The following is a 144,179-nucleotide window of genomic DNA, read 5'->3' on the forward strand; positions in this document are numbered from 1 at the left end:
CAACTCCAAACTCCAGTGTGGACTAGTGTGGAAGTCCTAAACTGACCTGTATGTGGAAACGCTATCAACAACACAGCACGCTACCTTCCAGAAGTGCACACGGAGGCTGAACCGGGAGTGTCATTTGTAAATTGATAGCCAGCAAATTCAAAAGCAGGTGATAACGAATGTCAATGACCGTTCACACTGAGGCCACATTGCAAAAATGGGAGCTGTATCTGATTTAGTACCACATATTGAAGTTGCCCAAAATCAGAGCTGAAAAAGTAAGATTCCATGTGACTTGTGTTGTTCACAAACCCATATGAGTCACATTAACTGAAGCATTTGGATTTGGCCTGGTAATGTGAACGTGGCCTAGTCAAGAGTAGTGCAATAAAACAATTGAAAATTGCAAATGGCAACTCGGGGCAGTTTGAAGACAGATGGAGGAAATTTAAACTTTACAATTAGCAGACACCAAGTCAAAGCATTTTAGTGAACAGTTTAGTCATTGGCCCATAGTATACCAAATAAGCTTCTGAAGCACAGAAACAAAAGTAGTCCACTAAAGCAGTGGCAAACATAGCCATGAAGGCTGTAAAGTGAGTCTAAGGCACTTTAAGGAGTTCAACTGCACCCTGTTTCAGGATGTTAAGCTCACACATTTGTGTCTGCCAGTGCTCCTATTGTCAAATTCCGAGTCACAGTGCATGGGTAAGCCTACAGTACGTCAGTATTTGGGGTAGATCACGCGGCGCGTCTGCCCGTCCGCCCGATTCTTGTCCAACCACTTCCCACACAGGAAGATGGTGGTGACTCCGTTGGCGGTGTTGGTGACCTCCACACGCTCCAGCAGCCAGCTGGGGTTGAAGCCCTTGCTGTCGTGCTCCACGATCACGTGCGTCAGATCGCCCATGTCCAGCATCTCCATCGTGAAGCGCTCGGTCCGGTTGCGCTCAAACAAGTTTCGCAGGCGCTGCCGCAAGGCCCGTCGGCCCGAATCCCCGTTTGTGCCGAAGAGTGTGATGAAGACGTTGGCGTCGGTGCCTGCCCCTTTCTCATCACCCGTGACCACGATGATCTCGTACCTGACTGGGCGCAGGCTGCGGGCCTTGGAGGCAAAGCTCTCCACGATCTTGCTGCACTCGAACGTCACAGGGTCGTCACGTTTGGAGGAGAGGGGAATCTGAGCGTTACAGTTGAATATGTACCTGAGGGAGACAGAGAGTTAAGCAATAACTCAGTATAGACCTTTCAACAATAAAAACAAAAACAATGCTTGAACATTCTATTTGGTTCCCAATCTACTTCCTCTGCATTAAGATAACTATGGAATGTTAAAACTGAAGCCTTGTGGGGCCAACTATGATGCTGATAATGGAACTCTCTTGAAAGGGTCTATATTCAAGTACATCTTCTACTACATGGAATCTCTCAAAATGAATACACAGTTTATGCCTGAGGCTATTTCTCATAATCTCGTTAATCTTGTGCATACAAATATCGTCAATCTGGCTTTACGGAGCAACATAACCTGGTGTTGCTGTACAGTACTTGTTTCTGTGCCATCACTCTTATCCATTCAAAGTCCACCTACTTGTTTCCGAGCTCTTTTTCTCTGACAGTGACTTCTAACACATGCCAAGAGGCTTCAATTTTGGTCTTCTTCCCATCTTTGGGTATGTGGCCAACACAGATACCCGCAATGTCACCCACAACCTTAGAGGAGAACTCAAATCTGTCTGTGCTCCCGCTGTGTGGGCACAAAAATGAAATATTATTAAATATAAATGACCACATCAATACACATACAATTTGATAGACATGAAAGAACTTCACATGTATTAAATACAATATACAGTACACATTCAAAATGACTTAGCAAAGGCACATTAGGCCTACACATTACCGTAGGAATCGCCTTTTCTTCCCTGAATTTTCTAGAACAAGCTCTTTGGAACGTCCCTTCCTTCCCTCCAAGATCATCCACACATTCTCTCGCGTCTCTGCCTCATCTGTATCTGCGGTTACTGTGATGATTTCATACTCTATCAGACATAAAAAAACATTTCAGTTCATATAACAGTTCATCAGTGCATAAGAAACACCTCACCAAGAGACATATGATGTATGTATTACACTAGACTAATTTGACAATGTACAAACTTCATTAGCTGAACATATGTGTTCACTGTCTACGTATGCTTTTGTGCTTACTATCCATTAACCTGAGGGGATTATTTTGACTATTTATGGTCAATAGAATATATATATAAGTTTTATAAGAAATTTCTAAGCATGGATGTACATTAATGGTCTTACAAAAGATATCGTTTGATGTTCAGTGGTACCCCCTTAAGACACACTTACTGGTTTTCTCATTGAGGTCCAGAATGTCGTTGTTGGCACAGCCCAGCTCTCGTATCAGCTGTCCATCATCCTCATTCTTGGCAAGCCACCTTTTGCATGGGAAACGGAAAGTTTGATCCAGGATGTCATCTCGTACATCCACGTAGTCAACATACCAACCAGCAGCTGGGCCTAGACACACACACAGACCTATTTTTTAACCATATTCATATTTACAGTCAGTCATGACAAAGGTGAATTACCATAAGATCCACTCGCACATGTTAGTTGGGTAATCTGATGTGATCTGGTTCAAACTGTGTTCAAATTGACTGGAGTATACAGCTCTAAAAAATTAAGAGACCACTATACATTTTCCTGCTGTCATCTTATGGTTGCTGTGTGGCATTTGACTGAGTTGACGGTTATATTCAAATGTGCAATTTTGAATATGAATGTCAACTCAGCAACCAAAGGATGACATCAGAAAAATGTGCAGTGGTCTCTTAGGTTTTTCCAGAGCTGTATATTACTTTGCTGCCCCTGCATGGACGCACCTGCATTGTCGTGCCATAGCCGAACTTTGGACAGGTCGCCCAAGCTGAGCATGTCTGGGAATTTGAAGGTGTCCATCTGTTTGCGTTCAAACTTGTTATTGTTGTTGGAGTGTTTGAGTGCCAGCGGTCCTGTGTCCCCATTCTCACCGAAGATCATTAACCACACATTGGCATCTGTCCCTGCACCTAAACATGACAAATCGACAAGATAAGCAGCAAGCCATACATATAACGACAGCAGCCAGTCACATCATAGTGAGGGAATAACCCACATTAACCTATACACATTTTGTGTGTGTATGTGTGTGTGTGTGTGCTCATTTTAGAGTCAACAGTTTAATGTTGTATGATACAGGTAGTGTGTGTGTGTGTTGTGTATGATAGGTAGTGTGTGTATCTGTGCGTACCCATGGCTTCGCCTGTCTTGACATTTACAATGTAGTTGGTCAGCTCCATCATTTCTTCCTCATCTATGACAGCAGGCATCTCAGCGCTCAATGTCTTTTTGGAGCCAAGGGTGGTCGACAGCCACTCAGAGTACGTAAACTCTGCCACTTCATCAGTTTGTACGTTACGCAGGGCAACCTACACACACATAAAGCCAAATATGTCTTAGGCTACTTGATGCTTCACACTCCCTCTAAAGTGATGCGGGTCAGATTATAATATAGAAGAGAGGGGGGAGCAGGCCAAGAATGTGCCCACAAAGGTGTGAAGCTGTTTCAGTTACACTTCAGGAGTGTTGGTAGCTAGCCAAAAAAATAAATAAAATGCAAACACATTCATTAGAAACCAAACCTCCACATGCAACCTTCGCCTATACATCAACACACCAACAACTGCAACATCCAACGCATGCAACATACGCCTATACATCAACATACACTCACCCTTTCCAGGAACCAGTCGGGTCGGCTGCCAGAGGCGTCAACTCGGACCCGCATCTTTTTCAGCGGTGCAATGTCTTCAACCTCGAGAGTGAACGTGTCCTCCTGTCCACGCTCAAATCTACACACACACAAACACACACACAAATTCACACTTTTACTATACCACTATTAATAATAATAAACCCTGTGTGTGAGAATGAGAGTGTGGGGTGAGAACCTGTCTTCATTCTTTGGCAGCAGCTTCTCATCTGAGCTTCCGTTGGCCCCAAATATAGTCAAGTAAATTTGTGTGTCTGTTCCTGCATTCTGCACATCACCTGTAACCACAGTTACCTCATAGATGATCTGAGCCAGGGGAAAAAAGCAGATAAAGTAAGTGAATCAGAATCTGTGTTCACGAAAAATGGATCTATTGTATATTCTTGTGTCAGTTCGCAGAATTCATGTGTGAATGTGTGTTTACTACCTTTTGTGCAATGGAGATGACAACAGCATCCATGATGTGGAGCACACGGGTAGTGAGACCGTCACCACGGTCTTTGGCCAACCAGCACTTACACTGGAACACAAACTTCATTCCTTTCGTTGGCACGGCAACTGACAACTCATGCACCATCCAGCAACTCTCGGGAGTTGCTCCATCATGACCCAGCTATTAACACATGGATGGAAATTACATTAGTATTGTAATTATTTGTTCTTTAAAATGCAGAGATTGTATAATTATAAACCTAAAAAATTTGGATAACTATCTTCTGTAAAGGGAATATGATAATATGATCAAGCTCAGTTGAAGTGGAAACCTCTAGCCGAACCAGGAGAAGACTGCACCACTGATCTAAACAATACAGTTTTAATGACAAAAGTGATATTGTATGGTGAATTATGCATCTTGCCTCCACTCGTTTGATATCTCCCACATCACTGCCTTGGCAATGGAAGCTGTCCAGAGCTCCAGGCAAGAAGCAGCTTTTTTCTTGGGGCATTTTCAGCCACATACGGTCTGTGGCTCCCTCTCGTCCATGGATGATGACGTATGCACGGCTGGTGGTCCCCGCATCATCCTCATCACTTGTCGTCACAGTGAAGTGATAGGGGATCACTGGGCACAACACAACATCACCATAGAAGCTTAGCCAGCCCACACACACACACGCACGCCCACACATTCTGGAAGTCTTCAATTATGGGTTCCCATGTTACATTACATTACATTTGGCTGACGCATTTTTAATCAAAGCGACTAACAACATGGTAACAGTTGTAAAAAAGTTTTAAAGCAATTCTTTCAACAATTTTAGGACAATTTAAAAACGGCAGAGTACAGTAAGAATAAGTGCAAGTTCAAGACGGCTGGTAAGTGCTAGCATCAGCAAGACTTGTTGTAAGTGGTGCTATGAGAGAAGATGTTCTCTAAAGAGCTGGGTCTTCAGGAGTTTTTTGAAAATGGAGAGGGATGTCCCTGCCCTTGTAGGAACTGGCAGTGTGTTCCACCAGGGAGAAACAAAAGATGAGAAAAGTTTGGATTGGCCTGAGCATACCGGTGGTAGAGCTAGACGTCATTCGTCTGAGGAGCGCAGCGGTCTGGAGGTAGCGTATGTCTGTATGAGGGCATTCAAGTAGGTGGGAGCAGAACCGGAGACTACTTTGTAGGCAAGGGTTAGAGCCTTGAATTTGATGCGGGCCGCCATAGGTAGCCAGTGTAGCTGGATGAGCAGCAGGGTAACATGTGTCCTTTTGGGTTGGTTGTAGACCAGGCGCGCCACCGCGTTCTGGATCATCTGAAGGGGTTTCACTGCGCAGGCTGGGAGACCTGTCAGGAGGGCGTTGCAGTAGTCGAGTCGTGAGATGACTATTGCCTGAACCAGAAGTTGGGTAGCATCTTGAGTCAAGTAAGTCCTGATTTTCCGTATGTTGTAGAGTGTGAAACGGCATGACCGGGAGACTGAGGCAACATGATCTGAGAAGGTTAGTTGGTTGTCGAGAACAACTCCTAGATTTCTTGCAGTCCTGGTAGTTGAAACAGACAGGGAGTCAAATTTGATGTTGATGTTGTAGTGTATGGTAGGTTTAGCTGGGAGGACCAGCAGTTCAGTCTTTGAGAGGTTCAGCTGGAGGTGGTGTGCCTTCATCCATGTAGCTATGTCTGAGAGGCAAAGAGGATGCGGTGATCAAAGGCAGCCGATAAGTCAAGCAGAATGAGTACTGATGACCGAGCGGTCGCCCTGGCTTCTTTTAAGGCTTCTGTTACAGACAGCGGAGCCGTTTCGGTAGAGTGGCCGCTTTTGAACCCAGACTGATTTGGATCCAGAAGGTTGTTCTGTGAAAGGAAGTCAGAGACCTGTTTGGAGACTGCTCGTTCAATGCCTTTCAATAGGAAATCAGGAGTGAGACAGGGCGGTAGTTCTCGACTTGAGCAGGGTTGAGAGAAGTTTTCTTAAGTAACGGTGTTACCTGGGCCATTTTGAACGCTGTTGGAAATGTGCCGGAGGTTAGCGAGGCATTGATCACATGTGTGATAGCTGGTGCGATGGTCAGGCTGATGGACTGAAGTAGGTTCGTAGGTATAGGGTCCAGCGAGCATGTGGTAAGACCGATACTTCACTCTCGGAGAGAGGCGCGAATGCTGAAAAAGATGTTCCAGCAGCCCCTAGAGGTTGTAGGAGTGTGGTATCTGAGTCTGATGCGTTGTGTGGCCATGTAGAGAATTGACTGCTGATTGCCGCCACTTTGTTTGTAAAAAATGAGGCAAGGGTATCCGCAGTAAGGCTGGATGGAGGAGGAGGCAGCTGAGGGTTGAGTAGCGATTTGAAGGTTGAGAAAAGTTTTCGAGTGTCTGTAGCGCTGTTGATTTTGTCATTGTAGAAAGCCGTCTTAGCAGCAGTGATGCTGGCTGAGAAGGAGGTTAGGAGTGTCTGGTAGTTTTTGAGGTCATCAGTTAGTTTGGATTTGTGCCATCTCCTCTCCGCGGCTCTGAGTTTGGTGCGCTGCGATCGGAGGGTATCATTTAGCCATGGATGAGTGTGTTTGGATCGAGCTGGCCTTGTGGTAAGAGGGCACAGCTCGTCTAGACACGAGCTCAGTGTGGAGCAAAGCGAGTCTGTGGCCTCATTAACCTCTAGAGAGGAGAAGGTGTTGAGCGGAGGAAGAGCGGAGGCAACCACTGAGGAAAAGTGGGTTGGAGACAGGTTCTGGATGTTGCGGCGGAACGTGACCATCGGCTGAGGAGCCGGAGGCTGTTCTGTCAGGCTGACGTTGAACTGGATGAAGAAGTGGTCAGAAAGATGGAGAGGCGTCACCATGAGGATGTCTGTGCTGCAGTTCCGAGTGAGGATCAAGTCAAGCTCTTTGCCAGCTTTGTGAGTAGGTGGGCTTTGAACCAGTTTGAGGTCAAAAGAGTGGATCAGGGCCAAAAAGTCCGCTGAGCCTGGGGCGTCTAAGTGGATGTTCATATCGCCGAGGACGAGAAGCGGACAGTCATGCTCAGGGATGGAGGACAGCAGAGTGTCAAGTTCGTCCATAAAGTCACCTAGTTGGCCTGGAGGGCGGTAGATGACCAGCACGTAGAGTTTTGCTGGGGCGATCACCTTGATGGCATGGAATTCGAATGAGACATATTTGTTTGAAGGCAGCAGCGGGGTGAATTTCCATTTGTTGGAGATTAGCAGGCCTGTCCCACCTCCTCGTCCAGATGGGAGAGGGTAAAGTTAGTGGAGAGTGCAGCCGGGGTGGCAATGTTCTCTGGTTTGATCCAAGTCCCATGTTCTTATAGAACCCAAAATCTTGGTGTTTCCAAGCAGATATTAGTGAGCTGTTGACACTTTTGATTATCATCATGCACCCACTCAGAGTGTGATTGTATTACAAATTGTCTTTGTCTAGGCGCAATTCCACGGAAAATTGACTTTTTGTCACATCCATAACGCCAGTGAAATGCCTTGGCATTTGTATGATTTTAATGATAACATTCATTTTTTGTGCATTTTTTCTCATTTACATTCTTCAGTCAAAAATAGCAAATGCTCAAATTTCATGTAATCATTCACATCATACCATATCATTACATTTTATTGGCATTATGGATGTTACAAAAAATGTAATGTTCCATGGAATTGCCCCTAGATGGTGTCATCTGTGATGGTGAATAATGCAGAATCATTCTGCACTGCCTACATTCATTTTAACACACACCACTGTTTATAATTTCCATTAATTCTCATCTGTGGTATCATTCGTCCAACTGTGCATAAATAATGCCCTTTGCTCTGGTCTCCAGTTTCCATTTTGTTTTAAATGCATGCATGAAGCATAGCTCCAGGTAGGGTTCTAATGACTATCTTAATATGTAGCAGGAACTTGATTCCTATCATCCAATGCAATTTAGTAAAGTGCCCTCTGGACCTGTGTTGTCCCATGGGGAGAAACAAAACTAATCAGGTAATAAATACCTACTTGGTGGTAACATACGTAGAGCGAGATATGATAGTCCCAGAGAGATGACAATATGGCACACATTTACTGATTCAGAATATTCATCAGGGTTAATCCTATGTCAATTCTATAAATGTATTGATATTAAGCCATCTGCAGGCTGTTTGGAATGTGAATATTTAGTTTGTCAGGGCAGTTCTATTGTTTCTACATTATGCAGATTATATATGGGCTTGGGTATATATATATATATATGTGTGTGTGTGTGTGTGTGTGTGTGTGTGTGTGTGTGTGTGTGCAGATTATATCTGGACTTGGGTATATATATATATATATATATGTGTGTGTGTGTGTGTGTGTGTGTGTGTGTGCAGATTATATCTGGACTTGGGTATATATATATATATATGTGTGTGTGTGTGTGTGTGTGTGTGTGTGTGTGTGTGTGTGCAGATTATATCTGGACTTGGGTATATATATATATATATGTGTGTGTGTGTGTGTGTGTGTGTGTGTGTGTGTGTGTGTGCAGATTATATCTGGACTTGGGTATATATATATATATGTGTGTGTGTGTGTGTGTGTGTGTGTGTGTGTGCAGATTATATCTGGGCTTGGGTGTCTTTGCTCACATAAACTGTCCTCCTCGTCTCTGCTGTCTTTGTCTCTCTGGTTCATGTTGCTGTCCAGTCCCCGTAAGCCACTGCCATCCCTGGGACCCTCATAACCCTACAAAAGCACATAGATTGAACATTAGAGCAAAATATCTCTCTCTCTCTCTCTCTCTTTCACACACACACACACACACACACTCTCACACACACACACACACACTTATACACACTAAAGCAGACATATCCTTGTCTGTCCAGTATCATCTCTCTCTCCCTGTCTCACTCAGAGACATAAACACTCTCACACACAGTATACACACTTTCATACAAACATACACTCACACACACCTTTACGTAGAACACTCGGCAGATTCTCATGTCCTCTCTCTTCCTGGACAGCCAGCGTTCACACAGGAAGAGGAAATCCTCCTCTGTGTCCAGGTCCATCACTTCCACCTCCTCCAAGTACCAGTCAGGACTCAGCAAGCTGTTGTCATGACGAATACGGATCTTGAACACCTGTCCAAGGTCTACAGCCTCTAAATTGAACTCATCCACCTGCAAATAAAAAAACACCCCAAAAACACATCATCATCACATCTAAGCTTTGGGTTAGAGGGCCTTTGTAGTTGTCTGTTTATTCCCATTTGTACATGCAGTTCATATCACTGTGTGTGACTTTTTTGCACTTTGCACATGTATAAGTGTCTTTCTTGTCTTACCGCTCCTCTCTCAAACTTGTTGCTGTTGGTTGCTGATTTGCTGAGTTGCCTCTCCCCTGTGTCTCCCAGATCTCCGTAGATGGTGATGAACACATTTGCGTCTGTCCCTGACCCATACATGTCACCCGTTCTTACGACAACTTTGTAGGTGTGAACTACAACCACCAAACACAATCATACACAAGTTCAGGTTAATACACAAACATACAGTATGTCTGCAATGTGTGCATGTGTTTATGAGTCAATAGCATTTCTTATCATCATAATATATCTGGCCCAAGTCAACATTCTCAAACTACATTAGCTTACATTGCTAAGCTAAGGTATTTACAAACAAACAAATGAAAATATAAATATATATAAATATATGTGTAAGGCCTGCACATGCAGAAACACCTACTCTCTAGAGCGTCGTCCACCTCAATCTCTGAGACTCTGAGAGTTCCATCTCGTGCGAGTTTCTCTGTGATGATGTCAGAGGGCACCAGCTCACAGATTGTTTCCCCATCCTCCTCTGAGGTGGCCAGCCATCTCTCACATGGAAATATCACTGTCTCTGAACCCTACACACACACACACACACACACACACATCACTTTGTGAAAACCTTAACAAGGACATGATATCTATGAAAATCAATCAAGCAACAGCATTTCTTTTCACACATTTGTGTTGTCTGTGTGTTGGTGTGTGTTTGTTTGTTTGTTTGTACAGTCAGCATGCATAGTATGTTTACATGCCTTTCCCTTTCTCAGCAGTCGTCTAATCTCAATCCGATCCAGGTGCCAGCCTGGATTCACTCCACGGTTGTCATGACCAACACGAATCTTCTCTATAATATCACCAATATCCTCCAACTGTGGACATTTAAGCAGCCATTACTGACACAGCATTGACAATTCAAGTCATTTATATCAAGCAATGGATCATGTGACTAATGTGAAATACACAATCCATCAAGTATGATATATGCACAAACAAAAAATCCTCACAGAGCAGTGTGAATTGTTATTAAAGTGACTGTGTGCGTGTTTGCGTGCGTGTGTGTGTGTGTGTGTGTGTGTGTGTGTGTGTGTGTGTGTGTGTGTGTGTGTGTGTGTGTGTGTGTGTGTGTGTAAATGTGTGCAGAACAGCACCTCTACAATGAACATGTCCTCTGCGGCTCTTTTGAAGTACATTTTCCTCTCTCTTTTATTGACACATAGAGACTTCTGGGTGGTGCACACGCCATTACAACCATACAGAACAATAAACACATCTGCATCCGTCCCCGCAGCGAAGATGTCAGTAGTGAAAACCTTGATCTCATACGGAACAACTAGAACAAACACACAAACACATATGAGCACATGTAAAAACAGATAGGAGGGGGCCTATAAACATGTACACAGCATTATCCACAGGGGTTCTCAAATGTTTTGGTTCCAGGGAGGTTTCAAAGGAAATTTTCTGAGGACCCCCTCATAATCGTTAATGTGGGTGGGATCAAATAGACACAATTTACTTGTTTTATTGGTGAAAAGGGTCGCCATTTGTAGATATAATTCTTTTAAATGATAAACCGCAACTTTATCATTTATAGCAAATTATTTTGCGGACCACTGCCCTCTGGATCGCGGACCCCACTTTGAGAACCACTGTCCTAGAGCTATTTGTAGCTAACTACTGTTAAGTACTGCTAGTTTCTAATTGTGCTTACACTCTATGTCTAACCAGCAGAGGCTAGTATTACATCTTACTCTCTCACACTCTCTTACTGAACACACACACACACAGACAGACAGATTCCTCACATGGTGTGTAGTGTTGTGTCTGGAGGTGGGCTGGGTAGAGATCTCTCTGAATGGCCCCATCCTCCTCCCCACGGTCCAGCCAGAGGCCACATGGGAAGACCAAGCGTTCCCCCAGCGACGGAGCGTCAATCTCAACCCAGTCCAGAAACCAGCCTGGAGAGCCACCTGAAACACTCAAAGACACACATGTTTATAAACACACAGAAATACACACTGATCACATCACAATTAATCAAACAGAATACACGAAATGGGGACACATGCAAGGATGAAAAATCTGGTTAGAATAACAGAAAGTTAAATGTCAAATGAATGATAAATGTTGCATCGCTTGTTTATCTGTATTTATGAGATAATGTTCATGTACCTGAGTTGTCATGACCAATACGAAGCCGCTTAAGTCTACCCAAGTCCACTGCCTCCACTGTAAACTCATCAATCATCCCTGCCTCAAACTTATTCTTATGGGTCTTAGAGGCCTTCAGGTTGATTATCCCTGCCAATGAGGAAAATCACACTAATATGTACATTCACATTTTATAAGAACATATAAGCATATGAGGCCACATTTGAACATTTAAAATTAGCATTGTCATTGATGACATATTTGCATGTATTGCACATATATGCTAATGTACAAGTTAAATAGGGAAAGAATGAGACAAGAGACCTGGATGTGTACCAGTGTACAGTCTCTACCTGTGTCATCTTTGGTGCCATACAGGATGGCGTAGACATTAGCATCAGTCCCAGCATACTTTTTTTCACCTGTCTTCACTCTCAGAGTAAATGTGGTAGACATAGCTATAAACATGGACATACACAAATATGAATTACTTGAAAATCCTATACACACATCACTGGTACCAAAGGAAATAAAGTCAGCATCTATGTGTTGACTGTATACATATTTTGTATGGATAGGTATTGGATGATTGTGTCATTGAGTCCCCACTGTGTGTGTCTGTCGGACCTTTCTGCTCGAGGCCCAGAGTGGGTGAAGAGCCCCCCTCCTCCTCCTCATCATCATCCTCCTCCTCTCTGTGCATGAAGGCCTCGTCCACTGGCACCAGCTCACGAGCAATCTGACCATCATCCTCATCTACGGCCAGCCATCTCATGCAGGGGAAGTAATACCTGACACACACACACACACACACACACACACATACCAGTACACACACACACACACACACACACACACACACACACACACACACACACACACATACAGTATCTCCCGAAAGTTTTTGTAAATATTTTATTATATCTTTTCATGAGACAACACTGAAGAAATGACACTTTGCTACAATGTAAGGTAGTCAGTGTACAGCTTGTATAACAGTGTACATTTACTGCCCCCTCAAAATAACTCAACACACAGCCATTAATGTCTAAACAGCTGGCAACAAAAGTGAGTACACCCCTAAGCAAAAATGTCCCAGTTGAGCCCAATTAGCCATTTTCCCTCGCCGGTGTCATGTGACTCGAAAGTGTTACAAGGTCTCAGGTGTGAATGGGGAGCAGGTGTGTTAAATTTGGTATCATCACTTTCACACTCTCTCATACTGGTCACTGGAAGTTCAACATGGCCCCTCATGGCAAAGAACTCTGAGGATCTGAAAAAAGAATTGTTGCTCTTCATCAAGATGGCCTAAGCTATGAGAAGATTGCTAACAGCGCTACCAGCTTTGCTGCAGGAGGTTGAAGGGGTGGGGGTCAGCCTCAGACCATACGCCACACACTTCACATCAAATTAGTCTGCATCGCTGTCGTCCCAGAAGGAAGCCTCTTCTAAAGATGATGCACAAGAAATCCCGCAAACAGTTTGCTGAAGACAGTTTACTGGAACCATGTCCTGTGGTCTGATGAGACCAAGATGAAATTATTTGTCAAGCGTGGAAGCGGCAACCAGGTGAGGAGTACAAGGACAAGTGTATCTTGCCTACAGTCAAGCATGGTGGTGGGAGTGTCATGGTGTGGGGCTGCAGGAGTGCTGCCGGCACTGGGGAGCTACAGGTCAATGAGAGAACCATGAATTCCCATAATGCACTGTGACATACTGAAGCAGAGCATGATCCCCTTCCTTCGGAAACTGGGCCACAGAGCAGTATTCCAACATGATAACGACCCCAAACACACCTCCAAGACGACCACTGCCTTGCTAAAGAAGCTGAGGGTAAAGGTGATGGACTGGAGGAGTGGAAGAGGATTCCAGTGGCAACCTGTGAAGCTCTGGTGAACTCCACGCCCAAGAGGGTTAAGGCAGTGCTGGAAAATAATGGTGGCCACACAAAATATTGACACTTTGGGCACAATTTATGAGATATTTTCACTTAGGGGTGTACTCACTTTTATTGCCAGCGGTTTAGACATTAATGACTGTATGATGAGTTATTTTGAGGGGACAGCAAATTTACACTGTTATATAAGCTGTACACTCACTACTTTACATTGTATCAAAATGTCATTTCTTCAGTGTTGTCCCATGAAAATATATAATAAAATATTTGCAGAAATGTGAGGGGTGTACTCTTTTGTGAGATACTGTATAGATAAATATATTAAATGTGAAGTACTTTATCCCAGCCTGGTTAGCACGCATACCTTCTCAATTAGGATTTAGAGTGGGTCTGGAAAAGGTTTATTGACTTACAACTTCCAGCAGGGGCGTAACTAGCAGAGAAATTAAACTTAAATTGGTGCATTAAACTCAGAAGCGCAGCAATCTTGTAAACCATGTTTCCCAAATGAAGCACATGATATGCCGATTGAAGCGCATTCCACTCAGATAGCTAGGTGGCTACCAGGCCAATGTTATCTTTTAATTACAAACAGAACTGCCAAGCTATATCCACAAGCCATATCTACCCTAGCAACACCCTAGCAACCATCTCAATTACCCAAGCAACCAGCATATCAACCACATATAGTGGTGGTTGCTAAGTTGTTGCTAGGGTAATTGAGATGGTTGCTTGCTACGGTGTTGCTAGGGTAGATATGGTGGCTGCTATGCTAAGTGGTTGCTATGATGGTTGCCAGGGTAGTCATGTTAAATTATCAATATGAAAGTGGTTGCTAGATTGTTGCTAGGGTAATTGAGATGATTGCTAGGGTAGATATTGTGGTTGCCATGCTAAATAAAGCGGTTTGAAGTAGATGAATGGAGAGAAAATTGGATGGAAGGTGCCCTGTGTCCTTGTTGAATTGAGAGAGACACAGAGAGAAAGGGGGGGCTAGAAACAGTTGAGCAGATAGCAGTTGGAACAGGTGCAACTCAGTTTTAGACACAGAGAGGAAGAGGGCCTAGAAACAGTTGAGCAGATGGCAGTTGGAACAGGTGCAACTCAGTTTAATTGGCTCTATGATGTCATAATACAAATACAAAGTCTATGGGGAAAAATAAGCTTGTTTTTCGTTAATATCTGAAAAAGTATAAAGTTTACAAAAGGTTAACTTTATCTTATTCGGCAGTGACAAAGACTAAAGAATGTTTTCATAAATAGTCCCCAAGTTTTCTACCAGAGCCAATCTCAGGTAGATACAAAAAAAAGCTCTGTTGCAGAAAATAAATTTCATCGTTGTGTGTTTTTCCCCAATATGTCCTCTCTTGTCATCCTTACAGGACAACACAGTTTATGTTTGTGTGTGTATTTTTTTAATGGAAACTCACGTTGTTTCATCCTTTGAATCAATGATTTCAACACGATCAAGGAACCAAGCAGCATTTGCGTTGCTGTTGTCATGCCGAATGCGCAGCTTCTTTAATGGCCCAAGGTCAATCGCACTAATCACAAACGTATCCTCCTTAGAAAAGCATATTTGGAGGGCAAAGGTTAGAAACCATGTGTGTGTGTGTGTGTGCGTGTGTGTGTGTGTCTGTGTGTGTGTGAACAGAGCACCTGGTTACGCTCAAACTTGTTGAGGTGGTTGGACTTGCGTAGGTGTCTCTCTCCTGTGTCTCCACTCTCCCCGTAGATGTTGACAAAAACTTTGGCATCGGTTCCAGCACCCCATGAAGTCCCCGTAAACACATGCACTTCATATGTATTCTCTGAGTAGACACACACACACACACACACACACACACACACACACATTCACAACTATGAATGAGTGATTCCCTGTACCTGCTCACATAGGTTTAGATAACAGTTTCTGTACATACAAATATTGGTTGTATGGTTGAAATAGATCACTGAAATTTAACAAAAATCCATACAAACAAAATAACAAAAAGTCTCTGATTCTCTCTCTCTGTCCTTGCTTCTCTCTCTCTTTCTCTGTTTATCGTCATACCCTCAAGCTCATCGTAGTCATCCGCCAGCAGCTCTACTACGAGCTCTCCATCATTCTCATCTCGGGCGAGCCAGCGTTCACACGTGAAGGTGAAAGTCTTCACCACCTCCTTCCATTCCTCTCCTGGACCCTCCTCTTCATCCTTCTTCTTCTTCTTCTTCTTCTTGTCCTTCTTATCCTCTTTCTTGTCCTCCTTCTTCTCCTCCTTTGGCACTAGCGCCATGATGAGTCGCTTGACGTGGACGGTATCCAGGAACCAGCCGTCGGCCACGCCCGAGCCATCATGCCCAATACGGATCTTATAGACCCGGCCTACATCCAGAGCCTCGATCTGGTGTAGTCAATAAAACAAAAACATGTACATGAATGTCGATTTCAGAGATTAAGAATGACAGAGATTTATCCCACATATAACACGTTCCTATAACACCACACCTGTCAACTGTAAGCTTGCGGTGAATTTGTAGAGAACACATGTTGAATTCAGTAGCCTACTCAGTTCAACACTCAATAATCAATTCAACCAGACAATGGAAACCATAAAAAATGGTAACACCATACTATAACAGTAGGAAATACTAACTACACTATACTACACATAATAAAAATAATTTGTCTTTAATTGCATTTAAGGTATCTCTGCATTGGGAGGTTTTATCCCCTGCCTTGTATATTATTTCTGTACATGGGGACTGTTTGTCCATAAGGTTTCACTTTCACATGACACAGTTACACACACACACACACACACACACACACACACACACACACACTTAAACATACACACACACGCACACACACACACACACACACACACACACTTAAACATACACACACCACACAAACACACACACACACACACACACACGCTATCAATGCTATTAATCTTGAAGCTCAAAGGTTTCCATTTCAGACAAGGTAAAGATCTGTAAGGATCCTTTGACTCCTCTTTCGTACACACCAGATCGCAAGGCTCTCAACTTTACACAGACACACATCTGAACACCTTAAAAACACCTTACCACACAGCCTGCACCCCATTCACATACATTTAACCTATACAAACAGATACACTTCAATTATCATTATAGAAGTCACCCAAAACATGCATTTACTGTACATATCATTACTTAAGTTTAAATACACATAACCACCTTAAATATGGACACTCAAAAATACCTTAAATATCTCTGTAGTTCCTTTTTCAAAATTGTTTGACCTGTTCTCAAGTCTGAGCAGTTCCGTTTTGCCTTCGGTGCCATAGATTTGCAGAAAGACACGTGCGTTCGTCCCAGCTGCAAACACCTTTCCTGTCACCACTGTCACCTCATAGTTGATCACTGCAAAGGTTAGTAAACCAATAATCGATCAACCAGATAATGACAACCATCAAAACTACAGGAGAGTGGTGCAACTGTCATTTATTAACACTCAAAAGTGTTATTAGGGAAATTGACAGGATCTTTAAAAACTACCATTGTTATATTTGAAACTTACTTCAAGTGTTCAACTGGTAAAAAAAAGCCATAAACCTCAGAGACACATTCAATTCATAGACATTCTGAACTGATAGCATGTTTTGACCATAGGTCAGGAGCCATTTCACAGGTCGTAACATCATGAAACATATTGTTAGACTTTAAAGACACACAAAGCCAATTGGAATTGGCATCGTCACCGAAGGGGCAAGTGTTGTTTTTGTTTTTCTCAATTGGGATGGACAGATGGTGTGATTAACTGGTGCACAGAGACGCGGGCAGATTAAGGAGGCTCTCTCTCCCAGGCAACATGGCTTCAGGAGACACCATTTCCTCTCAAGTTTCCATGGGGACTGCATGACTTTTGCTATCATGCCAGGCTCTGATTTCGTTTAACACGTTTCCTCCTTTATCAGCAGGGGCATGATCCTGTTCAGGATCTAGTGTCACACATTTGATTCCTGGTCAGGACCTTTAGTAAGCAAACAAAGAGACTAGTAAAGGAGACCAGGGCTGCATTAATCCTTCACAGGGCCCACAGGGCCCACAGGGCTAACACGATTTTCACTATTAATTACATCCTTGAAATCATTTTGATAATATATAGTCAAATGAAGGAGAAATGAACATGCCTGTTGTCCCCACTATGTGCTTTTTCTCCAGGTTGGATAAGTCCGACAGCTTGATAGCTTAAGACATAATCTGTTTTTTTTTTACTTTGTATGTTGTGTTTTACGTAGGGCATCTTGGGGTAGGACTCATTTTATCAACCTTGATTTTTCCAACATCTTTTCTTTGTACCCCTGTATATCAAGAAATGTTACATGCACCATGACCCAATTTAGGTGCTCCCTTTGAAGATTGTATACACACCACACACACAAACAAACTGACTCATTCTCTCTCACACACACACACACACACACAAACACACACACACACACACAGAGAGAGGGACCAGTTTACATCTAGTCTTTTAGCAGCCCCTTTTATCCCGGGTGACTTTCAGTGCAGGGTATGCATTTTTTATCAGCGTTTGTGATCCTAGGAACATGAACTTTTGTTAGAGCCTTGCCCTACTAGCTGAGATGCTAGACCTATCCCCATACACACACAGAGCTGAGATGCTAGACCTATCCCCATACACATACACACACAGAGAAAAAGAGAGAGAAAGAGAGAAGGGGCTGATTACATTTCTCGATTTCAAGGACTTCACTGGGATAGATCTCCACCTCCACTTTCCCATCTGCCTCATCTCTGCAGAGCCACCTGCGCGCACAAACACACACACACACACAGAGTTATCTACAATATCATCCTTATACTCTTTACTCATACATACATACAGTAAATGCACAAACAAATGTGCATATTCATACACACAGCAATAGCAACAATCACTCAGAACATCAGAAGGAGGTTTTTCATACAAACACACAATTCAGATGCTCCCATTGACCTCTCTCTTTCTCTCTCTCTCTCTCTCTCTCTCTCTCTCTCTCTCTCTCTCTCTCCCACACACACACACACACACCTGTGTGATGGGAACATGTACTGCTGGCCATGAACTGGAACACTGAGCAGCACGCTGTCAAGAAACCAGCCAGCCTTCAGACCCTCATTCGTGTGGCCTATCAGCATACGGTTTATCTGTCTCACATATACACACACACGTACACGCACACACACACACATTTTACATGGTAGAACCAAAATACATTCTGAAAGGCAGATATGAACAGATATAAATATGATAACAGCAAATATATATATATATATATATATATATATATTTTATTTATTTTTTTCATTGTAAGTCATTTATTTTTTACTGTTTTTCTACCTGTTTCTATAGGCAGAATTGGCAAAAGTGTGAGTTTGCACTGTTGTAGAATATAATTCCAAATGTATTTTCTCAAGATAAGTAAGCTAATAACTAAATAAGCTCTTTTTTAAATTAAGTTCAAAGTAAGTAAGTAAAGTTGTAGGTACAGGACTAGATTCATAAACCCCCTCACCTTCCCAATGTCATATGTCTCCAGTCTAAAGGTGTCCACCTGTCCCGTCTCAAAGTAGTTCCCCAGGTCGTTCTCAGACACAAGCAACAGAGCTTTAACTGTGTGTCCCTTTTCTCCATAGAGCTTCACAAACACCTTGGAGTCGGAGCTGGCTCCGTTTATACTGCCCGTCCTGATGGCAATGTGGTAATTCACATCTGTAACGGACAAGGGCATGTACCTCAGACCTGATGTTTGGCCAGTTTGGTGAATATATGTTAACTAAACCACCACTCATGGCAACAGCAGGAGCTAAGAGAACCAGCATGAAATGTGCAATGTGGGACTTTATGGGTCATTACTTGTACAATGAGTCTGTGTGATCTGTATTGTTTGTATTTGTAAGTGTGTGTGTGTCAGTGAGTATATGTTTTTAAACTCACTGAATAGACGCTGGCCATCTGCTGTGGGGACCAGCTCTCTCACAATTTGGCCATCGTCCTCATTACGATCTAACCATCTGAGAGACAGTAGAACAGGAGATGAGTGCATTTGTTTGTTTGTGTGTGTGTGTGTGTGAGTGTGTGTGTGTGTGTGTGTGAGTGAGAGAGAGAAGCGTGTGTGTTTGGGGGGGGTTAAAAGAGAGAAAGAGGCTGAGGGCCAGATGAACGCGTTTGCGTCCACTTCAGCCGTATTTGTTTCGCAACGTGCGTGTAAAATCATTGCGAGGTATGTACAAACAGGCCGCAATGATGTAAAAGCGAAAACTGCCTGACGTGGGAGCTGAAAGTGGCAGATTGCGTTGTTCATGTCATACATATGCATTCATGGGAGGATCCAGGGGAAAGTGGGAGTTTAGCGTAAAAAGATGGGAGGGGAAGAGTAAAGAGCTTTCACGTCATTCACTTAAACTTTCCTACTTGCTAGATTTGACCAATTTTCCATAGCCTACGTGCACAAGTAGTTTGAGTAAAACTACTGATCTTCATTATCTCTCTGCTTGTTGACATATTATCATGTATGGTATTATTTCATGATAGCTAAACGTTTAATTCTTTTTAATGTTGGCATCAGTTAACTTCATTCAACTGCACTTGTATGTAGGCTCTGCCATTCAGTTGTGGACGTTCGTAAATTGCTGATAACGCTACGTTCGCAAATGTACGTACATCTGGCCCTGAGAAGCTTAGGGAGAATGTGTATGTGTGTGTGAAAAAAGAATGTGTGAGACAGCAAGAATGAGTCACAATCGTTTAATTGGTATAGAGTGAGTGTGTGAGAGACAGATAGAGCAAGAACAAGAGGGAGAGAGCGAGAGAGTGAGTCTGTGTGGTTTGGCAGTTTAGCTCATGTTTCCCTTTAGGCTCCATTAGCAACCGTGGTAACCTAACGCTACTTCATTAGCCACTGAGTTAAACAGGCTATCAGAGAAGTGTGTGAGGGTGTGTGCTGCTATGTGTGAGAAGCCCAGAGAACATTCCGCGGCTCCCCAGTGTTAGCTGAAGATCCCTACAAGTCAGTATGAGTGAAAAAACGCAATAGTATTTCCTGAATACTGAGTGAATGACAGAAGCTCAGTCTGGGGAAGCAATGATATAGTGAGAAACAGCATGTAATTGGCTGGCTGTCCTGCCTGTTACAGGGGAATTCCACAGCGGACGATTCTGGTTGGCCCTCCTCACGGACCAACACTTTATCCACGAACCAACCGCAGCCTCCGCCCCTCCCATCATGGCCGATCCGGATCCGCCGAATCTGGCCTAACGACACCGCTTCAACCATAAACTCGTCCGCCTGCACACAGAGCACACCATATACGGTGTAGAAAAACACATCTCTGCTTTTTGGGATGTGTGTGTGTGTGTGGGGGTGCGTGTGTGTGTGTGTCTGTGTGTGTGTGGGTATATGTGTGTGTCCACATACGCTAATGCATTTCTAACATGTTTATAAAGGTACAGGTAGAGTTAAGTGATCAAATCTAAATCTAGTTTATAAGTCAGTCTCTACCGAACCGATCAAAGATCCTCTACTGTATGTCTACTCTACCGACTGCTCTCATCCTCTTCTCATCAATAGACTTATGCGAGGCTACTGTGTTTACAATCTGAGTTCCTTCACTGGACCTGATGACTGAAAGCCTAATGTCTGTAGATTAGGCGGGAGTACTCACATTGCCTTTCTCAAACTTGTTGACGTTGTTCTGGCTCTGGAACATGAGTCTCTCCCCCGTGTCGCCCAGGTCTCCAAACATAGTCATGTACACACTCGCATCCGTGCCGCTCCCATTCACTCTCCCCGTGCAGATTGTCACCCGGTACTTGATGACTGGTGAAATAAATACACCCAAAAGAAAAACAACACAAACTAAATCAGGTGGGAAATCAGCTTGGGAAATCAGGTAGTTGATCAGCTTGGGAAAATTCACAATTGAATTACTTGCTATGATATACCCTTTTTCAATTACTTTCCAATTACTTGGTTTATCTCAATGCAGGGTCTCTCTCTCTCTCTGTGTTTGTGTGTGTGTGTGTGTGTGTGTGTGTGTGTGGTCTTACGTGGCAATGGCTCTGGGACAAGGGGTCCAGTTGCCGGAAGCTCTCTGATGATTTCCTGATCATCCTCGTTGATGTCCAGCCAACGGCCACAGGCAAACTTGTACTTCTCTTTAGTTAGTGTATTCAACAGTGATACCTACACACAGACAAGCACAGATGTATACACAAACTTGTGCTACTTGGCCCAGTTTAATCATATTAAAGGCCAATTCTGGAGAAAGTCAAGTTTTTAACCTTGTTTACAAGAAATATGAGTGAAAGTGAGTGAAAGTAGTCAAAGTCATGACTGAGGTTTTCTGCTTTGGATCTACGTTTTGATCAATCAAAGCCCAGGTGGGCTCATAGTCCAGTGTATCATAAAGGCACAGAACCAATCCTGGGGTGGAACAGTTATTCACAAAGTTAGCAAACATGTGAGCTGCAGCACTCAGCAGCAGGTGAACAGTTTGTAGAGAGTGGGGCAGGGTCAGATCAATCCCATTTCCCAAAATGAAGAAGAAGGTGCAAAGTTTGAAGCCATTTTAAGCCCATTAGGGGATTTTTTTTTAATATATACTTTAGAGGAACAGAGAAGAAATTATGGGGATGTAATAAACTGTGTCCATCTTTATGTAATTTGAGGCACCACAAACTTAAAGCTGCAGTTGGCAACTTTTTTTATCATAATCACTGAAACCGACACTATGCTCCGACAGAACAACATAAATCAGCCGGATTTAGAAAAAAAATGCACTTCTACCCCCACCTATTGCCTGTTATTTGTTTTGCAAAAATCCACAGCTCCCGGTTCTTCTGGTCCAATCAGAGCAAGGCTGTTTGAGATCTGACTGTCAATCACAGTATGGTGCGCACTGACGAGCACAAACTCGATGAGAAGGTGCTCGGTGGTAGTGGGGGAGGGGCATGAGAGTTGTAAACATTCAAAATTTTGACTAAGTCCCCTCAATCTGTCAGACTTGCCAACTGCAGCTTTAACAGTTTATTAATGAACTACCACAAACCTCTTACATAAATACATATTTCAGAAAAAACGTATATATGAGTATGATATTTGTACGATGTCTATGTTTTGTAACAAGTGCATGTAAATGAGTGTGTTCCTGTGTGTGTGTGCAGTGTGTGTGTTAGGACATGTGCTTCAGACAGACCCTGTTGAGGTGCCAGCCTGAGAAGGGGTTTCTTTTTTCATGCCAGATGCGGAGTTTTCGCACTCGCCCAAGGTCTGGCATCTCCACCTACGGCAGCAAGGCAGGGATGAAGCACAAAGCATGCTGGGATTCCCTTTCTTGTTCTTCAATCTCTCACACACACACACACACACACACACACAAATACTTGCTCACAAACACACACACACACACAGACTCTCACCACAAATTTGTCGATTTGTCCCTGTTCAAAGTTGTCTGATTTGTTCTGGAGCTTGTACTCATCACTCTTGCCCTTCTCTCCGTAGATCTGCACAAACACCTGGGCATCAGTGCCTGAACCCTTCACATCCGACGTCCAGACCCATAGTGACCATGGGTACTCTAAATACAGACAGGCAGACAGATATATAGATAGACAAGAGTATTACCACACATCTGTATACAGTATATTTTATGTTTGTGTATGTATCTACAGGGCATGTGTGTGTATGTGTGTGTCCCCACACTTGTGTCATGTGTGTGTAGGTTTGCGTGCCCACGCTTGTGCCGTGTGTGTGTATGTGTGTGTGCCCACGCTTGTGTCGTGTGTGTGTGTGTATGTGTGTGTGCCCACGCTTGTGTCATGTGTGTGTATGTTTGCGTGCCCATGCTTGTGTCATGTGTGTGTATGTTTGCGTGCCCATGCTTGTGTCATGTGTCATGTGTATGTTTGCGTGCCCACGCTTGTGTCGTGTGTGTGTGTGTATGTGTGTGTCCCCACGCTTGTGTCATGTGTGTATGTTTGTGTGCCTACGCTTGTGTCGTGTGTGTGTGTGTATGTGTGTGTCCCCACGCTTGTGTCATGTGTGTGTATGTTTGTGTGCCCACACTTGTGTTGTGTGTGTGTATGTGTGTGTGCCCACGCTGGTGTCATGTGTGTGTATGTTTGCGTGCCCATGCTTGTGTCATGTGTGTGTATGTGTGTGTCCCCACGCTTGTGTCATGTGTGTGTGTGTGTCTGTGCCCATGCTTGTATCATGTGTGTATGTGTGTGTGTGCCCCCACGCTTGTGTCATGTGTGTGTCTGTTTGTGTGCCCACGCTTGTGTCATGTGTGTGTGTGTGTCCACGCTTGTGTCATGTGTGTATGTGTGTGTGTGTGCCCCCACGCTTGTGTCATGTGTTTGTGTGTGTGTGTGTGCCCACGCTTGTGTCATGTGTGTATGTGTGTGTGCCCACGCTTGTGTCATGTGTGTGTGTGTGTGTGTGTGACTCACTCTTCAGTCTTTTCTGTCTGAGTGAGACCATCTCATAGAGCTCTCTTTCCACCATGCCATCCCCCTCATCCTCATCAAACCATCTACTGCAAGGGAAAACCTGCTCTATCCCAGTGAAAGGACAGTACACTGTCACCTACACACACACACACACACACACCCCAACACACACACACACACACACACACACAAACACACACACATATACATACACCACCAGTCAGAAATAGAAAAAAAGGTCAGAAAAAATAAGCTGACCATTGAACTCATTCTCTCTCTCTCTCTCTCTCTCTCTCTCTCTCTCTCTCTCTTATTAACCACAAGCACACAAAACATATGAGCTACTGCATGTCTTTCCTTTCTTCTATCACTACTTCAAACCCATATAAACTGTTTGAGAGTCACTCGCAGAAACAACAATACCCTGCCAACCTCAAACACACACACACACACACACAATCAAATTCATATTCACACACCTTTTCGCAGTGCCAGCCACAGCTGACCCCGACGTTGTCGTGTCCGATGGTCACCCTGCTGAGGGGGCTGAGCAGCGTACAAATCTCCACATTGAAGATGTCGATCTGAGAACGCTCAAATGTGCCCCCCTCCAAGAACACTTTGCCACTATTAGTCAATCCCTTTTTCCCATACATCACCAGGTGGATTTTGGAGTTGGTCCCTGCCCCACGAACGTCACCTGTCATCACCTGCACGTTATAGATGACCCCTACATAGAGATATATGTGAACATAGAAAGAGTAAAGGCTTTAACACTATAACTATAACAAAAACAGTTTTAAGGATTGTTCTACTTATAATGATTGGCAACATCTTTATTGCACTCTATAACAATACCAACATGAAGGACAATATATTTGGGGATCACTTTAAGAGAGATTTCAATAATAACTAAGAACTAGAAATCCAAGGAATTACCAGTGCATTAAAATGCAAAACAGATAACTTAGCTAATGTTTGCTACTACTTATATTAACAATGTTAACAATGTTAGCAATGTTAAATATATTAACCATGTTACTTAGCTAACTTAGCTACTGTTTGCTAGCATGCTAACAATGTTAACCATGTTACTTAGCTAACTTAAATAATGTTTATCAGCAGTTATGCTAACAATGCTAACTATGCTTACCATGTTACTTAGCTAACTCAGCTAATGTTTGCTAGCAGTTATGTTAACAATGCTAACTATGTTAACAATAACTATGTTAACCATGTTACTTAGCTAGGTTGCTAGGCTGTTGCTAGGGTACTTGATGTGGTTGCTAGAAAGTTGCTAGAGTAGTCATGTTGGTTGCTATGTTGGTTGCTAGGTTGTCATTGTGGAAGTGGTTGCTAGGTTGTTGCTAGGGTACTTGAGGTGGTTGCTAGGCTGTTGCTAGGGTAGTTATGGTGGTTGCTATGCTGGTTGCTAGGTTAATATCATACTTCAGAACAGCTTGATGTATGCTTCAAATTTGGTGTGAACATTTGTATGGACTCAATGATGAAGTCAAATGTCATGGTCAAACCCACCTTGAGTGTGATATCTCAAGAACGCCTGACACACAAGGTTTTTTGGTACAAGGATTTATGAACTCAAAGATTAAGTGATTCAATGTTTTTTCAGGAATCTCCCCACCAACATTAACTCAGCAGCTTTCCATCCACTAGTGTAATTCCTCTGGCATTGCATTTCTAGTTTAAGTCTGGTATAATACAGCCTAAACCATGTAGGCATTAAGTCAAGTATCAGTAGCTTAATCCAAGTAGGCAGTCGTTTTATTTGTCGTCTTCCAGAAATATGCTTAACCAACATGGACGCGCGAGGACGCTCGTGCCCAACACTACACTCGTGCATGAGCCTATCATCTACCAATCAGCATGTAAAAACTGGTGCCGGAAATTGCAACCATGTACCACCATTTTTTCAAAAATGTCGACGGCCAAATGCCATGCTAATTGGCTGATGCTAACCCTCCAAATCCTGACTCCCTGGTTTGAACCTCTTTGTGCGCTCCATATAAAACCGGATGGCACGCACTGGGTTTATTCATCTGCTCATCTTCTGCTGTTGCAAAGGGGGGCGGTAAGAAAGCTGAAAGCTCAATCCCCTGATTACAGAAAGGAGTCGTGATCACCTTGAGTGTATAAGCAGCATTGGGGCGCAAAATCACCCTATCTCCATCCACAGAGAACTGAAGACATGAAGGGCTGAAAGACAAAGTTAAAGTTTGCATGTCACTCACACGCTTTGCTGACACCAGCGCCAGTAGGAGCGCTGCTTTTAATGAAACACATTTTATGTCCACTTCTCCCAGGGGCTCAAAGGGAGGCCCTGTAAGCGCACACAAGACCACCAACAGATCCCACATGGGCACCAGAGATTCATGAGGCAACCTAAGGCGCCTCACACCAGCCATAAAGCGTGATGCTAACGGATGGCTCCCCGGAGTTTTTCCATCAATGCCCATGTGACATGCGGAAATGGCCGCCAGATAAACCTTAAGGGTCGAAGCGGCTTTGCCCTCATTGAACATCTGCTGTAAAAATTCTAATATGACACCCAATGCCGATGTGGTGGGGTCATGCCCCCGTGGGGCACACCACCGCTCAAATAAACGCCACTTTACAGTATAAAGAGAGCGGGTTGAAGGTGCTCTCACACTTTTGTGTATTGACCACTGCGTCTGACAGACCTGAGGCTAGCAACCTGCCCCGTTCAGGTGCCAGGCTCTGAGCTGCCACAGTTCTGGACGGGGGTGCCACACAGTCCCGTTCGCCTGTGACAGGAGGTCCCTCCTGAGAGGCAGCTCTCAGGGCGGCTGCACCGACATCCTGTTCAAATCTGCAACCCACGGCTTGCTGGGCCAGAAGGGTGCTATCAGCAACAGTTCTCTCCTCTCCTCCACAACCTTGTTCAGCACATGTGGAATAAGAGACATCCTGTTCAAATCTGCAACCCACGGCTTGCTGGGCCAGAAGGGTGCTATCAGCAACAGGTCTCTCCTCTCCTCCACAACCTTGTTCAGCACATGTGGAACGAGAGGCACTGGTGGGAAGGCATTAAGACGCATGTCTGGCCATGGGTGACCTAATGCGTCCACGCCCAGCGGGGGATCGTCGCCCCCTAGAGAAAACCACAGCTGACAGTGGGTGTTCTGCCAATACACAATAAAAAAATTTCTGAAAGGTTCTCTCCATTGTTAACCTGCGACATTTCTCCATGTGGGGTAGTGTCAAGCAGTGAAATGATATTGCAGGTAGGCAATGTTCAGACAGAAGACGGGCACTGCTTTCTCTGTTGGCATTTCTGTCCCTCCGAAAACTGTGTTAAAATGGTGTTTTTAGCAGTCAAAATGTATTTATTTTTTCCTGGGGAGAAACCCCTGGACCCGCTCACATCATCCGCACCCCCTCTCAGAAAATACTTCCAACGTCCCTGTCGTGACCTCATGAGCTAAACCCTTTTAAGCAAAACAAACATAAACAAAACAGCCAGATGCCTCTTCATAAAATAAAAAAAGACACCTTCATAAACAATAACAAGTTTTATCGCCAGACTGCGTGTTGTTTGGAGCAGCTCCAACCTGACTCAAAATTAGGCTGATGGTTGTTTGGGTCATTGCAGCTTCACTGAGGAAATATAAATAAAAGCTGCGTGATTCACACGTGAGGTCAGGTTAGAATCACGTGTGAAGCCGGCCAATTGATTGTAGTATCCACTGTAGGCCTCCAACAGGTCTAGTGTCACAAACCAATCGTTTGGCTTTATGAATTGAAAGAGTTGGCGGTTGGTCAGCATGCAGAATTTTCTTTTCATGAGGGATTTATTCAGCACTCTTAAGTCTAAGATTGGCCGAAAGCCTGTAAAAGCTGTAAAAACCTGCATTCTCTTCCCCCTGTGGGACTACTTGAATCGCATCTTTTAGCAAGAGGGAGTCTACCTCATCCATCTGGGATCACTTCATTGGAGAGGTGTTTCAGAAGGCTGGGCCTTATCAAAAATCCTTGCATATGATTGGATAAGCCACTTGTCCGTCATCTTTATTGACGTGCTACACTCGACAACTCACATCGAAGCCAACCCGTGACGATGATGCAAGCCGCCATTGTTGTCTGAATCAAAACAGTCTCACCAAAGAGTCTCACAGTCGCTTCTCCGCTACGTCACATCTATGAAACTCCCGCCCTGCGTCCTGATTGGCTCTACCATAAAACTGGTACCCAAATCACTCTCAACGGAAGCGATCCCAGACGGATGTGAGTGAAGCTAGGCGGAACGAAATTCTTCTGGCGAGAGTCAGGTTAGCTAGGTTGGGCTTTGCACTGAATATTTGGTCGGGGGCTACCCCGCTCATGGCCAATATGTCTGTTTTCAACCTCATCCCCACCCCAGTTTGGGGGGAGGGGGTTGTGATCAGAGGGCAGCTCCTCACATTGTTTAGATAAACATGTGTGACTGGATGCTGAACTACTACTACTACAGGGGGACATTGCACAAACATGGTTTATTTCTGCGCCAACAGGGACAGTGTTTTGAACATGAGTGTGTAGTGCTTGTGAAGACTGGCACAACGTGCTTGACATGGTTTTTTGCATGTGAGCAACAAGCTGTCTTTTTTCGCGGTGGGGATTCCTCCTCCCCGCCCCTCTCTTCAGGCCTATTCATAGTGCGGCAGTGCAGGCGGTCTGAAGGGATGCATCTGCCACCCCCTGCGTGCATGGAACTTCGCTGGTGGGGTTGGAGAGCGAAATCCACTTCCCCTTTTCATGCCCCCTGTCGCTGTCGGCCCTGTTGCTGAGCCACGGGGTTCGGCCTTGCTGCTGCGTGGCATCCAGGTTTGAAAAGCCACACAGCTTTTCTGTTCTGCCTCAAACTTCGCAGTCATCATCCCGACTGTGTCCCCAAACACCCCATCCACACTCACTGGGTCATCATCCCGACTGTGTCCCCAAACACCCCATCCACACTCACTGGGTCATCATCCCGACTGTGTCCCCAAACACCCCATCCACACTCACTGGGTCATCAGGGAGTGGGGTCTTCTCCCGCCCTGAGAGCTGAGCCAGTGAGAGCCACAGCAAGCGCTGTGTCGCCACTGATGCTGCCATTGCGCGCCCCACAGCCTGTGAGGAGGAGCGGGTGAGGCGGAGAGAGAGGTCCGTTGCCCTGCGCAGCTCCACCACCACTTCACTGTCGTCGCCCAGGGCAGATGACAGCTCAGTGAGCAGTTTTGCCTGGTATCTCTGCAGCAGTGCCGCTGTGTTGATGGAGCATGCTGCTTGCCCAGCCGCCAGGTAGCCCATCTCTGCCAGGGCGGCTTGGTGTCTTCCCAACGGGGTACAGTGGGTGACGATGGGGACAGGTAGCCCGCTACAGCATCCTCCACCGGTGGGAAGGAGAGGTATCCATCCAATTTGACATTTAACCATATAACCAATAACCTATCAATCAATCCTTAGTAGCCGTGGCCTACTGGTTAGCACTTCGGACCTGTAACCGGAGGGTTGCCGGTTCGAACCCCAATCAGTAGGCACGGCTGAAGTGCCCTTGAGTAAGGCACCTAACCCCTCACTGCTCCCCGAGCGCCGCTGTTGATGCAGGCAGCTCACTGCACCGGGATTAGTGTGTGCTGTGTGTGTTTCACTAATTCACGGATTGGGATAAATGCAGAGACCAAATTTCCCTCACGGGATCAAAAGAGTATCTATACTTAATGTAAATGTCCCAATACTTTTATCCACATAGGTGTATTTACTAAGGTAGGCCTATAGGCTAAAAGGGTGCTTTACCTGTCTTACACTAGAAGCCCTTGCTTAACAAACCTCTCCAAGCAGTAGGCCTAGTCAGAATAGTGCTTGATGTGCATTTACAACTAATAACTGTAATACTTCAGTTGCCAACACTGCAGTTTTGGAGGCCCATTGTTTGCTATTCATATGCTGGAAATGCAATGTTTGGATGTGAAAAAACTGCATTGCAGTAGTAGCCTACTTCACTTTAGCCTACTGCAGAAATGCTGTATTTTGGACATAATATGCATGACACTCACGTAACCTAGCCTACAGGTTACCTACCTACCTATATATAAAATGTTAAGTAATTTTCTGAACAGTTAGACATATTGAGAAGGCTACAGGTGGTAGCCTACACAGTCTAGGAATAAGCTGTGGTGACTGCACAATAATCCTTCCCTCCAGGATTTTTTAAATATTTTTTGAGATTGTTGCGACCTAAAATGCCTGATTTTGCGACACCTTCTCTAAAAAATTGCGATGGAAGTTGCGGTATCTTTAGCTGTTTGTGGCTGAGAAATTGCGGGAGGAAGTGAAAATTGCAAAAATAGTTTTTTTTTATATAAAAATAGATTTTTAAAAAAATTGAGGGCAATTAAGGTTAGTAAGACCAAAATCACACTGATCATCTTGATGCTTATTAAAAAAGGATAAGTAAAGGTAAATAGTAAGGATTACAGAAAATCAAAGTAGGCCCACTTGTGTAAATGCTTTGACTGGGGTAATTCACAAAGTAGTATAACCTTTCGTAGAACTGTCCGAAAAAGACAGTCCCCTAAAGAGTTGGCATCATGTCATATATTTCAATACATTCATATATTTTGTAATTCATATTAAGTTCATATCTTTTGAATAATTCATAGTCTGTGACCTGCATCATTACTAATAGCTAAGTAAGTATCTAGTAATTTCATATTGATTTAAACTATTTATCTACACTTCTCTTTAATGTCATTACATTGGTGGTGTGTAAATGCCTGCCACTTTAAGGACGTGAGAGTAGCCTAATTACATTTCTGAGTGGGGTAGGCTTGTATCTCAATGTGTTCGGCTAGAAGTGTAAACAACTTTTTGCATAGTGTATTACGTTATGTGGTTGCAATTGGGGATGTCTTCTATGTCATTAGTTAAAATAAATGTTCAAACTCGAATGAAATCATTATTGGATCATAGAAGAGGTAAATGTCTTGCAATTTTATTAATTTCTATGATTTTGGTAGCACTAGGCTACTCAAACTAAGCCCACAAGCTAGCAAACATGACACAAGCTAAAAGGACATCTCCAGATGTAACGTTAAACGTTTGCCAATGGGTTGCATAGCCTAGGCTACTCAAATGTCAGTAAACCAAGTAGGCCTTAATTAACTTACTTTCATAGCCTGTAGGTTAGCAACACCAGGTTGAGAGATGCAAGTAAGCAGATCATTAACGTTAGCCTTCTATAATAATCAAAACTGCAGAGGAACGAACAAGTTATAGGGCATGTCTTTGATGTCTGCAGAAGTAAGTGTGGCATCTGGCTCAATATTCTGCGCGAGGGACTGTTGTGGTAGGTGAAATTTCACGGGGAAACTACAATGATTGGTCAAATTTGCGAAAAAGTTGTGTTGGACAAAATTGCGAGGTCGCCCAGAATTCGCGGGGATTTGCTGAATTTGTGTTAATTGTTGCGAGCAAAATCGCATTCCTGGAGGTAGGCTACTGAATAATAAAATGGGGGATTGCACAAATCCAAAACGATAGACCATTTGGAGAAACGAATGTCCAAGATTGAATTTCTGTACAAATAAGGGGAATTAGTGTGAAGGGAACAAAGTGCTACGAATAGATAACCATCCGGATGACCTCAAGAGGGCTGCAACCTCTTGGAAGTAGGCTAGCTGTGATCTTGATTCCTAATTTTCACGACTTTTCATAGATCTGTTTTTAGAAGGTTTTTTTCTTTAGATTTTTTAGGTCTGCAGCGCCACAGAGTGGACATTTCGTTTTATTGTTTCAATTTCATATGACATTGCTATCATATTATCATGGGTATTTTCTCAGTTTATCAACATCGTTGAAACCCTCTTCGTGAATGAAATTATGACGTAATGGCGTCGTAGCTAGGTGGCCAAGCTATTACGTCACAATGGACTTGTGAGTATAAATTGCCATACCTGATTGACAGTAAACACAAACTTCTATAATCATTGGGGAACACATGATTTTAAATGCGCAGGAGATATTTGGTCAGATTTCAAAGCCAAAGACTGAATGGTCTTTGATCTTGTTAAACACTTTTCCCAAAGCAACTCTTCACAGAGAAAAAAGGTAAGTCCTTATGGAAAAAAAAGCATTACTGAAGTAGCAGTTAGGTAAGCTAATTTGAATATGTCCTGATTCCATGTGCCCTACAGGCCTACATTAATTATTTCTGTGGAATTCCTGCTTTTTAGGCCTTCTACAATATGAATAACGGTAGGCCACCTACTGGCAGACCGACTGGAGGTAGGCTCTTGCCCCGGCAAAAGAGAAGATCCTCCATCCCTGAGATGAAGGTCTTAAGTGACAAAAAGTTCAGTCACAGGGTAGTGATGCAAGAATCTGCTGGGCGCTCACATGTGGCTGGCCTGGAAGAGCCCACCAGGTGCCCCCTGTTGCCAACGCGCAGACAGCCTGGACCAATGCTGACCAATGCTCTTCCACGGAAGACCAATGCAGCTGTCCACTGCTGCAAACTGCCCCCACTTCCCCATACCCTCAACTTCCTCAGCCCTGAATATCCTGCGACTCACGCTGATGAGAACATCAAGATGGTGTCTGCTGTTACAAATAACTACAATATGGGGGTTGCTTCTGATGGACATCGCCAAAAGGTGTTTCCCCTTCTTGTGGAAGAATCCAACATGGCAGCATCCTCTCTGAAGAATATCAAGAAGAAAGATGTACCTCCGGTGAAAGGGTCCCGGAAGGCGGTCCAGCAGTCCACCACTGAGCTGATTAACAATGACAAGAAAGCCGATGCAGCTGTCCACTGCTGCAAGCTGCCCCTGCTTAACAACGATATTGAAGACGTTTCTGATGGACATCTCCAAACACTGTCTCCCCTGCTTGTGGAAGAATCCATTAAGACAGCCTCCACGGTGAGCAGCAGGGAGGTGACTCCTCTTAAAGACCTCAAGAAGAAAGATGTCCCACTGGTAAAAGGGTCCCAGAAGGCGGTCCAGCAGTCCACTGACCTGATTAACAACGAGAAGGAAGCTCAGACCAAAAAGACTCCATTCCCACCTCCCTCAAGCCAGGATGTCGGCACCAGGAAGCCCCAGCCTCCCTCCAAACTGCCGGTTAGAAAAACAATTGGTCAACGCACACTGAACAAAAAAATGGCTGAAGTTTCCGCCAATGCACTACAGGTCCTAAATGTAGAGGTCATTGCTGATGTCTCTGCTGATGGCAAGACACCAGATGCAAAGATTGCTGAGGATCTTGGCATTGTGGCTACTTGTGTGAAGAAAGACCTCAAGAAGAAAGATGTCCCTCTGGTAAAAGGGTCCCAGAAGGCAGTCGAGCCGTCCACTGAGCTGATTAACAACGGGAAGGAAGCTCAGACCAAAAAGACTCCATTCCCACCTGCCTCAAACCAGGATGTCGGCACCAGGAAGCCCCAGCCTCCCTCCAAAATACCAGTTAGAAAGACCATTGGTCAACACACACTGACCAAGAAAATGGTTGAAGCGGCTACGTGCAGTTTTGGTGACTCGGTGGCGACCAGGATGGTACCCAGAGCCACATCCCGCAGCAAGCCGGAGGAGATCCGGGAGCGCAGAAGGGCAGGAAAGCACAGCGAGAGGTCCCTTCTGCTGCAGCGCAGTAGGTTCAAGGCAAAGCTGCCGGGCAGCAGGCGGGTGTCCCAGTCCCCCACTCTGCTGTTCATCACAGAGGTGGACGAGTGCTCGCCCTCAAACTCTAAGGCCTCATCACCTGCCAAAACAGAGAGTAGCTTTTCTGCCACCATTCAGCCACGCCCTCCAGCTGGACCCCGCCCACCAAGACGGCCAAATAACAGGCTGACCCGACCAAGGAGCCAGAGCACGTTTGGATTTAGAGCGTATGAGGACGAGACTGAGGAGGATGAACAGGACAGGCAGATGCTGGAGGCAATGCTCTCGCCATGGTTTAGGAGCAAGAGCCGTGGATCTTGAAAGGATCAGCGGCATATTCTCAGTGCATTTACAATAAAGTGACACACAACCAACTTACTTGTTATGGTCTGATTATTTACAAAGTGTATGTAAACACATTGTACACATACAGTATAAAAAAATCTGATTCGTATCAAAGGATCTGTCTGTCATGACAACAGAAAACAAGGTAGTAATCACAAATTACTTTATACAGCTGAATTCATACTAAAGTCAGTAGTTTGGCTTTGTGATTACAAGTAATCATGATGACATACAGTAGATTATCTTTTCTTTTTACTTTGTGCCATCATAACCAATGTCATAAAACTAACACCACTACAGTATTTGTAGCTGTGGAAGATAAGAAGGCCTACTAATACAGTCTGTGTTGGGAGTAATGTAGTACATGTAATGGAAATAGTTATTTAGAATATAAAATATGAGTAACTGTATTTAGGTACAGCTCCAATTTAAATGTAACCGTGCTAACACCAACACTCAGTTGAGATTAAGAATGGGTCGGAGGAGCCCTGGTTTACTTCCGATTTCCAAGGGGCATAACTATCACAATGAAATCAAACATAAACCCATAAATTAAACTCTAACATCTTTCTCATAAACAAAGGCTTCAAATGCAGTTTACTCAATTCCAAAGGAAATAGCCTACATGACCATATTACACATAACACTGCTCAGCCATTGGTTGGGTTGAACATCACTGCTAACTGTACTTGCGCCCTGCCGAACAAGCAGTTGGGATTGGTTCCTGACTTTTTGGGAATTCGGAACTCAGCTTCAACGGGATGGTCTCCAGATAGACCTGCAGGTTCACCCAAGCTAATATAAGGGTGGTATTCAAAATACAGTTACTTTGGTCAGTTGAAGGGGTTCATTTTGCATTATAATGTCATTTTTTATAACCAAGCCATGTATGCATCTCTCAGGTGCCTCCTGTCTCTTTCTCTCTCTAGTTATATTGATAACTGAAATAAAAACATCTCAGGGAGTGTGTAATCCGTTTTGTTGGAGGCCAATAGGGCCATTAACCAGCCAACACGTTTTAGGCAGTTCAGGTCTCTTGATAGATAGATAGATAGATACTTTATTGATCCCTAGGGGAAATTCATTGATAGTGTTCTACAAAAAGGTGAGTAATTGCTCTTGCGATGGTAAAGTTACAGTATTTAAAAAATGCAGGCTTTGTCTGTGGATGTTCCGTTAGAACCATCATACTCTATATCAGGGGTAGGAGTCCTCCTTCTGATAGCAAATAAAGTAATAACAGCCTCTTGGCTGGAGCCACACCCTCCCACAATAACACAATGGAGGAAAAAAATTCAAGATGTTTATGGAATATGGAATATATGACTGCATTATTAAAACTGAAAGCAGATGTATTCTTGACCAAATGGACCCTTGTTACCTTGCATTTTCATCTGATATAATATGCTGATGTGCAGATTTTTTTTTTCTTTTTAATTTATATATTTTTATTTTAGGTATCTAAAGCTGGAGGGCGTGGCTGAATGGTGGCAGAAGGGCTACTCTGTGTTTTGTCAGGTGATGAGGCCCTAGAGTTTGCCCTATCATGTTAAGCGTTGCTTGCAACATAATGTGAAACTAAAATCTAAGATAATAGAAAATTATGATTAAAGACAAACAAACACACAAAATGCACCACATACATACAAAACCTCCAGGGTAGTCTATAAATTTGTCGTTGCATGACAAATCAATAAACGTGCTGGTAGGCGTTTGACATGACGTTTGATGGATACGGCGGTTGATAGGAAGGGAGGTTTTTGCCATCACTCCCACGCTATACAGTAGATAAGTGCCAAAAACGCATTACAATATGGCTGCCGAGTGGAGGGACTTGCGAATTAGGACTATGTAATTTTTTTTAATCACAATTAATCGCTATAGTTAATCACGATTAATCACATATTTTATCATATGATTAAAATTCTATTATTTTGCATTTCTGAACTTTCCAGGAGTCCATATTAACAATAAAGCAATTATTGTTTATCTTGATTGGGATTCAAATGAAAGCAAAGCAAGTTACTTTATTAACTGAACTTTAAGACATAGGTCTATTTGATTATTTCAAATCAAATTTCAAAAGATGTGCAGCAGACCTGAGGCAACACAATATATTCTTCAGAAATATAGCTGATATAAACTGAAATAAATGCTACTGCAGAAGTGCATGCACAAAATGTAGGCCTACACACATTATAAACGGCATAACAAACAGAAAATATTATATTCATACTATATTCATTATCTTTGAGTTCAGTTGAAAATAAGGAACTTTTCAACATGAGTGCATTGCCATTTTATAGGCCTACAGTCTATGGTGCACTGTCACTTGCCACACACATCAACACCGAAATTTTTAACAGGCAAACACTGGATGAATGGATTTTATGGAGCAGCGACCAAATATAACTGAATCGTGATTTGCACGGCTGCAAAGTGCGATGCTGGTGTGAGTTGTATTGAAAAGAATGGAATCTAATGTAAATGAATGTCAAAAGCAGAGTGCATCGCAAATAGTAGCAGCCAAAGAGGAATTTTGTTCCTATAGAGTTCACCTAGATGGCGATCGCGGGCGAGTCCAAAACACATGGGGTCCTATGGAGCTACATGGCTACATATATTGTTTTCACCTATTTAACAACTGAAACCCTCAGATTTTATTTTATTTTTCGCAAAATGGATATGGATTATCAATCAAAAGTGAAATAATCCGGGAGTCATGTCCTTTCGTTTTCTTACAGGTTGGGTCGTTGTTGCCCATAACACGCTAGCATTGATGCTATGCTATGCTATGATCATGCTAATGAATGACATCATTGACACGTTTGAAAGGCTTTTTAGAACAATTAAGTGACTTTAAAAAATATAATACTCAACCAAGTGTATTGTCTTTGTCTCCCCTTTCGAATACAATATTCAAATTACTTGAAAAAAAATTATATCCCGGGAAAAGTGGATTTTGAGGGGTACAGCTCCATATACCTCCATTCATTCTGGACTCGCCCGCGATCGCCCCTAGATGCAGTACCACACCGGAAGAGTTCCGAGAGTGAAGGTTCTCCCCTTATTAGACATTCTCTGGCCCAACCAAGTGTGTGCAGCATGCCTTTACGTAGCCTACTAACGGCGCATCATCATAAAGATACATTTGATCTGCATCACGCCCCATTTTAGCGGAAAACACATTAACATTATACCACTGAAAGACAGCTAGTAATCACACGTTGACGTTACATCTAGTTATTAATTCACAGGACATTCAATCATTTTACTAACACGGCAGTTATGAAGAATTGTGTTTATGTAACTTACTCATGTCGAAACGATGTACATTACCAACCTTATTCGTTTGCAATACCCCATGTATTATACAAATTTAGCATGTACACTTACCATAGGCCTAATATCCCATGCAAAACGGTTAGCTTGCCAAACCAGAGGCGGCAGACTGTACGGAATATTGTGGCGACTTTGCTAGCTAGCTAACTGTGGAACTTCAGTATAACATAGCCAATTATCTCACCTAGTTGTAGGAAATAGCTACGTTCATATTACAAGTGATAGAATGAATTGTGTGACTTATGTTTAGTTGATGTTATGACATGTAAAGTTAAGCTTGCTGAACTTAATTAGTCAGCCACGGGCAGTTTGACTGTGCCTATCGATACATTCGTGACACTCCTGTTAGTAAACTGGGGAGAGCAAAACATAGGAACATGGTCACATTAATCCCATAAACACACAGATAACTTACACCAACCTTATGTTGTGCCTTTTATTCATGTTTGTTATTTACTATAAGCACGTTTCGCTCTCCACTTTGATGCAGCATAGATTTCCATTATATCAGTCATCTTCCCCCTAAAAGGGGGCGTGTATGCAGCACATACAACGTTCTGTTCCATTCCATTCGTCAGCGCGTATGGTTTAGTTTCCGGTCTGGCTAGATCGGTGTGGTGTTGTAGTTGTTCTAACGTTACTAGTTGTTGCAACAACATGTGAAAAAACTACAAAGTTTGTTACACCAAAATGAACGTTAATCTCACGATAAAAAAATTGACGCCGTTAAAATAGGTGTCCTTTAACGCCGTTAATAACGCGTTTAACTGACAGCACTAGTTACTATAAAGCATCAAAATTTAAACAATTACAATTTTAATGGACTGTTGTTGTTAATTGTTTTTTGTGTATGGTTTTACCGGTAGACGGGCCTGTTGCTCCCACCAGTGCGTCCCTCTGTATTTTGCCGTCACCGTCGTCGAGGGAAAACCAGGCATTATCGAAGGGGAACTCATACACCTCTTTATTTCCTATGTCGTCTATCACCACCTAAACACACACAAACAAACAAAACATAACTGATACAAAATGTTCTTTTTACATGGTTATAGCTATGGTTAGGCTATAGTATATGGAGGCCAAGCAGCGAAGCTGCATTCTTTTTTAAAGACCAGTCATTTCATGGATTCAGGATATGCATCCTGATAAAGTTCCCTTGGCCTTTGGAATTAAAATAGCCTCACATCATCACATACCCTTCACCATATCTCACAATTGGCATGGAGTAAGCATCTCTCAATGGAGGGAGGTTTGTTCAGGCATTGTATAATAAGTATGTATTCATGTCTCAAGAACTATCAAAATACCCCATTATCAGGGTCAATAAGTGAGAATAGTCCATGTTCAATATGATATTTAGGCTTCTCTTAAAAGTGATGCGTGAGTGAGCAGGACATCTCCTTCTTGTCTATATAATCTTTGTCTGAACCCACAGTTTACTAGCCTGACGTTGTCATACTCTAATTCTAGTCAGAATATGAGTCTGATACTGCTCCATTCATTGGGATGTAATTATGGGGCGTGTTTCAACCGATACAGGGGATGGAGGAAGAACACACAAACCATCCTTCTTCTCCACAAATGCCTTAACATTGTTTGGTCTTTTGTAAAAGTTATTGTGCCGTCAATATCTCCTACAACACTCGTTAGTGAAATCTAAGAGATACGTAGCAGGCTATTAGGAAAAACGGATATTTCCCCTTCGTTTTAAAAATTAAATTCAGTTGAACACCGATATGCTACAAACATGTTATAAACAGCTGGGGAAGGCTGTCGCAAATTTTTAGAAATAATCGTTTTCAGTGATAAAACCTCATTGGAATAATATGCATTTTTCCATATGGGGTCTTAGAAGCCACTTGTCTCCTTCTAGCCACAGCGTTTTTGTTGCACACAAAATCAAAAGCGTGCTCAGATGACATGACAGACGAGGCGCTGTTGCTCACCTGTCTATCATCGTAAAGCCTGATTTGATTGGTCCGAACAACTCTGGTTCGTAGTTGCTCCACAACGGAGCAATAGACCATCACAGTCCCGCCCACAGCCGATTCCGGAAGTAAGAATTCAATAGAATTTCTCCATTGACAATTGGGGTATAAGCCATAAAAATTTAATCATGGTAAACTTAAAACCACCTACCGCTGTACTAAGCGATTGTATATGCTCATATATCATAATCCTGAACAATCCCATGGTAAAGTTTGAAACTTTCTCAGCGAAAATCCCTGACCAAGATGGCGGAGTCTTTTAGTACTTAAACGGCACCTACAATCAAAAAATCCAGTGGAAACTAGATGGCAGAAGTGTGTAGGCTAATCTGCCCAGCAGCTTTTTCTACTTTGTCACCTACAGAGTTTGACAGGTACGGTCTTTCAAAACGCCATGTTATTTCCCATAGACAATCCACGCCCAGAAGTTGGATGGATACGGAAGTTAGCAGGCGGGACTTATTCTGGAGAGGTCTATACACCATCAAATAGAACAGTGTTTCTCAAAGTGTGGTCCGGGGACCACTGGTGGTCCGCAAGCTATCCCAAGTGGTCCGTGGGCAGACGTGGTAAAATATAAATTAGCCTAGTTGTTTGGAATATTGAACCAACTTGTAGCCTATGTAAATCCAAACAGTTCTGCAACACTCTATGTAACCTATGCCAGTTTAAATCATATGAATCATCTGACACAATAAGCAAGGTGCCAAGACAATAAGCAAGGTTGTTCAGTGAGTATGCCTATTGTGTAATATACTGTTGAAGTAGGTCTACTGTTTTTTTTTAGCTATACCTATTACAGTAGGTGGTCCGTGAGGTTTCTATTTTTTGGTTAAGTGGTCCTTGGTCTGAAAAAGTTTGAGAAACACTGAAATAGAACACCTTTTCAGGTAGCCAATAGGCTAATCATTAGCCTTTCATTAGAATGTCATTATAATGCTGCTAACATTAGCCTACATGCTGCAACACAGGTATGAAATGTATTATGTTTTAGTGACCTAGTTGTTTCTATGAACATGAATTGTTGTTTATAGACAACATCAACTTAGTCGAGGCATAAAGAGCCCTGTATATCCTCATTAAGTACTTAAACTTTTGAACTAGCTGATAGCCCAAGCTCAATGCTACTACCGGCTAGACACTGCAGTAAAATGGTTAGCGGTCCCGTGGCAATATTTCGCTGTTTCAAGGACGAGAACAAGAGTGCCCAAAGGGGTGAAAACCACTTTAAATTGGGTCACATTATTGACTGTTGTGTGTCCGAGGGGCAGCTTGTAAGGGCCAGCATGAGGAACAAGACCTACAAAGTAGTGGTGAGTTTTGCAGTGAGGTTGGTAATGCTAGTTAACATTAGGCTACTGTAGCCTTCATACTGTATGAGTCATATCAATCATTAACCTAGAAATACTTCTTTGTACATTTAATGAACATTTTGTGTAATAATTCAAAGCAAGTTAATAAACTGAATATGGTGGTCCAAAAGCAGACCATGCACCGGTCCATGCATTAGCCCGACTGAGCAGTGATGGCAGTCAGATACAAAGCACTGCACCATGTTGCTAACGTTATTGTTAACCGCTTTCACACACTCACACACACACACACACACAATATAAAATACACAATGGTAAATATAAAATTCAATATCAAAACACTATTATTTACACAATTACTCCTAAATAACTGCACATTCACTATATAAAAATCTTTGGAGGAGAAGGTTTGCGTGCTGTCATCGGTTGGAAGTTGTTCAAATGGAAAATTCGCGCCGGTTGTGCCTTGCAATAGAAAAATTGGGGTAGCCGTGGCCTACTGGTTAGCGCTTTGGACTTGTAACCAGAGAGTTGCCGGTTCGAGCCCCGACCAGTAGGCACGGCTGAAATGCCCTTGAGTAAGGCACCTAACCCCTCACTGCTCCCCGAGCGCCGCTGTTGTTGCAGGCAGCTCACTGCGCCGGGATTAGTGTGTGCTTCACCTCACTGTGTGCTGAGTGTGTTTCACTAATTCATGGATTGGGATAAATGTAGAGACCAAATTTCCCTCACGGGATCAAAAGAGTATATATACTTATACTTATAATTATTCAGTGAGGAGCGGTGGTTTATGGGATGAGTAGTTCCTTTGCTCGGAAATGAAAATGAGTCTTAATGTACCTTTGACTTTTTTTGGATTTTCTCTTTGTTTTTTCACTCGAAATGATATGTTGTATGTTTATGAGTTACGCCGTAGCTGGTTAGCCTAAGACATACTCTAAAACTCTAGATACAGATTTTTCCAAAACGTCAATGGGAGAAATGAATGGGAAACTTACTTCCGGAAACTAAGCTCTTTCGGAGGAGGGGCAGGACTGTGATGCTCTATGCCAGACCGAACTTCCCGACCTAAATTCGTCTGGCAACCAGCCTAACAGTTTAGGTTTATGTTCATGGAATTTTGTAGCCTAGAAATCTAGACACACCCTAGCGGCGGCAAATTAATTTGCTCAGCCTGTACGTCTAGTATCAAACCATAAGAATTTCTATTGGCTGATGCCGTGGACGTCATCCAATCACAGCGCTCTATTTTGTTAGAGTCTTAAGGCGAGCTTAACAGGATGATGACAGTCCTACGACGGTGAACAACAAGGAAGGTGGCTATGGCGAACGAAGAGCGGTTGTTTGAATCGCCGTTGGCGTCAACTTTGGAGGAGTTGGACTTGTGCTTTTCTTTGAAAGTTGAGCAACACAATGCACTTAAATCATTACTTTCGAAGAAGGATGTATTTGCCGTTTTGCCGACCGGATACGGATATGGTCGTAGCGCTGGCCTATTGCATGCCTAAGCAGTTTGAAAAACAATTCTCTGCCCGCCCCTTGGATTAAGCGAGGTGAATGGGTCGATTCCAGACTATACATTTCAATGATATAGGATGGCCCGCCAGGCTAGGAATTTTGCAGACGCTTTTGTGGACTTACAAAATATAACAATACAATGATTAAAATGAAGAGTAAACAGTTTTAAAAAGTTGGTAAGACTACATTAAGAACAAGAACGGAAGAAGGGAGACAGGTCTGTAGTTCTTCACATCAGTTGGATTAAGTTTACTTTTCTTGAGCAAAGGCGTAATCCTTGCCTGTTTAATACCACTTTTAGCTCTAGCCTAGTATAGATCATTGAATCGGATTAGATCATTAGCATCTCGCCTGCTAGCATCACGTTTAAAAGTTCCGGTAATTTTCCTATTTAAAACTTGTCTCCTCTCAAGTTAGAAAGACCAACGGAAAATCAAACGTCACTGGCTGATTTGACATGGAACTATACTCTCATTCAGGCATAATAATCCAGTCTCTAACCAATAGAGCATCACAGTCCCGCCCACAGCCGATGCCGGAAGTAAGAATTCAATACAATTTCTCCATTGACAATTGGGGTATAAGCCATAAAAACGTAACTGCACTTGGTAGATTTAAAACCAGCTACGGCTGTACTAAGCGATTGTATATGCTCATATAGACGCCAAAAGTTCATGGGGCACTAACCTTGTTTTGAGATAAATGTCTTTTATACGATGTCTTGGATAAGTACTTCATTACCCACAATCCTGAACAATCCCACAGTGATGCCTCTGATTGGTGGAAAGGCCGTTATGGTCATAGTTTGAAACTTTCTCAGCGAAAATTATTGACAAAGATGGTGTAATCTTTTACTGCCTATGGCGAAAATCTTAATGTGATTAAAAACTTTCTTGACGAATATTGGTACTCGTTAGCCTGGGTGCTATTCCGACCTTAGTCCCGCCCACAACATTTGAGGTCGGGAAGTTCGGTCTGGCATTGCTCCATTGTAGAGCAAGTATGCTCGCCCTAGATCAGGCGGACCAATCAAATCGGGCTTTACGATGATGGACAGGTGCCTGGTCTATCACGTCATCTGAGCACGCTTAGATTAGGCTTATGTTTGAAACAAAAACGCTGTGGCTAGAAAGATACATGGCTTTTAAGACCCCATATGGAAAATGCATATTATTTAATGAGGTTTTATCAAGGAAAATAATTATTTCTGAAAACTTTGGCCAAAGTTGAGATGTGGGAAAACTCGTGGTTTCACTTTCATCAAGGGAAAACAGCGCTGTTGCATTGCGACATGTTCCCTTGTTCGTTTGAAATCTCTGATTGACCACCTGTTCGAGGGATTTGCGACAGCTTTTCCCAGCTTGTTTAAAATGTTTGTAGCATATCAGTGTTCAACAGAATTATTTTTAAAAACGGAGGGGATATAGGCTATCAGTTTTTTCCTAATAGCCTACCCTACTATAGGCCTATCTCTTAGATTTCGTTAATGAGTGTTGTAGGAGTTATTGACACTAACTTTTACAAAAGACCAGAAAACAATGTTAAGGCATTTGTGGAGAAGGATGGTTTGTGTGTTTTCTTCCTACACCTCACGGTAAGCTATTTCGTTGCTCTGATTGGTTAGGTCTATCCAATTGAGTGCAGAGGCATTCCCCGTCTGTATCAGTTGAAACACGCCCCACAATTACGTCCCAATGGAGCAGTATCAGACTCATATTCTGACTAGAATTGAATATGACTACGTCAGGCTAGGTACTTGTATCAACAAGGATTGTGGTTTATACATCACACGAACTTAGTCAGGGCCAATACACTATTAAATAGACCACTGTAAATGTTAGTTAAAACACTCAAACTTTTCAGGTAGACGACAGGCTAACCTTTAGCATTTCCGACATTGCATGTCATTACATGCAATGCTGCAACATTAGTGAGTGTCCAAAGGGATGAAAGCCACTTTAAATCGGGTCACATTATTGACTGTTGTGTGTCCGAGAGTCAGCTTGTGGGTTTTGTAAGGGCCAGCATGAGGGACAAGACCTACAAAGTTGTGGTGAGTTTCGCATGGAGGTTGGTAACGTTAATGCTGCTAGTTAACATTAGCTAGGCTACTGTAGCCTTCATACTGTATGATTCATATCAATCATTAACCTAGGAATACTTCTTCGTGCATTTAATGAACATTTTGTGTAATAATTCAAAGCAAGTTAAAAAAAACTGAATATGGTGGTCCAAAAGCAGACCATGCACCGGTCCATGCATCAGCCCGACTGAGCGGTGATGACAGTCAGGTACAAAGCACTGCACCATGTTCCTAACGTTAACGTTAACCGCTTTCACACACACACACGATATAAAATACACAATGATAAATATAAAATTCAATATCAAAACACTATTATTTACACAATTACTCCTGAAATAACTGCTATTAACTGCACATTCACTATATAAAAATCACTGTTTGGAGGAAAGGGTTTGTGTGCTGTCGCCGGTTGGAAATTATTCAAATGGCATTTCGCGCCGGTTCGTGCCTTGCTTATATATTATTCAGTGAGCCGTGGTGGTTTATGGGATGAGTAGTTCCTTCGCTCGAAAATGAAAATATGTACACAGTCTTGTACCTTTGACTTTTTTCTGATTTTCTCTTCGTTTTTTCACTCGAAATGATATGTTTTATGCTTATGAGTTACGCTGTAGCTGGTTAGCCTAAGACATGCTCTAAAACTCTTTAGATACAGATTTTTCCAAAACGTCAATCGGACAAATTAATGGGAAACTTACTTCTGGCACCTAACCGCTTTTCGGCTGTGGGCAGGACTGTGATGCTCTATTTGTCTGCTGCAGCTCAACCTTGTTGCTGGAAGTAAAGGCCTATTCACACCAAGCACGATAACGTTAACTATAACCATAACGATAAAAGCGTTCACACTGAACAACAATAAACAAAGTCTCTCCATGTGTTAATGAATGTGACGGTTAAAATTCGATGGGTTCTGATGGGCTATTAGCTTTTTATCGTTCTGAAAATCTATCTGAAAGTGATCCCCAACGATATCGTTCTTCATGTCGTTATCGTTATAGTTTATGTGTGAACATCGTCATTCATATTAACGAGAACAATATTTTTTTATAGTTATCATTATCGTTCTTGGTGTGAATGGGCCTTTAGCCTACGGGGACTATTTTCATTGTGCTGCTGCGCCCATGGTGTTCCTTGATTAATACGCTGGAATGAGAGTAGTAGAGAGAGATAGTTCCATGTCAAATCAGCCTAGAAAATCTCCACGTTTAATTTCTCGTTTGTCTTATTACACTTTCTAACTTGAGAGGAGACAAGTTTTAAATAGGAAAATTACCAGAAATCTTAGTCATTTTTAAACGTGATGCTAGCAGGTGAGACGCTAATGGTCAGATTCAATGATCTATGCTAGGCTGGAGCTAAAAGTGGTATCGCCAGACACAGAGAACGGCTAGATGAACTGGAGAAAGGTAAAAATCAATTGTTTAACTCAAGGGGAGGTGGAAAATGAGTTTAATTCCCCAAATGGTGGAATATCCTTTTAAAAAGGAAAGAACTATTCCAGAACTGGGTGAAGTATTAAACACATGTGTGACCGCCAGCAGAACAGCAGATAGACTGCAGAAGAGTAGATGGGACAGGATCTGAAGGGCATGTTGCTGGACGACTTCGCTGAAGCAGTAGAGAAACCTCTTCTTCATCAAGACGAGAGAAATAGTCCAATGATGCCACCATGTCAACACAAGGCAAAGCCCTCTTTAAAGCCTCATCAACCTGGGAACTTATTTAAGCAACTTAGTGTAGTAGTGAAGTAGATGATGACGGTAGTGTAGGATTGAGCAGAGTAGACAGTGAAGTAGATGGTGGCAGTAGTGTAGAATTGAGCAGACTTGAAAGTAGAAAAAAGTTTTCTACCGTCGATCTTGCTCTTTTTTGCAAGTGTGGATGCAAAAGAAGATAGCAAAGACTGGTAGTTACTTGGCATAATTGGCATCTCTGGATTTACGCCATTTCCTCTCAGTAGCTCATTTCAGTACTGAACATATACTGTTTGTGAGCCATGATTGATTTATAGTATATATAGTGTGTATGAGTGTATTTAAAAAAAACATTCGCCCGGCACAGCCAATCGAAATTGGTGACGAAGCTGCCAAACAGGAAGTGACTTCAGCCAATCTTTGGTTGACTTGAAACTTTCCATGAGTGTGGAACAACTTTCAGGAACAAGCAGAAAAATAACAAAGAATTCCGAAGTGCAGTAAGCATTGCGAAAGCTAAAAAGAAAATTCCCACCAATTTTACGCACCGGAAACAGCTGTTTCAATCGGCTGCTGTGCTGCTGGTGTTTTGCCAAAAAATTGAGGACAACGCGATCAACCTGTGCGACATGAGAGATACGAGTGATAGGCCCTAATAACTTGAGGAGTTCGATATGAAAGCACTTCGGGGTTTGGGTATATCAAACTATGGTGAAGGACAAAGCGGTATGCAAACTGTGCAGTCGTTAGTTCTACGTAGGCGAAATTTGTTTGACATTTCTAATTGTAAACGCAGCCGTTGAAGCCTGCAGTAATGTTTTTCACGGATGTTATGGCAGTCCACTCTGCTTATTGTTTTTCGAGAATGTTGCACTCCTGTTTGTCATTGTGCTCCCCTCTCCCTCTCTACTACACATATGCCATGTGTCTGATGTAATAGTGTGCGTGCGTGCATACCTTATCACAGCACCACCCAGCTGAGCCTCCCTTGTTGTTGTGTCCAATGGTGATCTTCTGTATACGACCCAGATTTGGAGCCTCAACAATGAACTTGTCTTCAGCTGCCCTCTCAAAGTTATCTTTATCTTTACTGTCCAGCCTACGATCACCTAAACGTATAAACATGCACAAATATTGCTACAGTACATACATAAATTACATACATACATACATACATACATATACATGACATACTTACACACTGTACATCATACACACATGCTGAAAATAAATACTCTGTAGAAAATACAATAGGTTGCATTATTTGAAAAAACACACACACACACACACACACACCTAAGTCTCCTTTCGCTCCAAAGATGTTAAGAAACACATCAGCATCTGTTCCGCTGCCCTTAACATCCGCTGTAAATACACTCAACATGTATTTGTTCACTGCAAGAAAGAACACATTTGCACTCAAACACAAACTAGATGTACTGCATAGCGGTACAAAATATGACCGCCACTCGGTCCTGTTCATCCTCTCCCGCTAGTCACGCTTGACAATTTGTTTCCATCTCCTACTCCACCCTAGCCTGATGAGCCAGACCCACATTAAAATGTAGGGTCTGGGAACTCACTCAGTCCGAGGGGCGGGATAATCGGTTGTCTTTCAAATTTCTTCTACACGCAATAGGACAGCGCTATGAGTCCCATGGTTTCCCACCAGCGGAGCTAGTTGGCTAGTTCAAACTTTTGCCAACTTAATAAAAGCTTAACTCGTGTCACACTGTTCGCCAACAGCAACATTATCTTATTTGTTTTCAAGTAGCAGGGAATTCAAGCCAAACCGTTGCAACTCTGCCATCAATCATTATGTTAAGCCCGCCTAACAACTCTATACACGATTTGATTGGCCTGATAGAAGTTCAATTTTTCGAGCTCACAAGCCAACGGAGAGTTGCTAGACTAGCCCTGGCAGCAAATGTAATTTGTTGCCGCTAGGGTGCGTCTAGATTCCCCCTACTCTTGCAACTTTTGCGTACGTTTGTATGTGCGTGCCGGTGTGTGTGTACCCGTGTGTGTGTGCTCCTATGTGCTTGCGCGCGCTAATTGTGTGGATATGTGTGTGCGCGCATTTGGTGTGTGTATGTCAATTTGTCTCAATCTCCTATTGAGCCTGACCAATATGGGATTTTGAAGGCTGATAACCTACCGATTTCGATATTTGAGTTATTCAAAAACTCATAACCGATATATCGGCCGATTAGTCATTTTTAATAAAAATTTTAACATGTAAAAATGTTCTCCCATGACAAGGTTGTAATCAAGGTGGGGCATTATGTATTTGAATAGGCCGAACTATCTAGATTCATAATGAAAGGCTCTTCATATACAGTAATTTGTTTAAGAAATAAAAGATTGTATAAAATAGAAGGAATAAGAATAAAATAGGTCTTTGTTCTGTGATAACCACATTGCCATAAACTACATTGTGAGCAGTTTACACTTAAAGTGCCCGTTCAAACATGCTATTCCTGTAGAAAACCCATAGCCTGTAAGTAGGCATGCGTTAAAAATAAGATGATATGGAAAAGCATCATTCCAGCATTTAATTCATTAAGCATTTAATAATGAATATTGAATATTATATAATAATACATTAGCCTTTAATAAATGTGCGGTGAGCAGAATTTAGGCATGGCTGCATGTGACATTTTTCACAGATCAAAATGATAAGCCTAGCAATTTTGAGTTAAGGCTACATGTTTATTGTTAAGCTTATTGAATAACTATGATAGAGAAGACAAACCATTTTGTGGAATAATGCATCATCATATGAAATTGAAATTTGCAACGATGTGACTTAAAAACAGTCTCTGGTAGGCAGCATAAGTGACATCACATCTCGCTCAGTCTGCCAATCGTTGTCTGTAGCTTTGTGGCATTCTGAAATGTCCTTAAAGCTGCAGTTGGCAATATTTGTTTGATCATATTCACTGAAACCGACACTATGCTCCAATAACATAAATCAGCCGGTTTTAGAAAAAAACCTACACTTCTACCTCCACCTAGAGCCTGTTATTTGTTTTGCAAAAATCCACAGCTCCCGGTTCTTCTGGTCCAATCAGAGCAGGGCTGTTTGAGATCTGACTGTCAATCACATCTGGTGCGCACTGACGAGCACAAACTCGATGAGAGGGTGCTCGGTGGTAGTGGGGGAGGGGCATGAGAGTTGAAAACATTCAAAATTGTGGCTAGGTCCCCTCAATCTGTCAGACTTGCCAACTGCAGCTTTAAAGGAGCGGTTTGTAGTATTGTTACCGAACGTTCTGTAGGCCAAAATCAAAACACTGGTGAACGTTCTCAAGACTACCTAGACACGATGCTCATATGGGTTGTCAGTTGTAATGAAGACTTAAGCGTCCTACATACTCGCCGTTCCCGACTTGTAGTGCTAGAATGTGACGTCACGGGAGCGCTGTAACCATTTATACTCGCCCTTGGTGGTCGCGACACTAGTTGCAATATTCTCCTGAACAGAGGTGTCGCTGTTGTGAAAAGGCTAACGCTAACTACGTTACACAGTAGAAGAAGCTGTCAGAAGCATTGGTGTCGATAGGCGAGTTCGACTTGCGGCAGATCTGTGCAGATCTGACTTGATGTGATGCATGCTGGGTTGAACACAATGCATACTGGGATGGACGCAATGCTTGCTGGTTAGAAATTCTGTCCGACTTCTGTCAGCCGGGGAGGGACTTACCACCGTGACACCATGTCACATGGCCTTAAAATATCGCGGGAGTCTTAGCCTGCAGACAGATCTTGCAGTTGCCTTCCACAAGCTGCACGAGCTGAAACACGCCCTCATGACGTCAGTTCAAAGACGTGATAGGGCCATTTGGGAGGAATGTCCTCATGACGATTATGACGGGAGGCTCATGCTGCTTCCTTATGTTGGAATATGCGAAAATAAACAGAAATCGAAGGGATACCTTATTATACGTGATTTCTGCAACAATGGTAGGCTAGCCTACTGAAAACGTTTGGATATTCTGTTATTTTCTGCTGTTGGCTAAATAGATAGACACACATATAGGGGAAACACTTGATATTGAATTTATGTGCTACAATGCAGGCCTGTTAACGGTATGACAACAGTGGTTTATTTAAACTACATCATAAGAATTTATTTCGTCAGTCATCATGCTCATTTTAATGAGTACGAATGAAAGTTCTGCTGTGTTTATTGCAAACAACATTCCGCGATATCTCCCGCGAGTCACATCAGGCAGACTGTAGCCTGTCTGTCCGGGATGAGCTGCCCTCTGTTGTAGCTCCTCCCGGCTAGCCTCTGAAGATCACGTTTACGTAGAAAGCCAGACCAAGTCAGACTCAGTTGAAGTCGAAGTCGCCTAATTGCAGTACTGTCAAAGATGGTTGATTACGAAGATACTTCCTGAGAGGCCATTTCCTGTCCCTGGAAATGTATGCAAATAGGGTAGCAGTAGTACACGCTCCGCACGAGGGGGGGCCACTATCCCCCATTTATGAAGTGATCAGGCTCCCTTTTTAACATTGAGGTCAGTGACACGCCCCTGTGCAGGCGGGGACTGAACCAGAGCTCGTCTCTGACTGAACTCCACTTTGCCCTCATAGACATGAACTAGGACGACCCGTCTTGCTACGCATTAATTATCTTTGGTACTGTGATGGTACTTCAGACTTTGATTGCTGTTATTCACAACTACCATCATCATTAACATCTTTCCAAACTTTCCAAGGTGTGTGCAGGTAGGGGAGCGTACCTATGTTCCCCAGGTCCTATGTTCCCCGCTTTGTATGGGACCGGGGAACATAGGACCCTTTTTTAAAACCCTAACCATAACCCTAACCCTGAGCGGGGAACATAGGACCCGGGGAACATAGGGATGACCCCGCAGGTAGATAAATAGATGGATATATAGATAGATACTTTAATCATCCCGAGGGAAATTTTAATAATTAAAAATTTTTAGTTAGCTGGCTAGCAGCTGGCTGAGTTTGAGTAATTTCCTAAAGTGGAAAGAGATTTTGTTCAGGTCTTAGTAGATCGTTTAAATCGTTTCTATTCTTTCCTCTTAATTCCATGTGTTGCATCTCTCTCTGGTAGCTTCATTAACTTATCCAGCAAACTATTTAAGAATCACAAACTCTCGCTGGTAACCTAGCCAGGTTAATTTCCCTCTCTTCTCAAACTGACAATTCAAACATCATGTTTATTCAAGATGTGGGCTAGGCAAAAATGCCTGAATGTGGTTGATGTCTGTATAGAGGCATGCATGCTCCCTGATCTTGGCTTCAAGCTCATCCTGCTTGTCGCGCGCATCTGAAAAAAATCTCCTGTGCACAACCTGCCTGCGCGAGGCTGAAATTTCTCGTGCGACAGAGGAAATTATGCAATTTTGACTTCACATTGTCCCGCTACTGGTCGGGAGCGGTGAGTATGTAGTACCCTTTAGCTAACGTTAGTTGACCTGCAGCTGCTTTAACGTTTCTCCAACCATGACCCAGCTACACATTACGGAAACAGTGAAAACAAAAAATATCTCTCTAACCAACGTAACATATTTAGCTGAAGTTAGCGATGCAGATGAAGTTTAGCCTACCTGTCGAGGAGAAATATGGCCAGCTGCTCAGACATTATTGGGAAAATAAGTCCCTTCAGGGCGAAGCAAGACTCAGACGCGCCGGTTCGCCCCGTCGGGACTTATTTTCCCAATAATGACTGGCGTTCTATACACTATCCCTTACATATTTCCTACATACTGGTCCTTTAAATTCGGGACCATTAGCATATTGCTCGTTTTAATTTGGGACCTTCAGTCAATAAACGTTTGTTTATTGAAAGTCTCAAGTCCAAAATAGCCTGAGCTAGCAGCTGAACTGGGGGTGCAAATAGCATACACTGATATCTGTACTAGACAGGGTATTAACAGAAAACATTGCTGTGTGCACCAGGGTACAAATAGCATACATTGATATTTGTACCAGACGGGGTATTAATAGAACACATTGCTGTGTGCACCGGGGTACGAATAGAATTCACTTCTAATTGCACCAGGGTACGAATAGCATACACTTCTAATTGTACCAGGGGTGCAAATAGCCTTACCCATCATTTTTTCGTTGTTTTCAATAGACACTGCATACCTGTGTTTGTTGCCGCAGTATCATTTTATGCAAGCAAACTGCATATAGGGAGCCTTAATTGTTGATGTCGGACATGATAATCATCCAAACATCTTGCATTTTGACCGTGATGATTGATTCAGTCCTGCTAAAACCCTGGTCTTGCGCTGTGCTGTGTAAGAGGGGTAGTAGAGCAGAGAAAACCGATGTGTGCTGCTTTTACTGATATATTTAACATACATGCATTAGGCCTACTAATCCAAACAACGTCAAAGTTGGCACTGCACGTAGTCTAGTGAGTGTCACATTTATTTCGTGTAGACTTTTTGTGGTCTTAATAAAATATTTTACAAAGCAGCTGACAGGGCCACCAAGGACTGTGAGCGAGTCAACAGCCAAAAACCCTAATTAGCAAGCAGAAATATCCTAGCCTGATGTTTAGGGTGCATCGTAGACATTAGCAAACCATCGCGAACATTAGTGTTGTGGCTAACTAGCTTGTGTCAATATGGTCAGAACATAATGGGATGACGAAAGAGTGCTGTTATCAATTTGCTCGGTATAACTGCATTTATGTTTCACAACTACACCAACAAACTAGCCTCCATCACTCAACTTATGCAAACGTTAACATTATTTTAGCTATGGATCTAACATCAAGCAAGCAGCCATAATACGGCTCTGTCTTGCTGCGCCATCTGGTGGACAAACTACGTAACGCCAATACTTGTTTGGCCCCCGGGGACCAAACTAAATTTTCCCGTAAAAGTCTAGTGGGGCTATATGCCCACCAAATTTCATGTGTTTCGGTGTCCCGGGTATCGTTGACCAGAAATTTAGGAAGTAGTGGCGGTCATAATAATGTATAGCCTACATACAACACATAAGGGATAATGTATAGAACGCCGGTCATTATGGGCCTACATACAACACATCCAAACTCAATATCGTATTATGTGGACGTAAAACATATTTAGATATCCTCCAGGGGTGACATGTAGTTGGATGAAGTGAAGTAAATGCACATCCAAATCTTAAATGAAGACAAAGTAAAAACAACAAAAGATAAACTGACACTGATAAACTGAAACATAGACATAAAGCCTGCACACACAGTCTGTACACTGCCATTTCCTTGCAAAATGTTTATCTCACCAAAACAAGACATTTATAAGCTGTGCACGTGCAAGTCAAGTCACATTGAGTGACTGCAGGGATGTCCCTGTAACCTGCAACCACAGGGATTAACGAAGCTTTTGTGTCCTAAGGTATAGTGGCCATGCATGTGTGTGGAAATGGGAAGACAGGTAAACTTATCCCAGCAGCTGTTGGCTTATGCACTTTCAGTCCTCCATTAGCTCTTGCAGTAAGAACTTTGGAGTAAGATTACACTATTTGTCTTTATCCCCATTCATGAACTCATATCATTATCTTATACTTTCAAAGATGACTGAATGCTCAAGTTTGGTATGAAAGCAATCTGCTTTATGAATGTTGTGTTAAATATGTGTATTTGTAAGGAATGTGTTGAAGACATTTGAAATCTAGACATGTCTGTGTAAATGCACAATAGCATAAGAATATATGGTGTAGGTACAGTATTTATGACTGCTGGTTGTGTTGTGGTGTGAATGCTGTGTTGTGGCATACGTTTGGGCAAATCCATAGGGTTGAGACTGCCCAGCAGATCTCTGTAGATCAGCCCGTCACCGTCCTCCCGGCTCAGCCAGTTGTTACAGCAGAAGAAGAAGCGCAGATGTGGTCGACTCATATCCGTCAGCACCACACGGTCCAGGAACCAGCCCGCATTCATGCCTGTGTTGTCATGCTCAATTCTGACACACACACACACACACACACACACACACAAGCAAAGACATGGATACGAAAAATACACATGCCCATTTCACATTTACATAATAAAATATACACACACTAGTGAATTGTATCATAGTATATACATAGTGTTTTTCAAGCACTAGTGATGTTTTTGTGTGTATGGCCGTGTCCAGGCATCCACATATGTGTGTGTGTGTGCGTGCGTGCGTGTGTGTGACTGTGTGTTAGAGAGAGAGAGAGTACCTTAGTTTCTGTATAGTCCCCACATTGTGTGTCTTTATTCGAAATACATCGGTTTTATTTTTCTCAAATGCCGATCGATTTCTGCAGGGAAGAAACAAAACCCACATGAGAGACTGAGCCAGATATTCTGTCTGTTCTCATGTCTGGTTCTAAATTAAGACATGGTGTCATGGTGTCACATCATCATTAGTCAATATCAACAACTCCCAGCCAAGTCATCTATCTATTTGTATGCATATTTTATTGTGCTTGTCCACGCATGCGTGCACATGCATGTGTGTGGCTTTTCTGTTTCTATGTGTGTGTGCTATTTCATGCTGTAATTCCATATAGTGCAGCTTTTTCTGTCTCTAGACCCAACATATACAAAGGCATCTTCACAATCAAAATGTAAAAAGTCATTAGTCATTCAAATCCTTAAATCTTTTAAAACTTCCTTTTAAAATCCTTTTTCAAAACATAAACTCAAATACATTATGCAGATATATCTTATCTCTTGTTCATTCACAGTTTCAAACAAACATTCTGACACATTTCCAAAACAAAAAACTTGACCAACAAGCAAACTTTGGAAATGAATGCAATTCAGACAGTTGCCTATCAAATTCCATTCTATTTCCAAAATGTTGCATTCTGACCGCTTCTCTGTCCAGTCTCCACCAGGACCCCGGCCACTGACACCTTCCGTCATGATGCAACACATGAGATGATTCCATACAGGACAGCCCCTGAGCCTCTGAGAAGATTCAGATCCATTTGACTCCATCTGAACCATCACATTGAGTTGATTCAGTCCGAGTCATCATCACTGACTGAATCCTGCACCGTGATTCGGTCAGTTTTTCCATCTGAATCTTAACTCAGATGATTGATGGTTGTGTTCTTGGCTGTGGCCAAATAAAATCATAATGGTTTACCTAATCATTGTGATTGATTCTATTATATGACCGTGACTACATTATGTGTCTGTGTGTAAGGTATCATGGCAACATCACATGACGGCCCTTTGTTGGTGGCTAATCATGTCATGTGACATTTGATCCTTACTACCAAGTGGCTGTCCAGCATTTGACTGTATGGAAGAATGCAGCACAGCATTTATAAATGGCACGCTTGATGTTTTGTTTGTCACATTTCACGCCATGTTGTGTCAGTTCTCCTGTTATGGATGGTGTGTGTGTGTATGTGTGTGTGTTTGTGTGCAATATTCAAACATCTATGCCTATGTAAGCAGTGCCATGGTTAAATGTGGCTGTCCTTGCATACAGTGTCATACTCGGAAGACAGAGAGACATGAGAGTGTCTCAGGATTTGTGTACGTGTCTGTGTGTGAAAAATTATGGGATAGTGTTTCAGCTTGTGTTTATTGTTTGTGTGTATTCATGTGTGTGTCTGTGTGTGTGTGAGAGAGAGAGAGAGAGAGAAAGTCTGTGTGTTGGTATGTAAATGTACATTCATGTATGCCTGCATACATACATGCTTGTGTGTGTGTGTAATACTTTAGTGGGGTACCTCTTTTCAGTGCTGGAGAGGAGATGGCAAGGGGAGGGGGGTAGAAATCAAAGATTAACATCACTATGGCAACAATTGTTATGCCAGAGTATTCGTTCCAGAGACAATCAGTAGAGTGTGTGTGCGTCTGTGTGCATATGCGCGCTCTCTGGTATTCATCAGCTTTCAAGCATCTCTCCAATGCATCAATTTGCTCCAAATAGTCTGTATTAAATTTCAGTATAACTAATACATGTCTCACTCTTATTCTGCAGGATGAATTCTCCCCGGCCTCTTTGGACAGGAGGGAGTGGGTGTGAGCATGTCTCATAAATATTCATGGTTCTTGATTGACACTTCTCTCTCTTATCGCCTCCATAAGACACAGGGATGAAAAACTAGTTGTGGAGGAGTACAACAATAGCAACACAGATAGAAGTACAAATAGGCCACAAATATACGGCCACCTGCGTACTGGATTTATGGTGCTTTCGATGCCTAACCACTAGATATCCATCATCCGTCATTATCTCAGTAGAATCATATAAAACAATATTTTCCTCTTTTATATGCAAGGCCTTAAGAAGATGTATCACATTACATCCCATTTTTAATGAGCCTACTTTGTTTCTTTCTTAATGAGCCTCCATTTGTGTGATATTTATAAAAGGAGACCTGCCTGATGAAAAATGCTTGAATCCCGTTATAAGACTAAACCAATTAAGAGTAGCCATACACTCCTTTCTCTTTAAACTATTAACTGACGTTTCGGCAGACTGACTTAATCAGGATAACCCCAATGTGAGCAATTTGCCAACACATTAGGCATTTGTTTAAGATACATGTATATCAATAACAGTGTTTCCCACAGGGGGGGTGGTGAGTGTATAGGTCTAATTGAGTGCCTGTCACTGCTGATGTGTGGATGGATGCAATTCATAACGTTTTCTACATAGTTAAAATAAAGGTTCGTACATCTCCTTGGAACAAGCACTTTTGCATTTTGGAAAACACTTTTCCATTTACATCGGGATTTTGCAAACATTCAGTGTCAGAGTCAATAAAATGAGCCCTTCAACGAAATTGACAAGCAGCTGTAAGTAGGCTAAGCATGCTAAATTCGACATCCAAACATCTAACGTTAGCTTTGAGATACTGCTTGATTGCATAACTTAACTTAGTTTAGTCTCTTCAATGTAGCCTACTATGTTGTGATAAGATCTTAGCAGAGTTAACAGCAGTTTTGAACAAATTTGCGCAGCATGGTCACGATGCTAAGCGGATTTAATAGCAATTTAGCCAGACGTCTTCTCAATGCTTCTATGTGGCAACAAAAATCCTTCAACAATCGTGAATATTTTGTTAAATGCACATGCAGAGGAGGGGCAGGGGGCTACGAGAGAGAGCGGGGCGGGACAAGGAAAGGCTGCGTGCGTAAAAAGTGCAGCTCAGTGCAAGGATTTAATTTAAATTAAATTAAACATAGAATATTTATGTGTGGCGTCCGATTTTTATTTCGTGGCGCCCCGCCACAGATTAGTCAATGTATGGGAAACACTGAATAAGTATAGTATAAGTATATATACTCTTTTGATCCCGTGAGGGAAATTTGGTATCTGCATTTATCCCAATCCGTGAATTAGTGAAACACACACAGCACACAGTGAACACACAGTTAGGTGAAGCACACACTAATCCCGGCGCAGTGAGCTGTCTGCTTTAACAGCGTCGCTCGGGGAGCAGTGAGGGGTTAGGTGCCTTGCTCAAGGGCACTTCAGCTGTGGCCCACTAGTCAGGGCTCGAACCGGCAACCCTCCGGTTACAAGTCCAGAGTGCTAACCAGTGGGCCATGGCTGCCCTCAATCTCTGTTTGAGTGTGTGTTCTCTTAGGGTTTTATCCTATTTTGTTTTTATCCTAGAGTTTCATAACTTGACCATAAATGTCATGGGTGATACCATTCCCCGACAGCTCTCACAATTTAGAATGCCTAACAGCATATACATGTAACTCATATAACAGCAAAAGCAGTCTTGTTATCTGAGACTGATTGGAGCTAAGGATGTTCCTGAGTCAGTCTGTTATCTGGGTGTGTCCACCGTATTTTTATGTACATGGATTTGTTGTAACTTAGAACAGCCATGTAGTTCAATGACCTAACCACTTCCCAAGAGTTGTTAATAAGTCCAGTAGAAAATCTATAGAAGAAAGGGATTATTGGACCGTTTGGTGAAATTGATGCTACAGGGCTCACCTGCCACACCACCACTAGTAACTCCTGGCATAGTGAATGTCTGAAAAAGCATGAATATTTTAGAATGACTCCTACAATATGGGTAATATACTATATGAGCTCATTTCACTGGAATCACCAATTCTTGATTTCCCCCCGATCAATTACTGGAGCTATATCAAAATGCTGAAATATGTATCATATGAAAATAGGATATGTCTCTACAGACACCATAAAAAGATAATGTAGGCCTACCCTAATATCCTGAAGGACTGAATATTTATGTTGATCTAGAAGAATGTTTGTCAACGCCATATTGCACCTTTAGGTGATTTAACAATTTATTCATTGAACTAGGTGTTTGCCAATTAATGATTAACCATTAGTATATCATCCAAATAGCCTACCAAAAGAACATACTCATTCACACTATTACATGAATCAATGAATAGACGTCCAGTGGACTCATTGGCCAAAAAGAAGGACTTTTATGGATGGATAGTGTGAAAAACAAACTTACTTGCTGGCCAGGTGAACTTTGGGAGTGACACCGTATTCTCCAAAGAGGGTGACAAACACGTTAGCATCAGTTCCTGCTCCTTTCACGTCACCTGTTACTGTCACTACCTCATAAACTAGGCACAGAGAGAAAGACTGAGCCAGTCAGAGAGCATGAATAAGCGGTTTCAGCTGCCTGGTAAACTGAAAGATGCACAGAAATGTGAAAACATTGAATCAAGTACCCCCTTGTGAGTAAGATGTTATTAAGTAGGTATAGTGCTTAAACTAAATTTAATCAGAGTTAGAGAATCTTTGCAAAACATCCAGTCTAAAGCAGCTAACATTTTACTGAAGCAAGCAACTAGCAACTTACTGGCTTCCACTACTTTGCTAACATCCCGCACCCTAAAACTATCAACTGAGATGGACAGAGACATTCAGCTACTTTACTGAATAACAGATGTTTTTTTTGAAGGTTGACAATTGTATGCCCCCAGAATGGTGAATAGACCCCTCTCATGTGCTTTAGTGGTGGTTGGGTTTCCCCTGTGTAGAAGTGCCTCCTTAGTAGAGTGCAATTCACTATGGGATTCCATTCACTTAAGTATAGTGAATTAATTCCAACTACACCCACTCCACTTAAGATTACACTAAGTGGCCTGAATAGCTAAATATAGCTAAATACGATAGCTAAATCTATGCATATCGCTGTTCCTCCCGAATTTGGCATCCCACATCTACACACTTATTGTCATCTATGGAACTTGACCGGTCTTCCCAACTTTGGCACAGCAGACCACTAAATAAGGTTTGTCCAATTGGATCAAATCCCAGAAGTAATCACGTGAAATGAATCTTCTACTATCGTTCTATCCTGTGTTGAAGAGACCCTCAATAATGTGGAAAAAAATCTTAACAAATGGCTGTGCTTTTGGCTTTTTCCTGGAAGGATTTTGCCTAAGCCCCCTAAATCAATCATTTAATGCGTTTGTGGCTGAAATGAATGGATTCCAAAATGGCTGCCACTTTTGGTGAAGCTGATCTACAGCTCACATCAAGCCTAAAATACTGATACCGTTCAGAGTAATACTAACCCTCCAGATAACCACATCTGATTGCAACTGCAGATCAGTCTACTCTGTTTCATTTAATTTAAGCATTTTAACAGCAAATTGAGGGGGAGGCTTGCTATTCTCAGCCATTCGTAGCCACCCAGAGGTCACAAGCCAATCAAAATCAGCATGCGTTAAGCAGTGTCCAGACTTTTGAATAGGATTTCCTGGGGTAGCAAGTTATTCAAAAAAGGGATATTTTTTCTCAGTAAGGTAAAATTGATTTTTGATTGTTTCTGTAATCACAAATTAAATGCCACTCTTACACACTTTCAGACATCATTGGAGCATCAGCCGCACCATGTTGTACTTCATCTCCTTACCTTTCTTGCGGTAATACTCATCCTCATAGTCATCTGAGGACTCCGACTGGTAGTTGAGAAGTTGGTTGTGGTAGGTCTCATAATAATCTGGGAGCTTCACTTTGTTTTTCTTTCCCTTCTTTCCCTTTTTGTCCTCATCGCTGTCTGATCCCTTCTTCCCCTTCTTGCCTTTCTTCTTCTTCTTGTTGCCCTCCTCCTCTTCCTCTTGTTCTTCGGTGGGCTCATCCTCTGAGGCCTTCTTCTTTTTCTTTTTGTCCTTTGAGCCCATTTTCTCCCTTTCTTTTTCCCCTGCGCCGGCGCTTTTCTTCTTTTTCTTTTTCTCCTCTCTCACTCCCTCGTTCCCATCGTCCTCCTCAACAGTTTTGTCCTTTTTCTTTTCTTTTCGTTTGGGCTCATTGTTGTTCTCCTCATCCTCGAGCTCTACGTCTTCCCCTTCATCCTCCTCTTCTTCTTTCTTTTTCTTTGCTTTTTTCTTCTTTTCGTCACTCTCACCCTTCTTTTTCTTTTTCTCCGGGTGGCTCTTGCTCGTGCCCCTGTCCGTCTCCCCGTCTGAGGTGTGGGTAACTGCCTTGCTCTTTCCTTTCGCCTTCGTCTCCTTCTCTTTCAATTCGTCACCTGGCTCTTCGGTTTCCTCCAAACTGGGCCGTTTTTTCTCTTTTGTGGGCATCTTTTATTTATTCCATCTGTGTGTGTGTGTGCGGTTTAAGTGTTTCCTCGCCGTCTGTGAGGTGTAGGGTGACGCGTCTGGCCGCAACTCTGGGACGGCCCGGGCTCCTCGGGCGGAGGCAGGGCCCAGCGCGGGCGGCGGCGCCTCCTCTCCCCTGGGCCTTGGGGACAGCGGACAGGCAATGGCGAAGGGAGGAGGAGGGGGCTCATGAAAAATTACTGCCGCCGCGTCATGTGACCCAGGGAGAAAGCTGGGGAGAGGAGTTGCCCTCGCCACATTCCATTATTCATAGTGACAGGATCGCTTTACGCACACACACACACACGCACACAGACGACACACACGCACACAGACGACACACACACACATGCACACACATGCACAAACACATGCACACACCTTACCTTTTGAGCACACACTCAAACTCATTCACTCACCATATCGACTATAGCGTAGTCACATGTTTTGGCATAAGTCATTCTTATTACCATAACACCACTGGAGTGACTGTCAAGACAACTGGGTATACATGTTCAGACTCCTGTCCAACCAATTGGATGTCTGTGCCTGTCTGTCAATGAGAAGAGCATCACCTCCTTGCATACAGTGCACATCTTCAACATTACAATACTTAGAGAGAGAGAGGGGTTTATACTGTACCCCTACCCCCATTTCTCTCTCACACCCACACCCCCACACACACAAGCATATGCAGTACATGCACAGGTGGAAATTAACCCCAGTAATACCTCCATGCTCTTTTAGCTCTTTACATAATACACCCCCCCCCCACCCCCGAGCGTGGGATATACCTGAAATCATTAGCCCATTTTCTCAATTGCCATCCCATTGACCAGGATTCGACCTAGCAGGGAAGATCAAATGCTCCGCCTGAGGCCACTGCCTCTTACCTTTATCCTCCTAATGTGGCATTTGCCAGCAGCACCGTCCACCTAAACCACTGGCAGCCACCACCACCCCACTACTGTTTCTCTCCTCTCTCCTCCGCTACCTCTGTCACTGAACCTCTGACCTCAGCCAGTCCACAGCCAATAAAAGGCAAGAGTCCCAACTACACAAACGTGACTCATTCTCATTAGGGCTGAGAAACATGGAGGTCTACTGAAGCAAGGTAACGTTGGTATGGATAAAATGGAATGTAAGAGCAAATCTCGTACACACAATGGAAGAGGAGCGCTCTCTCTCATAAATACACACGCACACACACACACATAGAGAGAGAGAGAGAGAGCACAAACGAGCCTCTAATCAAGGCATTCAACACATCATCTCACTGTGCCACTTGTGTCAGATTTGTGGGTGTCGTGTCAGCTTTTCATCAGTGGCACTGCGGCCGTTTAACAGTCATCACTCTCTGTTGCAATGTCTTTACAAGCGACTGGAAGACAGCTGGGAATTATGCCAGTAAAGGCTATTCCTCCCACTACAAAAATATAGACTCTAGTTTCTCTGTGGGTATTCAGAGGAGCGACCTTGTTCTCAACCATTGACCTTGGTAATGCTTACCACCAGGTTCCTCTGCATGAGGATAGCAGGGACCTGACGGCCTTCATAACCCATGAGGGGCTGTTCAGATACAAGAGAGTGTGCTATGGGCTTGCATCTGTGCCCTCAGCATTTCAAAAGATGATGTTGGTGGTGCTTAAAGATTTATCTGGAGTACAGGCATATCTTGATGACATCATCGTATATGCCTCCAGCCGAGCTGAACATGAAAAACATCTGAAAGCGGTGCTCTACAGATTACACGAAGCAGGACTACAACTGAATACAGAGAAATGCTCTTTCTACCAGGATAGGCTCACTTACCTGGGCCACACCATCAGCAAGGATGGACTGCTACCAAACGACGAGCACATTGTGGCTATCCGTGATGCTCCTACCCCCAGAGACGCCGCATCTCTCCGGTCATTTCTGGGCCTGACGTCGTGGTACTCCAAGTTCATAGAGAACTATGCAACCGTGGTGGAACCGATGAGAAAGGTGCTACGTGACCCCACCTACACATGGACTGCTGATGCACAGAACAGTTTCCAGCAGGTAAAACTACTTATCACTGACAGTCGAGCACTTTCCTTGTTCGACCCATCTCTGCCCACTATCGTGTCTACAGATGCCTCAGACTATGGCATAGGGGGTATACTTACTCAGATCCATGCAGACAATACAGAACGGACAGATGCCTCAGACTATGGCATAGGGGGTACACTTACTCAGATCCATGCAGACAATACAGAACGGACAGATGCCTCAGACTATGGCATAGGGGGTACACTTACTCAGATCCATGCAGACAATACAGAACGGACAGATGCCTCAGACTATGGCATAGGGGGTACACTTACTCAGATCCATGCAGACAATACAGAACGGACAGTGGCATTTGCTTCTCGTTCTCTGAGTGCTGCTGCTGAGGAAATACTCGGTGGTGGAAAAAGAGGCACTTGCCTGTGTCTGGGTAACAGAACGCTGGAGAACTTATTTATGGGGAACAAAGTTTACCTTGAGAACGGATCACCAGGCCTTAACCACACTCCTGGCTACAAAAGGCATGGGGAGAGCCGGTCTCAGAGTAGCACGCTGGTCTGCCAGGTTACTCTGCTTCAACTACAACATCGTCTACAGACCTGGTGCTGAGAACTTTGCAGCCGACTGCCTTTCTCGTTTGCCGCTGCCATAGCAACCTGACGGTTGCCCTGACATCGAACCAGAGACTGTTGCTGAGGTCTCTACACTGCTTACAGCCATTCCTATGAATGACTTCACAGCCGCCTGCTCTTCCTGCCCAGAGTTAGGTAAAGTACACACCTACATGACAAAAGGCTGGACTGCAAAACCAAAAGACTTACCAGAGGATATGATGCAGTACTACAGAGTAAAAGATGAATTATCCATGCATGATTCACTTATTATCAGAGGAACACACAGAGTTGTGGTGCCAGTTAGTTTACGTTCACACATGGTACACCTTGCCCACGAGCAACACCAAGGCATAGTCCGTACAAAGCAGAGAATAAGAGACTTGTATTGGTGGCCCAAGATAGATGCACTTGTACATTCTGTCATTTCTACCTGTGCGTCCTGCCAACTAAATGACAAGACCACACGTACTGCCTCTGCACCCATGACACCAGTTCCATTGCCGGATGGACCCTGGCAAAAGCTTGCCTTAGACATAGTAGGCCCATTTGAGACCGGTCCAGCTGACTGCAGGTTTGCCATTACCATGGTGGACTATTATTCTAAATGGCCAGAGGTTTGTTTTGCTCCACAGTGTAACACTGCAACTGTTGTTAGTTTTATGAAAACAGTGTTCTGTCGCAATGGAAATCCTACAGCGGTCGTGACATAACGGTCCACAGCTGACCTCCTCTGAGATGACAGCATTCCTGAAAGAACGAGATATACAGCATATCAGAACCACAATTTACCATCCACAAGGAAATGGAGCAGTGGAGAGAATGAACCGGGTGATAAAAGAAAGCATCCTTACTGCACAAAGAGAAAAGGCTCCATGGAAGGCTCACATCACCGAGTTCCTTCAAGTCTACAGAGCCACACCGCATGCAACCACAGGAAAGTCACCCTTCGAACTCTTGAATGGGAGAAAGATGCGAACCAAACTTTCAATTCAGCCAAAACTCAAACCTACTCAGGATAAGGAAATGAGAGATAGGGTGGAAAAGAAGCAGCTTTGCATGAAAACATACGCAGATGAAAAGAGACATGCTAAGACTCCAAAGTTGCAACCAGGAAGTCTGGTGCGAGTGAGAAACCCGTTGCATGTTAATAAAGGGCATTCAAAGTTTAGCGAGCCCCTAAGAGTGACAAAACAGAAAGGGCCTCACAGCTACACCCTTAACAGGGTTGCCAACTCTCACGCATCTGGCGTGACACTCACGCTTTCAGCACCAATCTCACGCTCTCACGCACACGCAAGAAATGTCACGCCAAATCCATTCTTTTTTTTTTGCAATCCGTTCATTTTTTGTTGATGACTAGACTAGACCACAGCATTGTTTCTAAATGACAGGATACGAGTTTAAGGCATACTTATGTCTAGACCAACAGCTGGTAAACAGCGCAGTTTTCACTGATTGTTGATTTGCTGACTAGGCTATTTTAATCCGGTCCGCGACACCTTCACGGAACACGCTGCTATTTAGACATGAGGCAGACCGACATAAAGTGTGGCCGCCCATTCTTCTCTAGGAACTACTCGCGAAGTAGCCTCACAGACATCACATGAAATAACTTTTTCTTATCTTTTATAAGGTGCTATAGCCGCTATTTGCTGCGAAAATTAACTTTCAAGAAATAATCATATTAGGCTACTAGGCCTATAGCTCTGCGCTCATTTCAATTAATATAGGTGGAATATCTCACAAACTATTCTTTCCACACATGACAAACCATAAACCAGAATAAACAGCAGACCTTACCGAACACAAAGGTGTAATGCAATCCCCTGTACAATAAGCCATTCCAAAGTCCGGTTTTGAAATGGTAGCATTTCTATATGGTCTCCAATTTTGGGCTTTAAGTGTCTTAAAACTGAGCTGTGCTTAAATACATACATATGTGTAAATATTAAAATCAGAGGATATACAGCTCATGGCTAAGAGTTTGTCGATGTAGCCATAATGATTTGTTTTCACAAAATGCTAAGCATGCATGTATTTAAGTGTCTTAAAAAAGTGCTTATATTGGTCAATGCATAATTTCATAACAGGCCAAATAGAAAATAAATGTTAAATGTTAAATATAGCCTAGACATAATAAAATCAGATGATGTAGGATAGTATAGAGTTAGATAAAGTTGGATGGCTCCAGAACTTACACCAGTGGATTGGGTCTTAAAGGAGCCACACCACTTTTATGACAATATAGCTGTTCTGTTGACCTTTAGATTTGTTGCTACTGGGCATGAAGGGCAGGCCAATTATGAGTTCTGTCCAACATTGATGGTAGGTTTAGAAAAAAAGTCGGCACATTTTAATTATATTACAACCAATAACCGTGATCATTTTGGTCATGATTTTTCATCAAATGTTCATACTGTATCTCTAGTGGCTGGTAGACTTTGGAATCCACCAGCCACAATGGTAGGTGGAAAAAAATATTTTAGGCTATTTCCATCCCTGATACATACGTACACTCATACACACATTTATAAGTCTCAATCTGTCAATTTCTTTCCACAAAACTCGCCAGAAGTCATAATTTAAGGGGTTATTTTTAAATTTTTTCTACTGAGCTACTACCTTTTTCAGGTGGGCAGGGGGGCCCTTTTCATGTCTGTGCCCAGGGGCCCAGTGGCTCATAATCCTTCCATGCCACGGGGTTAAAACACTGGTCTTGTTTTCAAGTGCAATCAATAATTTAATTGTACATTTTGAAGAAACTTTTCCATTCTATTAGGTTTTTAAAAAAAAAACATAAATCAGGGATTATACTGTACATAGCAAAAAAGTGAGGGGACAGACATTTTTAAAATTAGGTTTAGGGAAAACGCACTATGACTTCACAAAATCGCACTCCAGCCAAACACCCAAAGTTGGCAACCATGCCCTTAATGATGGGAAAACTTGGGATGCTTCACATTTGTCTGTCTTGCCCGAGACATTCACTTTCCCAGTAGTAGAGGAGAGGCCTGCAGAGCCTGCTAGTGAGAGTGGAGAGAACAGGAGCCAGCGTGTGAGAAGACAACCTTGGCTCAGTGATTATGCCCCATAGAATAGAGAATTAAAGGGTTGTTTCTGTAACAGTGTTCAAAAGAATGCATTGTTGTTAATATGTATGTTTTTTTGTTACAGCACTGAAAAAGAAGAAACGCAATTCTAAATAGAACTGTTTAAGTATTACTTTTCTTACAGGATTTTTCTTTTGATACATTTTGGATGTTACCCCATTGTGCGTAGGAGAAGTAACCTTTTTAAGAAAGGGGGAAATGTTATGTTCTCATAATTGTATGGTTGCATATCCAACACCGTAGGTGGCGCTACAGAGACAATCAGACTACAGATTACCATCAAGTGACCAGTTGTGGATGCAGTTTCAGTAAAGTTCATGAAATGAGTACCTCTGTCCTCCTCATTTATTACTAGTTCAGAACATCACACAACTCTCACTGGTAACTTTGTTAACTTATCCAGCAAACTATTAAAAATTCACGACTGTAACAAAACACTGCAACTCTCGCTTGCCCTCGAACTAGTCCATCTTCCTGTTTCCGCCTTGTCGCGCTCGTCTGAAAAAAAAAATGAGTGGTGCGCTACCTGGCTTCAATCCTGGCGCGCCAGCAAGATCTACGTCATTTTGACGTCACGTTGTCGCGCTACCGGTCGGCTGCGTCGAGTATGTAGAAGCCCTTAGGTGACAACACCTGGCTGTTACTTACGTGAGTTCCCTCAGCTCAGGCTCGAGCTGGCATGGGAGAAGATGTTTCGCATCTGACATCAGGTGATAATCTTGATTGGTCTGACTGTAGTCCTTCCTGAGGATGTGCTTATGTAATTCCATGTAGCTCGGATTTCTTCATTTGAGTGTGTGTGTGTGTCTGTCTGTCTGTCTGTAGGCCTTTCTGTGCAAGATAAAGTGACCATTAACAATCTGTTCCAAGTATGTAAGACAGACAAAGCTAGTCCCAGATGTCACACATGCTCAAGTCATGAGAACCATAAGGGAGTTCTACATGTAAATATGAATAATACAGTATGTTTATTAAGGTGAAATATAAAAGTCAGTGCAATGGAGTAAAACCAAAAATTGTGTGTCTAGGGTATGTGTAAAACCAAACAAAATGCCGACGGAAGAAAGGAGAGGAGCCCAGAAAAAACTGCAGAGCCCAGGCCCTCTTATCCTACGGCCCATCAGGTTATCAGGTCCCCAGCCACCCTGCTGCTACAGACAGACAAACACGAATAGAAGGCGGTGGGGCTGGTGCAGACCGGGTCCTGACACAGAGGACACATTGCTGTATTTTGTGAGTTACAAAGAATGTGTGATAACAGCTGTAACAGCACAGTGAGCAATTATGCAGCCATGTGTTTCCAATGTTTTTCAGACAGAGCCAATGGACAAATGCATCCCTCACTATGAGATTAACACTGATTAACCTTGGAAGGTCATGCATAATTAATCTGTGCAACAGGCTGTGCAGGTATGACAGCAAGAGAATCCACTGGTGTAGGCTACTATCAACGAATGTATACTGATGGACAGAACTATTTCTGGGGTGATGAAATATTTAGCTATTTATACCCAGACATGGTTTGATGATATAGTGGGAGAGCATGAGAGTGTGTTTTTATGGTCCAGGTTGGACCAGGTTGTTTTTGGTGCCGTTTTCAGAGCCTGGGCTGTCCACAGAGACCGCATGTATTCAGGGCACAGGCAGCTAGCGGATGGCGAGGTGATGTTTGCTGTATGTCACAAAAAATGTTTTAGCTTAGAAACCACATAACATCGCTTAGAGCGCCTTTAATGTGGATATACAGTATATACGGTACATTGTACGTATATGTGGGTATACATGTTTATAGACCCTTTCAACAATAAAAACAAAAACAATGCTTGAACATTCTATTTGGTTCCCAATCTACTTCCTCTGCATGAAGATAACATATGGAATGTTAAAACGGAAGCTTTGTGGGGCCAACTATGATGCTGATAATGGAACTCTCTTGAAAGGGTCTATAATGAAAGTGACTTGGTGATGTCACAGTGCAGTTGATATGGAAACAGCAGTAATGTGTGTGTGTGGGGGGAGGGGCGTTAGTCTGCTGGCTGTGTTAAATGGAGAACGCACAAGTCAGATGAGAGTCCAAAGCATTCATTTATAGCCTTTATTCACACACAGCAACAAATGCCTCTTGGTCATGCTGTCCATAACATCCCCAAAAAACCTCCAACAGTCTCTCGCACCTCTCTCCAGTAACTTCCAGTCTCATCTCTCTTTGGGAGATGTGTTTTCAGGGTGCACTCAGATGCAGAATGAATACATTTCATATGTATGATACAATGTATTCATCAAATGCAAAGGTGTAGACATTTATGCTTCACTGATAAATGTGCTACTGTGAAGGTTACTCGCATTGCAGGGCTGTTTGTGGAGTGAATGGGGGAAGCAGATGCAATCTTCACTATCATATTAACAGTGATTCACCTCTGCAGTCGATCAATTATTAACCACCACATCTGACATCCACACCAGAGCAGTGTGTGTGTGTTTGTGTCTGTGTGGTTGTTTATGTCTCAAAGAATGAGAGAATACGAACACACACACACACACAAACACACACACACACACACACACACACACACCTGCAGTCACGCAACTAAGGACACATGCATGCACACACACACACACACACGCACACTCCCATGCTAGGACTGACAGAGTACATACAGTGCATTGACTAATGATTTAAAGCTGAGACAGTAACGTTAAACAAGCAATTACAGAAACATATACCTCGCATGGACGTCCAAGCATGTTTTCGCATGCATATAGAGGGCGTGACAGGGTGTCTTCTCACATGCGGTCACATGTGAGTGTATCTGCATATGTGTGTGAGTCTGGAAGGGTGTGGGCAACAGCACATGGGCACATACGAGTTTGTAGACATATGCACGCAAATATATTTGTTTGTGTGTGTGTGCGTGTGTAAGGAATTGCTGCACAGTCAGGGGTGTGTATGTATCTGTGTGCCCCAGTTTGTGTAAATGTATGTGGCCTTAAAAGTGTATAGCTTTTCAAGGCAAAAAAAGTTGCAGTCGAGGGAATGGAGCAGAGCAGACAAGGCAGGAAGGTTGAGGAGAGAGGGATAGAGAGACAGTGAAGAAGAAAACAACAGAAGGATTTAAAAAGGTAGAAAGATTAGGGGGGAAAGATAGAGAATGAGAAAGAGAGACCCCTCCATTTAAAATATGTGTGTGTGTGTGTGTGTGCTCATACATATTTAAAAAGATCATTTGTTGTGAAACAGACACTGAAGATATAACAAATGTCTTCCTTGCACACATATTTCCATACACCCAGACACACACAACACAGTTTGCAATGAACAAAGATGATCATAAGAAAGAACATCTTAATATTCACATCAAAAGCTATTTACAGAGAAATCAAAAATGCCCCTACCACAATCCATAGGGTACTTATGTCTACGTACATGATAAGGGTGCGTGTGTGTGTGTGTATGCATGGGTGTCAGAGTGTGTGTGTGTGTGTGTGTGTGTGTGTGTGTGTGTGTGTGTGTATGTGTGGACTGAAACTGTAAAAGTTAAAATCTGCTGTATAGCCACAGAGGACATCACATCACTGAAACACTTAACAGTCTTCACAATCACAGGGCTGACTGCCAGTGAGCCAATCACATTGATGCTTTTTTGTGTGTGTGTTTTTTGTCTTTATATGTTTCTTTCTTGTGTACAAAGAGTATCAGACGTTAAAAAGTAGGTACACAAAAGTCTGCGCAGCGCAGCAACAACTCTGAGCCGTAGACTTGGCAGGGCCGGGCATTGCCACGGCAACGGGATGAGAGGTTGAAGGGGATGGAGCAATGGAGGACAAAATGGAGGATAAAGAGAAGGAGAAGAAGTGTGAGGAAGGAGGCACTGTAGATGTGTGTAGCACAGCTCATTAGAGTGGTTTCAAATGAAAATACATTTAAATAAATTAATGAAAATGTATGGGGGCTGGGCAAGAAGTCAACCAAAAAACGGCTTTTGAAGGGGAGTGACGCTATACTTCCCCCTACTGGTACGAGTTTATTACTGACGCAGTGAAGAAATCAACACACAATTGTGTGTGTGTGTGTGTGTGTGTGTGTTTGTGTGTGTGTGTATGAAAGAGGGAGAGACAAGTAAGAATAAAATATGTGTACGTTTAAGACGATGAGTGTTACATACGCCACACTTGTATCTGTATATTCAGGGCAGTCATGGCCTACTGGTTAGGGCTTCGGGCTTTTAACCGAAGGGTTGCTGGTTCAATCCCCGCCCAGTAGGAACAGCTGAAGCAAGGCACCTAACCCCTAACTGCTCCCTGAGTGCCGCTGTAGCAAGGCAGCTCACTGCTCTGGGTTAGTGTGTGCTTCACCTCACTGTGTGCTCTGTGTGTTCACTAATTCATGGATGGGATAAATGCAGAGACCAAATTCGTTGTATACGCCAGTACACTTGACCTAGAAACCTGATTTACATTTGCGTATCTGTGGCTTTTGTGTGTGGACGAGTGTAGCTGTCTAGGTGCGGAGCTGTGTGTGTGTGTGAGAGTGTGAAGAAGTATCATATCAGCTGGTCCCTATGCATAGGTAAGCAGGCAGAGAGTCCTGCCTGTTTGCCTAAATGGATAAAAAACAGTGATTATAATGCACTCCTGTGTATTTGTGCTCCTGACTAGCTCTAAGTGTGTTTGTGTTGATGCATGTGTGTATTCGTGTGTGTGTGTGTATGGACCTGTCTTGTTTTGTGTGTGAATGCTCTGATGTATCCCTGTGTCTATGTTTAATACAGAGTGTATGTTTACCTGCAAGTGCATAAGTGAACTGTGTGTGTGTGTGTGTGTGTGTGTGTGTGTGTGTGTGTGCATGGGCGTAGGTTTAGATGGGGACCATGGTGACTAGTTCCATTTAATATTTTGGGGTGACAAAATTGTTCCCACCAATATTTTAGCGATCTCCTTTATGCTATTTGGATTCCGACGGCCAGGACAACAGTAAAAGAAACGCTGTCATTTGATTGGCTGAAACCAAAGGGGGGTTTACTTGACACGCACGAGAGAATGTCAAAGCATATGCTACTTAGCTTTGTGGGTAGCACTGGTAGATAAGCGAGCCAAGCGGGCTGGTGTGTCTTGGTGTAGGCTGGTGTGGTTTGGTGTGTCCCCACCAAACCTGAGACCAAACCTACACCCTTGTGTGTGTGTGTGTGTGTGTGTGTGTGTGTGTGTGTGTGTATGTGTATGTGTATGTGTGTTTCCATCTGTGTGTGTGTATGTATATGTGTATGTGTGTTTCCACTTGTGTGTGTGTGTGTGTATGAGTGTGCCCATTCTGCCCCATGTTTGCGGTCAGTGTTTTGGGCGATCAGCTGCAGGGCTGTGTGTGCAGGTGCAGGATGCCGCGTGTGTGCATGTGCAGGAAGTTGAAGATCTCGTGTGGCATGGCGTGGAAGCCGGGCCGTGGTTTGACGTTGTCGTAGTAGTGGTGCGTGATGAAGACCCCCGCTGGGTTCATGGGGAAGGCCCAGAAGCCGTACAGGTGCACCTCCTCACACAGCTCCATGGCGGCGGTCACTAGCATGAGGCCACTGCTCAAGCGCTTGGCGCGCACGCCCTGCAGCGACCAGAAGCGCTGGACGTTGAGCAGGTACTGCGGGTGGAAGAAGAAGACGCCACGCGGCGAGCTGAAGTCATCCAGCACGTATTTGACGCGGAAGGAGACGTCGGTGTTCCGTGTGTTGTAGAAGGCGGGCAGCACGATGGAGGCGTTCTCGTACGACTGCAGGACTTCGTAGAAGGGCTTCCGCCATTTCTCTAACTTCTGGAACCTGTGGTAAGGAGTGGGTGTTTTTAGTGACTGTTATACACACAGATGTGTGTGTGTGTGTGTGTGTGTGTGTGGCTGGCTCTGTGAGATAAATTAAGCTTTGTATTAAATCTCAGCAAATGACTGCAAAGGTGTGTGTGGCATATTCCACTTATTCATTGACTAGGGCTGCAACTATTCATTGATTAATCAATTAGTTGTTGACTATTAAATGAATCACCAACTATTTCGATAATCGATTAATCGGTTTGTGTCATTCTTTAAGAAAACTACATTCACTAGTTCGCCCTTCGATATGATTGCTTCAGCTAGACTAGAATGTATGGGAGAAGTGCGTGTTTGGCAAGGTAGCTGTCCGTGGTCCTGGAGTGCCTGGAGCGGACATCGCGATAGAGCGATGACCGCTTGCACCCCCTGTGTAAGGAGGATGAGTAACAGGGCAATTGGTGAAATGGAGGAGTAGGGGGAGGAGGGGGGATGATTTCGCGAACGTCGGAGCGTGTGACGTATGGAAAAGGAGGTCGGCTTAAATAGGCCTACCCTGCGGCGGCAGTGGGTGAGTTAATTGCTGTCAATCATCCCGCAGGCTCCTCCCGAACTTTGTTTAGAAAACATCATTAAAACTTCTCTGATTATAGCTTCTTAAAATTGAATATTGTCAGCTTTACTTACTCCTCTATGACAGTATAAACTAAATATCTTTGGTGTGTGGACAAAACAAGGCATTTGAAGACATAATCTTGGGCTTTGGAAAACAATGATCGAGATTTTTTCACCATTTTCTGGCATTTTATCAATCAAACAGCTAATTGAGAAAATAATCGTCAGATTAATCGACTATGAAAATAATCGTTACAGCCCTAATTCACACAATACTGCAAATCAATTTCACATATTCACATAAGCAGTCCTATATATGTCTACGCAACAGGTTTTTGTTCAGACAGAGTTGTCTGTGTACCTCTCCGTGATGATACTTGGGTTGATGGTGACAAAGTCAGTCTTAGATCCCACATCGGCAGAGTATTTATCAGAGATGGGTGGAATGTTGCACCTGACCGAGAGGACGAGAGGTAAACAGAGCAAGAACAGCCAATGAAGGAGTGTTGCATTTATGTGTGCGTGTGTGTGTGTGTGTGTGTGTGTGTGTGTCTGTCAGAAAATATTGGATGCTAGTATCAGCTTTTTTGAGACCCAACGTGGACAGTGTAGCACCCAGCAGTAGGCAGAGCAGCAGCACAGAGACAGCAGTTCACAGGAGGAGGCACACGGTAGCAGAGAGAAGAGCCAGTATAGGTGCAGAGGCCACATGCTATTTATAGATTAACTAATTATACAGTTCACCTACAAGCGTCTACTATGGTGGTGACATAGTTCAAAAAATCATAATTGTATTATAATTGCATTTATGTTGTATTGCAATGACAGAGCTCATTTTTATGAAAAGTACAGTAAAAGGATTAATGTGAATCATATATTTAATGTAAAAGCTGCATTTTTACCGGAAGACAAAGTCAGCTGAGTCTATCTCTTTTCCACATTTGCTGTTTCTGCTGATGCCTCCATTCCCAATGACGGCACAGCGTTTAAACTCTGATCTTGAATAGGGCATGTCCTGTGAACACACAGACACACATTTACAACAAAGCTGCACCATGTAGACCAGAGGCGCACATTTTCATCTGGTTGTTTGTTCAAATATGTCAGACAGAGAGAGAGAGAGAGAGAGAGAGAGAGAGAGAGAGAGAGAAAGAAAGAGTGTGTGTGTGTGTTAGCACATACAGTATGCTGTGTGAGTAAGTGAGTTTGTGTGTTTGTGTGTGTAAGTGTGTGTGTGTGTGTGTGTGTTTGTGTGTGTGTTAGCACACATGCCATGGGAGTGTGTGTGTGTGTCTGATGACTCACATCAGGGAACATTTTAAATATCTCGGGGCTGATGTGCAGAACTCCGCTGGTGTCGACCTCATAGCGCAGCTTGGTGCCTGATGGTGTGTTGCGCTTAGTGGTGAACAGGAAGGAGGGTGCATTACAGCACTGAGACAGAGACATCCTAGTTCACACACACACACACACACACACACAACATACACACACACACACACACACACACACACACACACACACACAAAGGACAGGGTTACATATGTAGGTAAGGGTATGATGAACCATTTGGTAGAGAGGTTTATTTGTGTACAGATGTTAGTGTGTGAGAGAAAGTATGTGTGTGTGTCACTGACTTGAATTTGTTGGTCTCTTCCTTGTTCTGCTCCCATTTGCATACCTGCATATTTCTCCATCTCTCAAATAATTCTGAAGTCTTCACCCTGGGCATGCACACGCACGCACACACACACACACACACACACACACACACACACACACACACACACACACACACACACACACACACAGACAAAGACACACACACAAACACAGACACACACACAACATAAACACACATTCAAAGAAAAAACAATTACATATGGAACAAAAACATGTTCATATTGTATGTACACACACACACACACACACACACACACACACACACACACACACACACACACACACACACACAGAGGTAGAATAGGGACACATGAGTGAAAAGAAAAGCTGACACAGAGAGAGGAGGTGGAGGAGGGAGGAGGGAGAGGAAAGTGGTTCCTTAAAATAGCGGCACTCTGATGGCCCTGACCTTCAGCTGAAGTGTTCATTAGAAGATGGGACTCAAGAGCCACTGCAGTGCTATAGTGTGTGCCCACACACTGACTCTTAACTGTTAACAGCACCAGAAGTGTGTGTGTGTGTGTGTGTGTGTATGTGTGCATGCATGAATCCATGTGGGGTGTTTGTGCATATTGCATAATACAACTTTGAGAAATCAAAAAATAAAGCAAATAGCTTATTTGTCAAACCATTCTCGCAGATGTCAATTCTTTTCCAATTCTGCATGAACTCATCCAATCCCTCCAATTCTGCACGATCCAGTCGGATCCGAAATGCACACAGGCATGAAAACAGGTTCAGTATTGACAGATAGCCACAGAAACTATAGGGCTGGGGATCACCTTACAGCTATTCACAGCAAGTCAACTGAAACCACCTCTGCCCTGGTCATTCTTCATTCTTCTCTGAAGATGACTTTAAGTTTGTGTAAGCAACACTGTTTTGAAATCCAATCTGCCATAAGATTTTGATGGTCATTGTGAAAACAGATGCTCTGAGGGACCCTCCGTGGCTCTGCAATCAGCAAGTAAAATTTCAGAGCTGTGTGGCCGTGTTGACCAATCGGTAAACTTTGGAACAGATGGGCATACCTGCCTGCCAAATATTTTATGTGTGCACAGCACATTGACAGAGGGTGGTCTCCTCCAAAGGCTAACTCGGTCTCTTTTAAAGGCTTTGTTAATTATTAAAGCTTTATTCAGCTGCCTGCCATTTTGAGCAGGAGTTTTGTTAAATATAATTTTCTACATACTGATGTAAATAATAATTATAGATAATAATGGCATTTATTAGACTATTGCATGTACCACTGTGTATATATTTGATGTGTTGCCTTTGACCAATGCTTGGATGATCATTCTTTAATATTACATACAGTATTTTTCTAAAACGAGATGTGTTCGTGAGCACTGTGTATGTTGTGTGTGTGGACAGTCCTATCAGGGCCAGAGGACGTGAATTGTGGGGTTGTGTGTGTTTGTTTGTATGGAACTCACATAGTGAGGACCTTCACATCCAGGATTTCCTTCCTCAGCATTTGACACGATGTGGAATTGAACTCCAAAACCCCATGCGAGGCCTCCAGAAACCTGCCAGAAATAAAACTCTTAATCTAGGGCCATCCAATCTTCTGCCTGTTTTTTTTATTTTTAAGCAAACACACACACACACAACACACAGTCCCTCATTTTCTCTCTCTCTATCTCTCTCTCTCTCTCTCTCTCTCTCTCTCTCGCACACACAAACACACACACACACACACACTGAGTGAGGCGCCAGACAAACATTGATCTACATGTAACGCTGACTGAGCAGACATTAGCTTTCAAGGTGAACAGACAGAAGGAGGAAGAAGAGGCAAGGTTGGGGTCAGGAACTGGGCTAAAGGGACATCTCTCTGTCCAGACTTTACAGTCGTTCCAATCAACGTAATTTGAGAATTACAATGTTACAATACAGCAGCATTGTAATACCCTAACTAAAATTAAAAATATGCTTTCTTAGTTCAGTACTACAACATCTGAGTTGGACTCCAATGCTCACAATATACTACTGACTCCACTGTGTCATTATAATGTTTACACATATAAAGCCATGCATTAGTTACACTACACTTCTACATTATTTCCTCACCATCTCATATCATCTAACCAGTGAAAAAGCATCTTTTTTACCGTTTTACTTTACAGTGACGGTAGCACTCCAATACCTTAACATGGCAACCTCACCATTATCTCATTACAGGCTATCTCATATATTTAATGCACTGCAACATCAACATTTGTGGTTTCACAATGCTGTGTTTCTGTGACGCACCTGATGAAACATATATTGCACGGACAAAGCCACACACTTCCATTGGGAACACAGCTTTGCACTGCAGGTACTTCAAGTGGCTTTGCACAAATGTAATCTGTTAAATGGGAAATCCGGGACTATAGACAATTACTATGACATCCTAATGTGCATTAATGTAATTACGTAAATCTGTTTCTATACGCTTCTACATATGTTGTTTCATTTAAACATGCATCCTATGTAGACAGACTGGAATTGTGGAATTGGTTTAGAATCTGGAATATGAATATTGTTGCACGGCTTTATCTTTGTTTCAACACTTACAACAGTACTGCTGTTTGGCTCATATGGTGATAACAAAGCCAGGAGGATTATGGGTTCAAATCCCACAGAGCATAAATACTGATCACATCTATTGCTTTAGTGCCTCATAAGCCACTCTAAATATAAAGGCGTCTCTTAATGGAGCCCAACTTAAATACTTCCTGATTTTGGCCCAAAAATAACTGTAGCCTACTAAATTATTGTAAAATGCAATAAAATAATAATTTTATACATGTATATTGTAACTATGGACACTCATTTGGGCAGATAGATACACACCAAATCAACTGAAAACATCGCAGACTACCTGGTTTGAACTGGGCAAGATGGGTAGTTACCAAAACTGTGTATAAGCGTTAACTTGTTAGTGCCAAGATCCAGAAATCTAATGTAATAGCACATCTACCTTACTCAAACACCACACTCACACACAGTTTCAAAACTCTTCAACTCTTACCAGCACTGTTTTTTAATCTCATCTGGGTCATACGTGGAGTTAATATGCCAAATTTCGCATGAACACTGGCTGAATGAGACAACCATCTTACCGTCCTCACATCATTTTTACATCAACACACTAGAGCACCTGTGATAAAGAGTTGTAATAAGCACTGTTGTGATGTCATGAAAACAAGTCAAGCACCAAATTTGACCAGCACATTATCCCATTCTGTCACAAGTACAGAGGTGTGCCTTAGGGTGTGAGATGGGAACGTGGCAAATTCATTCAGATGGTTCTATATCAGTAAACCAAGCAAAGCTTGGTGCTTGGTGGCCACTGAGCACCTGGGAATACAAAAATAAAATAAAAAAACCTAAGCTTACCTAGAGTCAACATATCAAACCTTACATAGAGACGTGTAGGACACTGATTGCAAAGTGCATGTGCAGAGAATTTTTAAATAGCTATATAATTCTAAATCAAATGTTATCAGAGCACAAAAAGCTGGTCTTTAGCATGCAATCTAAGATTTTGCATCCAGACTTTCCAAAATAAGTTTAGTGATGTTAGTAGATGTGAGGACTAGTCTTATATAAAGTATACATTTCATGTGGAAACTATTACACTCAATCAGCTGTCTTACCCAAACAACTAAAATGATGGCAATTAACATGACCAGACATGTCTTAACTGCTACACTTTAATCATTTCAGAAGCTATTACTCACTCTGTAGAGCTTCATACTGTTAGAGATGAAAGTGATACTTGGATGCCTTTTGTTCTCCAGCTGAAACTGAAAGCATCACACAGCATGGAGCCCAAATGGCGGAGAAGCTGCACCAAAATGGCCACCATGTATGGACCTGTGCTGCTGTTATTGCTGTGAACAGTTTGAGTGCTCAACATGGACATCTGTCATCTGTCCACTGTGTGAATTTTGAGAATGTGTAATGAGAGGGCAAGATGCTTGATGAGAGTACCTCACACTGGATACAGAATGGCATGAAATAAGGAAGGAGGGAAGGAACGTTGAGAGAGAGAGAGGGATAAAAGAACGAAACAAACGAACTGAGTAAACGGCGTATACATACATCTGAGACCAGTGAGGGAGTTATGACGCATGCCTGTGTGTAGAAGCTCACTGGAGCACATTGGGAGAATGTGGTGCTCGTATGAGAGGGTTCAGGGTTTGACTCCACCCCTGTGACCTTTGAACCAGGAAATGAACTCCATCTTTGACAAACACATAGCACAGTGAAAGTGCAGATGCAAAGAGGAGAAAGGGAAGTATACACTCACGTGTACGGAAGCGTATTGCTGCCACACTAAAATAAATAAAAAGGCTCAGTATTATGTAATTATGTGAAAAGTTTCTTGTTATAACAATATCTTTTTCACGTTTTAACAAGATATGTATCACGTTATTACATGAAATTATCACGTTATTTCAAAATAACGAAACTAAACGAAACAAGGCCACGAGAGCTCATGGCTGGCATAAATGATAACAAGTCGTGTCTATGAACTTGCACCCTGACTGCTATTACACAGTGCTGCTTGATGAGTGTTTATTTTTGTGCATGTGTGTATGTGTGTGTAGGCTGTGTGTGGTCAATTCCCAGCTGACTGAGGAGCAGCGAAGAGGGATGTGTGTGTATCAGCAGAGAGCTGCTGAAAAGGAGGCTGAGAGGTTCTGTGCAGGATAGCCTGCTCACACAGCCTGATAGTTCTGCTTTATCTTCTTATCAACACAATAAATAAAACTTTCGCTAACTTGATGCAAGAGGGAGAAAGGGCTTTGATAAATATATGCGAATCTTCACGCAATGTGGGTGAATGTATAGAGCGCTCTGGCTCGGTAGCCTGCCAGGTCAGGTCATCGCTGTCATTTCTAAGGCTGTGGGGAAGGGACGCGGGGAGTGAGAAGTGAAGCGCTGCAGTCGCACAGTGCAGGCTGCTGGAGAGCACAGCAAAGAAAATATTCAAACAGCAATAGCATGCGCTTTTTGAGATTACAATAATCAGCCCGGCGGCCCCACCGACTCCCGACTCTCCCGATTGCCACTCCGCTAGCCTACTGCACACAGGTGCAGACTATTCTGGACAATGCTTGGGTGTTCGCATAGGCTATAGGCCTATAAATATCATCCACCGTGTTCAATAACGAGAATGTCTTGCGAGCTTAAAATAGAATTTGATTGAGTCATGTAAACGAGAATATCCTATTCTTGCCTCTCGTTTCGTTTAGTTTCATTATCTTGAATAACGTGATAATTTCATGTAATAATGTGATATATAGGCCTATCTTGTAAAAACGTAAAAATATCATATCTTGAAATAACATGATATTTTCACGTTATAATGTGAAAATATCAGTATCATGAAATAACGTGATAATTTCATGTAATAACGTGATAAATATCTTGTTAAAACATGAAAAAGATATTGTTATAAGAAACTTTTCACGTAATTACATAATGCTGAGCCTTTTTATTTATTTTAGTGTGGCAGCAATACGCTTCCGTACACGTGCACACACACACACACATCTCTTTCTCTCTCATACACACACAGGTGTGTTGGATACATTGCAGGACAGGGGTTGGAGGGAGTTGTTTTGACTAATGGGAACATCACAGTGGAGGGGTCCTAAGGTAGCATGCAGAGTTCATATACAACACACTCACACACGCACACATGCACGCAGTCACACAGACACAAACCACAGACTGCTGCAGGAATGAGCGGTCCGTCTGAACGATGGTAGAGGAGTGTTTCTGACTGGCCTACCTTTGAGAGAGTTTTTTTTTCTTCTTAATTTCGTCTAGGCAGGGCGTGTTTACTACAGCAATCTGAGAGTTTGAACCAATCTGACGAACACATCTGTCAACACGCAGACAGCTCAGTTAGAGAGAGTCTCACCCCCCTTAGAGCCCCAGACCAACAACCTTAAGTCCTGCCTCTAAGCCCTGATTGGCTATGGCTACTGAAGCTTAGTCTTGATTGGCTATGCTATACAGTGGCGGATCCTCATATGGGCAACATGGGTAAGTACCCAGGGTGACATCTTATGAGCACTTGCAAAAAAAAGAAAAAAGTATTTAACTTTAATACCAAGCAGTTTTCTATCATTGATTTGCACGTCAAGTCAATCATATGTCAGTGTGTGGGGAGTGGACTATATTCTGTGCAGGCGCGTATGCTAACTGCTGAGAAGGTCTCACACACAGAGGTTGAGAAGGGGAAGGAGGAGGAAGGCAGGGATACAGTAGGTTCACCTCTGGACCTCAGGTCTCCCCACTGGAGCAGGGAGCAGGTAATAGCACACAACTAATGCAATTAGTAGGCTAATGTGAATATTCTGAATATAGGGCTATAGTTTCACATACATTTTTCTAGATTGTGTGAAATTGTTAAAAACAAATCTGCACACCAAAGTGAACTGAAAATTAATAAATTAATTGTTTTTTTTTCTGAGGGGAGGTTGCCCAGGGCGTCATACAAGCGAGGACCGCCACTGATGCTATAGATCATAGGTCATCTGTGCCTGGCTATGGCTAAATGCTACTGTCTGACTGGCTATTCTATAGCTTTGCTAACACAAATCTAATCAGTTATCCTCTTTCTATATCTTTCTGTATTCTCGCTGTTTTCTTTCTTTTTTTCTTTCTCTCTGAGGGTCTCTGGCATAGGTGGGTGAAGTCGGTACCTTCTCCTCCCATATCTGGAAGGCCTCAGTGGAGAGTCGTCTGGCAGGTTTAATCCGCTCCAGTTGCCTGCCTCATCTCCGTGCAGTCGGCTAAACTGTTGCCCACTGGTGGGAAAATGAGTCAGTTTATTTCTTTATTTAAAAAAAAAAAAAACACCTTTATTAAAACCATTGACACACACACACCACTGCGCCCCTCCTCTCACACATACACACACATATGAGCACACACAAAGCAGCACCCTAGTGACGGGGACACAGAGGAGAAGAGTGAGTGATAGATAAACAGAGGGAAAGAGAGAGAGAGAGAGGTAGGAGCGAAATACCACAGGAGAATGTTTCAGCATAGTTGGTTTAATCATCATATCAGATGAGAGAGAGGCAGGGCTCACTGGCCGGGGATGTGACCATGGCCAGCTCAACATGGCTGAAACAAGGTCCCCTCAAGGAGAGGATGGGGGGGGGGGGGTTGAGGAGGATTGAGCTCAGAGTAGCTAGAGATGAGAAATGCTAAATTGGCCAACTCCTAGTTGACAGGTTATCTTACTCCATAACTAGATGATCACGTCTGCTATCATTTTTGCCATCTTCATTTTCATCTGTGCTACAGCTCTCTCTGTCTAGCCATGCCTAATATATAAAGGCTGTCTGGAGGTAAGTAGTCTCGTCTGGCTCAGTGTCTGCTTGAGGTTTCTTCCCTGCCACCGTCTCTGTGGGGCTGTCATTGCAGAAGAGCATCTGTTCGATCCCAAAGCCATTTTTATAGCCATGTGTTTTGTTACAATATTCCATTTTAGGAGATATCTAAGAAAAATATTGTGGGCTGAGCTGAAAAGCGCATGTGGGAGGACATTAAAGATAAATGATACATAGCTCAAGCCTGTGCATGGCCCTTCTAATGGAGGTTTTGAATAATAAACCGACACAGAAGTACAGATCATGTCTCTGGCAATAGACTCTTTTGCCCAGGGCAGCTCTTTGGAGTCTGAAGAATTCCAAATGAAAATCATTTTGGTTGAATAGAAATCATACCTTTGGATTAGAGTTGATTACATTACATGTGTCTTTTCAACCAATGTGCTAGAACTATTTTTCTGGAAAGCTCTTGAAGCCTATTTTTAAACACCAATAAGACATTGCTGGTGCCACTGCCATCATATCTGTACAGTGTAGATAAAACCATAATGCCTGCCCTTGAAAACACCTATCAAAGAGCAACATGGTGGATACTAGACACATGAACCCATAGTAGCCTGGTTAGAAAGATTTTGCAGTATTTTACTCAATTCCACTTTCCTTGGTTATTTGTGATTCGGAAAGGATAGTCAATGGGATCCTTTCTAGACTGACCTGCAGAGCAAATTCAAATGTGCTAACAGGTTCGTCTGGATTCACCCAGGATATTGTATTCAAGATTACATGGCACAATTCCTTGCTATTCATCGAAAATTAAGTACAGCAGCGCAACACTTGCTGCTGTCACAATGTACTGTCCATACATACATATAATAAATGCATTCAAGTTGATTGTATTCTACTTTTGCAGCTCTGTTTACACATGCCTAGAGCAACCCTATCGTGAGACAGGCAGGTAAGCTTATCCCTAACAGAAGAAGGAACCTCACGCAGAAACAAAACCATGGAGAAGCCCATTATCGTTGTAGGGTATTTACCACAGATGCCATAATTCCAACTGACTGTAGACAAGTCTGCTGTTTGTACAGTTGGTCTATGGCCTTCTCCAGCATGCCTCTCAGCACTACAGTCACAATCTGTGCTCGGCCATCAGAGGGATTACTACACACTTTCACTGCAGACTGTATTACTCTTTCTCCAGTCACTGTGGGGATTATGTGCAGCACATTAATTACCTCTATGCACAAGCACAAGAGCAGTGTAGTCACATCCATGCACAACAGTCTGTGAAATCACTACATCAACTATCACAATTTAAAATGGGCACCCGGTTAGTCACTGTATGTCCTACTTATGCTAAGAGTGTTATTTTCATCGGGCTGGAGGCAGTAATGTGATAAGGGAGGCAGCACTTTAGGGTGAGGGGACACTGACTAGGTTGGGGGAGGGGAGGGGGGCAGCACTGGTGATGAGGGACAGTGATGGCAACAGGGGCCATTATCATGGCGGCTGTGGTTCCCAGTAGATGTATGACCAGTCTCAGAGGCTGGAAATATACAACTAAAAACAACAAATAGAAATGAATAAACACAATAAATCAAAGACGGACGGATCCCCGCCATAGCCAGCCATAAGCCAGTTATTAGCCTGTGTATGACAATGAATATGAGGCTTAAACCTCACACATAAATCACACCGTGGTGTCTGTCTTGTGCACGGACCTAAAAGCCTTTGTTCTGTGGAGTACGCCAAGCGCATCTCTTCTCTTAATGATTTTGATACATAAACACGTATGACGCGTGCGTTATAGCGCGTGATACGCTGATCTAATGCGTTGATGTGGAACGGGCTTACATCAGACTGTGACAAACACATAATTACCAAAAAAAATGACAATAAGGGAAAAATGATAAAGAAAATGTTTACAGCTGCTGACAGGAGGCTGCTTATACCTTTTCACGTAGTTCTTCCCGTAAAGGATCTGCTGCACCAGTGTTACCACGGCGAAGGCACAAATGAAGATGAAACAGAGGGAGCGACTCCCCAGCAGGTCTCGACCAGCCGTTGGATCCGCGTAGCTCATTCTCGTCATCCTACGACCAGTAACGGCAGAAAATGATCTCCAGAAATATAGTTGAAGATTCCAAACAATCACGTTCACACGCTCCTCGTCATCTTCGGGGTGGATGCTCCACTTCTCAACGACACTAGGCTGCGGCAGCTTGCGCTTCAGGGTTCGTTTTTCCGCGGCATTCCCGTACACCTCTGTAAACAAGCACTATATTTAGTCATGAAAGAGAAACGTTTTTAATCTCCCTGAATAACTATTCACGCGTGTCGTCATTAATTGGGTCGAATTTTGTCTCGGATTTATGTTTTGGTCTTTTTGATGCTATACGCCCTTCTGCCATTCTGCGCGCGCGTTCGCTTCAGCTTCGATGCGTCTCGCGTACCCCTTTCCATCGCGTGCACGCAAGCTGACGCGCGTGGCAAAAACTCTCGTCACAATTTTGAGGTGAGCGAACGCGCTCATCCTCTCACTTGTCTGGTAACCAAAATGTTAAGAACGAACCAGTAAGCTAATATGTCAGTGGAGAAAAAGAGGTGGGGTTAGAGTGGAATGAGACTGAATTTGTAAAGCCTACAGTTTAATTTCTTTAATTTCTCAGCTCAGTACGTACGCACACTGTATCCTACATAGCCAGCCTATATGTGAAGCAAACACAAGCACGCGCTCTCACGCTCATCATTCATCCAGCATCAGTTTACTACAATGTAGTGCCGATCTCTGTCGCCTTTAACATAGGCCTACATTTTCTCTCCATTTTTACTTTGTATATTCAGGTGTAGTTGACATAATTCATAATTAGGGTCCCTTCTATCGCTGTCCAATTGGCATCATCATATGTGCTCTCTCTCTCTTGCTCTCCCTCTCTCTCTCTGCACCAAACTGAAAACATTAGAAATATTATTAGCAAAGTTAATAATAAAATGAGTTTCTTGCATGGTGTTCAGGAAAGGACAACTAGCCATTTCTGATCTGAATGACAAATCAAGAAATTATGACTAATCTTTTGTAGGCCCTGTACATAGAGCTTAGAGCTTACTTAGTGAATAAATCCGCCTATCAGATTTTGTGTTAGCTTTTGAGGGGAACATGCCCCCCCCCCCCCCATGATTTGTCTGTAGAGAACCTCACCACACTACCACAGAAGTGTCATTCTATTTTGAACATTGACAGTGGCGAAAAATAGTTTGTTTTTGACGTGTGTCTATGCCCTGGGCACTCGCATTGTAAGACAATTTGGTGTTAATACAAACCACTGTCTTACTCAAAACTGCACCAATTGATTTATCTCAAACAACTGTTTGAACCTGGAAATAGACCCTAGGTTGATTTTGCTCCAGAACATTCCCTTATCATTTTGTTGTCACTCACATTCAGCAATCATCTCCTGAGGATCCACTAGCTGTCCATTCCGTCAGTACACTGTAAAAAAAAAAAAAAAAAGGTAGGCAGTAGGCAGCCCAAGCTCTGAAAACTGGAAACAAACAAAGTTGGGACTGCCTGTTCCCCAAACAAAAACAAAACCCTGTGTGGAGTTTATCTGGGAATACTATAATGTACATTGTTTTAGACAAAAGCATCTGGTAATCATTTTAAATGTAAACATAAACAATGCATAAAAAATGCAACTTCCTTTGCTATTGCTGACTGTTCCTTTAACAATTGTTAACTAGAGTAAATTCTATAGGCCTACATACTATACCAGCTGCCCTTCGCCTAAAGGTAGGCTGTGTTAATGTTCCCATCAATTGTTGAATTGTGTTACAACACACCAATACTAACACTTGATTTTCACGCAAGGTTATGAAACTGTGGTAAAACAGGTTTTGTTCTTTACAGGGACTATGTAGCTCGAGGATGATGAAATTCAGAGCCGGACAGTAACAGAGTACATTTACTTGAGTACAATTTTGAGGGATCTGTACTTTACTCGAGTATCATTTTTGGGGAGTACTCATGACTTTACTCAAGTACATTTGACAGGCAAATATTGTACTCTTTACTCCATTACATTCTATCCATAACTGTGAGTACCAGTTACTTCTTTAAAAAAAAGGAAAAAAGAAAAATCTCAGAAACCCTCAATTTGTTGTTTCCCTCTCAAACGTGATTGGATTGTGCAGGGGCCACTGATTGGGACAGCCTATCAGCAATCACCTTTAGCTTTCCGCCAAAGTCAACTCCATGGTCAGATTTAGATAAGAGACGAAACCATGGAAGAAACAATGGATGAAGACACAGCAGGTCCATCCCGGGAATGTGCCAACCTGTGGTCCCACCTCGCCAGACTATTTCAACTTTCTAAACAAGTTAATGATAGTTTTCGCTTCAAGTGTTTCAATTACAAAATAGTATTTTGTATTTGAAATACGTATTTTAAATACATGTATTATAAATACTGCCCATCCCTGGCAACATGGTAAAAAGATGAAAATTACTTAATTTTACTTTCAATTCCTTTTACATTCTCCAAGGTATTAACATAAAAAATTTTCATAACTCCACGTAGGACGTTTCTGTACATAAATGTAAGCACTGTGGCAGTAGTAATGCAATATTTCGAAAATGTAGTCTACTCTTGTACTCATGATACTCGAGTACTTTTAAAAACAAGTACTTCAGTACTTTTACTTAAGTAGGCATCTGACTGTTGTACTTTTACTTGTACTTGAGTAAAATTGAGCAAAGGGTATCTGTACTTTTACTCAAGTAATAAAGCTGTGTACTCTGTCCGCCTCTGATGAAATTATATTCTAACTAAATTCCTGTACTCTAAATGCATTCATCTGCCTTTGAGGTTCACAGAGACACCTATCAGTGCAGGGATTTCACTTCTCACGCATTGACTATGAGACGTCACAAGACCTCATGCCACACATGCCTTTTCTCACGCTAATGTCTTCGCTTCCTCCTAATGTTATACAGTAATTGTTAGAATTGTTAAGTAAAAGTTGAACTGACAGCAGAAACTGGTCATTTGGTGCAGTTTGCAGGTTACACATGCATGTAACCTATGATATACATGGCATTTCAAGATGCCACAATGCTCTGCATCAATAAATAATTGGAATAAATGGAATAATTTGTTTGTAAATAGCTAAACTCATTTAACCTACCAACACACACATTGCCTTCTGCCTGATGTATTGATACAGAGTTGTGAGCCAGATAGCCAGATTTGTCATCTGGAGCTCAACATCACTGGGGATTGAGTACTTAAGCAAACAGCATATTTGAGGTGTATTTTTAAACATAGAACATAAAACATAATATTTTTAAATTGAAAAAGATCCCCCCCCACAACAATATTGTACCATGGCTATATGGTGTTGTCATGTGCTAAAAATGTTACTTGCATCATTCTACAAAGTCAGGGTGGACTTCTGATACAATTAAGTATCAGGTTCAGAGGAACTCTCATTAAAATGAGGAATAAAAAATGTATAGTCTATTTAGATGTGTTCATCTGCTTTTCGGTGATAGGTTGTCATTGCTGGGCTTTAAGACTAGGGCTTTACTGTTTATGTGTGGACACTTAACCCACTTAGATTTAAGCAGAACAGCACCATGTCAATTTACCCACCCGACAACCCATAACAGCTGTTCATTTAAAATCATTTGGGACTTAAAACTATGTCAGTCAGCATGAGCCCCAATTCTGACTGAACGAGGAGAGGAAAAAATCTCTTCTGTGTGAGTGTGCAGTGACTGCACTTTGCCCGTGCACACTAAACTAGAATGTGATGTGGAGCCATTTAATTTAAATTTAATTTTAGCCCTGGTTAGGGCTCAATTTAAGAGTGGCAAAAGACATGTCTTAGTTTACAGTACTTAACACAGCAAAATTAAGTTGTTACCTCTACTGTAAGTCAGTTTAGGAAGCTCTGAATGATGTAGAACGTCAGTGCTGGGGGAACAATTTCAACTGAAAAAGGGATGTTAACCTTTACAAGGGATCAAGTCAGAACTAGGGCAGCCTGTTACATCACTGGTAAAATACACTGGCCTGTGAGAACCCAGATGACCTGATAGTGAATTTGAATTCGCTCTGCAGGTCAGTCTGGCAAGGAGGCCAACATTCCAGAAACCCAGGCACCAATCACAATAGGCTACATACAGGAAAGGCTCTTCAGGTAGCTCATTTACGTATTTCCGGTGGAGTGTTAACTATGTTGTAACGGTATCTTCTGTTATATTCGGCTCCATACATCTTCACTCTGACACTGAATATCTTGTTTGCCTAACAATTTTAACAATGCATAAATCCTTCTTTATCGCAGAGACCGCGTTTTTGTTTTTACAGTGATTCAGGGCACAGACAGCTAGCAGATGGTGAGGTGATGTTTGCTGTATGTGACAAAAAAATCTTTAGCTTAGAAACCGCGTAACATCGCTTAGAGCACCTTTAAGGCTTCTGCTTTCAGTCCGAGAGGAGAGCTCTTTGAGGGAATACAGGGGCATGCCACGAGAACCTTCACCGAAAGTGATAATTCGCTATGACGAGGGTGCATAGCAAAGAGAGATGTCTGCAGGGATCTTCGCCTGTGGTCTTACGAGCCCTGAATACTGCGCCATTGGATGTTAGAGGGGTGAAATCGTTTACCTCTTGCAGAGTTAAGTGACTCTTCTGCTGCGTATAGGCAATGCCACTGCTGCGCACTGCCACTCTTGTGCTGCACCATGACCATGGACCACTTGACAGGGACAACAAGGAGGTGGCACTGCACTACCTTATCCCACTCAATAGCCTTGTATTTCTATTACAAAATGTACATACTGTAACTACACTTATACAATATTCTACTGCTCTTATAATCTTAAAGCTATCATACTGTAGACTATACTCCTTAGTCAACTGTACCTGTCTATACTGTTAATACTGCAAATACACTTATTTTTACTACTCTTATAATATTACTGTCAATACACTGCACATATCTGTACGTACATATCTGTCTATATTGTCCATACTGCATATTTATTCTGCTCTTATAATGTTACTGTATATACACTGCACATATCCCTACTGTAAACCATGCCACTTGCTTAACTGTATACTGTCCACACTGCATTATGTCATATAGCCTACTGTTTACACTGCACTACCTGTCTATACTGTTCACATTGCACTCTTCTGCCTTTTTGCACTTCTGGTTAGAAGCTAACTGCATTTCGTTGTCTTTGTACAGTACTTGTACTCTACACAATGATAATAAAGTTTAATCTAATCTAATCTAAATCTAATCTTGTGCAAGTGAAGCTACTATTTCCTTTTACAATATTCCTATTATCACCCTGTGGCTATGAAGCTGCTATTATCTCTATGTGACTGTGAAGCTGCTACGCAAAGCTGCTATTGTGTCATGTGGTTGCTATTTTGAACACTTTCTGCACAAAAACAAGGTTATGGTGGGAAACTCGCTGTTGTGCTACATTCACTTACAGTGTCACTTAGAATTTGAGCTGCTTTGGTAACAATCCTGATGGCTTGGACGAAAAACCTTGAGTCTTTACCAGTAATGTTCATGACGATGGATGTCGAAAAGTGTGCTAATGAAGGAAATCGGATCCTGAGATCAGTATAAAAGGATATATCAATAGAATAGTGGGCTACATTATCGCCCATATAGAAAGATAATTATTGATGTGCTATCTCTGCAACACGTCAAAATATGATACATCTCGCTTTATTTGGGCAATCCACTGCCTCTCAGTGTTGCCACAGCTACCTTGAAAAAGTAATCTGATTACTCCTTTAAAAAGTAACTTAGTTAGTTTACTGATTACTTGATTTTAAAACTAAGTTAGATTACAAGATACTTTATTAGTTACATCCCCCACCGCCTCCACATAAAAATGACAACCAGTTTTGCCAATACTCACTTTATTGGAAGTGCATTTTAACAGTAATGTCGACAATGTATAGCAGACATTACAACCTGAAAAAAGTAATTTCAGGGAGGTATCCCTTTAGCTTACTTAGATACTGAAATACAGATAAATATGTTCGTTCAATAATATCTAGTCAGAACACCAAATAAGGAAGGCCTATAGATAGAAATTGCGATAATAAAATATGTAGATTTAGGTAGTTTGGGCTTTTCATGTAGCCTTGCCAACTAGCCATTTAGTATAGGCCTGAATGATATGCAAATGAAATGGCACTTGTTAAACTCACCTCAACTTTTGCAATCATTTAATCCACCATGGGCAATGCTAACAGTTACAAACAGTGCAGTGTGCAAGTCATTATTTTTTACTCCTATGAGACAAGGGTAAAAAAAGTGTTCAGATCCAGCTAATACAACCCGCCCCCCCCCCCCAATATCATCACATCATTTAGATAAAAAAATATGAAATATTCTGAATGAATAACTTTTGTTTTCTTTATTAATTTCATTTGCCAGCAAGATAGTATCATGTTTTAAATCAGGGGTGGGCAAACTTTTTGGCTCAAGGGCCACATTGGGTTTTGAAAAAAAGCCTGATAACCAAATTAAATGCTCGGCAGGCCGGATGAAAGTGTTTGGCGGGCCGGATCCAGCCTGCGGGCCGCAGTTTGCCCACCCCTGTTTTAAATCATCTGCACCGACTACTTGGTATTACCCAACCCGCTTTCTCTACCGAAAATTTGTTTACTATTTCGCTGGGATGAATGGTTGGAGAAAGCTGACAGGTGCATGCTAACTGAATGTGGAACGATGAAAAGTACACTGAAAGGCAGCCAGACAACAATTTTTCATTAACAGGAGTGTCACAAACAAAGTCACAACTGAGCTGCATGTGGGTTTGGCAAAACATAAACATAAACATAAGTCATACCTTAATTCTATCACTTGAAAACACAAACATATTTCCCTAAAACTAAGATGAGCGCTATGTTATACCAGAGAGGGTTAAAGCGGAGCAATCAAGGATCTTTGGTTATACTAGAGTTCCACAGTTAGCTAGTTAGTAACGCTTTTACATTGGAGGTTATGGTAAGTGTGTGTGTTATCTACAGCACGAGCTAAATTAGTCCTCTACACTGGTATTGAAAGTGAATTAGGTTGATAATGTATGTAGTCTCGGCATGAGTGAGTTACATATACATATTTCTTCATAACTGTTGTGTTAGTAAAATGATTGAATGTCCTGTGAATTAATAACTAGATGAATAACTATATAATAACTAGTGCTTCAAGAGGCTGGTCTTGGCCCACCTCAAGATCTGCTTACCACCCATACTGAACCGCTACCAATTCACCTACTGTCAGAACAGGAGCACCATCTCTACAGCACTTCACTCCGCTCTGTCCCACTTTGACAATAGCAACACCTATGTGAGAATGCTGTTCATTGACTTCAGTTCAGCATTAGACATCATTATCCCCATAGATATATATAGAATGGCTAGATGTCATTATCCCCATAGATGTATATATAGAATGGCTAGATGTCATTATCCCCATAGATATATATATAGAATGGCTAGATGTCATTATCCCCATAGATATATATATATAGAATGGCTAGATGTCATTATCCCCATAGATATATATATATAGAATGGCTAGATGTCTTGTCCGCGCTGCTGGCCAATGGAAATCGGCGGCCATCTTGCCACAGTCAGCTCGCTAACTCATAACATTGTGTTTCAATCATGCACTGTAATGACAGGTAGCGACCTGAATTTGTCATTGGCCTAGGGCATACATGGGCAACATACAGCCCGCGGGCCACATCCGGCCCATGGGCTTTCCCTGACCGGCCCGCGTAAGGTCCGTGAAAGAACAATAGTCAAGAGCCTAGCATAGAGATAATGCACGCAAATCAATATCGTATTTTTTTATTTTGAAAGCGACTGCTTTTTGTACGCACATACATTTGTGCGTGGATGCATACGACGTAAACACCCTCACTGATGTGCTGGTGAATTTATATTTCTGCGTCGACACAATGCAGTTGCCTTTACGTCGGCGTAAACCTTTCAAAGTTTTGTGTCTTTTATGTCTGCGTCGCTCACCACAGCAAAGGTTGTTAGAACGAACTCCTACTGCTGCTCGTTGACGATACGAAGTGTTCATTTCAAAACGTTACTGGCAGATAGACAGTTTACAATCGGATAACCCCGTAATTGTAACCAAAACATGTCTGAGTTTATTTGCAAAGCTTATGTTAGTGAACTAGTATGATGCTACTACCCACAGGTTGCTTGAAGCAGCCGGCTCAACACACAGAGCGAGTTGACCAATCACAGTTATGTGCATAAAGTTAAAGCAAAAACATAGCCTACATTTTTTAAATAGTTTTCTTTGTGCATGTTGATTAACTAATGACAGCCTACTATTGTCTGCTCCACATTTTCGTAGTCTAATTCTGCATAGAGTTAATTTAATGATGGTAATGATTTAATGATGAAATATTGCTGAGTGTTGATGAAATGGTGGCACAGGCCTATCGGTTGTACTGACTCCTTCACATTTTCATGACCTAGCCTAATTATATAGATATTGTAGTACTTTTTTATATCAGTCTTTGAAAACTTTGAAAAAAAAAAGTCAATGTCAAAAAATCATTTTCGAGAATGAGGATTAAATACTGGACATAGATTAAATATTGCTGTTTTTCCTTTGTCTCTCTCACATTTTCATCTGTTCTTACGACTAGTAAACAAAACCATATGATTTACTTAATGTTATACAAGAACAGAATAGAATTGGACAGAATTGAGTTCAGACTTGAGTTCGGTATTTTGGGTCCGGCCCTCCTCAACAGTCCCAGTTTGTCATGTGGCCCCTTGGGGAAATTAGTTGCCCACCCCTGGCCTAGGGGCATTGTTCTGCCTTTAGTAGAAGAAGAGCTACCTTACATTAGGTACCACAGAGCCAAAGATGGTTGATTATGAAGATACTTCCTGAGAGGCCATTTCCTGTGCCCAGAAATGTATGCAAATCGGGTAGGAGTAGTACATGCCCCACACATTTATGCAGTGATCTGGCTCCCTTTTTAACATTGAGGTCTATGGCAGAATCCAAGAATTTCCCAGAATTTGTCAAAGCCTTATTTTTCTGAGCAATGGATGCACATTTCGGACATGGTATCATGATCTCCAAACCCTCCTCCCCATTTCAGGAGAATGGCGTGCCAGTATGACCCTCCAGTCGGGAGAAACATTAATGAAGGTGTACACCAAGTTTGCTTTGTACTCCGGCTTCTGTCTGGCATGAAACCGAGGCGTTCAAACGCCAGTCATACGTCAGTGACACGCCCCTGTGCAGGCAGGAACTGAACCAGAGCCGTCTCTGACTGAACTCCACTTTGCCCTCATAGACATGAACTAGGACGACCCATCTTGCTACGCATTAATTATCTTTGACAGAGCCCACCAGATAGCTTGCCTGTGACAAGATGGCCACTGGTGATGCCGTTGGAGACTCCGCCATAAGACATCTAGCCATTCTATATATATCTGTGATTATCCCCACCAAACTGATCCCCAAACTCAGTGAACTGGGCAACAATACCTCCATCTGTAACTGGATTCTGGACTTCCTCACCAACAGACCACAGTCTGTTAAGTTAGATAACCTCACCTGTGTGTGCTGAGCCCTCTCCTTTACTCCCTCTTCACCTACGACTGCACACCTGTAAATGGCTCTAACACCATTGTCAAGTTTGCAGATGACACTGCTCAATGTGTGTTAACAACAAAAAATTGAACAGGAGATCATGGACCCTGGGAATATACAGTAGGGCCCTGGGAACATAGGTCAACTTTACATCTTGCGCGACATCAGGTGGGAATTAAGATACTTGTGTGTGGGAGCCGTTAGCCTGGGTGCCATTCCGACGCTGCGATGGTGACGTTTAACGAGTGATGACGTTTCTTTGACAGATGTTGCCGCTTGCAGATTTGTCACTTTCTGATGGAAACTGGAGACGAACAAATACAAATATGCATGACATATTTAAATGTAAAAATTGTCTGTAGTACGCTACATGCACAGGACCATGAATATGCCACCAAAAAAATAAATACAAATAGTCTAATAACAATTCGTGGGTATCGAACCTGCATCCTAAATGAAACCACTTACATGATAACCATTCATCTATGTACTTGCGCCACAAACCAGCTAATAAGACATTGTGAAATTTAATTGACATAGTCTATACAATTTGAAGAAGTCAGCTGGCGCTTGTAGCAAGTTAACACGGCTGATGGTACATGTTGTCTTGCTACAGCAGTTGCCCAAGCCAGTAGGTCTTCAAAGTATCATGTTTAAGTTTTCACTGACTGCTGGTCAGGCTCTCTGTGGCCTAAATTGAGGAAGCGTTGCTTATCTAAAAATAAATAAATAATAATTTTAAAAAACGTGTAATGGGGAGGATTAAACCCATGTCGACTGCGTGAAAAAGCAACATATACAGTAGGCATTAACCTGTTGCGCAGCACAAATGTATGAATTGGTAGGCTAAATAAAATATCAATAAAATATCAAACCCATGTATACATGTCAGCAAAATTAACGTTAATAGCCTATAAGCCTAAGAATTTTGATTCTCCCTGTGCGCAAATTCTGTGTAAAATATGGACACGTTATAGACTTCTCCTGCCCATTGCAGTGTGGGTTTCAATGCCTATGTTTCATGAACTAAATTCTTAAAAGAATAGGCTGGACAAAAGGATACACAATTAGGCAACACATTTTTATTTGATTTATTTGCTGATTTATTTGCTCTACAGACACTTCAGGTAGGCACGGCCACAGCCTAACCTCAGTGAAACGTTTGTAAAACTTAACCATGATACTTAACCATGAAGGCCTACTAAATGGCTTGGGCAACGGTAGCATGATAACATGGTAGCCAGATAACATGAACAGCTATGTTAACTTGTTACAATTATCATAACGTTAGCTGACTTCTTTTAATCATACAACTGAAGTCAATTTCTGTGAGTGCTGTCAGCTGGCTCGTGGCGCAAGTTGATACAAGGATACAAGGATACAAGGAAGTTTATTGTCACATGCATATAGTTACTGGAAGTAAGAAATGCAGTGAAATTATGTCTGGTGTCAGCCTATTTGTGCATTTATGTGGGGGGTAAAAAGTGCAGTAGAAGAGGGGTTTAGTAGATTAAGTGGCAAGGGCTGCATAAAAAAGGTGGGGGAGGATTGGGATTGGGTGGGGGGCACCAACAAGGAGCACCCAAGAGCAACGTCTGATTAGACGTCTGATTTACAAGCAAACAGGTCAATTTATTCGTGGTTCGATACCCACGTGAAGTTAATTTATGCTATTTAGGTGTTTGTTTTTTGGGTGGCATATTCATGGTCCAGTACATGTAGTACTACAAACATTTTTGACTTTTAAACATGTCATGCATATTTGTGTGTGTCTGTAGTATATCAGAAAGTGACAAATCTGCAAGCGGCCACATCTGTCAAAGACTCGTCATCAATCATGAAACGTCATCAACGCAGCCAGTTAACACGGAAGCCAGTTGCCATGTAACACCGGTAGTGACAATAGTGCAAAAGTAACACCAATGTAGAAGCTTCAAAAATACAATATTGCAAGTAGGCTAGCATATGTCAGCAACATGTTGAAGTTCGTTGAGTTTGAACGAGGATGTAAGCAAGCATACAGTAGGCTACAGAGCAGAGGGACAGTGAGCAGGTGGTGGAGCCTAGTTGAGGCTACATGATAAGAACTCAGTGGTTGAGCAGGTAGGCTATGTGTGATATGTCATGCTGACGATGATGATTATGATGACTTATTAATTGCGATAATGTAATGATATGGTAATGATAATGTACGGCCGTGCTGTGATTATAATAACAAATAGCGCAACTTAAATGTTCTAAATGAATGATTTGCAAATCCGGATAGCAAAAGAGTGTCAAATCGATGTTAATTGTTGGTCAGATTGATCAGTTTCCGTCAGACGCCCAAAAGTCAACATCGATGGCATGAGTGGTGGTTGTAGGGTTGCCACCTGTCCAGGATTTTCCTGATTGTCCAGGATTTTCATGGTCTGTCCAGGAAAATAAAAATAAAAATCCTGGACCCGGATTTTTGTACATGATGCGCAAAATGTGTATTTCAGTTTAATTGAAGCGTGCCTACGTCCATAAACGTATGCACAGCCTTATTGGCTCTACAAAAATGACATAGCATAACATGGGTGGTGGTGGTGGGGGCACGCACCATGGAGGTTCATTAGAAATGGTAAGGTGGAGACGGAGAGTGTGTGGGACAAGGAGAGACAGAGAAAGGAAAGTTTATTCCACATAAGCAAAAAAGCAGAACCTAATTATGTATTCCCCCTTTTTTCTCAATACTGCCCCCAGGTGTCCACAACTAAAAACTGTTGAAAATATAACAAAATAATAAAGGTCTGCTATTAAATAAAGCAATTAACTACACAAATAACTAGAAATTGTCATTCTTACTAATTTTAGCTATACAATTGTCGCTTAGAATGACGGTTTTTATCTTGGGTTAGATGTGCGAAAGGCGCCGTTGCTTACAAACAAAAAGGTCGATTGGATGGTCAAAATGTCCAGGATTTTTGTCAGACACAGGTGGCAACCCTAGGTGGTTGGTCTCTCAAAGTAGAGCGTTGAAAGGGTTCTATCTTGGAAGGGTTATCATGGTAAAGGTGGCCTAAAGACTGTAGATTGACGGAAATGTAGGCTACAAAACATCAGTCATATTCATGCACAAGCCAACTAAGCTATACAGTAACCCATACGATAGGCTACGGGAAGACATTAAAGAAAATTAGTTAATGTAGCTATAATGTTCCAAAATTTACCAGCAATTGTTGTATAAAATTATCACTATGGTTTGTAAACATCATGATGAGAGAACGAGTTTGAAACTGTAAAGCATGTATTCATATAACCTCAATCATAATCAATATTACGAAGCCATAACGAAGCCATCCTACCAGAATGTGCACTCTGTATCCCAATGTCTCTTTTTGCTGCCCTGTGTCTCATTTTGTTGCACTGTGTCTCATGCTGCCTTAGCCTAGGGCTTTTGAAGAAACCAAAGTCGGCCTTGAAGCTGCAAGATAACGCGTACACAGGGCGAGCTCTACTCATAACAACCAGTAGGAGAGTGCAGGGGGGCGAACGATATTTAACCCATGCACAATGTATGACCTGTGATCACTCTATACTGTACACCCCTGAACTTTCTGTAAACTTAAGGTGAAAAGTTCGTACCCTTGGCAGCAATATTGCTGACTTGCCAAGATAAGAGCGAACAACGATCCTTTCATAACGCCATCTGTGGGTTCGGGGTAGTGTTGTGTCAGCATTTTGGAGGGGTATAAGTAAGAGAGTTCTACCTTTGTTTGGGAGTGCGATCGTGCGATCCACTCAGGCTTTGCGCTATGTAGTCATTAAAGGAATTTTTGCACGGAACTCTGACGGACTTTTGCGCCTTCTTTTTGGGAGAAGTTTTTGACTTCAGCACTTATAATGGTGTATTTTTGTTAAGTTGTAGGCAAGATGTTTGGACTTAATTTCTGGCCCGAGTCTGAATATCTGCCACGACATTTGGCGAGCCAGCCAGGAGAGATAACGAGACACCCGAAGCTTGGGGGGACCAGCCTGCACTACAAGACACCAGGGGCCTCATTTATAAAGCGTTCTTACGCACAGATTTGATCTTAGACCGTGCGTACGCTCAAATCCATGCCAACGCTCAGATTTATAAAAAACGTCTTTGACGTGGAAAAGTGCTTATCTCCACGTCAGGTTCAAACTTGACGTACGACCATTTCCTTGTGGTAATGCCGGGGTACTGCAAGTAATCTGAGGTCTAAGTGCGATGCATTTTCAAAATTCCAAGACCAACGATATCATGTCTTTCTTTGCCATATGCATGATCAATATCAGAAGATTTTTAAAGACGTTTTTGGACGCAGCTTAATGTTTCATGGTTTGGCATAAAACTGCTAATGAGAACTATAGCCCACTTAAGAAAGTGAAAAGACGTATAGCTTACGTATTTCACAATATCTAAAAAAAAAACACCAAGACCTACGATAGAATAATTGAAACATTCTTACAGGTGATCTAGTATATTTAGTGTTCTCACCAATCTAATATTGACCAACAAATGTCTAATTGCCCTCGTTTAGGAGAGGAAGGCATTCAAAAAGGCATTCGAACAGTTTGATAATGTTGGAGGTTATTGTGCAGTATTGGGAATAGGATAGTATTTGATCATACAGTTTTGAATGTTAAAAGTGAATAAACTTTTTTCAGAGGTGGATAAACTCTAATAAGAGGTGGGTAGCCCTAAACTCTATTTCTGAAATTTCAGAGGTGGATAAACTGCGTTTACTCGCGTTTAGCCTCCACTACATCCTAATTTGCGCTCATAGGCCTATTCCCAGCTTCGTAACAGAAAGGTAATATTTGACTGTAAGCTATACAATGTAAGCTATAGATATTTTATATCATATATAGCCTACACAACCAAGGGACGGAAGTTATCCTCTGAAAGCAGGGCATCTTCATATTTAGTGTTGCGTCGGAGTTGCGTAAAGAGGTGCAGAGCGCGCACCTGTTTGTTTTTTTGACTGGCAGTGCCCAAGATCAGATGACAATACGTGAGTTGAATAATGTAGGCTAAAATATAAAGGTAGGCCTAAAGCAACAATAAAGGACAATGTTTAAACCATTGGACATTATTGAAAGAAAACGATAGCAAAGATATGCAGAATGAATGAAAAATGACTGGCGAACTAGGCTACTTTTTCAGCAAAAACATAGCCTACCCTAAAAGAAATGTTAAGCCTACATGACATATCACGCTTATAATTTAGTCCTCTGTTTTGTAGGCTAAATCAGCATATTACCCTGGGTCATATTGGAAACGTACAGTAGCCTACTGTACCATAACGTACAGGATTTTAGTGCGGTGTGCGGAGTGGTTGCCATTGCCATTTAGATTACACAATTCATAAAAATTATATTTATATATAGTTTTACATACTGTGATGACTGGGGGAAACCTCTGTTCTTTCTGCAGTGAGCCCTTAGCAATAAGTCCATAGCAACCAGCTAATCCAAGGGCGCGGGAAGGGGGGTGCTGAGGGTGCTGCAGCACCCCCTGCTGGCAGGAGATAGATTTTTTAAAAATATTATATAGGCCTACATGTTTAAATAATTACTAATTCGCTGTCTGACATTATTTATATTTTTGTATGTGAAATGATGAGTCAAATAACAAAAAAGGGTTATGGATAGGTTCGAATATAGGCTGCTAAAAATGAACAGTTATAAAGATCAACGTGAACGTGAGTCAGTTACTGTAAGAACCATAGCGTGGTTTCAGCTAGGCCTAGGCCTATGTGATAGCGATCTACGGTTGATATAGGTCTACATATTATATGCTATTTACACGTTCAAAAAAGCATGGATAAGCTGAAAGAAACTTTAATTGTGTTTTACAGTTTTGCAAAATTAATTAATGTATAGCTAGTGAAATCATTTCACTATCCTAGTCGCTAAGATAGAAATTATTAGGACACTTGCTGTGGAGACGACACACTTTAGGCTATTCAGAAATTATTTGCGAGATCATTGCAGCCTGATTATTAGCCTATATTTAAAGACAAACATCTCTGGTGTGGTTTTGACGATCAGAAAAGTAATTTTCCTTAGCTATACTGAAATAGGCTAATGATGTCAAGTGCGCTTCTGTGGGGTTAGGGTGGGCGAGGTGGCTTCGGATTGCTGTCGCGGAACATTGGAATTTGTGGCTGCCCAGGACTTTTCTAAAACTTCTCTCTATCACCCGCACACCGCACTAAAATGACGTATTTAGCAGTCAAAATCCGAAACATGTCCAGGAGGGGAGAAATAGTCGGACATCCATTATTTTTGTTATTCAGCACCCCTGGTCAAAAATAGGTTCCCGCGCGCCTGAGCTAATCTGTTGAATGCTGGTTCATCAGTATGCATTGGTCACTGTTAATATTTTATGACTATATTGTATGCCAATGTTAGCCTACTGGAGACTATTGTGGTGAGAAATAATTATTAAACAGCTTAACTAGTTGTGATGGACTTGTTGGGAAGGGCTAACTACAAGCAGAAAGGAGGTTTCTGCGGTCATCACAGCAAATGAATGCATTTCAAAATGTAGAGTACTTAGCTTTTTTGTGTATCTAGTGACAACCCAGTCATGAACTCTCTCTCTCTCTCTCTGTCTCTCTCAACTTGGCACACACACCTAGTCAGTGTAAATAATTATGATAATTTTCATAATTTGCAGACAATTATGGCTCCAATGAGCAATGCTGAACGACAGCGACTGTTCCGTGCTCGCCGCAATGCCGATCCAGAGAGGAGGCAGCAGTATCTAGAGATGGAGCGGCAAGGAGACGAGATGTCGAAAGAGGGAAGAAGTTGTTGATCAAAGACCTGAGTGAGAGGGACCAACGACAGTTAAGGAAAAAGTGGAAGGAACAAAATGAGGCCCCGTCCATTTATTAGGGAAGTGCGGTGTAAGTTTAAATGTTACTAACGAAGGTATTATAGCAATATTATAAATCTGGCGACGGAATAGCCTAGAACTTGGGTAGGCCTAGCGTTTAGTAGCCTATGCACTTGCGGTGATAGTCAAAACTAATGTGAATCGCGGACTATCCTATAACCAAAGAAAGTAAAGGAGATTATTTGTACCTGCGTTAGCCAAATAAAGGACGGGACTGCACCCTTCACAAACTGTAAAAATGAAGTTTATTAGTTTTACAGTTGACTACAGTTGACAGTTCACTATCAGTCCACACAAACAATTCTGGTTTCCTTGCACTAGCCATTTTCGTCGTAGCCTATTATGTCTGTTTGTATAGCCTACAGCACGCAAGCTTTGGTCAATTTCTGTAACAGAAACAGTGCCACCTCTAGGCCTGGGATATAAAGTAACGTGTTGAGTCGTGTTGAGATGGATCCGTTTGGACGCAAATATTCTTGATACGGTTCCAGGGAAGACGGAGGAAAAAAAGATTGGTTTGGCACGTGTGGACTAGCCCTGGAAAGCAGGCAAAGGCTAGCCTGGAAAATCCAGACCCTGATAATCTAGAAAGATTAAGGGTCTGGCCACGAACAATCATGTAATGGCTCAACTCGAGGGGTGGCACCAAGCATGCATTTGAAAATCTCACTGCACGCAATTGGATAACACCAGACCAATGTTTACTCTGAATGATTACGGACTTCGACGCAATTGGATAACACTACGATCAATGTTTCCAACGTTGCAACGCTGTCGTCATCAGTTTAGCTCGCCTCTGGCCCGCCTATGTCAGATACGATTTGATTGGTTCTACGGGATGCAAGGGGAAAAAGTAACGTGCATCATTGCTCATTGCCAGAGTGCCTCGCAGAGACAATTCCATTGTGCTCTTGCGAGAACTCTGGATTTCCAGGGTAGGCGAAGGCTAGAATGAAGGCTTTTGACACCCCTCCTGAGAGTACTTTATCTTTTTCAATGTACTCAATTTTATGATCATATTTCAAAATGAATGTACTCAATCTTCTGAAATCTATCCATGTTGAATGTACCCAGTATTACATGACATAACATGCATTTTGAACTTTGAACACATGAAGTGGGCCTATTTACACATGTAGCTTTAATTTGACAATAGGGAGTAAAATAGCCAATATTGTTCAAAACACCAACCAATGGGCATGCGGAATTCACAGTTTGAAGATTAGAATCTAAATTCTGCAAATCTCCAATTAAAAAAGAAACCTATAACTTTTAATATCAAATTAAGGACATTTTTATGACAGGAAAACATTAAATGTTCTGAATTCAATGTATGCATTATGTCTAAAATGGAGCGCATCTTGTCCGTTACGGGGTGGTAAAAAAAAAAAGACACCTGGGCTACAATAAAAAGGAAAATATTAATAGGGATTTATGCCTGAGGTGGGAAAATATTTGTTTATGCAGGTCATATATGTCTTATATCATGTGGATGTCTTAAAATATGGTTTGTCCTACATGATTTTTTTTAAAAATGTCAAAGTGAAAAGGCACCGGTTTCGTAGAATGACCCGACTGTCTCATCAATGCTACTTGAACAGAAGTAACCACATAAAATTCCAAGTAGGCTACTCTCGCTGCACAAAATAAACATTAGGCTGCGTGGGACAACGTTGTGACCCAGTAGTGATCACGTAAAACTTGCTCTGCTGCACTTCTCCCGCATAGCCTACCTCCTGGGAATGTATGAGTCTTCAGTGTGTGATTTCGAGTGTTTTAGTAATTTAAATACTCGATAATGTAAATTTGCACATCGTTAAAACAACAATCACGATATTATCGCAGACGATATATATCGCCCACCCCTACCTTGAATATCCCAGACAGAAAAGAACCTGAGCACAGTGAAACTAATTATGGTTAGAAATGACTGAAACTGTTTGGAAGTGGCGGCATAGGTAATCAAAAGGTTGATTGATGTATACCATTAGAAATTAAGGCGTAAATAATTTGCAAGGATCAGTTTTGAGAGCGTGTGGGCGACATCGGGTGTGTGCATTCTCATAAACTTTCCTGTCGACTGAAAATGCATGACAAAAGATATAAAATACGGCTTTCAGTATTCTGCAATCCTTTTTTATGTCCTGCATTACGTTTGAATCGCTTAAAAGATGTTTGTCTCATCTTTCCCCATGAAATAGGTGAACCATACACTGTAAAAAAATGAATTACGCTTTGTTCAAGTAATTACATGTTCACAATTGAATGGACAGGAAATAGGAATTATTATTAACGAACAGAAAAATCCACATCAAACTGATAGGTTGCATCTCAGTGATGTGTGAATATACAATAGTGAATATTCCGAATTGAAAATACTTAATTGCCACAGGTGTTTATTCAGCGCATGCGCTTGCTGGCCAACACACGGGGTTTCTTTTCCTCTGAGCATTCGCAAGGGCTGGGCAACGTGCTTCTCTCCCGGATGAAGTTTTCTCCACTTGACTTGCAGGATGGCCAAACTTTGAAAAGGTACGTGTTTAACAGGCTTTAAGCATGTATTCCTCATTGTGTCCTACTCAAGAAATGATTTAACATGTCTGTGTGCGTTTTTATTAATTTAAGATTTCGATTGACTAGGTGCTAGTTTTGACGCAGTGTTTGCTATTGGGCTAGCTCATATGGCATTCGCGTTAGCTAACTTTCGAGCGACGGTCGGACCATATTGACTGTTTCTTTCTCCCATTTACAAACTGTCAGCGCATCTGTGGTGCAGTAGGCTATGGTCCTCTTCTTTAACCAGTGCGGTATTTCTGATTTCAGTGTGCACAATGATCATGCGTCATGTAATGTTCACAAGTTGAGTGCATTAGTCCTGTGCCACGGGTGCCTGTCTATCTGGCACTAGCCATGTAATTTACCAGACCAGATAGAGCTCGGCATATGGCAGATTTGAATTCAGCACACCCAAATTGACAATGTATGACTGTTTGCCGACTTTGTCTCACAAATGCCTTTGGGTGTCACAATCCTGGATTTCAGTACCAGTGTAATAGTCGTGTTCAGAGAATGGATAAATTACACTGTGTCTCTTTTATAAGTACTATGTCACCTGGCTAGCTTTGGTGTGTTCACCTGCCATTGTGGGATTGGCAAATGTGATTGGTCATGCCATAGGTCCTGCTGTAATTTGCAAATTCACTTATTGGAGCTCACTGCTTTCTTTCTTTCTGTTTACATGTTTCAGATAGGAACACCAAATCTCCGATGTTTTGCAAGTACTGCGGTTTTTCCTCAGACCAGGACAATCTTGTCAGACACCAGGAGCTTCACCACAGGAGACCCCACCACTGGCCTTGTGTTCATTCCAACTGTCCTTGTGTGTTTAAAACTCGAGGAGCCTTAAAGTCACACCTTTCAAGACATCATCACAAAGGTGCACTTGTTCATGATCAGTCTAATTTCACCTTCAAATGTGAATGTTGTGATTTTCAGGAAATATGTTCTGAAAGGGACTTTTTTAAACACCTAGGAAATCATCTTAAAATTCAGGAAACCGTTCAGTGTCCCTTTTTAGGTTGTGACTTTAAAACAAATGCTTACAAAACATTCAGTTCACATAAAAGCAGAAAACATAAGCAGTATAGTACAAAAGACTTTAGAACTGTGATTCAGCCGTTTGCTGTAACTGCAGCTGGAAGTATTGATGCTGCTGCTTCAACTTTAATTCAACAAGAATCGAGTCATGTGTTGGAGGAACATGCAGTAGAACATTTTGATGGTACAACAGTTGAGAACAAACTTGCAAGTCTTTTACTGTCTATGCAAACTGTCTTGCATGTCTCACGAAGTGCAGTTCAAACAATAATTGAGGGTCTACGTGATGTATTGATTTGCTCCAAATCCAACGCATTTCAGGCAGTTTCAGAGGTTCTGGCAAAACACAACCTTTCATCAGAGAACACACTAGTTAAGGAGATAGTTGACTCTGTTTTTGCTTCCAATCAATTACTGTCAACAATTTCTGAAAAGGGCTGCCTATCTACTGACTACAGAAGAAACTTGTATTTTGCACAGCATTTTCCTTTGATTGAGGCAGTGGAATATTGATACACTCAAGATAGTAGAAACACGTTTGTTTATGTACCATTGACTTTGGTGCTTGAAAACTTGCTGAGACGCCCAGATTATTCAAGTGCATTAGTTCTGAGTCAAGAGCACTTGCCTGGTGTTTACAGGACTTTCCAGGATGGACAGTACTTTAGGCAGCGCAATGTTTCCCTTGGTGAAGAGACAGAAATCAGTATAGCCCTTTATATTGATGAATTTGAACTGTGCAACCCGTTGGGAACATCACGCAAGATCCACAAAGTAGTTGGAGTGTACTGGGTCATCCTAAACTTACCAGTGAAGTTCAGGGCAGGTTTGACATCCATTCAGTTGGGAGCTTTAGGAAAGAGTGTTGATGTCAGGAAGTTTGGTTATGAGAGTTTTTTAGAGCCCCTTATAAAGGATCTTAAGCTGGTAGGTCAACATGGGGTCTTTGTGGAGAACTTGAAGACGACTGTTAATGTGAAGCTGTTTTGTGTCTGTGCAGACAATCTCGGAGCACATAGTTTAGCGGGATTCCAGGAAAGCTTTATTGTGGATAAGTTCTGCCGTTTTTGCTTAGTGAGTCATAGAGAAATAGCAACTGTTAAATCAGGGGATTTTGTTTTGAGAACTGTTGAACAGCACAATGAGTTTGTGGACGAGCTTAAGCGAAATGCAACACTTAAGAGCGTAAATGGTGTTAAACGTGAGTGTGTTTTGAGTAAGCATTTGTCTAACTTTCATCCTGTAACAGGTTTCCCCCCTGATGTCTTGCACGATACTTTTGAAGGCATTGTTCTGCTCGAATTAGCATTGTGCCTTTCAGACTTAATTTCTAAAGGCTTTTTCACTTTGGACCGACTTAACCACAGCATCAGATCATTCCCCTATAAATACACAGATAAAGTCAACAAGCCTAAGGTCATCGCTAAATCAGCCCTTTCAAAGAAGTCTGTTGGGGGGAATGGGCATGAAAACTGGGCGCTGCTGCGGCTGCTTCCTCTCATGGTTGGTTGGCTCGTCCCAGAGAGTGAACCATCATGGGAAATATTAATGGACTTGAAGGAGATTGTTCAAATAGTTGTTTCTGACAAATTCACAGAAGAAACATTAAGTTATCTGGCATTTAAGTTATCAGATCATCGCTTACTACTTAAAGCCACGTTTCCTGATTTTGTCTTAAAACCAAAACATCACATAATTGAGCATTATCCACACCTCATACGCTGTTATGGTCCATTAGTGGAACTATGGACCATGAGGTTCGAATCAAAGCACAGCGTCTTTAAAACAGTCGCTCGGGATGTACATAACACAAAGAATGTACTGCTTTCCTTGGCTGCAAAGCATCAGCAGTTAATGGCATACAATTTGGCTGGAGAAAGCCTCTTTAAGTCTGACTTGTACATCGACAAAGTTGTAGCTGTTCATGTGGGAACTTTGGACAGTGCACAGAGATCTGCGGTGTTAAGAAAATTGCCACATGTTGACACGGTTTCTATTACTCGTAAACTCGAACTGTTTGGAACAGAATATTCTCAAGGTATGATTGTCACAGCTGGCCATTGCAATGGGCAACCAGAGTTTTTCAAAATTTTGAGCATCATTGTCCATTGTGGCAAAGTATTATTCTTGTCAAAGAAGCTCGTTCCCTGGTACTTTGAGCATTATAGGTCTTTTCAAGTAGAGGACAGTGTCTATGGTGAAATCATGGTTGTTGATGTCAATCAATTGAATCATTTCTATCCTTTGGCAGCTTACCTTGTTGGGGGAAAGCTCTGGGTGACGCTGAGGACGCATTGTTAGACGGATCATGGTGAGTCTTGCGTTATTCCCAAACTTGTCTCATAAATTCAAATTCTATAAATGTGTTTGTATTGTGTAATGTATTGCACTGCTTCATAAAATAAAGGGAACACCTAAACAATGAAATGCAACTCTCAATCAATCATACTTCTGTGATACCAGCCTGTCCAGTTAAGAAGCAATATGCATTGTGAATTGATTTTGCTTACTGTTTTCCTTTCTGGCTGAGTTTTTCGTCATATGTGCATTATGACACCTGAAGGTATTATGAGGTGGTGTCTCTCAATTTGCTCAGTGACTGCAACTCCTCTCATCCCAGTCAATTTGCTCAGTGACTGCATCTCATCCCAGCCCCATGAGTATCTGAGATGAGTTGCACTACCTGAGCAAATTCAATGGGTGACAGACACTGCCTCGTGGTTAGTAAAGCGGTGTGAAACTGTCCTAAATGCACATGTGACCAAATACTCAAACAGATGGTCTGAGACTCCACCTGGCAACAATTTTTTGGGGCGTATTTTAGTAATTGCCAGTACTTTCTGTCTATTGCCTGTTAAATATGACCAAAAGTAGGCAAATGGATTCACAATGAGTTGCTTTGTTACTGGACAGGCTGTTATCTGACATATGATTGACTTGGAAGTTGCATTGTGTTGCTTTGGTGTGACCCTTATTTTTTTGAGCAGTGTATTTTCCTTAACCTGAATGTTTCCTGTTCCATAGGTACTGTTGCTTAGAGTTGTACTATCTGCTGATGAAGCAAGGCGTGTCCAACTTCCAGACTTGCCAGAGTCTGTGGATGCGCTTGTGGATTTCCTTAAAGAAAAACTACAACTTCAGGGGGCAATTCCAATTGCAATTTGAGGACCCTGAATTCCAAAATGCCCGTTGCAATTTGTCAGAGATATCAGAACTTCCACCTCAACGTGCAGTTCTACACATTAAGTGGAAAGGGCATTCAGCTTATGAAGATCACTTGGATCTATCGCAGTCCCTTGGATCCATCTCGTCACTCGACACTGCAAGTCTAAGCTCCTCCAAAGGAGCCTCACCTGCAACTTCACCCAGCCCCTTACCCACCTCCACAAGAAATTTGCGCAGTGCGTCAGTGGCCCTCTCCATTCCCTATCCCTGCTCTGTCTCTTGATGTTGAGCAGAAGTTAAGAAAAGGCAATGAGGCATATGAGAAGACCAAGAAAAGCATTGATGTTATAAGAGACATTAAGACAGACATTCTTGACAAAATTGCCCATGCTGCCTTTGATATAAAAGCGTACCCTGAGCGTACCCTGAGCCATTTTCCTGAACATCCAAATCAGCAGGATGATTATTCCTCACTTGAACAGCAAAGAAAGCTCTTGGTGGATGCATCAAAGACAGCCAAAATAGATGAGAAATTCGTAAGAGAAACGATGGAGATTACCTTTTCCCTGAGGAGAAGGGAGATTGTTGATGACAAGCCGATGGTGATAGAAGTGCAAGACAGATGGCCTGCTTTATTTTTCAAGGAGCAGGTAAGAATTTACAAATTTGATACGGCTGTAGACATCTGGTTACATTTCCGTATGCTGAGAACCCTTCTATTGTTTGACCTGTTCCTTTTTGTGTATGTTGCTTTGGGTATTTGACAGATTGATGCTGAGTTTTTTCGCATCACAAACAAGATGCTGTTGAGGACCTTTAGAGCTGCAGTGGACAATTACACTCCCAAACTACTTCGTCTGTACCGTGCCCGAAATGCAGCCTTTGGAAAGGCTATGGATGATGTCATGGCGAAGCTTGATGATGAGGTATGTTGTGGTGGAAATTCTTAGCTTTTTGGAAGACTGCTCAAACCAGGCCAGGCTTTTTTTTATTTTAAACTGATCATATTAAAAACAAAGAACATATGTTGCACTGCTTCAAAAACATAAAAGGAACAGCAAAGCAATGCAACTCCCAGGTCAGCCATACACCTATGTCAGCCTGTCCAGCTAGAAAGAAACAATTGTTGTGAAAGGGTCTTTGTGCAAATTTAACAGGCAATGGGTAGAAATTAGAGGTACTAACAAAAAAAACAGCCCACAGTTATTCTGTTGTGGTGGCCACAGACCGCTTCTTTCTTTCTGGCAGATGATTTTACCGAGAGGCGGTGTCATCAAAATTGAACATCAAAATTGTCACATCCACCATTGGCGCCCTATGCTCTTCACAAATGTTGTTGGCAGCATTACCTGTGATATAAGCAAATTACTCCCCGGACCTCATGCCCTCTTCATGAAGTCTGTTTCGGACCATTTAGAGCAGAAACATTCACGGTAGTGGCCTGCAAAGCTCGTTTTGCAGGGCTCTGGCAATGTTCTTCCTGTGCCATATGTTGCAAGGAAGAAGATCGCAATCTTGCTGCTAGGTTGTAAACCGTCTGTCCTCAACGTCCCCTGGTGTGCGGTCACGTCCCCTGGCATCTCCTCCATACTCTGCACACTGCTGATGGGTACTGCACACATTAATGAGCCATCTTGGATGAGTACCATTAGCTGAGCAAATTCAGTGGATGATCCACTGCCTCATGATGCCATCAGGGATATGAAACTGTCAGGATGCACATGACCAAAAAAGATCATCTGTGAATGCCACAGAGGAATAACTATTTTTGGGGCATTATTTGGTTATTACCTCTAAATTCTATCCATTGCCTGTTATATTTGCACAACAGAAGGCAAAATAAATTCACATTGTGTTGCTTCCCAACTGGACAGGCTGATATCATAGATTGACTTGATCATGATTCACTTAGTTTTATTGCTTTGTTTTTGGTGTCCCATTTATGTTTCTGGAACAGTGTAGTTGCTGGGGGACATTTTTAATTAATATGGGAGTAGGAAAAAAATGAATGAGTAAAAATATTTTTACTATTAGAAAGTGTTTGAATTATTATGACTAAACTGTTTTTTCCTGCTTTTTTGGCATAGACCTCTGACATCCTCAGGCACCGCAAAGATGCTGCTCTTCGAGGACTTCCGGTATTTCTCCGTGAGGACCCTACGGAACTTTTCAAAGAATGCCTTGTAAGTAGTCATTAGCATCAAACAGGAACTACGCTTTTTCCAACAAATCATATAATGACTTACAGTGCCTTTTTTATGTTTCATACTGTGTACACTATACTCATGCACACTCAGACTGAAAGTATGCTGACATACATGTAGGACAGAGTAATAGAATACAACAGAGAATAAAAATAGAGTATTAGTGTAAGATGAGGTAATGAATAGAAGAGGGGGTGGGTGTCTTTGTTGATTCACCTGTGGCACCTCTCTGAGGGCAACAGTTCAAACATCTCTGTGTCATTGATCAGCTGGGGGGGTTAATGCATAGAAATTCAACGTAAAACATGCAGTGGTATTAGGGAGGGTAGAGTGGCACAGACTGAATAAGTGAGTGTGTGTGTATGTGGTGGTGGTACTGCCATTTCTCCTGGCATCCCCCCCCCATGCTCTGGACACTGATAGTGGACACGACAAATCTTCTTGCCACACATTGATGTGTCATCTTTGAGAACCAATAGCTGAGCAACCTCAGTGGATGATACTCTGCCTCATTTAACCTACATTGTAGGTAGGCTACAGGGGTGTGAATACACGTGACCAAAAATCAGACGGAAAGTATTTGGGTGGGGGTTGGAATGGTCTGTGGATGCCTGCAGAAAAAAAAAACTATTTCTGGGGCGTAGTTTGGTTATTACCTACAATTACTGCTCATTGGTTGTTAAATTTACAAAACTGCAGGCAAAATGAATTCACAATGAGTGCTTACTTTCTGGTATGATTGACGGGGAGTTGCATTGCTTTGGGTTTGGTGTTCCCTTTATTTTTTGGAGCAGTGTATAATACTAGTGTTGTGTAGTGTCATGTAATGGGACCCAGCCCCATGAGTTTTGTCATGAGTAGATGGGGGCAGAGCAGATTTGCAAAGTCAATGTGAGGTGTAAAAATCCTTTTTTTGTGCTTTTGTTTTCTGCAGGAGACCGATGCAGATGATGTGGCTCTCCAGGGCGTGGCTGTGGGCATTCTTTATGTTCTCGAAGACTGTGGTCCAGGGACATCTACGCGAGTGCAAAACATTGCCATCATCCTCGAAGAGAGAGTTGTTTTGGAAGATATCCCAGATACTCCAACTGCTCTGGCATACCTTTTTGGCTTCCTTTATGCCCTGAATATCTCCTACCCAAAGGCTCTGAAGTATACCTTCGATACTTTGCAAAATGTCTTCATGGAGATTGGTCCAAAATGCACACAGCGTGTACGATCTCTGAAAAACAAACTGGCACTGTAAGACTGACGACGAGGCTGTATTTTGAAATGCGTGTTGGTTACATCAAGTTCCAATGATGGCCCATGTTCTCACGGTGTTGGAGTATGGCTATGTTTCTGAGGAAACAAATGTGGATGACATTTTAACAAACTTGCACTGTAAGACTGAAGACGAGGCTGTGTTTTGAAATGCGTGTTGGTAACATCAAGATCCCTTGATGGGGGTCAGCTCTATGTTCTCACAGCCCAATGGTCCCACAGCTTATTCTTGCTGCTCCATTTTCCCACATTTTAAGAAATTATTCAAATATAAGCCCACAATTCCATGCTGCCACATTTCCGAGTAAACTGAGAGCATGTGCCTTTCTCTCCGCCATGGAACATATGGCCTAAATTTGAATAAAATCTTAGAAATGTGGGAAATGGAGCAGCAGGAATATGCAGTGGGACCAGTGGGCCTAAAAATGTTAAAAGTCTTAGTGATGTGGGACCAATGGGCTGTGGGAACATAGACACGCACCCCCTTGATGGCCCATGTTCCCACGGTGTTGGAGTATGGCTATGTTTCTGAGGGAAAAATATGGATGACATTTTACCAAATTTGCACTTAGAGTGAATACAAGGTTGTATTTTGAAGTGCATACCGACCAATGTTCTCATTGTTAGCGTATGGCTGTTTCAGAGAAAAATTTGTATTTTTTTTATTTTTTTATGGGTTTTATTTTGACCTCAAGGAATTTTTTATTGCAAGCTCCGTTTACTTACCAGACATGTTGAACCTTATGGTATTTAGGTTGTGCAGGCCCATGTTCTGAATCAGCCATTGTGTATTTAGGCTGTGTAGGGTCAATCAGTATCTACCATTAGAGGGGCCGTGTCAAACATGCAGCTTGTGTTTCAGAGCAAGTAGATCAGAATGACATGACACCCCAATACAACTGCACTTGTTATTGCGGCTTGGCCTGTGAAACCAAACTACTGAAGGGCCATATTTTGATTTAGACATTAAACCCCATTTAACCTCTTGCTTAAAAAGACAAAAAAATAGGTATAACTCAGGGGGCATGCTCTTAAATTGTATGAATACTTGTGATTTTGTTCAACAGTACTTGTTGAAATAAAAAAAATCAAAGTGTGAAGTTTGTTGTACATTATTGAAATTTTGTTATTGTGTAGAACAATGACAAAAGAAATGTATACTTGACTGATAAATTTTAATTACCGCAATTGCCTTTTTGTAGTACTGTGAATGTCACTGTTCAGCAAAAAGACTAATCCGTGTTGGTAGAATGAGGAATTGAAAATTGACTTAATTAAGAATTCTTAATAAACATTACAGTGTTATCATAGTTGAGATTATCATGGGAACATCGTTGGCAAAACATGCCGACTGTTCAGCAAACAGATTAATCCCTGTTGGTACAATGAGGAATTGAAAATTGACTTAAATAAGAATACTTAACTATGATAACACTGTAATGTTTATTGAGATTATCATGGGAACATCATTGGCAAATCATAAAATTCTGAATGCAGACGGTTGCCTGCAAATTTTCAATATCCTCAACTATTTTTTTTTTACAGTGTAGTCATACAATTTGTTCCGTTTGATAAGTTTTTTTTAATTTATTGCCCCCTCCCTATATACTGAGCCTTAAAGGAGCCGCACCATTTTTATACCATACCAATTTGATAGAATTTTGAAAAGAAAAGTTTTTTTAGAAAAAGCAAAAGTTAAAGAAAATTTGGAAAAAAGTTGAGCCTAACATCTGACAGTAAATGTGGATGAAGAGATTTGGATTGGAGATGGATGAATTGAATATGGATGACTAGCCTATTAAAAAAAGCTTATTTGTGTGTTTAATTGTGTCTTGCATAAATGTTAGCTACTGCTGTGCTTAAATACCAGCTGTTAATTCGCTTTTGTAGCTGTAAGTTAGTTCACTAATTGACACAAATCTAATTATATCCCTGATCATTGCAAATGAAGTGTAAGATTAAAGGGCTTTTGTGAGATGGGACGCCTCTGCTATAATAGCTCTCGACGAATAATGGGTCGGGTGAGAGCTGTAGACAGAACCTAAAAAGATATAATCGCGATGAATTCTGCACGGCAAAGATGTCGGATTTCAGGATTGTCACAGATAGAATCTTAATCGCAGACTAACGTTTCAGTGACATAAGGGTCGCATGAGAGAAGTCTCGCGGTGAGCTGCTCATAGACATTGATGCTGTCGTGGGATAGCTGCCGGCAGGTAAAAATTGCCCTAGTCGCTCAGTAGATTTTATGTTTCACATGAGGACAGGTTGCAATAGTAATTGCTATCCACTCGAGGCGCGCACGGGTGGAGAGGCTGGATAAGGCACACCTCATAGTAAGCTAAAGGATAAGAAGGTATTTGTGTTGGTATTGAAGGGCATTGGTGCGGGGAATAATTGGTGAAATGAAGGTGAATCAGATGTGGTATTACTGCACCTACTGTAATTGCTATTACTAATTTCAGTCATTTGAAATTAGAAAAATGTATGCTGCAATTACTAGTGTTGCTGAGCATATGTTGTTATGAGTTATTGTTGAGTTTAGTTTGTATTTTTGTTGGTTATTTTTTGTTGGTTATGTTTTTTGAAACAAAGTAATAGCCTGCCTGGTGTGTTGTGGTACTGTCATTGGTTAGTGCAGCGTAAAATCAAAAGAAAAAACAATTGATGGAAAAGAGAACATTTTGGCTGGAGAGATAACTTAGAAACGTGAGTGATATAAAACATTTTTGGAAAAGGTTGATGTAATATCTCATACTAACCAATGTGTGTGAAAATGTCCCTGTTGGGACAATTTACTAAAAAGTGCATGCAAACCGAGGGAAAGTAAATGTTTCTGTGTGTCTGAGAAAGTGAGTTTATCTAACTTCTGATTGCAGTAGAGGTCTCCGCCACTGAGCCCTGACTCCCCCTCAAGGAAACCGGGAAAGACTGTAGGCCTACAGCAAAAGTTAAGCCCAGCGCCTTGGACAGAATTTGTGGTGTGTCCAAGTGTATAAGCAGGTGTACCCGGGTTGAGGTGGAAGCATGACTCATGTGCGGGTGGACACTGAATTGAGAAAATGGAATTGAAACTTTTGACCAATTATTGTGTTTAGTCACCAGTTTCAGTTAACTTGTTAGAAAGGAAAGGATAGTATAACAGAAAAGAACATAAAAAGGAATATTGCATTCTAGAAAAAATCATAGTCTCAATATTGGGATCACAGTCATTTGCCACAATTATGCCATCCACCTTCTGAGTTTAACCCATTCGCGCTGGATGCTGCATGACACAACATTGACCCTCCCGCTGGATGCTGCGTAGCGCAACATTGACCCTCCCGCTGGATGCTGCGTAGCGCAGCATGCTTTTTATTTCATGTTTCTAGGTGCTACAGAGGCTTAGATATTACATTTTGGTAGACGTTGACAATTTTTAGTATGTTTTCAGAAAACCCTCAGGAAATAAGGTTATTTAGTCTAGAATTCCATAGGATTCTATAGGCGTTTTTAGCAGGCATTTTAGGAGTAAATGGGTTAATTGAAATGTTGAATACAATTTAACTGAAGAACTAAGATTATTTAAAATAAAATAAAAATGTTATCCTTAAAATAGTTACCACAGTAAAAGAGTTGTGTTGAATTGAGAAATCTTAGAACATTTTGAAAAATCATTGTCATACTTTGATTATGTTGTTATTGGGATAAAAATCTAAATAACAAATTGACTAATTGCACAGTGTAGTGTCTGTTCTGAGATACCATCATAATTCAGGGAATGATATGAAATCCAGGGTATTCTTTGAAACAAATGGGGGTTAACGTTTTAGATAAGGCAGGGTACAGAAGCAGGGAAAGATTAGAAACTAACCACTGACTAAACACAGTTTGGAGTCTGTCTACAGGCTGTGTGTACCCTCTGAATCCGAGACCCAGGCCCTGATTACAGCCAACCGACATGTCACCCAAACCAACGTCTACCCATGTGATACCAATGCTAAGACTGTTTCAGAGACGGTTAGCCACTGCTGCCAGACACAAGGAGGAGGAGCCACAAGTCACACCTCGACAAAAAGATTGGACCACAGCAAGAGGGAGGAGCATTTGCATTCTCCTGATACTGCTCACTGGGCCTGACTCTTTTTCAACCAAGCCTCGTTTTGGAAAAAGGAGTGAAAGAACACAAAAGGGCAAACAGCCTCCGCAAGTGAAGTAAGAGACTACCAAAAATACACCAACTATGGCTGGAACTGTCTTTATGACATTCTAAAAAAAAAAAAAAAAAAAAAAAAAATCATACTCATCAGAACATGAGTGCAGGAGGGACTATGAGGTCCCCACTTGATCAACAAATGTCAACTGTCAACCAAGGTGCAGCAAATACCAATGCAACAAGTTTCGATGTGGTAACAAGAAAAGAGACAGTATGATCGTTGATGAAAAGGAATGAGCATGGTGTGGGATCTCATCAATCTCCAGAGTGGCTGTCAGGGCTGGATCGGACCAGAGGTACACTTCAGTTGGACATCCACCAATATTCAAGTCACAACTAAAAGACGACACACATGTACTAACCCCCACTACACCTTAAGAAGGGACAGAATGATTGACAGCATGTTCTTCAAGGATACTGAGGATTGAAATGTAAGCCAGGAGTCTTTAAGGATGCCCTGGCTCAAAATATAAATCATTTTTAATCCATGGTTCTGGCTGCCAGGCCAGTCCAGAATCAGTCTAAATTTGCATTCATGGCTTTAGGATGCCATGGATATGAATCCATAGCCAGTAATCCCCAAGAAAGGGTTCAATCTGATGTGTCATTGAAGAAGATGCTCTACTAGGGCTTAGAATAATACACATGGTCAACACACATTGATGATTAGGGAAACTAAAGGGTAAGTAGAGGCCAGAACAATTAAGTATTCTTCAATATTGATCTCATAACTGATTAAGGAGTGATGGTATTAAGAGCTGTAGGTAAAAATTGACACTTTTTTGTGCTTCCCAAATCTCAGTAAGATTGTAGAAACAACCTACCAGTACTTAGAAACATAAAGAGTGAGAGTATGGCTTATGACAATCCATAGAAAAACTACAAACAATAATAGTGTAACATTTGCCTTATAAAAACAAAACTTTCATTATTTTTAACTATGATATGATAAATGTCATATGCTGAATGAACAGGCAAAGAACATTTTAACAGAATAAATTTGATAAGCATTAAAACACTCTGTAGAGCGCTATGGGACATGTGTAATGTTGTGGCGCTCTATAAGTGAAATTAAATTGAAATTGAAATTAAAAGTAACAGAATAAACCAAAAAATCTAAATAAATCTAAAATCATAAATAATCGCTTTATAATAATCAAAAAACATAAACTATTTACAAAATGATAACTCTGTGAAATAATTAATTAGTTACAAGGAAGGTGGAAATGCGTGAAAAGTTGGTAGGGTGACTGATTCAGAATGAAGCTTGAGTGAGTGACAGGTGAGTGAAAGATGTAAGAGTGAGTGTGCATGCAATGTGTGAATGGAGCGACGTACCTGGGGTCTTAATCAGACTGACAACCAGGAGAATACAAGACCTATCCCACTTTTTGTTGACATTGAAAAATGTCAAAAGGAGGGAGGGATAGGAAATTTGAATAACAGTATGTAGACATTGATTGCTACGAAATATTACTATTATTAACCATTACTAACTACTAACTAACTACTATTACTAACTATTAATCTAAATATTAATCTAAATATTAATCTAAAAAGTGTGACATATAATCTAACTAACTTTGGTTAAATTGTTTTACAGATTTCATAACGACTGACTTAAAGAAGGACTTATGAGCTAAATCTAATTGATTGTATGAATTTCTTCATCTATAAATCTTCCGAGTTCCCAAATGGTTTGGGATTTGTGTGGCTGTATGGGTTGTGTGCTGTTTCTTTTTGTTCTATTCTGCTGTCTCTATAAATCTGACCAGGAGCGCTACATTGCTTGAGAGAGGTGTGAGGATTTGAGAGTCTGGGGGAGTCCACCTGTAACTGTTGCTTTCAGCTCAATGCGGCTACAGTCATCTACTCCAGTGGCGGTGTTACACAACGTCCACAGCTAGATGACTTCAAACTATGACCAGAACCCTGCAACCAGATGATCTCAACTCAAAACCTCTACACCCAAATGACACCAGTTCCAGGCCAGAGGATTTCAACTTCACTTCCATCTCCAGTCCATGCCCCAAGCCCATTCCCTATTCCTAGCCCATTCCCTACTCCAAACCCATTAACATACCCAAGCCCATTCCCTATTCCTAGCCCATTCCCTACTCCAAACCCATTAACATACCCAAGCCCATTCCCTATTCCTAGCCCATTCCCTACTACAAACCCATTACCACCCCCAACTATCCCCAAGTCCATATCCTGCTCCAAGTTTAATACCTATTCCAGATCCAGCCCCAGTCCTACAACAAGATTGTGCTGGACTGGGATATGCGAGAGCATGAAAGGCCAATAGGGAATTCTGAATTAAAGCCAAAGCAACGCGATTGACATGAGACCACAATCACCTAAATCCAACAAACGGCTCAGATGAGGAAGATTCATACACCGCATTGTACACATCTAGGGACGGTAACACCAGTTTCTGATCTTCTACTCTAAGATAAAACCATCAAGGAAGAAACAAAGAGCATAATACCAAAGAAAGAGAAAATGCCATTATAGAAGTAACAAAGATCCCATTCATGACCACATTAATGCCTGTAGCATAAGCAGGGCCCACACCAAAAGAACCATGAAAAAATGAACACAAGGTACCAGCAACAAGATCAGTAGGAGAACCAACAACTCAACGACCAACTATGCAATGTGACTTTGCAGCTTATAGATTTAACCGTGCTGGTGAAGACCATCAACAAAAGGCTTTTTACCTTCAACAAGCAAATCATGAGTGTGATACTATATTAAGTAGTCAGTATGTTGTTTTTAATCACCTATTGTACATATGTTCAAAACTATCCATAACTCTTTTGTGTTAAACGAAAAGATACCATCAGTGGGTAACACTTTATTTGAAGGGGTCTACATAGGGGTGACATGTAACCGTCATAAGAATGACATGACACATGTCATGTACATTAATGACACATTATTGATGTTTATGACTGTTGTCATAATGTGTCATTCGGTTTTTGGAATGTCAAGTTGACATTGTTTGGGTGTCATCATTATGACAATTTAACATTAGCCAAGAAAATGTAACCCGTTTACAATATGACGACTTGACATTAGCCAAGAAAGAAATGCAAGGTGTTTGGCATGATATTGTCATGACAACTTGACATATAACTGTGTTTGGCCTGACTTATCTTCTAGGTTTGTGAAGTGAAGGGCCTGAACAATTGACTGTCATGACACCATTATAATTGTGTCATAAATACTTTCCTTGACCTCAACTACAGTGGTACAGTTTTGACTTGTCATTAAGCTGTCACAAAGAACTATTACACACCAAAATAGTTTCCTGACAGTGTCATGAATTGTCATGACAACTTGACATAATTGTTTAATTATTACATGAACAAGTTTATATAACTGTGTTTGGCCTGACTTATCTTCTAGGTTTGTGAAGTGATGGGCCTGAACAATTGGCTGTCATGACACCATTATAAATTGGTCATGAATACTTTTCTTGACCTCAACTACAGTGGTACAGTTTTGACTTGTCATTAAGCTGTCACAAAGAACTATTACACACCAAAATAGTTTCCTGACAGTGTCATGAATACTTACCTTTGACCTAAAGTACAGTGAACTATCTGAGATGTTTCAAGCTGAGACACAGCTCGGATAAATTAACCCCAAAATAATAAACCAAAGTCCATCTACCCGGCTAGTATGTTTTTTTTTTAAGTGGTGAGATCTTGCGCTTTTCTGTAGGCTACGATGAAATGAAGAAATGGTGAGTAGAAGCAGTTCGTGTCGCAGGCAAGATGATCATTCGCGCCCTCCGCTCTTCTGCCTCCCGTGTCCAATGGCGAATTTGTCCAATGGAACACTCTCTCAAATTATGCATCCAAACAAAAAAACAACCTGCATAGCAGGGCAACAATTCAATTCAATTACTCTCTCGATACATTTGACCAGATCTGAAAATATAACTCATATTCATGAGCTGTAGTAGCTTATTCTTATTTTTAATCTATACATTCACTACATACATTAAACGTCAGCACTAGCATATCACATAGTAACATGGCTTCAACATGGCATGAAATAGCACTTCAAATCATTAAACTCAAGTTCAACTCTGATTGGTTTTTAGCTTATGCAGTATCATCAATACATTTCCACACAATGCATTAAACAACTGAGTTACAGCAAAATAAAACTTTTACGTGCTTAACTCATTAAACACATCTATCACGCCATGTCTGCTAGTAACAAATGACGAACACGTGTAAAACACTCACCGGAGAAAACTCATACAAGTAAGTAAACTCCTTGTCGTAATTTCGACCCTTTGCTGTTATTCCTTCCTTAGAAGTAGGTTTGGTGGGAAAACCCCTTTTAACTAGCTCTTCAATGTTATTTTTAACTTTTCTTCTCAGTGTGGAAAATCTAAATATGGCTTCAGCTCACTATCGTTCTGCTGTCCTTCTGCTGTTTGCGATTTCTGTCTTCTTCTCTAAGAATCAGTGTAGCAGTTTCCCCTCTATGCAGCGCCACCACTCAGTGTTCAGGCCAAACACAGTTATGTCAAGTTGTCATGACAATATCATGCCAAGGAAAGTATTCATGACACAATTATAATGGTGTCATGACAATCAATTATTCCGGCCCACCACTTCACAAACCTAGAAGATGAGTCTGGTCAAACACAGTTATATGTAAATTTTGCATTTCTTTCTTGGCTAATGTCAAATTGTCATGACAATGGTTTACATTTTCTTGGCTAATGTCAAGTTGTCATGACAGAGACACCCTCAAATAATGTCATCTTGGCTAATGTCAAGTCGTCATGACAATATTGTAAACGGGTTACATTTTCTTGGCTAATGTCAAGTTGTCGTGACAAAGACCCGTCAAATAATGTCTCTTGGCTAATGTCAAGTTGTCATAATGATGACACCCAAACAATGTCAACTTGACATTCCAAAAACTGAATGACACATTATGACAACATATGACAATATGTCATTAATGTTCATGACATGTGTCATGTCATTCTTATGACGGTTACATGTCACACTTGTGTAGACCCCTTCAAATAAAGTGTTACCAAAGGGTGTGTACTAGTACTGCATTATCTTGTGGGTGTATAACATCAAAACCATATGTTGTGTGTATACCATGATGGCTTAGTCAAAAGCGAAAATACGACACGGAAATGCATGTTCACTGACATGTTAATGGTGATATTCCTTCTTACCTCTACCCATTTTTGATACTCTTCAAGTGTACAAAGTCAGAGACAGTAGCCAGTATAAGAATTAAGAATCAGAAAGGAAGGATATTTTTTTAGTTTGTGATACTATGCAAGTCTCAAAGGAGGGAATGTTGTATAAAATTATCCTATGGGTTGTAGACATCATGATGAGAGAACGAGTTTGAAACTATAAAGCATGTATTCATATAACCTTAATCATAATCAAGTAATACACTGAAGTTATTCCTAACCATAATACTCTTATAACATTTTAAATAACAAGTTTAACTAATACTATTAACATACTGAAGCTATTCTACCAGAATTCCCCCTACGTGCACTCTGTATCCCTATGTCTCTTTTTGCTGCCCTGTGTCTCATTTTGTTGCACTGTGTCTCATGCTGCCTTAGCCTAGGCCTTTTGAAGAAACCAAAGTCGGCCTTGAAGCTGCAAGATAATGCGTACACAGGGCGAGCTCTACTCATAACAACCAGTAGGAGAGTGCAGGGGGGCGAACGATATTTAACCCATGCACAATGTATGACCTGTGATCACTCTATACTGTACACCCCTGAACTTTCCATAAAAGTTCGTTCGGGGTAGTGTTGTGTCAGCATTTTGGAGGGGTATAAGAAAGAGAGTTCTACCTTTGTTCGGGAGTGCGATAGTGCGATCCACTCAGGCTTTGCGCTATGTAGTCATTAAAGGAATTTTTGCACGGAACTCTGCCGGACTTTTGCGCCTTCTTTTTAGGAGAAGTTTTTGACTTCAGCACTTATAATGGTGTATTTTTGTTACGTTGTAGGCAAGATGTTTGGACTTAATTTCTGGCCCGAGTCTGAATATCTGCCACGACACCGCACCCTGAAACTCAAATAGCCCACCATCACTTTATCTGGCAACACTTGCTCCTTGAACTCCAAAAGTACTGTAGTGCTATCTACTTTCTCTCCATTACGCTTTGCTTTTAATCTTTTTATATCCACTACAGTTCCTCCCTTCATATTCTTTTTAAGATTGTCCAATTTTTCCCCAATCGGTATACCTGATATCACTCCCTTTGTTCTTATACCTACAAAGCTTCGTACTTCACTCACTTCTTTCTTACACACCGACTGTAATCTCATAGCCTTCTCTCTTTGCTCAATGTTCCTGCATTTAATTAGTAATCTGCCATCCCGTAACACCTTTGCCATTTCTGTCTCCTACTGCCTTTTTCAATCCACTCGTCAATGCAAACAAACCAATTTCGCTTATATCATGCCCCTCCTTAAATTTAACGACTACTTTCAAATCATCTTCCTGATTTAACTTCCTTCTCACATCTCTACCTACTTCATCAGATACATCTTCAATACTCCTCTTCGATGGCCCTTTCCCCATTCCCCTCAAGCCCCATTAGACCTATTGTTTCCTCCTCTCCCTCTACCGTGTACATAACCTTGACTTTTCCAGTCCTCTAGACCTTTTAACCAATCATCATTCCTATCAGCTTTCTCCATTATACTATCCAGACCCAGTCACAAATCAGATTATGCCAAACCGCCAAATAAAAAAAAATAAAAAAACAAACGAAAAAAAGAAAAGAAAATATCTCTTGGAGATACAAACAAACCGCCACTCCGCACTCCACTCGCTTGCTTCCAATCACTTCCGGTCAACGTCACCACCACCCTCCGCGTCCCACCAACTGTCCTACCTCTCAGTAGGAGTTAAGTCTTTTAGAGACGAATGACCCATTGACCTCTCCAGAATAAGTCCCCGCCTCCGTAACTTCCGTATCCATCCAACTTCCGGGCGTGGATTGTCTATGGGAAATAACATGGCGTTTCGAAATATCATACCGGTAAAACATCTGTAGGTAGCGAAGTTGAAAAAGCTGGTGGGCAGATTGACCTACACACTTCTGCCATATAGTGTCCACTGGATTTATTGATTGTCGGTGCCGTTTAAGTAGTATACTATAGACTATACTACTTAAACGGCACCGAAAATAAAAAAATCCAGTGGAAACTAGATGGCAGAAGTGTGTAGGCCAATCTGCCCAGCAGCTTTTTCTACTTTGTCACCTACAGAGTTTGACAGGTGCGATCTTTCAAAACGCCATGTTATTTCTCATAGACAATCCACGCCCGGAAGTTGGATGGATACGGAAGTTAGGAGGCGGGATATATTCTGGAGAGGTCTATTAGACCAGCCTCAGACGAGTCCAGGAAGTGACGTCAATTCCAGAAATAAGTAGATAATTTACTTTACTCTTTATGGAGAATACAGTGGGAAAAAACGTCCTTTTGTCGTGGCATTCATCATTCCCTTCCTCAGGCCCGGGGTGGGTAATCGGGAGAATCGGGAGAATTCCCGGTGGGCCGCTTCACTTTTGGGCCGGTCGAGGAAAAAATATTGACATTTTGTCACGTTAGTCTAACTTCTCTTAAAGTAGGCTACACGTTCGGCATTCTGTGCATGGCACCGTTGCCTCTGCATGGGTTGTAGCCTACCGTGTGAGGGAGTTCTCCCCTCCCAAAAAGAGTTGGTTGGGTCCATATAGCCTGTCTTTCCAAAAAAATTTTTTTAGATACGGATAGCCGGGCCGGCCCTACAGTAGCCATAAGCGTCAGAAAGGATGGATGGTAGAAAGAGGCGGGAGGGACTGAAACGGCCAGGTAGATGCTGCTAAATGTGCCAAGCTTCTATTAGGCCTACAGACAAAAGACAAAAGTGGCAACTGGTAAAGAGAGATAGCCTAGGCAATGATTATTAGCAGTTATTGGGCTAATATTGGACGTTTGTAGCGTTGTCAAGCTATTTGCAAGCAACATATTACATTTCTTAAAATATTAGCCTTTTGAATCCGATTCATAGACTTTGCAGTATGCAAATATTAATAACAAAACTGAAGTTTGATCTGTGTAGGCCTATGCGGTAAAAATTGTAGCCTCTGAGCAGCAGATCAACCAGTCAACCACTGAAAATGATGAGCCCGAAATTAGTGAAAGAGCAAAATATTAATGCTACATGATGAACATATGCCTTTTTTTGCTTAGAAGAGGGTGTAGTAAAGGAGTAGGCTAAATCACCAAACAACAATATAGCCTACCCATGCAAAAAACATGTAGCCTAAACATTAGTTCAATATGCCTCTTTGTGGAAGCGTGGGATAGGCTACATTTCAAAGGTTTTCTTTCTTTCTGTCTTTCTTTCTGTTTTTGTTAAAGGAACCATATGTAAGAAATGTATTTCAATTAATCATAAAATGGCCCTGATATGTCACTAGACATTAAGAAATCATGTTAATTTCAAATACTTATATCACTGACAACTGTAGTCCGGCCAGGATATTGTCATTTAAAAAGTGAAGTTGCAGCCCTCAACTGATGTTGATGTTGTGTTTTGTCATGTCATGTTGTGTTTTGGCCTGATGCACCACCCTCTACCTATCTACTAATCACAAAGTCAGTAGTGTTTTGGCATCCGGGTTGGCAACCTCGAGTCGGGGAGGAGGAGGGGATACACCGCTCTACAGTAATTTGAAAGTGATTGCAGTACCAGTTTTGGCCAAAATCTTACATATGATTCCTTTAACTTGTGGAATAGTGGAATATTTTTTGTTAACTTCTCAGTTGAAGTGAATTATTATATAATCTTTACACATTTGTTGAACCATGGTACTAATAAAAAGTACAGGATAGTAAGAGCTGAAATGTTGCTTCATTTATCCAATTTCCACCACTATGGAAAACGTGGGCCGGTCTTGGGCCTGAAACTCCCGGGCTGAAAAGTGGCCCCACTCCGGCCCTGCCCTTCCTTCACCCCTTATATAGGGAAGAGCCATCTTAAGGAGGGCATACACCCCTCTAGTGGCCATCATTAGTGACCCAAGTGCCACACAGGCCTAGGCTTAGAATCCAACAAAAGTACTCGCCAGATGTCCAAAAATGTGTAGTGATGCTTTAAATGGCTGATAAGACCAAACCGCTTACACACTCTGTACTTTGAAACCTTTTGTAAATTCAACCTCATTGTTGTCAAGCTCTGCAGTACGGTGTTTTGTGTAATCCCGCTGGATTTTCTTGTTAAAATTGATTTTTTTGCAAATTTTGCTAGTATAGAGTCTACGGAACAAGATTTTTTTGTCTTCAAATTTTCACGATCCATTTTCACACTTAGATGACATCATCATTTATATAATGCATAATTAAGACTGGGACTACTATCACTTGGGGGTCAAATGTGAGAAAACGCTGGTAAAGAGGGTATTTTGCCTAATTTTTGGCTGCTGATTCTGAATATCATATTTACTTAGCTGATTTTTTAGTTTTAAACCTGCTAATTAGCATTTGCGGCCTAAAACTGGCCTCCATAGGCAACATAGAACGGGTGAATAGGGTAAAAAATGTAATTCCTTGATATTCTTATGAAACTTTACTAGTTGATTATTTATGTAGAGACAATGTTTTTAAGTTTTCTGAAAATATATGTTTATGGATGTTATTTAACAATATCTCATTAATGATGCACTAATTTGCATACATTTCAATTACAAAAAAGAGAGACATCTGAATATTGGATAGTTAACATTGAATGTAGTCAGGTTCAGGTTTGCCTTCAGAACTTTTTCTAGATTCAGAGCCTTAAAAGGACGGCTTGTTCAAGCGCCAGTCCTAGGTTATGCCGATTTCAGTCGTCCCTTTATCTTAGAGACGGATGCAAGCCATGCAGGATTGGGGGCAGTTCTGTGACAGGAGATGGATGGGTTACGGCGACCAATAGCCTTTGCTAGCCGGGACTTGCGGCCAAGTGAGAGGAACATGTCAAATGCCATGAAACTCTCCTTGCAGTCAAGTGGGCAATCACAGAAAAAAATGCAAGTATCTCCTGGGGCCTCATTTATAAAGCGTTCTTACGCACAGATTTGATCTTAGACCGTGCGTACGGTCAAATCCATGCCAACGCTCAGATTTATAAAAACCGTCTTTGACGTGGAAAAGTGCTTATCTCCACGTCAGGTTCATACTCGACGTACGACCATTTCCTTGTGGTAATGCCGGGGTACTGCAAGTAATCTGATGTCTAAGTGCGATGCATTGTACATTTGTGCCAGGGATGTAGTGGTAAAATAAGAGGTGGGTGAACTATGAATTCTGCAATCTCGGTGAGGTGGACTGCGCCATGCGGTATGGGATTTAAAAAAAAGGCATTCACAACATGTTTGTTAATGGTGGAGGTTATTGTACAATATTGGGAATATAGGATAGTATTGGATAATACAGTTTTGAATGTTAAAAGTGAATAAACTTTTTTGAGAGGTGGATAAACTCTAATAAGAGGTGGGTAGGCCTAAACTCTATTTCTGAAATTTCAGAGGTGGATAAACTGCTGTTTACTCGCGTTTAACCTCCGCTACATCCTAATTTGCGCTCATAGGCCTATTCCCAGCTCCGTAACAGAAAGGTAATATTTGAATGTAAGCTATACAATGTAGCCTATAGATATTTTATATCATATATAGCCTACACAATCAAGGGACGGAAGTTATCCTCTGAAAGCAGGGCATCTTCATATTTAGTGTTGCGCGGAGTTGCATAAAGAGGTGCAGAACGCGCACCTGTTTGCTTTTTTTGACTGGCAGTGCCCAACATCAGATGACAATACGTGAGTTGGATAATGTAGGCTAAAATATAAAGGTAGGCCTAAAGCAAACAATAAAGGAAAATGTTTAAGCCATTGGACATTATTGAAAGAAAACGATCGCAAAGATATGCAGAATGAATGAATAATGACCGGCGAACTAGGCTACTTTTTTAGCAAAAAACATAGGCTATCCTAAAAGAAACGTTAAGCCTACAAGTAGGCCTAAACATACTGTACGAAATGTTGATTATTCACATTACTGCAAGCAAAAGGAATGAAAGCGAGCAGAGGACAATGGACATGGATGCATACGATCTCTTTCCAAAAAGCTTTATTGCTGGAAAAAACATAATTAGCTATTCGAACTGACGCATATAGGCTAACATCAGATGGCATAGGCTATACAATGTTTTCAATATATAATTTTACATAGGCTACAGCTTTTAGGCCATATGCTAATGATATTGATGAGGGGGTGTTTACAAGGCGGAGACCTAAAACCATCCGGCTGCGCACAAGTCGACGTTCATTTGTGATTTATAATGGGCACATCTGGAAGGGTGGCGTACGCACTTTTTTTTGTGCGTACACTTGTTTTCTCTGAATCACACGTACGATCATTCCAGAAATTATCTAAGATCAATTGAAGGATGGTTTCTACGCAACACTTTTATAAATGAGGCCCCTGGGCAACAAGTTCACCGTGTACACTGACAATAATCCCCTCCAATACCTGCAGTCAGCGAAACTGGGCGCTCTGGAACAGTGCTGGGTTTCTCAGCTTGCCCTCTTTGATAACAACATCAAATATCGTCCTGGGACAGCTAATCCGATGCCGATGCCCTTTCTAGGCTTCCCAGCCCCACTAACACTTTGCGATCTGTGTCACACGGCCTGGACGTCCCCATACGGCCTGGACGTTGCCATAGCCAACATGTAAGCCTCGACTGCACCTATCCAAGACTCTTGGATGACAGAATCTTGTATGTATCTTGGACACCATCCCTGGTCGAACCAAAAGAGACCTGAAAGTCCTGCAAGGGGCTGATCCCTGTATTTCCAGATACCTGTGGTTTTGGCGACAGGGACGAGCACCTACCCGTTAAGACAAGTGGAGTGAACCAAGGGAAGTGCAGCAGCTGATAAATCAGTGGCCCCAGATACAGGAAGTGGATGGGACATTGTCCCGAGCGATCCAGGCTGCATCCTTTCAGGGATCCAGTGCTGCAGCTTTTACTGGCCAAGGTGTTGAGTCGAAGTGCTCACTAGCCTACACAACAACCATGGCCATCTGGGGGTGGACAGGACCACAGATTTGATATGCCAGAGGTGCTACTAGCCCCAGATGTGGCATGAGGTGCAAAAGTGGTGTTCTGAGTGTGAGCACTGTGTGGTTGCTAAAGCAAGACAACCCAAGCCAGAACCTTCTTCGGAAATCTGTTAGCCACTAAGCCTTTGTAGATAATCTCCATTGACTTTACTCTCTTGGATTGGGCTAGCACAGGACAAGAGAATGTTCTGGTAGTCACAGATGTTTTCTCAAAGTTGACCTATAGGCCTTTCCCACCCCTGATCAGAGAGCTTCCACCGTAGCTAAGATTCTAACTGAGAGATGGTTTTATGTGTATGGCGTGCCTAGGAGAATCCACTCTGATCAGGGGCGCAGCTTTGAGGGGGAGCTGTTGAAGCAGCTGTGTGACATCTACAGCACAACAAAGAGTAGAACCAGAGGGAACAGTCAATGTGAACATTTCAACAGGACACTTCATGACTTGCTCAGGACCTTACCCCCTGAAAAGAAGCGTAAATGGCCCCAGTTGCTCCCTCAGCTCCTGTTCGCCTATAATACCACCATGTACCAGTCCACACAGCACTCCCCATACGAGCTGATGTTCAGTCAGAAGCCAGTTACCAGTCGACCACCTACTTGGAAATACTGGAGGTGACCACAGGGACAATCCACCGACTGATTGGGTGGTGCAACATCAAGAGTACCTGACTTCTGTCTATGCTTGTGCTAGGAGACACTTAGAAGAGGCCGCAGCATATCGTAGGCATGGTGGTCCTGACACCGTACCCATATTACCACCTTGCACTCTAGTCTTTTTCTAGTGGGCGGTGGTAGTGTAGTGGTTAAGGAGCTGGGATAGTGTGCAGTAGCCTGAAAGTTGTCGGTTCAATTCCCGGCTTCCACTGTTATGCCCTTGAGCAAGGCACTTAACCCCAAGTTGCTCCGGGGACAATGTGATCCCTTGTAATATAGCTGACATACAGTATGTAAGTGACTTTGGTCAAGAAGTGTCTGCTAAATGTAATGTACATGTACACTCTTTTGCATGAACCATTTTCACGGTCACCACAAAATCCAGGATACATGGGTGTCCATCATGAAATTGTGTAGTGTCTGGATGGAATTGGCACACACTATAAGATCGGGCCATATGGGGAGGAGGGCCCCCTTAAGACCATGCATCGCTCCGAGCTTAAACGTGTTCCCACCAGTCAAGATTCATCCAGCCCATCAGCACTGGCTGCTCCACAGCCTCATGGGGGTATCGGGAGGGAGCCATGCCTCGGTAACCCTGCAGTTGGAGACCCGTTGAGGGTAGCCATAGTCCACACCAGTGGGGTGTACTACGAATCTCGATTAGTGGGTTAGCGAGGTATGTTGCGCAAAAAGCCAGGCTATGCTGTGACACGAAAGTGGATCTGTTTTAGTGTCGCTATATCACCATGGTATCTTATGCTGTCAACCAAACCTGGTCGGGAGGAGGTTATGTGCTAAGTTATAGCTCAAATCGTGTAATCTACCGCACACTGACCAATCAATTGTCTTAAATAAAGAAGTTCTCACGTGTAGGATTGTCATATATCTTACAGGTGGAGCTCCGCCTCTACTAACATTTTGGATCTCGAATGCGCTTTAATAGTGCTGTGCGTGCAAATATCCCACTATGGACGTGGATACCATACAACAACTGATGACAATTGATTTATTTGATGTTATAGGTTAGACACAAAAACTGACCGCAGTGTAGATTAAGCTATCACTCATGAATGCGGAACTAATTGTTTTTAAATAGAGGCGGTCTTGTGCGTCTCCACGTTACACGATTGGCCAAAGTCATCCCAACACCGAGAACGCGCACAGATCTGAGCTGAAAGCCTAGTTTGACAAATATATCACATAACTGCAATCGTAGTATCACTTAACGTATACCCCTGAGTCAAGGCTTTGTCAAGCCTCGATATGTCTAACGTGCTTCGTAGTATACCCCCCAGGACTAGTGCTTAGCATCACAGTGACTAAGATGGTGTTAACTTTAGCCTTGACCAACTGTCCCAGGCTCATTTGGAGGGCGTACCAGATTAAAGAGAGCAAATGCACATGATTTAGTGTCTGACCAATGTTTTCCCTTGAGTTATTTGTTTTTTGTATTAGTTCAGGCTGTGAGAGGGCCATCCGTGGTTTGTCTGTCTATTTGTAACTTGTATCCGTGGTTTGTCTGTTTGTTTGTACCTTATATTCTTTTTTGTTAATTTTGCCTACTGCTGCTTAACTACCCATGCCTGACACCTAGTGGTGTACTGTTTTGCCTGTACTATTATAGATTATTTCAAAGACAAATTTCTCTTAAGGCAGACAATAGAATGACATGGCAGGTCAAGGAAAGCTTCAAGAAAAGCAAAGATTAAGAAATCGTTTTTTGACATATAGGCAACAAGGGAGGAGGTGTTTTTACACTTTTCAGACACTCAAAGTTTGAAAACTATGGTTATTGTTTTAGAACCAACAACCGTTCTACATTATCTGTGGGTTTTGTGTGCAAAAAGTGGAATTAATTGTCAAAAAATTAGAAGAAAATGTGAAAATCACTTTTCGGACTAGATATAATCGCTTATTTTAAAACATAGATAAAAACACTAAAGATAGATCGTGAAAATTTGAAGACAAAAAAATCTTGTTCCTTAGACTCTACTCACTCTATGCACACACAAAAAAATCGATTTTTACATGAAAATATAGCGGGAGCCTATTTTCCAAACACAGCGTACTGTACTATAGCTCAACACATAGACCTGAACACCCATCTCAACATGCTGTTTGTGCATGTCAATTTTGATCTCATTTGAGCACTTTGCTATGTTGCCCACCCAAAATTTCTTTCAGCCATAGTAGGCTAGAACAGGCCCTGTTGGAAACCCTTGGAGATGGTGAGGTACATTTGAAAGTGCTACAACAAAATTCCCTGATATTCCATGACTTTGCCTCAAATGATAAAATTCCCTAAATTTCCATGTCTGGAATAGACTTGCCAAAATTCCATATTCCATGGCACGTGGGAACCCTGATCTTTACAATGAAAATAATCATTAATAATGATTTCCTAGAGGGTTAAAGCTGTGCAAGCCAGCAATCTATGCATTGCTATATGAAGACCAGGGATGGATTACTGCACGGGCCTACCGGTCCCAGGGGTCCCTGAAGCCCAAGCCTTTGCATAGAATCATTGCCTCAATATCAACACATCAGGATGTAGGCTATGAATCTGATTGAATTTAGTATTGGCCATCCCGAAAATGCACCAGAATACAGGAAATCACACTGTAACAGTATTCTAGGCTACTTAGAAGGAAATAATTACGCATAAGGAATCAATCTTTTTAAGAAATCCAGCACCTGTGGTCAATTTAATATGATAAAGGAGTAGACATACCTTTGAGCCACGAGAAAGTGTCTGTATGGTGTGGTGGCAATCTTGCCAGGTTTCGATCAGGCCAAGTTTCTTGCCAGGTAGGCCTACAGTTGACTTAACATTTAAGGCTATACACCCAGGGCCGGTTCTAGCCTACTACACTTGGGTGGGCTGGAAGAAATTTTGGGTGGGCGTGCATTTGGCATGCATCACTACACATTTTTGGACATCTGGTGAGTACTTTTGTTGGATTCTAAGCTTACCCATTTTACATTGCATTCAACCGAGCCTACACAGAAAACTGCAACAATCTATAATCCAAATAAAATGGAAAAAAAATTAACCAGCTCATGTGCAAAATAGCACCATACTTCTGTAGTATGAATAGGGTCCCTACACATAAAACAAAGCATCAATAACTTAGTGTACCAATAGTTCATAAAAAAAACCTTTTCTTCACACCAAACAACTTTGACAAGATTTGGGAAAGATTCTTGGAAGATTGTAGTCTTAACTAATGGCCCATTCATAAACCCATTCAAGCTTTACTCAAGACTCCAATCTTTCAAGAATCTTTCCCAAATCTTGTAAACGTTGTTTGGTGTAAGGCCATTAGCAGGCGCTGTGCTATTTTCTGCATGATGAGCAATGGCAAAGGGCGTTCAACTGTTCCTCACACTTACATCCCAGTGAAGCAGGTCTGGATTACTTTTGAGTTACTGCTTGAGTCAAAGGGAGAAGATTAATTTCGGCAGGCGAGTGTTCAATTAACAACTACTGCCACTTTTTAATAAAATACTCGATAACTTGAACACTTATAATATTGCATAAATGCAATCCAATTTGAAGGGATGTATAAATGAGGTCACCAGAACAGTAGTTTTACAGAACAGTTTTATTCACGTTCGACACTTTAGGACGAGCTGGATGCTGCCACTGCAGACCGCCTGGGTTTGGGAACAGTGCCCTCACGGAATCCATTTCTGTAAAAACAGCAAACAACGCATTAGCATGGGTACTGTCAAAGAGTGGCAATACAGAACCAATCTCCACATCTCAGAACCTTATGGAATAACAGAAGGAAAGTGCCAAATGGATGGTACTGTATGGTATTGTATGGCACTGTCTCACAAATGGATTCACAAGCCTAACTAAATTCAAATAAATACTTAGACCTAGACCTTGCATGCACACTTAATGCAAGTCACATGCCTAAGTGCACAAGGAACCTTCCATTATGAAAAACAGTGGGATCTCCGTACACAGGTTGACACCTTACACACTGCAGCATGATGCCCACTTGTGCTGTGCATCCTTCTAGTTTTCCAATTAAATACACTGGCCAGTTTGGTTTTATTTATACCAAGCTCATTACTAGAGTAAGGCAGTAATTGATGGAATGGATTCCAATAAAGCAAGGTTGCGCTTTACGTTACGCTTTACATTAAATGACTACCCAATGAGACAAAATCTAGGACCATCAGGTAAATATAATCCCAGTCAACAGCAATTTAAAAACAAAACATACTGATCAACTGTGGTTCACCAGCACACACCAGAAAAAGCTCCCCTCAGTATAACATTGATATCATGGGATATCATTTGTTCAGACATTTATGTTTTTTTGACATCACTGGTGAGCATGTGTGTGTGCTTTGGACACAAACTGAACACAATTGAGGATGTAAGCATATAAATGAATAACAAAAGACAGACTTGACATCTGACAACTATATCTGCACATGCCCATAGAATCACTTTAGTCCCAGGATACAAAAAACCTGAGAAACTGCAAAGCGTATCAGAAGATATGCCTACAACATCTGCTCTGAACTGTTAACAAGTAAGCACCAACTTCACCCAACCAAAAAAAAAAAAAGTGAGGAACCTTTAATAGCTTTTCATTTATAACTAATGTTGCTCACCTGAACCTGCGGAAGACAACCTTCATGTGTCTCATGCGGCCCGTGCCAGTGGTGCTACGTCTCTTAGCCTTGGCGCTCCAGTTATCTGTAAACACACAAACAACACGTTCAATATTTCATACATCAAACACAATTTGGCAGTGCACATACTAGGATGCTCCCCTCAGGATAATAAGTTAATATCACAGGATCTCATTTGTTCAGACATTTATTTTTTTATAACATCACTGGTGAGCATTCTCTCATGAATTGCCCTACCTAAGAACGCCAATACACGCATGTTTTCTTGTGCACAAGATGGCAACCCAAGTAACCTCTTTGGTTTAAAGACCAAATCCTTAAGTGACATCACAGTAAAAACTTACACTTTCTCTTGCGCTTGGCAGGGTAACCACACTTGCCGCAGGTAGACTTCTGGAGGTGGTAGGCTTTGGAGCCGCATCGGCGGCAAAGTGTGTGCGTCTTGTTGCGACGCTTTCCGAAAGACGACGTACCCTTCGTCTGAAACACAAGAAATCATATCATTATAGACACAGATTAAACATTTAGATGGTCATTCACGTTCCCCAGTTTAGACCCCTGTTCCAACGCATCTTAAAAGCACAACCAGTAATGGATTAGCAAGCTACTGCTAGCCACCAGTTCACACGGCCCTTAGTTTGATACGATCATTACTTGTTTTCTTATGTTACACGAAACAAAATCAAAGTATTTGAGTCTTACTTCACTACACCATAAACAAGCAGATAATGTTAATGGCGTGAAACTGCCTTATACACTACTGGGTTCCAGCACATATTATATGACTGCCACTTTCATGTGAGACTAGCTAAAACGCTAACATCAGCCTTATAATAACATCCACTGAATGTACAAGTGAAATGTTCACAAAAACAGAACCCGGATATTCGGTTTTATTAAAATAGACATTTTTTCTCTACTACCAGATAGTTTTAAAACAGATGTTTAAAGATTTCATTCAACAGCTAAGGTACACTCACCATCTTTCCACCGAAGAGGAAACGAAAGAGACCGGAACTTTGTTTTGTGTAGCGTTAAATATCCACCGACAGTTTTCCTGGTGCAACCCTGAAATAAGCCCAAAGTCCTTAGGGCAAAAACACACAAAATGTTGCTATAATCTTTACAATTCAACCTATTTTGCATACACTGAGCTATTTAAACGTATTACACCTTCTACGTGGAATGTATATTGTTATATTTTATTATATCTGTGCTATTTCAAGAAATCTGGAAAGAGAACAGTTTAATTTTAGGAGCCAGCAAACATGGCCCAACTGGATGGTTAATATCCTCTGTGATTCCTTGTTGGTGAAATTATATAAATCTCTTTACCTTGTTTTCAAGTAGTATTTCAAGTATTTTCAATATAGCGCATTTCATACACAGAGGTCATTTAATGTGCTTTACTTAAACAAAAGCAAACAGTAGCCAAATAACAAATAAAAGCATAGAAGGCAATATAGTCAAAAGGTAAAGATCATAATAAAAATAAACCATAAAATGCACAAGGTAAAATCATTTTTAAATAAAAGAATAATTAATAAGACAAAAAAGCAAAAGTAGTAATAAAAGTAATAAAAGACAGCCGGAATATTTTTTTAAGGCAGTAATTTTCATGGCAGATTCAGAAATTGTAACTCAGCGCAGTTAGCAGAAAGTATCTGAGAAAAGTTTGGTCTTAAGTCTAGATTTAAAACTGGCTACCATTGGGAACTTTTTAATGTCATCCGAAAGTTGGTTCCAGAGCTGAGCCACATAGCAGCAAAAAGCTGCTTCACCATTTTTAGTTCTAACAACAGGTTTTACTAACAGGTTTTTCTCCTGAGACCTGAGAAGATAGATAGATAGATAGATAGATACTTTATTGATCCCCAGGGGAAATTCAAGGTCTCAGCAGCATACATACAACACAAACACATTCTTTAACAGCAGAAAGAGCAATTATATAATATAAAAACACAACTAAGCAGTAAGGACAGTAGAAGATAAAGAATATGCTAATTATACTAAAATACAAATTATACTAACACTTAACACAATATATAAAAATATACTAAAATACAAATTACAAAAATACAAATTATACTAACACTTAATCTAAATCAATTCTAAAAACAGTATCCACATAGTGGTGATTAATAAATCAGAGGCGCTTGCAATGTGCATAGTAAGGTATGGTAAGGTGCTCTAAGGCGCTCTGTGTGAATGAGTGTCATGGTGGTAGTGCAATGGTGATAGTGGTCATGGTGATAGTGCAAATGAGTAAGTCAACAGTGCAACAATGCAGAAATAAAGTAAAGTAAAGTCTATATATCTATATATTTAACTATTTAAGAAAATGTATAAGTGTGGCCACAGTTCGGCTGTGGCATGGAGGGGGGGGGGTTATGCATATGTGCTAATGTGCTAATATAGCACGCAAACAGTGAGGCATAAAGACAGTGGTACAAGTGGCTAGTGGACAGACAGTACCAAACATGGAGGGGGTGAAGAGGCCGACAGACTATGCAGAGAAGTCTATCTCTCCTCTTCCCTTAAGTGAGGCATTGAACAGTTCAATGGCCCTGGGGACAAATTACTTTCTCAGTCTGTCAGTTGTGCAAGGCAGTGAGCGAAGTCTCCAGCTGAGAAGACGAGAAGGTGTGTACTGAGAAGACTGAGAAGGTGTGTACTGAGAAGACGAGAAGGTGTGTACTGCTGAAGCATGTCTGATAGGTATTTAGGTCCTGCTCCATTTACTGATATATAAACAAGCAGTAGTGTTTTAAAGTAAATTCTGTGAATTACTGGAAGCCAGTGCAGGGACCAGTAATGTGGTCAGTTCTTTTAGTTTTTGTGAGAATCCTATAGCTGCTGCATTTTAATAGTTAGGGAAAGCTAGGCTTTTTTTGCCAATCTGCAAAAACAATTCTTACCAATTGTTTTTTTTACTATGTGTTCCTATGTGTCTAGTAACACCTCCCAATTTATCCACGGCCAAAACCTCGGGAAAACGCCTGGAGAGCCAATCAAGTTTGGGGTGCCCAGAGAGACTGGGCGAAAATAATAAAAAAAAAATTCCAATATTAGCTTTTGAGATGTCTGACTATGGTTTTTTTGGGGTGCTGAATCTATCCCAGCCATTCGTTTTTGAGTAAAAATGACTCCAAGTCCATAAAAAAATCTATATAAAGTGTATTTATTGAACAATTATTCGGGGCACCCCAAACTTGATTGCCTCTCCAGGTGTTTCCCAGAGGATTTGGCCGTGGATAAATTCAGAGATGTTACTAGACACCTATTATAGGTGCCTAACTTTCCCTAACTACAAGGACATCCAGTGATGGACTTTGTAGTAGCCCATCTCTAGGCTATGCCCATGCACAGAGAGTTCTGTGCTGCAGCTCCTGTAGTCAGAGGCAGTTTCTCAGGCTTGATAGTTACAATATCTCACAAATGTGAGTAGGCTACACCCCTCACATTTTTGTAAATATTTTCTTATATCTTTTCATGGGGCAACAACACTGAAGAAATGACACTTTGCTACAATTTAAAGTGTACAGCTTCTATAACAGTATAAATGTAGCTGTCCCGTCAAAATAACTCAACACAGCCATTAATGTCTGAACTGCTGGCAACAAAAGTGAGTAGGCTACACCCCTGAAGTGAAACTGAACTAGGTGGGCTAGTAAAAACTAGGTAGGCTAGTAAAAAAAAAGCTATTGTAAGATTTTTTTTTGCAGATTGGCAAAAAAAGCCTAACCTTCCCAAACTATATAAGTCTATTAATATTATTATTTTTGGGGCGCTTTTTTTTTCTTCTTTACACTGTTCGTTTTTATGTTAATGTCATGTGTATTTATGTTATTGTAGGCCTATGTCGCTTTGAACAACCATACCATAAACATAAACATTAAATCCGAACTCTTATTTAGACAGGTTCTAGGTCTCTGTGTCCGGAAGTGTAGCGTTGCTCTTGTGAGGTGGACTGGACGTCGTAAGACAGCAGTTGGATTACTGTGGATATTTCCAAATATATATATTGTGGTAAGACGCCGGTTTTTACATAAAAGACAGTTATTCAAATGCTGATGTTGTGATCAATGTTGTGAACCTTATCTATGGTAAATGCCACACAGACAAGAGACATTCGTTGGCGAAAGCACTAGAAGGTTAGCACTACTATCGATATAACGTTTAAAGGTAGCCATCACTAGCACACAGCTAAATTAGTAGCTGCTAAGTAAACGTTAACTTAACGTTAACTAATGATAACTCAAGAGGATGTTTTGGCTGTATGCCGACTGCAAGCAATATTTTTGGGAAAAGCTGTAGTACGTTGGGTGTCAATATGAATGTGGTACATTGCAATTACATGTTTATAAATGGGTAGCGGTGCTAGTGGTAACATTTCTAGTTAAGGAAGTGCTATCTAGCTAACGTTACAACATTAGCAGAGACACCAAATGAGTTGTACGCAATTCTAAACATTACGCCATCGTTAAGTAAATCTAACTTTTGATAGCAGCTAGACGTGTCAAATTGACAAAGAGGAAATGTAATCATTCTGAATCGACCTATATAGCCAGATAAGTTTAGATAAGAAGACGTCAAATTTAGGCTAATGAGCTTAACGTTAGTGAGCTTCGGCCCACTGTCCATTATCGTTACTGTCATTAGTAAATCGCTTTTCATGGTCATTTATGGTCTCTGAACCGCCGAGTTGTAGAATTTCTTGCAAATTGTGTATGGGCTCTCTAGCGACATTTGTTTACTAGTAAACAGTGTGTGTGCAGTTTTGTTAGTATTACGTTTGTGTCATCTCATGGTAGATGTGAAACGATTCACCGGTCCTTATTGGTGTCCTGTAGTCATAAGCTAAATGGGGAGCCCTACTCTGAATTGCATAGAGCCATCCCTACTCCGTCTTTATAATTATGTCTGCATCCATCTCTGATAGACCATCTGTGCAGGGGGATTAACAGTTGTTTTGTTTTTGCTTTGTCTGGCAGATCAATTAATGTAAGCTGCATCGTAGACGTAGCGTTTATTCAGAAAAATCCATATGCAAGTGAAGACAGAGCTTAGTGCACAGATAGTTTATATACCTATTTGTATGCTATTAATAATTGGATAACTTGTAGCTAGACAGTGCTTTATTTTCTGACCTCTTCTATTGTGGCATTTTCCAACGACCTTTGTGTTTGAATCTGTTGTCATTCTGGAGCTTCAAACGTGAACATCACTGAACTGAAATTTTACAACTTTGTTGTGCATCATCTCAGGTAGCCATGACTACATTGGATGACAGGCTCCTGGGCGAGAAGCTGCAGTACTACTGCAGCAGCAGTGAGGATGAGGATAGCGACCACGAGGAAGATGAAATGGGCTCTAAAACCATCCGTGACCAGGCAGTGGTGGAGCCAGAGGTGGACTACAGTCCAGATGGCTCTGCTGTCAACACAGGTAAGTTAATGAATGACCTTCCTGATTTGTTAGATCCAGACCCACCACCAGTCACCAGAGTGGGGTTAAATATTATTGGATGATATTGGTGTAAATTGGGAAGTGGGAGTAGGGGAACCAAAATGACACCTGTGCTGAAACCCTTGTTTGTTGCTCCTTTATTAAGTTTTTGTCTCACTCCCATCACCTCTGAATGAATACATCACCTGTGTGGTACTGGATTTGGGCTCTTTTAAAAAAGCCATTAAAAAAAGCGGTCTTGTTCATTCTGTCTGTTTTGCCTAGGACCAAAGGGTGTGATAAATGACTGGCGGAAGTACAAACAGTTGGAGACAGAGCAAAAAAAGGAGCAGAAGAAAGAGATGGAGAAACTGATCAAGAAGCTGAGCATTACCTGCCGGTCACATCTGGATGAAGAGAAGGACAAAGAGAAACAAAAGAAGCTGCAGGACAAAATCCGTGGCAAGGTGTGTGAGCATGGTAGAGTGAGGTAGTTTGGAAGATGTGGAAGATGTATCTTGACATATCTACCCTTATATAGTCATCCAGAATGTGACTATTAAATAGATATATTTACTGTCCTTGCCAATGTTCATGTATGTCTTCTGTGCTCTCAGCTTGGAGTGAAGGAGATGGATGAGGACGAGGATGAGGACGCAGACGATGAGGAGTTCCTGGAGCAGTACCGACAGCAGCGCATGGCCGAGATGCGGCTGGCCCTGGACGGGGGCCGGCGCTTCAACCAGGTGGTGGACATCGGCAGCGGTGAGGAGTTCTTGCAGGCGGTGGACGAGGAGGGTCGCGGCACGCTGGTCATCATCCACATCTACGAGCCTGAGGTGCTGGCCTGCCAGGCCATGGAAGGCTGCTTGCTGTGCCTGGCCCAGCAGTACCCGCTGGTCAAGTTCTGCCGCGTGCTGGGCTCAGACATCGGCACCAGCGAGCAGTTTCGCACCTCGGCGCTGCCCGCCCTGCTGATGTACCGCAACGGCGAGCTGGTGGGCAACCTGGTGCGTGTCAGCGACCAGCTCGGCGAAGACTTCTACGCCACAGACGTAGAGGCCATGCTGCAGGAGTACGGCCTGTTGCCCGACAAGTACGCCCATTCAACACTCAACGCCGGCGCCAATGGAAGCATCCGGAACAGCAACCTCGCGCAGCTCAGCGACTCCGACAGTGACTTGGACTTAGACTAGATACCCCCTCCATACCTGACCATACCTGGACACTCTCTCAGGCGTCACATGTACACATGTACACATGAACACGTACTCACACATATGCACACCAACCACAAGCAGACATGGTTGTCAGGTCAGTCTTTGTTGGCTAAGCTGTTATCTCTGCAGCTGCAGAGACCAGGGGGACCATTACTAACATGATATTTAATGCAGTTTTTCGTTTTAGCTTTCTTATCCAAGCATACATATTAATAAACACACCATTAAATGCTCGAGGTGGTAAAAGTCAGCTACCAATATGTTTCTGTGTGCGACAGTTGCCTGGTATTGCCCTTTGGATGTGTAGTATGAAAAATGCAACTTTTGTTTTGTTTTTATAAGTCCTATAGTCATTCCTATAATTAAGAATAATGGTTTGAATGAGCTCTTAACTGTTCACTGTAATAGTAACTGGGACCTCATAGTGATGATGTTATACCTAGAGCTGCTAAACCTGCAGACAAAGGGCATTGCAGAGTCCAGTAGTAAGGTTAGGTATAAGCTGTCAGTTCATTTCATTCTTTAACAGAGCTTGACATGAATCTATTTGTTTGGGAATTTCTCCACTAGCAATACACATGCTCAGTGCTCAAGGAACATTTTCTTTCTACTTCATGTGTTTACCTATATGCTAACATTGGTATGGAAGTGCATAGCCTAGTAGCTATTGGTCATTTACATGTGTTAGGAGCAAATCTTTTGTGTGTGTGTGTTCGGGATGGGCGTTATAGACTTACAATAACATATTTTATGGTATTTTTTTGCGACCATAATATAAATGATGTTATTACAATAGTACTATTCACCTTAGTATTTTCCACAGCCACAAGTCACGTCAGCTTACAGTTTTGAAATCCGCATAAACACAACAAATAAAACTTGATCCTGACCATCATCAGCAATGAACTCCACTTCCTCGTGTACAGTTTGAACTCAGCATTCAGTCATGCTTGTTCTCCTTCTACACGAGAGCTGCCCACCTTGCAACACATATCAACATGCCATCACCTATATTGGGATATGACAAATTCTGATCATGGGGAGTAATGCAACCAGGATATCGACAGTAATACAATTTGGTCCATCCCGTGTGCGTGTGTTTGTGTGTACTATTCTTAGAATCAGAGAATTTATATTTGAACATATCAAATATCACTGTTTATTGAGCATACTGGATGGTTCCATTCTCCATTTGACAGACATAAGCACAAGCACTCATGTGGCAGAGAGTAAAAGCATGGCACATCTTAGCACGAGTTCACAACCCTGTGAGATCTTCTCCACCATGTTGACAGTGTACGTGTGTGACGGTTTCTCAGTCAGAAATGTTCTATGAATTTATTACCTGATAATGCAAATATGTTCCTTATGTAAATTAGGTAAAGTATTTATTCCTGAAAGCATGTGCTTAGTTCCTGAAATATCTAGTATTGACTTTAGGTCCCCTGCTATAATGTGTGGTTGATATCTCAGTTTTGTATTTTTAACCTTGATGTGTTTGTGCAAATAAAAATGAAAAAATATACCAGAGAAATTCCTTGGATATCATCCAAACGTATACACACCAGTCCATGTAAACGTCCCCGTCACAAATATTTCATATACTTTATTTATATTTTATTTCCAGTGGTTCTTATATAATGTATAAAAATAAGATTTGATTGACATAACACTAATTCCACATATTCTTTTGAAGCGTGTAGCAGAAAAGGGATTTCCTACATTACATTACCACACTCCTACACACACATTCACACAAGATGTATACTCATACATACACATACACACAAATAAAGCAAAGTAAGAACAGATGAATACAAAGGCTATGTACAAAGCATTCATTCTGTCCTAATCCCTATGACACATTGATTACCCCACTCATTCTACAGCAGATTTGGTCTTAAACACAGTTGTTGCAGGACATAACAAACCCCCAGAGAAGCAGGAAGTTAATACTGTATTATCCTGTCAAGATGTCATGTACACCTACTTAAAGGAGATGGACCAGAAATGTGGCACTGACTAAAAGATGGGGAGAAAAATGCTGTGTAAAAAAAAAGCTTTCCCCGTGAGCCTCTGATGCCCTCACGTTGCTGTGGCTAGACAATTATTGATTGCAGAGATTCACGTGCACAGAGCAATTAGACAGCCAGAGGCTCAAATGTGATGATTTCCTGAGGTCTAGGGGAACTCTCTCTTCTTCTCTCCCAGTGTCAGTGTGCTGGGAGGGGGGCACATCAGAGCAGCAGGTGGGTGGCTAACAGAAGAGCCAGGAGCAGGAGTGGGGTACAGTCTTTGAGGTCTGCGGCTGAGTCATGGGGGTCATGGCAGAGGGCTTGCTCGATTATGAAGTGTGTATCAGGGCTGATGCCTGAAACAAATCACACACAAAGCAGGCACTTAGATAAATGTCAAGATAGACACATTTAAAAAAAAAAATGTTTTACTCTTTAGAGTCAAACAATACTATGTCTTATTAAAACTGGTAGGCTTACTTGGGCACCTAAATATTGTCTGATATGTCACCATCTCATTGAGCTCATAGCTATCTCATCCGACTCCCTTCGTGGCAACAGGGTACTGATGCTTGGGTACCAAATGAAAAGGCCAATGAACTCTTGAATTGTTGTGATAAAGATGTTATACAGCAGCAGGCACCCTATGGCTGAACCCTCCAAATGATGCACCAGTGCTGACATGGAAGTCAATACTCAGCATGCATTATATGGGCAGAGGAAATGTGACATCACCAATCAATGTGATCCTATGCCCTCTAGTTTCCATCATAAAAAAAAGCAAAATAATAACAAAGTAAGCTGGGTGTCAGTGTTAGTGTGAGCAGTGGGGAATGGGGATAAGATCATGGGGATTTCCTTACCATGTAGAGACCATTCCTCCCAGAGATGCTGAAGCTCCTCCTGGTTGACAGTAGTTTGTTCTGGAGGGCATAGATGACAACACATGCACACAGCATTTTTGTGTTTGTAAGTCATAAAAAGATAACAATTCTTCTACACAGTCTGAGCAATGCACACACACACACACACACACACACACACAAAGGAACAAGTGCTGTGGTAAATACATGTATCATAAATAAATAATAATCTTCTATGTAAAAGATTGAGTGAAGCTGAATATTGACGTGCCATTGGATGGATAAAAGACAGACGATGACAAAGACAAAAAAAGACTGAGAGATGTTATGTGATTGGAGGACATAGAGGACAGACTGAGCAAAAACAAGAGAGAGTGGAGAGAGTGAGGAACGAAGGGGAATGGGGAAAAAATAATGGGGCGCAGACAGACAGAAATACACACAGGGAGCGGGAATAACTAGTATGGCATACAACTCTTGTTCAAATCTTACATGTCCAGGACACAGAATAAGAGAGGATTTGTGTGTGAGAGAGAGAGAGAGAGAGAGAGAGAGAGAGAAACATGGCCATACCTCCAGCATTGTGCAACAGCAGCTGTCGCAGCTCTCTTAGGGCCTTGGTCAGGTTCTCCAGCTGGTCGTGCAGGTGGATGTTCTCCTCGATGAGCGCATGGATGGTGTCCTGCAGCTCAAAGGCCATGCATACATGCAGCAGCGCCAGCACACACACGCACCACCGCATGCTTGGACAGCCACACGCGCATCTGAGCAGTGGGGCCCTCGATCACACTCAACCGTGCACCAATGTGCAGAGGTCCCACAATACTGGTCAATATCCTGGCCATACACACACACATATGCACTTCAGTTCACAGCGGCTCAACTGTGAACTGATTGATTCAATAATTCCACATGGTCACACAATAGGGGGTGTGATGTAACATGGGTTTCATTTTAGTTTTCTATATGTTGCACATTATGCATATATTTTTTTATAAATGCATGCAACATATTGTGCTTCATTTTTGTACCTGTTAGTTCATTTGAAATTAATTTAAAAGGTTTCAGCTTGTGACAATGCACAGTTGAGCTAAAAGAGTGCGCACAGAATAGATTGCATCACCGCTTCCTCTCACACAGGGATCAATACAAACAGGCCATCAGCACTCTGCTGTGTAATTAACAGTGCTTCCATTTTGCCCTTCCCATGATTCTTTGTGAGAAATAGATCACTGCTGTCCAGCAGACAACCAGGTTTACTCCTGCCATGTGAAACGGTGAATAAATTTGATGTGGACATAATTTCCCTAATGGCAGAATTATAAACATTAGAGCACATTGCTATACAAATCAGAGCCTGATGGAAAAAGTCACTGAAACTTAATTTGATTCGACTTATAAAAGATCATAAAAGTGCACCTCACACTTAATTGCCCTCACTCTATTAAGATGAGTGAAATGATTCATGTTTAACATTATATCTTGACTATCACTAGTTTTGGCCTTGGTGGTTGGCTAGTGAGCATGCTAGAACTACACCATCACAGACGGAAAAAAAACAGTCAGGATATTCTGATATCAGAGGTAAGGAAAACACCACATGGTATATGATTGAAGGGTCCTATTAAGACATACAATGCTATTTGCTTAAGCTAATACCTATGGTAGTTAACTAAGGGGCCCCATTCAGATATGAGTGGTGAAGAGTAGACTACACCCAGAGGTTTGGGTTTTAGAGCCCCCTGGTCCCAGTATGCCCATTCAGCCATCTATTCATGGGCAAAGACAATTAATGGATGCACTGTCAAAGTCTACTGAACAGTCACGTTTCAGAACATTGATTCAGGTCTGCCAAACTAAAATACAAATTAAAAATTGATTCAAAAGTCTGGAAGTACAGACAGAGACAGCAAACTAGGTACAGCATAGTGGTAATTAATATGACCACATGGTGCTGCATGCAAGTACCTATACCTGTATTATCTGCAATTGGATTGTGTCTAGTGCTTGTCATATGACAAGTATTCCACCTCACCACTTACAAAATCATTTTAATTCCATTTTCACTGCAATACCCCAAAATATAGGGGTTACGATAAAACAATTAGATTATTGCGGGTGTGCTAAAAAATTAACAAAAAAACTGGATGTTTTTGAACAAAATGTCTTTATTTGAAGATAACACATGGTGCACGACTGGCTGCTTATGCAGTCTTGGCGGCACGGGTGCGCTTCTTCTTCACCACCACGGGCTTCTGGCTACGCAGGATGGCACTGGCACGACGCAGGGCAGCCTGAGGGAGCAACACAACCATCAGTCACCATGGCCACAATGCCATGTGCATCAGCTGGTCAAAAGTAAATACTGCACACATCATTTGACGCC

The 144,179-nt window shown here is 41.9% G+C and overlaps 6 protein-coding genes and 2 non-coding genes across 11 annotated transcripts in view; 2 read left to right on the top strand and 6 right to left on the bottom strand.

Moving 5' to 3' along the window:
- Positions 1-712: 712 nt before the first annotated feature.
- LOC143122366 (lipoxygenase homology domain-containing protein 1-like) lies at positions 713-60,542 on the bottom strand. The gene is made up of 42 exons (XM_076283174.1): positions 59,876-60,542; positions 58,460-58,574; positions 54,218-54,298; positions 53,786-53,970; positions 47,318-47,416; positions 46,979-47,130; positions 38,283-38,412; positions 24,556-24,806; positions 24,077-24,212; positions 23,042-23,202; positions 22,819-22,905; positions 21,671-21,806; positions 21,286-21,440; positions 20,749-20,909; positions 19,559-19,635; positions 19,137-19,333; positions 18,653-18,768; positions 18,311-18,387; positions 16,817-16,977; positions 15,638-15,968; positions 15,241-15,392; positions 15,012-15,145; positions 12,312-12,475; positions 12,038-12,142; positions 11,706-11,834; positions 11,339-11,503; positions 10,682-10,863; positions 10,286-10,402; positions 9,946-10,108; positions 9,546-9,700; positions 9,172-9,381; positions 8,842-8,938; positions 4,675-4,880; positions 4,245-4,430; positions 3,996-4,123; positions 3,779-3,896; positions 3,296-3,473; positions 2,889-3,074; positions 2,353-2,523; positions 1,892-2,030; positions 1,580-1,735; positions 713-1,193 (listed from the first exon to the last, which is right to left on the bottom strand). The coding sequence occupies exons 1-42, from the start codon at positions 60,540-60,542 to the stop codon at positions 713-715; spliced, it is 7,197 nt and encodes a 2,398-aa protein (XP_076139289.1).
- Positions 60,543-68,402: 7,860 nt separating this feature from the next.
- st8sia5 (ST8 alpha-N-acetyl-neuraminide alpha-2,8-sialyltransferase 5) lies at positions 68,403-84,067 on the bottom strand. Of its 4 annotated transcripts, XM_076283681.1 has the most exons (9): positions 83,703-84,067; positions 81,115-81,219; positions 80,196-80,288; positions 75,838-75,930; positions 74,356-74,442; positions 74,024-74,168; positions 73,621-73,733; positions 73,080-73,172; positions 68,403-72,119 (listed from the first exon to the last, which is right to left on the bottom strand). In XM_076283681.1, exons 1-9 carry the CDS (start codon positions 83,840-83,842, stop codon positions 71,657-71,659), a joined length of 1,332 nt encoding a protein of 443 aa, XP_076139796.1. In that variant the 5' UTR covers positions 83,843-84,067; the 3' UTR covers positions 68,403-71,656. The 4 variants fall into 4 exon arrangements, with proteins under 4 accessions (XP_076139796.1, XP_076139793.1, XP_076139795.1 ...); XM_076283678.1 differs by lacking the exon at positions 80,196-80,288 and having other exon boundaries at positions 83,703-84,065; XM_076283680.1 differs by lacking the exons at positions 80,196-80,288; positions 81,115-81,219 and having other exon boundaries at positions 83,703-84,065.
- Positions 84,068-107,570: 23,503 nt separating this feature from the next.
- On the top strand, positions 107,571-111,592 carry LOC143122367 (uncharacterized). The gene is made up of 4 exons (XM_076283175.1): positions 107,571-107,739; positions 107,857-108,015; positions 109,177-109,272; positions 110,228-111,592. The coding sequence occupies exons 1-4, from the start codon at positions 107,638-107,640 to the stop codon at positions 110,537-110,539; spliced, it is 669 nt and encodes a 222-aa protein (XP_076139290.1). The 5' UTR covers positions 107,571-107,637; the 3' UTR covers positions 110,540-111,592.
- A 19,586-nt stretch (positions 111,593-131,178) lies between these two features.
- On the bottom strand, positions 131,179-133,305 carry rpl37 (ribosomal protein L37). Its single transcript, XM_076283682.1, has 4 exons — positions 133,228-133,305; positions 132,592-132,727; positions 132,227-132,311; positions 131,179-131,284 (listed from the first exon to the last, which is right to left on the bottom strand). The coding sequence occupies exons 1-4, from the start codon at positions 133,228-133,230 to the stop codon at positions 131,215-131,217; spliced, it is 294 nt and encodes a 97-aa protein (XP_076139797.1). The 5' UTR covers positions 133,231-133,305; the 3' UTR covers positions 131,179-131,214.
- Positions 131,865-131,944, bottom strand: LOC143123588 (small nucleolar RNA SNORD72). Its single transcript, XR_012986874.1, has one exon. It is a non-coding gene; the product is annotated as a small nucleolar RNA SNORD72 (small nucleolar RNA).
- LOC143123589 (small nucleolar RNA SNORD72) lies at positions 132,382-132,463 on the bottom strand. The gene has a single exon (XR_012986875.1). It is a non-coding gene; the product is annotated as a small nucleolar RNA SNORD72 (small nucleolar RNA).
- Positions 133,306-136,194: 2,889 nt separating the features above from the next.
- pdcl (phosducin-like) lies at positions 136,195-140,440 on the top strand. Its single transcript, XM_076283684.1, has 4 exons — positions 136,195-136,276; positions 137,515-137,695; positions 137,981-138,162; positions 138,313-140,440. The coding sequence occupies exons 2-4, from the start codon at positions 137,521-137,523 to the stop codon at positions 138,889-138,891; spliced, it is 936 nt and encodes a 311-aa protein (XP_076139799.1). The 5' UTR covers positions 136,195-136,276; positions 137,515-137,520; the 3' UTR covers positions 138,892-140,440.
- Positions 140,441-143,941: 3,501 nt separating this feature from the next.
- The window catches only part of rpl28 (ribosomal protein L28), a 2,103-nt gene continuing 1,865 nt past the window's right edge, over positions 143,942-144,179 (bottom strand). The window contains exon 5 of the mRNA XM_076283685.1: positions 143,942-144,087. Within this exon, the coding sequence (XP_076139800.1) occupies positions 143,998-144,087 (90 nt within the window). The 3' untranslated portion in view covers positions 143,942-143,997. The remainder of the gene's footprint in view (positions 144,088-144,179) is intronic.

The sequence above is a fragment of the Alosa pseudoharengus genome, unplaced genomic scaffold (genome assembly GCF_046254945.1).
Source record: "Alosa pseudoharengus isolate Yale_2024_CS ecotype anadromous, Long Island Sound unplaced genomic scaffold, YU_APseudo_1.1 YU_APseudo_1.1_scf_14, whole genome shotgun sequence".
In the NCBI taxonomy this organism is placed as follows: Eukaryota; Metazoa; Chordata; class Actinopteri; order Clupeiformes; family Clupeidae; genus Alosa; species Alosa pseudoharengus.

Bases quoted from the DNA above. Each gene is read 5' to 3' on its own strand.
- LOC143122367 (XM_076283175.1), top strand. From the start codon at position 107,638: ATGGAGATTACCTTTTCCCTGAGGAGAAGGGAGATTGTTGATGACAAG. The intron at 107,740-107,856 runs GTAAGAATTTAC...GGTATTTGACAG, and splicing joins CTTTATTTTTCAAGGAGCAG to ATTGATGCTGAGTTTTTTCG. The intron at 109,273-110,227 runs GTAAGTAGTCAT...TGTTTTCTGCAG, and splicing joins AACTTTTCAAAGAATGCCTT to GAGACCGATGCAGATGATGT.
- pdcl (XM_076283684.1), top strand. From the start codon at position 137,521: ATGACTACATTGGATGACAGGCTCCTGGGCGAGAAGCTGCAGTACTAC. The intron at 137,696-137,980 runs GTAAGTTAATGA...TGTTTTGCCTAG, and splicing joins TGGCTCTGCTGTCAACACAG to GACCAAAGGGTGTGATAAAT. The intron at 138,163-138,312 runs GTGTGTGAGCAT...CTGTGCTCTCAG, and splicing joins AGGACAAAATCCGTGGCAAG to CTTGGAGTGAAGGAGATGGA.
- LOC143122366 (XM_076283174.1), bottom strand. From the start codon at position 60,542: ATGCCCACAAAAGAGAAAAAACGGCCCAGTTTGGAGGAAACCGAAGAG. The intron at 24,807-38,282 runs GTAAAACCATAC...ATCTCTATGTAG, and splicing joins AGCAACAGGCCCGTCTACCG to GGGTCATCTATAACGTGCAG. The intron at 19,636-20,748 runs GCAGGACAGCCA...ACTGTCTCTCAG, and splicing joins GTGGAATTCCCCTGTAACAG to ATGGTTAGATCGTAATGAGG.
- st8sia5 (XM_076283681.1), bottom strand. From the start codon at position 83,842: ATGACGAGAATGAGCTACGCGGATCCAACGGCTGGTCGAGACCTGCTG. The intron at 74,443-75,837 runs GTGAGTTCCATA...GTGCATGCCCAG, and splicing joins GATGTGAAGGTCCTCACTAT to GGTGAAGACTTCAGAATTAT. The intron at 72,120-73,079 runs GTACACAGACAA...TCCTTACCACAG, and splicing joins CCAAGTATCATCACGGAGAG to GTTCCAGAAGTTAGAGAAAT.
- rpl37 (XM_076283682.1), bottom strand. The intron at 132,312-132,591 runs GTAAGTTTTTAC...GTGTGTTTACAG, and splicing joins TGCCAAGCGCAAGAGAAAGT to ATAACTGGAGCGCCAAGGCT. The intron at 131,285-132,226 runs GTGAGCAACATT...CTGTTTTTACAG, and splicing joins GTTGTCTTCCGCAGGTTCAG to AAATGGATTCCGTGAGGGCA.